General features: G+C 42.5%; 1 protein-coding gene across 3 annotated transcripts; it reads left to right on the top strand.

The window, feature by feature from the left end:
- The first annotated feature begins 13211 nt into the window (after positions 1–13211).
- Positions 13212–91417, top strand: TGFB2 (transforming growth factor beta 2). Of its 3 annotated transcripts, none has more exons than XR_005060267.2 (8): positions 13212–14973; positions 28934–29017; positions 61612–61775; positions 82481–82613; positions 82734–82844; positions 84431–84493; positions 85713–85866; positions 88625–88762. XR_005060267.2 is itself a non-coding variant. In XM_017670090.3 (8 exons), the coding sequence occupies exons 1-8, from the start codon at positions 14628–14630 to the stop codon at positions 88781–88783; spliced, it is 1329 nt and encodes a 442-aa protein (XP_017525579.1). In that variant the 5' UTR covers positions 13218–14627; the 3' UTR covers positions 88784–91417. The 3 variants fall into 3 exon arrangements, 2 of the variants coding, with proteins under 2 accessions (XP_017525579.1, XP_017525580.1); XM_017670090.3 differs by having other exon boundaries at positions 13218–14973; positions 84316–84493; positions 88625–91417; XM_017670091.3 differs by lacking the exon at positions 28934–29017 and having other exon boundaries at positions 13222–14973; positions 84316–84493; positions 88625–91417.
- Positions 91418–111417: the final 20000 nt, after the last annotated feature.

Genomic DNA, 111417 nt, shown 5'->3' with positions numbered 1-111417 from the left:
ATATCAAACAATAATCCTCCCCCCAAAACTGTGCTAGATCGGAGACGTTTATAATTTCAAACCCCTTTTGAATTATAGAGTTACATAACTAAATTTAAATTAGTTTGTGGCCTGGTATTTGTTATCTTAAAGGAAGGTATACACCTAAGATACCAAGTGATTAAACCAGCAAAGCTCAAAATGCATTTTTTGTATTTATTCCAACTTTTGAACTTTAATGCCTTACTTATAGAACTGCTGTTATGTCAGGATAATATAAATAAATCTGAACAAATATTCTTCAATAATACAAGAATGCTAAATATCCTGATACAACAACACAGATAAATATTTAAATATAACTTAACACATATGTAATTTGGGGCAAAAAAATTATTTGCATCACCTAAAATTTTTTTTCTCCTCAGAATTAAAGATAATGTATTTTTTTTTTTGCTATTAATCTTGTTCTGGATAATATTAAATTAGCTTTGCAGAAGTTCTTCTGAATAGTATATTCAGATGATAGAAATGGGTAAATAGCTTTTCATTTACTAAAAAGTTATTTCTTAAGCATATGCTCTTTGTATTGTCTTTGGTTCAATTTAGAAAAATTGAACATTTTCAGATTGACAGTAAGGAAGATATATATATATATAGATAGATAGATAGATTTCCTTCTTACAGACATTTTATAAGAGTTGCCACTAAGAAAACATCACTTATGTTAGAAACCTATAAAGCATATATAAATTACATGAAATAATTTCATAAAGATGGGATGTTTCATATGTATTAATATTTCTTCATCTTGACTATAAAATACTTAAGCAAAATACCACTGATTACAAATATGAATCTAAAGATGAACACACTATTTTAGAAACTAAGTATCTTTAAATGAATGTCTTACATAATCTGTCACCTGTGCCCAAAGTATTTTACCTACAACATTTAAATTATTCTGACATAAATCAGTAAGTAATTCTGCATCTATCCCATCTTCTGATAGTGTCTTTGAGTTGTTTAATGAGGGAAAAAAACTGCATTTTTATGCTGCTCCCCTCTCCCATTTATGTAACTATAACATTATTTGGATTTTATTTTTGTTAACTATTAGAATAATATAAAAGGTTATTTTTCTTTATTTAGCAAGAACTATGGAAAATAGTTACCAAGTAACTAGTAATAGTTAGGTGACTGGGTGAATGTTCTCAGTATTTAGCATAGTTTAATATTCGTTATTAAACTTTGAAATCTCAAAGTCAAAGATAATACTTGTTTAGACTGAAAATAACTTAGAATCATTTTAGTGGTTTAGCACTTTAACTTGGAGTACTGAACTTATTTTCAGGTTACCTAGAATTCTATATAGATCAAGTATTATTCTTACTGAAAAGTGTATCTTGGAAACTTTAGATAGAATAGTTCTTAGTCTCGCCTTCAGTACTTAGGGCTCAAATGATGCAATAGGAGGTTCTAGAGTTTTATTTGAGGTGAAGTCCAAGTTCTTTATTTTGTGTCTCTTACAACAAGTAGGTGTAAAGGGAATGTTTGAATTCTGGAAAACCTCCTGGAGCTTTTTAATCACTTTTGCACATATGAATATAGTTCATATTCAGTGGCCACCAACTAAACGTATCCTGCTACCTGTACTGGTCTTCAAGACGTAAGTATAGTACTTAATTACAAAGCGAATTGATTACAGTTTATAGATGAGTAAAGATACCCTCATTAAACATAAAGTAGCAGTAAAGTCCTAAGGTGGAAATGTGTCAGAAACGTGGACAAACTGAAGATATAAATTGGGTTGCTAAAGAGTTAAAGGAACTGTTAAGGCCTAAGAAAATGCCTGTAAAGGAATCTTCAAAGAGCATAAATATTTCTCCAGAAGAGATAAAAGGAGATCAAGTAAGTTAGTTGACACTTTTGCATCTTCTGGATAACTTTTTTCCTTCCTATATTATTATTATATATTTTTAATTTAATTGGAAGAGTCATAAGTGAAAAGAAATGGAAGTTTTAATTTTTCAGTATTTAATGACTACAGAGTACTACTGTATTTAGTATATTGATACATTTGTACTCTACGGGTTTCATTTCTAAAGCAATCAATTGAAAAATCAATAGGTATATTTTTTTAACAGTTGTAATTTTTTCAGGAAGTGTGTATGTGTGTCTGAGGCCAGGTTCCTATAACAGAATGCCATAGGCTGGGGGACTAAAACAAGCATTTATTTCTCACTGTTCTGTAGGATGGAAGTTCAAGATCACAGCACTGGGAGGTTTGCTCTCTGCTGAGAGCCGCCCTCCTGGTTAACAGACAGCTGACTTCTCACTGTGTCTTCCCTTGGGGATTGTGCAAAGAGACCATCTTTCTCCGTGTCTCCTTCATAAGGCAGTAATGCCATTCATCAGACAGGGCTCCACCCTCATGACCAAATTACCTCTAAAGGGCTTCCCTTCCGGATACCATCTCATTGGTGATACCGGCTTCAACATGAATTGGGAAGTGAAGGAGGGGCACAAACAGTAGCAGTGTATAACACAGTAAAAAATAACTACATTTTTAACTTAATTAAAAAAAACTACATTTTAACTTTATTGTGTCTTGACTTAAATTCTTAATAGAATTAGAACGGTAAGTGAATCATTTAGCATTAATTGAGCAGCCATTCCAGAAGCTGTGCTGTCATTTGTGTAATGATTGTTTGTGGCAAGATGAGAGAATTTTACTCCTGTAAAGACCAAAAAGTTGAATCCCCTCTTTTTAAAGTTAAATTACCATGGTAAGCTCTCACTGTGGGATTTGAGTGTGTGGCAGTTTGGATTAACAGTAATAACTTGAAATTAATCAGTTATCTATGACTTAAAAAATATTTGCTGAAGGACTACTATAATAGAATCCTAGTTGGACATTAATAGGGGTCCTAGAATAATGAAGTTTATCTGCACCTGTGAGTAGATTAATTTGTTGGTGCTCAGTTCATATGTTTACTTCGTTTGTATTTGGAAACACTTTTAAGTTGAGGGAAACAATTCCTTCTGCTCTTTCCTTAAACATATCTGTTGGGATCAACGCGATTGATATTTGTCTCCATTTGGTATGTCAGTGATAGGTACAGAGTCTGTTAAGCTCTGCAGATATGAATACAAAGACTATTTGAGGTAAATTGGCAGTAAGAACAAATTTTGGAAACAGGAGCGAGAACTACTCTGTGCCTACAAAAAGCTCTCTTATTCTGGCCCCAGGAAAACAGGAGCCTGAATTTTGGCCAGCTGGCGAGGTGAATCTTACTGCTGGAGCAGAGGGAGGTCTGAAGAATTTTTTCACTGGGTAAGCTTTTCTGGAACTTGATTAAATACATTAATCAAGAGGACCTATGAACAGATTTGAAAGTAGAGTGGTATTTGAGGTAGGTGATAAGACATTTAAAATAGTGATTGATATTTCACAAAATACTGAGTTGTGGTGACTAATCAGAATTTCATAGCTTGAAGATATCTTCTAACAATTCTTAAATAGTTTAGGTTCTCTTAAGAGTGCTTTCTTGCTTAGACAACCCCATTAATAGTTTTCATCTCGTCTACAAGGCACAATTTCAGGGAATTTTGGTTTAGGGTTTTTGTCTAGATGTGTGATGAACCTTTTGGGCTAGCAACGGACTTACAAAATGATGTTTTACATAGTTTTGTTAAGAATAATTGGTCCAGCGTTGCTCACCTGGCTCCTCCGTATTGTTTGCCTTACCCCTTCAATAGCAAGAGTTGTATGTTTAGCTTTCTGTTAAATATTCCTTGGTTTTCATTTGAGTAGGGAAATGAGAGTAAGTGCTAGAGGAGAGGGCATAGTGCCTTGTAATTTTAGTCTCTATGTCAGTACTGTCCAGTAGGACTGTGTGTGATTGCAATACAGTAGCACAAGTGACTATTGAGTGTTTCAAATGTAGCTAGTGATACAAAGGAATTTTTTACTTCAATTAATTTTAATTACTTTAAATTTTAAAAGCTACATGTGGCTGGCAGTGGTCTATGAGGAGGAGAAAGTTACAGAGCATTTATTTGCTAATATCAGTAAATACTGAAATTATAAGTCTGTGTTGGGCTAGCCCATAAACTCTTACCAATACAATGAAGTGTATAGAAATATTGATGTGATTTTGATCGTCAGTTTTTTCTCCACTATTCGCATTTTGAAAAAGATAAATTAAGTTGCTTTAGAATTATTTTCTAAGGTGTCTACTGTCCTTAAATGTTAGGCCAATGTCAATAACATAGCATTTGGTTTTTTAATGTTACTGTCTGCAGTTTAGGATGAATATACTGAGGTTTTAATTTCAGTGATGTACTCTGAAAGAATAGGTTTATAATGCACAAAAAAGGACATAATGAGAAGTTCCAGAACAACAGAGAGCAGATAACATCTAAGCCAGTAAATTCCCATGCTTATACCCGAGAGCTTGCTTATTTGTGGGGTCTCCTGCAGAAGTGCCTTCAATTGGAGGACTCTAATACCAACAGCTCCTATCTAGTCCAGCATAAACTCCACATTCTGCCAGAGCAAATGTAGGTTGCAGATTTGGGCAAAAACAAACAGAAAGCAGAGCACAATGAACATTATTAGCACGGCCAGTTTAAAATGATGAGGTGTTAACCACATTTGTATAAATAAGTTTCCCTAACCCCTGAGCCATTATCCTGAATTTTTAATGCTGTTGGTTCGTAAACATCAAAGCAGGAACACCAAATTTGTATGGGGTTAGGACCAACTGGGGCTCGGAATGGAGAGACAGCTGAGCCCTGAGTCCTTATGCGTGGGTGGCCCTGCAGCTGTTGATTCACCCTCTGGCTACAAGACAGTTGCCTCTCTGCATTTGCAGAACCAGACTTCAATCTTAGGTAAAAATATATCCTCTCCCATGGAATGGACATAAACAATGGATTGACATCAGCTCTCAAAACATCAGCGAGGCAGCCAGACACAGCAGTTACCCTGAAATACTGAATAGTACCAAGCATAACATCAGAGCTGTTTCTACATAATATTTGTCTTCGTACAATAACACTGGGCTCTCTTAAGTGTATTATAAATATAAAAGCTGATAGTCCAGAAGGTTCATAGTGATATCCTCTACAAATGGTAGACACACTAGGTAAATTGCATGACACATAACTGCCATATTGGTCCTTGCAAAGGCTCCCAAACACACTTAATGGTAAGTGAAATTGTATTTCACTAGCATGTAAATGAGATATAGGTATACATTTGTTTATATTTTAAGAATTTGAATAACTTACGCATAGTGTCTATTTAGCACAGTGCCTGATATGTAGTAGACAGGTCTCAAGAAATGTTCTCTATTGTGCATTTGGAGGATTAGATGCTTGTGAATGTAAACTTGTCATTCATATCTATATCATTGTAAATTCCTCTTCTAGGTGGAGTTCCCTCCACAAAAGTTTGAAGTCTGGCAGATAGTACTTATTGAGACCTAGTAATGCTATTTCTAGAAACCCTCCATAGGAAAAAATCCTGATTACAGAGAATGCTGTGTGAATGATATTATAACATTGTCTTTTAATAACAAGCAAGACATTTTTAGACAACCTACAAGTTCAGTGGTAAGAGAACTTCTACATAAACTGGTACTACCACTTTTCTCCTGCCATTTAAAATGACTGATTGCTGTGAAAATTAGTGAAAACACACCGTCAATAATATGTTATCTGAAAATGTAAGATTAAAAACTATGGATAGGATAAATTTGTTAATACAGAAAAGTCAGTAGCTGAATGTAAGAATATAATACTTTTTCTTATTAAGGTATCATTGAAATATGAAGGTTTCACAAGAAAAACAATGTGGTTACTACATTTACCCTTATTATCAAGTCCCCCCATACCCCATTGCAATCACTGTTCATCAGTGTAGTAAGATGCCACAGAGTCCCTACTTGTCTTCTCTGTGCTAAATCTTCCCCGTGACCCCACACACACCATGTGCACTAATCATAATACCCCTCAATCCCCTTCTCCCTCCCTCCCCCCCTGCCTCCCTCACCCCTCCCCTTAGGTAACCGCTAGTCCCTTCTTGGAGTCTGTAAGTCTGCTGCTATTTTGTTCTTCTGTTTGTTTTGTTGTAAGACATTTTTTAAAGAAAATAATTGATATAGTCTTGAAAGAAAAGATTCACACTGAATAAAAAGATTCTGAGATATGAGAGCCCAAGACTCAGTGAGCTATTTAAAAATGCCTAATGAAAAGATCCTGAGATTTAATGATATTAAAACATACTTTTTGTCCACCTAGACTATTCCAGAACTCAAGCTCCAAGAACTCTTATTAATGAAACACTCTCAGAGTTGATATAAAGGTGTAAGAGAATGAAGAGTTCTATTTGCTGGAATCCTTCTTTCAAATTAAAATTTCACTCTTATGTATCATCTGTATTTCTTTGTGTCTCTTTAAATAAAAATGTATTTTGAAAGGAGAACCTCTATTTCCTTGATTTATATTTTCAGTGTTGCCATTTTGTTCTCAACCACCTTGTTTTGATAGTCCCACCAATCATTCAATCATACGTTGGAATAGAACAAGTATTAATAACAGCAAACACTTATACAGTAATTACTATATAGCAGATACTATTTAAGTGTTTTATAACGCGCTTAATTCATAGAGCCTTCCTGTGTCCCTATGAAGTGGCAGTCAAACTGCTATAACTACTGGAGAGGTGTCCTATAGTTTTGTCTGTCAGAATGTCATTGCTTCACTTATAACTAAGATGCAGTAGAGTGCCCATATGTGGCTGTTTGTTACTTAAATGGCTCATAAAATGTTAAGTGCTGACATTTTTGCTATTAAGAATTTAGATATTCAAATTATGTTTTATAAATGAAGTCTTATCTTAGAATGTTATTGGCTAGGAGATAACAGGTAACTAAAACTTTATAATTAAGGAAGTCCAATTCTTTCTAATCTATGATATTTTCTAAAAAATGCAAGTTTTCCAATACTTATGTGCAATTGTAGATTTCATTTTATGTACAGTAATTTTTTTATAAAATGCTTTTCCTCTGGAAAAAACAAATCTATGGGACATGTTGAGGTGACACTGTCAATTATAGTTCGTATAAAGATTTTACATCAAAATAATACTGTATGATTGTTTAATAAACTGTGATGAAAATAACCAGAGAAAATTTGAGCATGTGGTTTTCTCTTAATAGAATTCTGTAAGACATACCTCTGCTCTCCTCTAGGTGGCATGATTTAGGCTATCATTGAATGAACCTTTTGAATTAATTTTTCTTTCCCCCACAAACCAAATGAGTGGCTTGTTTCTGAACAATCAACACAACTGTGGCATTGATCAGATTTGATTGGTACAATCGGTTCAATAATCAGATTTCCCTTGTAATTGTGTTTAATGATGTTAATTAACAACATTAAAAGGCAAAAACCTCTTAAAGAAACAAAAATCAAATGCTTATCTCTAATAACCAGGCAGCCAAAATCATCTTTGTGTATTGCTGAAGTCTCTTTGGGTCATAGCATACACCCATTTTTTTATTTATTTTTTTGGATAATGGTAAATAGTTTACCATTGACAGGACCTGTAGAGGTACTACCTTTGTACTTAAAAGACACAAAGTTATAACTGAGGTAATCTAAAGAGAAACCAGAAATTGTAAGACCTTGATCACAAAAATTATCCAGTTAATGGGAAACAAACCCCTTCAATTAGGTGAAGTTAATTTCCCAGGTATGCCAGGTTTTGTGAAGCAGTTATTGTTTATGAAACCGATGATCAACATGTAAAAAAGGCTGTATTAGGTGACCCCTGAGCACCAAATGACCATCAGGAACATTTCTTTCTTTTTTTCTATACAACTAAAATGAGAAGACAATTTGTTTTTGCTTTTAAAATTCTTTGTTGTTTATTTTCCAAAATTTAAAAATGAGTGTGGCTATACATAGCATATATGAACTGCTTGTTAACCCCCAATCATTATTATATTTACCCCCTTCTTCCTTTCCTTGGGGGAGATTGGTTTTCATGAAGCTCAAAATAATCTTGACCAAGCACCTTTCAGGGGCTTCAGATTTTGGTTGGTATAAGTTTATAAAAATGCTAAAACTGTGCAAGTAAGCATTTTCAAATTATAGCTCTGATAGTAATTAGGATCTGCAGCATTTGTAAAGAAAAAAAATGCTTGGAAATACATGAAATATTATAACCAAGAAAATGTGTGAGAGTCTCATGTAGTATTACAGATTCAGATTTTAAAGTAGCTTCATTATAAAATGTGATTATCTGGAACAGGTCTGGTTTACCCCTGTTGTCTTTATATATTTATGAATGGCGTCCTCTTCATTTTTGAAACTGCTCAGGTTTGTGTGCTAAATCATGTGGTCACCCTCTGTAAGAACTTTTTTCTCCAAGACTTGAAACAAACATCCGGAAAAGTTTGTGGCATTTAGTCTCCAGTTTGACAAATCGTAACTACCCATATATAGCTTTGCTTTTTAAATATTTATTAGAGAAGTTTATGCTTCATTTTTTAAAATACTTATCTACTAGTTTTTCCTTCTAACGTAAGAAACTACACCCAAGTTTTTTTATGATGTGCAATTACTATTGCCTGTTGGTTTTTGTTTTGTTTTCATGTTTTGATTGCAGAGTAATTGAGGTGGCAGAAAGGCAAGGTTGTTTGAAATGTAGAATGGTAGGCTTGCTAATAGAAATTTACACATTCAGAATTTTACACCATCTATGAGGCCTACTGAAATAACAAATTTATCTTACAAAATAAAAATTCCACTTCATGTTGTCATATTCATTTTAATTATGAGACCATAATTATGTGTTTCTCTAGCTCTACTTGCCTTTTTTTTCCTCATCTTTCATTTCTATTTTTACTTTGTTAAAATACTTTTCTCTCTGCCTTTCTCCTCAGCAACCAAATTCCAGCTCCTTGCTTTCTGAAGTGCTTCCATGGATGCTGGGTGGTGGGGTAAGAGAAACAGTAGAGATTGTGTAAGGTGTCAAACAGTGCTCTAATAACTATGGAAAATTCTGCTGCGGGCTTCTTTTTATAAATGTTAGCATTTTATTAAGCATGTATCCGTATTCTACTGTATAGCAACTGTCCCCATATGTTATTTTTAAAATATCAGTCACTGATTGCTATTTTAATGGATGAATTCCATCAGGGACAAGAAAACAGACGTTGCCACTGATTTCGGTAGACCCTGGAGATGACAAAGGCCAGGCCACTGAGATACTGCCTCCCACAGACCTCCCTCCTGTGGAAACTCTCACAGAGTTGAATGTAGGGCTATGTAGAGAGACAAGGGCCCAGAAGCCACAAGCAATAATCTATCAGCTAATCATAATTCCAGAGGGTAAGATAAATGTTCCCACAATGTATCATTGAAGTGTGAGCAGTTATCTCTTTAAAGCCTGACAACCTGCTGGTAGTGCTTTTTCTTCTTGTCTCTATCTCTCGAGTGGATTCCCTTATCTCTTACCACCTCTCACCTTCTCTTTAAGCCCTTCTCCTCCCTGCCCATTGTTTTCTCCGTTTTCCTTATCACTTCTTTCTTAGATTAACCTGTAGGTACAAAATGGAGATAATAATTGGATTACTTTTCATGGGGAAATAACTAACCTTTCTATTTCCTTCTGAGAGCAGAAACTTGTGTATCTGTAGAAATGCATATAGAACACGAGATAATTGTTCTTTACTAAACATTGTTTCTGAATTGTATCAGGTATAAAATTAGAAGTAAGAACTTAAAAGGATGTTGGTGTATTTCCACATTAAAGGGTTATTTTGCATTTAGCAAGCATTATATTTAGAGCAAAATGTAATCCATCATAGTAGGTCCATATATTTTTTTGTCTCCACCTCCTAGTTTTTAATGCTTGAAACCATTGTGGAAAGCTTTCAAAATTGTTAGGACCCTTTAGATCATAAATTCTTGCTTATTATCCATTGGGGTAAAACTCCAGGACAGGAATGGATAGTTGTTTTGATATCAAACGTTTATTTAGTATTTTATAGGAATATTACATTATTCAAGCAAACAACCATTAAAGAGCAGAGAAGGGTTAATAGTTGAAACAGCTGCGCCCTCTACTTCTCGGATCTGGAAAACAAAGAATTCTGTTTTAGGGTGTTAAATAATAAAGGCCTTAACCTTGAAGTTGGACTAAACTGGACTTCAATAGGCATTTAGAATTCTGGTCCCCAAAAGTGTGTTTGCTGGTCTGTTCTTCCCATAATTACCGAGGACAAAATGCCATGCTGTTTAAAATAGTTTAATGAGCATGTATTTACAAAAACAGCTAGGAGGCATAACTATGAGGCAAATTCTTATTAGTGTCTTCCCTGGCTTTTGATTCTACCTCTGAGAAAGAGCAGAGGCCACATGTGTCGTTATTATGCATTCTCTGGCAAAAGTGAAGACTTGAGAGGATGCAAAAGTGGTAGGTAACACTTAACGAGCTATGTTCCAGGTTGTGTTAGAAGCGCTTTGTGCAATTTAATCCTCCCAGTAATCTTATGGTGTTACGGAATTATGTATTATGCTCATCACTAACACAGAGGGTCCGAGTAACTTGGCCAGAATCACAAAGCCAGAAAGTGACAGAAATTTGAACCCAAGAAAACTTGACTCTGGAACCTGGCCTTTTAACCACTGTGCTCTCCTGCCTCCTTGAGGCATTCAAGGTGATACCCTTTTACCAAGAAGACTGTCTAAAGTCCCTAGTACATAGTAAGATCTCAATAAACTTAGTGAATATTTACTTCTTGCCTGTAGAGATGAAAAGACTCCACAAGAGTTATTTGATAGGAGAAAGTATCCATTTATGGTTACAAGGGAGACAATGCTTAGTCTTAGCTGTTGTATCTTCAAAAGGCTGCTCATCTGAGCGTAGAAAGGGACTCCTTCCCTCCTACTATACTCAAGTTACTATGCTGACCCCTACCCGATCTCACCAACCCCTCCCTTCCTACCTTCCTGGGCTTTGGGGGAATTAAAAGTAGCCCCTTACAAATAGACAAGGAGCCGAAGGGATTAACTAAGCAATAGCAGTTCAACAGACTAAGTATTATGGACAAAGGTGCATATGTTTATTTTGGGAAGAGTTATAATTTATGGCTTTAGTTGTTTTCCTAGAAGTGGTATAGACTTTTGCTGCTCTATCTGAATCCATTTAACTTAAGGGAAGGCTGAAGCTGCATCCTCAGCGGAGCGTGGTGATTGAGGTAATTGGCCATGTTCCAAAGCAGCATTGTCACTCAGTAGTTCACGTGTGCACCTCCTGCTCTGTTCTATAATTGCCCCAGGTGTAAGAATATTCACTTTTCCTCCCTCTGTGTATAGCTAGATTATTGCCAGTTCTCCAACTGAACTCAGAGGGATGCCAATTTGGTGGAATGACTAGCCCCGCAGTAGCTCCTCTTCACTCTATTTTCCTCTGTCTCCGAATGGTGGCTGGTTGTCTAACACCTTTCAAGTTGCTTCAATTTGAAACTGACCTCGTCATAGAAAGGAACTTGCTAATGCTGATTTATACATAATTTCCACATAATTTTCAGAATTATTCAGAAGTGGTTTAGAACAATCCCTTTATTCCAGAGTTTCCTGATGTATAGTCATGGGGGGGGGTGGGCACACGTTTAAGGGAGATCAGAATATGCTGGGGTTAGAAGTGTTGAACAGTTTTATTTTGTGCAAGATTCCCAGAGGCTTTGACATGACAATGGGAAATGTGAATCTGTAAGAGAACAATAGAGTAAGTACCAAGCATCTCCCAAACTGACTTCATCACAGCATCCTTGTTTGCCGGACATATTCTGGTACCGGTGTTTCTTAGAAGTACACAGTTGATAAGAACATACATGACAGATCCTGACGGCGAAATCCTCACTACCACTATGGCCTTGAGCGAAGCCCTGACCTCTCTGTACCTCAGTCTCCTCATCAGCACAGTAGAGATGAATAGGGTTGTTGTGAGATTAAATGACCATATATACTCTATCTATCCCACATTACTAATATGCATTAGCTATTGTTATTGAAACTTTATTCAGCCCTCTGTTTACTAATGATATAAGCCCCATACACATGTGAAGTATAAATGCTGAAAGAAGACTCCTTGACCTATTTATAATAAAAGGAACATCTGAACTAGGGAATGACAGAGAGGCTTTGAGTTTGGGGAAAAACAGTTTTCAGTTTAAATCATCTGTCTTGGTCAGTATGGCCAGAGTCGGGTTGAAATGAAAATGGGATGACTGGTTAATAAAAAGTAACTAAAAGAAAAAGAGAAAAGGGAACGGTGGCAAGAATTATTCTTGTACTTATCTAATCTGGACTAGGGTGAAATAGAAAATGTCAATTTATGTGTAATGTATAATAACTTAGACATCAAACACTTAAAATTCCAGCTTCCTGGATGTATGCTATGGAAAGAATGAATTGGTTACTAATGTCTAGCTGGGGAAGAAGGTGAAGAGAAAGCCCTATCAAAAAGTGGCTTAAGCAGCAGTTAAGAAGATGCCCCTTCGTTCATTCAGACAGTAAGACAAATAAATGTTCTTCATTCTCTATGTAAAAAAGAAAAGATGGAGCTCTGTTTTCAGCATTCACAGTCAAATGGAAGATTAGACTGTGAACACAATCCCTCATAAAATAACATTTAGAACAGAGGTACTATAACATGGTGGTGTTATGGAATCTCAGAAAATGATTCCACTAAGAAGAGGTGAATCTTAGATTGGAAGGCATGTCTCAGGGCTGGTCTGGCTCCGGCCAAACTGATGCTCATTCACAGAATGTGTGTGTGTGTGTGTGTGTGTGTGCGCGCGCGTGCAACACAGGACGGAAGACTTCATTCTAGAGCAAGTGATTCAGTTTGGGAGGCTGCGGGTGAGCCACACCAAGTTAAAAACGGGAGGCTTGATAGCTTGTCCTTCAACAGACGGATCCACAATGACTATATAAAGTAAATACCATAAATCACTGTTGTCACGGCGCACACTCCACCTCCTCCCTCCCTGCCCCACCGCCGCCTTCATTTCCACACCCCCTCAACGGTTCAGGGAGAGCTCGTGGTCTAAGTAAACGAGAGGACTTCTGACTGTAATCCTAGCACGTCACTTTGTTGAAGGCAAACACGTGGTTCAGAGAGAACTTATAAATCTCTCCTCCCAGGCAAGATCGTGATGTTATCTGCTGGCAGCAGAAGGTTCGCTCCAAGAGGAGCTCCAGAAGCTCCCGAGGAGAGAGAGAGAGAGAGAGAGAGAGAGAGACAGAGAGAGAGAGAGAGAGAGAGACAGAGACAGAGACAGAGACAGACAGAGACAGAGACAGAGAGACAGAGAGAGGGAGGGAGAGACAGAGAGACCGAGAGACCGAGGCAGGAAGGGGCGAGAGCGCAGGTGAAGGCGGCAGGGGAAAGGACTGGAGACCGTAGCGTAACGGTCCGGGGAGCCTTTCGGGACAAACCGAGGGGCTGTCTGGCCGCAGGAAGGAGAAAGGAGAGGGTCTATTGCAGGCTGCCAGGTGTCTTCTACCCTCAGCGAGCAAGTCCGGGAGGGAGAGAAGTCAGGAGAAGGGGGAAAGGGGGGGAGTCCAAGGGAAACCCTGCGGAGCCCCCTTCGGAATAAACCCCCCTGGTGAGCGCGCCCCGGGGGCTGACAGCAACGGCGGCGGCAGCTGGGCGGCTGGGGCCGGGGTGGCGTCCGGAGCGCGAGGAGCAGGAGGAGGGCGCTGGAGGCCGGACGCGCTCGCGAGCGGCGGCGGCGTGGAGTGAGCCGAGGGGCGGCGCGCGCCGGCCGGCGGAGGCCACAGCGCAGCTCCGGGAGCGGATCCTCGCCGCCTCTGCAGCCTGCGCGGCCGCGGCCGGACCCGAGCGAGGCCCGAGCGCCGTGCGGAGCGCACCCGCCTCCCCGCGGCGCGCAGGGCTCGCCCCCAGCGCGCGCACACGCGCCCGCGCACACGCACACTCACCGACACACGCTCACACACGTGTGCGCTCCCCCGCTCCGCGGCCGCTGCAGCTCCTGCTCTCAGCGCCGCAGTGGAAGGCAGGGCCGAACCGCTCCTTCTTTAAATATATAAATTACAGCCCGGGCCAGCCTCGGCGGCCCCCGTTAGAGCGCTCCGGGCGCCCCTCCCGCCGGGCCGCCGGCTGCCAGCCCCGAGACCTTTTCTTCTCTTCCCTTTTGGGCGGAGGAGCCGAGTTCAGATCCGACACTCCGCACCCGAAACTGACACACTGAACTCCGTTCCCTCATCTTACATTTATTTCTGCCTAATAGCCGCTCGCCTCTTTTTTTTCTCCCCACCTCGTCACTCCAAGAAAACTTTTTCTTACTCCCCACAGTTAGGTTTCCCCCTGCGCATCGTGTATTAATATTTCCACTTTGGGAACTACTTGCATTTTCTTTTTAAGGGAATTCAAGCAAGATACCTTTTTCTTTGGACATTGACTTTCGTTTGTTTGCAAAAGTTTCGCATTAAAAAAAAAAATTACCTGGTCAGTACTTTGAGAGTTGTTGGTTCATTTTTTTTTTCTTAAAATTTTTACTTCTTTTTTTGTTTTTTAAACTTTTTCCACCTTAAAAAAAATGCACTACTGTGTGCTGAGCGCTTTTCTGATCCTGCATCTGGTCACGGTCGCGCTTAGCCTGTCTACCTGCAGCACGCTCGATATGGACCAGTTCATGCGCAAGAGGATCGAGGCAATCCGCGGGCAGATCCTGAGCAAGCTGAAGCTCACCAGCCCCCCAGAAGACTATCCTGAGCCCGAAGAAGTCCCCCCGGAGGTGATTTCCATCTACAACAGCACCAGGGACTTGCTCCAGGAGAAGGCGAGCCGGAGGGCGGCCGCCTGCGAGCGCGAGAGGAGCGACGAGGAGTACTACGCCAAGGAGGTTTACAAGATTGACATGCCGCCCTTCTTCCCCTCGGAAAGTAAGTAGTGCTTTTTGCTTACATTCCCCGAGGCAGAGCGCTGTGCGAGGGTCTCAAAAGCGCAACAGCTGCAGGGATCACCCTTCCCTCTCCGGGTCCCCATTTTTTCCCGTTCACTTCGTCTGCCCTTCGTCCCACCCACCTCCCCCTTCCAGTTGTGTGCTTGAGAATCGTAGGCTCTACAACGTTCACTTTCTACGTTGTTTTCTCTATTTCTCCCTTCCTCCAACGCCTCAGTCCTTTATAAGGTGTTATTCTCAGTTTCTCTTCCTTGAAATTCTTTGCTGAGCCACCAGCTAAGGAGTCAGCCCTCCTCTGTCAAGCTAGAGGTGCTCCCTGGCGCAGAAATGAACTGGAAATCTTGGTAGGTTTGTTTTCTTTGCTCCGATTGGCGTGGAACCCGCCGAACTGGTGCACGAAGGGTTAAAAAAAAGTGGCTCCGAACTAGCCTCTGCCGAAGGCGCCCCTTTGCGCTCCGACCTATCAGCTGGTTCCCCAAGCCTTCCCTATTGTCTCTAACTCCCCTAAAAATGTCAGCACCGCCGGGCGAAACCAGATTTGAACACCCCTAGAAAAACCTACCTTTCATAACCCTCAGTTCTTGAACTTACTGCCACAGATAGGTGTTTACATTCCCCAAAGGCGAGATCTTGTCACCTCCTCTCCTTTGGATTTCACCTGGAGAAGTGGAAAGGACAGCTTCGTTTCTATGTTTAGAAGGGTTTTACTTCACGTTGTTTTCCAGAGTCCTCTCAGACCTGCCGTCCTGAGATCGCTGGTATAGCAGATCATTTTTCTTAGGGGTTTAGCCTGGATCTTTCTCACTCATGAGCCCTCTGCTGCCTGCCCCTTCCTAGGCTTCCTGCCTTTACTTCCGTGCCTTCCTAAATCTCAGAGTAGGAGACAGCCGTTTTTTTCTCTTTTTTTTTTCTGGCATCTCTGAGGACAGTGTCCTCAAAACCAGCAGGCATACAGTAGCCATGGGAGTGAAATGATTTATTGTGCAGCTCTTTTGGGAGAAGGGAAGAGGACAGTTTAGCTAGCTTAGAATAATCTCCAAGGTCTTTAAAGAGAGAGAGAGAGAGAAAGAGAGAGAGAGAGAGAGAGAGAGAGAGAGAGAGAGAGAGAGAGAGAGAGAGAGAGAGAGAGAGAGAGAGAGAGAGGGAGAAGAAAAGCATCTAGTGATACCTGAGAGGGTTAAATACCAGGAAGAAGAAGAAAAAGGAAAAATAAAAGCTTCAACCTTTGCGTATTCCAAATCCCAAATCGTAAACTTTTCATTGGTTGCCCATTTCTCTCCTCCCCCTTCCATGCCCTATATACTTGCTGGCTGCCTTCACACAATCTCTGTGTTTTGCCTAAATAGATAATACAGCCATCTGGATAATTATATCCTAGAGGTTCTCATTGCAGGAGGGTGCTTTTATTTTTTGATATTTATTTTTAGTTTGACAAGTGGTAGCTTTCTGACTTGCCATGTCTTGTACTTGATGGTCTCAGGATGTCAGCGGATGTACCTAACTCCAGTCTTCCTGGAGACCTTTCTTTTGCTGCAGCTTCTCATCTTCCTGTTCAAGAGCAGGGGCAGACGCTGGAGATCCCGGGAGGCAGGAGGCTTTTATTAGTAATTATGGCACCATTCACGGCAGTGATGATAAATACACTCCACCCTGGTTATTCCCCTCAGGAAGTAAAGCTTTCTACCTGGGGTGGCGCCAAGGAGACATTAGGAAAGAAAGCTCATTGTAATTAGTCCAAAACATTGAGACCCAACGGGGAGTTGAGTCACTTTACTTTCTCTAGCACGTGCCTCAGTTCTGCTGGCAGCGGGGCCGGCAAGCAATGTGTTACATAGAACACCAACCGGTCATTCTTTCAGTGTTTACCTGCAAAAGCTGTAATTGCCAGCATTTTTTATGACAGAAAGGTCTTATCTCAATCATTAGATAGATGTGGAGAGAGCGAGTTCCCCAAGAGGGTGTTAATTCCTTGTTCTTCCCAGCATATTTCAGTCTAAAGAGCAGAAATGATCCACCCAGGATCACGGTCATCACCGCATTAGAAAATTTTTCAGATTATTGGAATTTCAGAGGAGGGCATCTAAGACGAGTTGCATGGATTCTCTTTTCCATCCCACCCCCAGCCACCAAATAAATTAAAGCCTCTTACTTAGTTCAGTATAAAAAAATACACTATCATCAGCTTTCACACAAAGAATCCAGGCTTCTTAGAGCCTGCGTTGCATATGAAAGTTTGGGAGCAGAAAACCGTATTAATTGCAGATCTGATACTGCTGTGCAGGGACTGTGGATGATTTTATAGAAAGTAGGTTAACTGATTTTCCAGCACTTTCTAGTTATACTGGAATATAGTGAACCCTTCCAAAAAAAATGGAAGAAAAGGAGAAATCACTCCACCATATTTTTATAGAGCAAACTGAAAGTGCAGCATTGGCTTATATACCAACTTTCCCTCTTGAGGACTTTTCTGTGCCTAACTTTGACTCAGCTCACTGAAGTGGCTGTGGGGAGGGAGTGTGCCTGCCGTTTCTTGCAGTGAAACCGGCGAAGGGAGCGTCAGAAGCCCCAGAGATGAAGGCATGGGAAAGATCACTGGTTCATTTTTTTACCACCAACTTATTAGCGTTCAGGGAGTGACTTCAGCTCAAATATTACAAATATGCTCTAATTATACTCAATGAGCTATATATCATTACAGATTGCTGATAGCCCTTTGTGGGACATTTTATACAGTTCAGACTAAATATTTTTAGCAATGTGGAGATGTAAAAGTAAAAATATAAGAGATATTGTATATGCCCTCAGGCATATTTTGTCTTAAATATTATCCTTGGCCCAGTATACTACATAAATACAGTAAATATGAATAGAACTGGCCGGGTGCCAATCTGCTAGGATGAGTTTTAGTCAAGAAGGTATTTATGGGATATAAATAATACTGTGTCAACATTTAAAGAAGGGGCCTGATTAGTTTTGAATTTATTCGTATTGATCTTTTCACATGCTGTTAGTTTAAGGCTCAAAGTGGAGTTATGCTAAGGTTTACCGATAGTTTACCCAGTGGGAATTAGTGGATGTCTAGTCCTTTTGACAATTCATTTGATGTTCACGGCACCTCTGTTCAAAAGGCACGGTACACGGCTTTAGAAATTTTGAAAGAGTGATTCCATTAACTATGGTGAGATTCCAAATGATTCACAGCTAAAATCTGTAGAGGCTTGGGCAGTCAAAAAATGGAAGAGATAAAAGGCTTTATTTTCCATCTTTCTTTTTGCTTTTTCATTGTAGCAAATCAGGCACATGCGGTTCTAACTGCCAGGTTTTTACCCCCACAGCTGCTCAGGGAACATTTGGCAACATCTGGAGACATTTTTGGTTGTCATGACTGGGAGGGGTGCTACTGGCATTTAGTGGGTAGAGGGTTGGGCCAGGACTGTTCCTGGGCAGGAGACTAGGGCTGTTGTCAACCATCCTACAATGCTCAGGATGGGAACCACCCCCCACCCCACATACACATACACAGAAGAATCATCCAGCCCCAAACGTCAGTAATGCCCATGTCGAGAAGCCCTGGTAACTCTGGTATTTATTTGGGTTATTGAATTCTGCTCGAAGTACCATTTAAAAAAATAATAACCTAAAAATAAAAATATCCTCATAATCAAAAGGACATTAAAATGAGAGAATTGAATAGAAAGATCATCAGAAAGTTATCTTAATTAAGTGGGAGTATCAATCGGATTGTTTTGTATGGTATATATATACTTTATTAGGATGATCTTAAGGCACTCAAATCAGAGGCAGGAAAACTTCCCATTCATTTAGCCTAAGTAATGGTGTTGCCCCACCCATCAGTAACTTTAGTCAGGAGTCATGTGATGCTAGTCAGAACAGAGAAAAACGAAGTGAGGAATTATCTTAGATATTCTTTGCAAGGAAAATAAGCAGTTCATTACTGAAGCGTGGACTCTCCAAGCTAGGCAATCAAAAAAAGTAAATAAGCGTGTTGGTTTATTCTATCGTATTGAATTAGATAAACTAAAATACACAGCCTGAATCATCACTGGGAGGTTTCCTTTGTAATTGTTTCATATGAATGTTAAATATTTAATACCAAACAATCTCCTTTTTCTATTTCCCCTGTAATTTTCCACGTGAAATTGTGGAATGTAGAATGAATACCAAGAGCATTATGACTTTTAGGGAATGTGACCTAAGATTCTATTCATGGATATGCCTGTCTGCATACAAATTGCTGGACTGCTGGCCAATTGCCCACTGAAGGAAAATATTGACAATTGCTGACACATAGCAGTATTTGGCTTTATGTTCAGGGATTTTATTTTTTAAGATGATCTGTGTGTGTGTGTGAGAAAGAGAGAAAGAGGGAGAGAGATCAAAGACAGACAGACTTGAACCCCTGGACTTCCACAGTGATTCCGTTATTAATACACAGCAGACCAAACTTTAATTCCTGCATTTTCATTGCATCATTGCTTGTACTAACTGTAATGCCTAATTGTGTTTATATTTAACTTAGGCCACTTCCCTTTCAGGATTTCCTCTTTTCTTTCTTTTACTTTACAAAGAGTAGGAAAAACCCTCAAAGAACTATATTGTTTATAACTGAAGCAGTCCAGCAGTCTTTGTTGCCAAGTGAGGCCAGCCTGCTTCAAGTTGCTCCTGAGGAGCCCCCATCCCCGGAGGCTCGGCTTTGTGATGCTGGAGGGGCAGGTGGGGACCCTTCCACCTTGCAGAGGGACCTGGAGCCCTCTGTGTCTCCACAGCGACCCCTGGGGTCTACTAGCGGAGCAGCACTTTCTGAATCATGACTTTTCCCTGGTGAAAAGATGCTGATGTAACGGAGTCACAGCATCTTTCATATAAAGATATGAAAGAATGACAGATCATTTTTCCTAGAGGAAACTGAGATGTGAAAAAAGGGGTAATGACTCACTGCTGATCCCACATCAAATCTGGGTTAGAACCGAGGAGGTCACTGACTCCTAGGCCTTTGTCCAGAGATTACAACACACTTCAGGCTGCATTTTTAGGTTAGGGAAAATAAACTGGAGGAGCCCTGCCCTGGGCGCGATGTGCAGGCCTTCCCCCAGGAGAAGCTGGGGCCCAGCCCCTCCCTCCCCTGCGGCCACTCCCGCCTGGCCTTGTAGGGTCAGGAGTAAGGTGAACAGCAAGCAGCGACTTCAGGGGAAAGCTCTGAAGATGGCCTTTGTCTGTCCTGATGCAGCATTTCCGGTACTGATGGGGCCTGAACGATTTGAATTCTCCAGATGTGCTTGCTCTACTCAGGCAGCCCGTCTGCTGAACGGTGCACTCCACTTCGCAGATTCTCAACAGCTTGAAGAAATGTGCCTTGGGCTGAGATAAACACATGTTCCCATTGTCATTTTGGAACCATATGGTGTGCTTTTGTTTTGTAATATTTTTTAAACAAAGATAGGTTTGAACCTAGGAATTCAGGGTTCTTCAGGTATTTTACATTTACTAACATGCCAGGGATTCTTCACTGGGTTCTTTTAGAGGGAAAAGCTTGTTGTGGTCATTCATTTAGAAGTTCACATCGCCCTGCAACCACACGTGCGTTTGGGCGGCTGTCATCTGTTTTGTTTCTTTCCTGACCTCTGACATGCGGAAGTGGGTGTTGAACGGCCCTGCGCTGTGACTGCGCCTTGCTTCCCGGATTGGCTTGGTGGCCTCTACTTTGCATAAACCTCTTCCTCAACCTCTGTTCCACAGTCTCTGAATTGCCCTCGCTACTCTGGAATCTGTGAGCAAGGCCGCCAACTTCAGCTGACCAGGCCTCAGTTTCCTCACTTGTAAGGAGGAAGGACTGATGTTGGTATGTGTCAAGAAGCACGTGGCTCTGCTTCGGGCACGTAGGAGATCCTCTTTTCATTCACGGCAGCTGTTATTCATTGACTCCCAACTACCACTGGTTTTGAGATGCACCATTAGTTTATGTGCCACCAAGACAGAAATACCACTTACAATGAGCAACGATGTACCACTGGTTAGATGAGACATAGTGAAGAGAGATATTTTAAAAATATTAAAATGTGATTAAAAAGTGATGATCTGGGAACATCACTGGCACGTTCTGGGAATGTGATGGGAACATCACATTCTGTGATGTCCTGGCATCTCCAGCTCATCTTTTCTTTGTAAGTTCCACTCAGCGGGTCTGTTTCCCTTGCTCACTCTGGTTAGTGTTTAGGTGACCTTCGCCCCTTAAGGGGCTGGGTCCAGAAACTGGCAGGGCTGGTGATTCACCAGGTCTAGCACTCTCTAGTCCTCATATTGGAAGCCTTGAGAACAGTCTTCTTAGGGAAAATGTCTTAGTTCAGAACCAGGACCTTTCAGGGTCTGTTCCTTCTTCCTTGCTCATCCCACCTCCCACTCAATCCCTGCATGAGGGTTGTAGCCCAATGCCACCTCCTTAGAAAGTCACCTTTGACTTTCCTGGTCACATTCAGTTGGCTCATCCTCTGTCCTCTCACAGTACTTCATCTTCTCTAACCGCATCTCTTCTCTTTTGCCGTTGGTAAAATTCAGCGGTGTTCTGGGCTGTCTTCTTGACCGGTTTGCACACTGCCTCAGAACAGGAACTGACTCTTACCGAAACTAGCACATTGTATCGGCTTAATAAAGAGGGAAAGATTGAACCACCAGAAGAAGGATCTATGATTTCAAAGCATCTACACCAGGAGATGTAGGGAGATGAAATCTACTCACCTTCGTTACCAGAGAAAATGTGCCTGATGGATCAGATCGCTGTACTACAGACAACACACGGCTTCTCAGAACCATACATTCTCTGTCTTCAGTTTTACAGATAATACTGAAAACAAGGGTTATCATGATGATGATGGAAGCTCACTTTCACTAGAGATTTACTATGTGTCAAGCATAGTTTTAAATAATTACATGTATGTATTCATGTAATGCTCACAAGGAATCCAGTAAGGGCCATACTTGTATTTACCCTTTGACCTATGAGGACATGCATATAGCTATTTTTATCAGTAATGTCTTGTTGAAAATAAGGCTTTTAGTTACCACAAATAACAGAGGCCCTAAAATAGAGACCCCAGGAGATGGAGAGCATGGCTCTTCTTGCCCTCTTGCAAAATGAGGCAGCACATCCACGAAAAAGTGGTGACTCTCCTCTCCTACCAGGAATTACATTCATAAGCTCTGAATTCTTTCCCTACAAAGGGAAATTTACCCATGAGGCTTTGCATACAACCCTGGGTTTTTTTTCTTGCCTTTTAACACATTTGGCTGTTATCTCTGTATTTGGTTGATACAAATGATGATTTATTAAGTTCCCGGTTTTGGTCTTTAACTACGACCATTTTCTTCATGCAAATTCTGATAAATTTGATGGGTAGGAGATTCATCGTGTCTCTTACACAAAATGAATTTCCTTGGGAAGGCAGGATGGTGTTTACAATGAGCATGGGCTTTGGGGCCAGACAGACCCAATACGTCAAAGAAGGAGCATAAATAAAAGAGAGTCACGCCAAAAGAATCTCAGAGCCTGAAAGGAAAGAGGTAGCTTCAAAGACTGGAAGTCCCACTCCAGGCCTGTGGCAGTTGTTAACAAGTGGCCTTGTTTGGTTAGCAGCTTGTCTTTCTCAAGGCAAGTTCTGAAACCTGCCTCTTTTAAGTTGCTTCTCGCTGAATTCACATCTTGGCTCTGCCAATATTGAAGCCCCTTCACTTTCACTTAATCTGGCCTCAGTTTCTTCATTTGCAAAGATGAAAAAATTAATTCCTGCTCTCTAGGGTTGCGAAGGACTGCTAGTGACCTCTGTAAAGAAATACCTACAGCGCAGCTCTTCTGGCACTTAGTAGGCCTGGTTTGCCTGGCAGCATCCTTTACCGAATCTCAAACACCATTGATTTTGAGGCAAGCTACTATTTTATGTGCCACTAAGAAAGATGTATCATTGCCAGTTAATTACAACATGCCTTCGATTATAACAAAGAATCTAGATTTGAGGGAATGCTAAAATATGAGAAAAATGTTAAATCAGTGAAATCACATAAATATTCATGGAATGAAAGGAGTCCAAGAGCACATAGAAAATAACATTAAGTAAAGGCATGATGTCTGCCTTCAGAAAACTTTTCTATTTAGTAAACTTTAAGAGCTGCCAACTGATAAAATCTACCTGCAGAACTGAAAGCAGGAGGTGTCCACGTCATGTCCTCGTCCCAGCCAGAGCATCTCGACGTGCCTGCTCAGTGCATTAATTTCCAGTTTTGACTTTCTTGACATCTCAAGATGTTACCAATTATTTCAATGGGTGTACAAATTTTTAGGGAGAAAATGGTTAAATTATTTTAACTGATATCTCTGAATGTGCATATGTCACATAGCACTCTCCTCTACCTTTCTGGGTCATAGAGATGGAAATCCAAGAGAGCCTGGAGAGGATGTTTGTCTAAGGCCCACATGTAGGGGGTGCGTCCATAAGATGCGCTCTGGGGACCGGTCCAACCCCTCCTCGCAGGTCGCGGGTCTCTTGTCATCCCCCCTGGTGAGGGTCTCTTTTGAGAAAGAAGCCAGGACATTTGGAGTCAAGCCTACACCTTGTCAGGCAGCCATGGTCAGACACAGGTAGACTTTATTTCACCCCCATCACCGAGCCCGGCCACAGCAGTGTCTTAGCTGTCAGGTGATTCATTTTTGTTTTTGTTTTTAGAAAGGCCTTGGCAACAGAATGACATTAGGGGGTAGAAGCCTCAAAGAGGAAGATGGATGAGAGGAAGGGGAGAGGGTGGTCAGGTGTCACCATAAAGAGTTTGAAGAGGAAATGAAAACTTGGGCGGTGATTTGAGAGAGAAGAGACCGCACTAGGCCTCGAGTAGTCGTCCACAGCACAAGATATCTCTGTGCGAGGGAAGGCCTGGATTTCCTGGGGCAACCGAGTAAACCCACTCGACTGCTGTGAGAAAACATTGCTCTCCAGGAGGAATTGAATCTACTAGATTCAGCATCTGTTAGAAGGAGGGAAAGCCGCGTAGGGCTGAGAAAGCTACTCTTTATGGACTAGGACCATTCCTGTATCCTCTCAAAGGAGCTCTTGGCTAGGTTACTGCCTGATAAGTCGGAAGTGTGGGGCTTAGATGTTCCCTTAACCACAACGATTTAAAGAACTTGAGGCCAATGGAAAATGCTGTGTCGATGCTGTGAAGCCCAAACCTTCTGAAAATAGTTTGCATCCATTTCCAGCCTCCCCAGGCAGCTGTTTGCTCTCACTCTGGCATGTTCTACATGTCTGTGTTCACAGGGAGAATGTCACTCTTCCTTCAGGCCTTCCTAGCTGCCTGCATGTTGGTGATTATAAAGCAGACCATTCCTGAAGAGACACTGTGTTTCTGGAAGAAGAGTCAGGGAGCAGCTCTTTGAGAATAAGGTTGTTTTTTTGGAGACGTTGTTTGTTTCAGGAAATACTGCAGCATCTTTCCAGTCTCAGGAAAGAAAAAGAAAACTGTTGTGACTTAGATCTTGGCTCCGGTGGTTTGGCTTTCCCTATCTAGCCGACACCACACTGATAAATACCACATCTGTCTTGACAAGCTAGTTCCCAAATAACTACTCATTCATAACTTTAAGCTGTTGTAAGAATCCTTATTTGTTACCTCATCCTGTGAACGAGAATTCAGAGTCTGGTTTTGAGAAAGAGATTCAATGACCACAAGCCCACTGTCTCTGCAAATCTACAAGGAGGCACTACCCAAAAGATACTACTGCATATTTTTTTTAGTGCATTTTAAGAGCACAAAGATACGTATTGCTGGAAAAAATATACATGAGAATTTGGGGGGAAATGTAGTCTAATTTTTAAGCTTGGGTTCCATTCAGTATTGGTAATCCAATGCTTGTTAGACCAGATTCATCAGAGATTAATCTCTCTATACCAGACTCCTATTTGGAGCTCTGATTCTGATTCGATCATATATTTCCCATTCCACTGGCTTAGTCTTGTTTTCACTTCTGCTTTGACATCTTAATGACAATACCAAGTAGCTAGTTGTTTCTTGTTGCTTTATAATAAATTCTTAGAATTAAGTTGGTGGCTGAGACAGTCCAAAAAATGAAAAACAAACGAAAGTGGATGACTTATTCTGATTCTACTTTAGAAGGAGACAGATGCCCCCACAGTCTGAGGACCCTTTGATGCAGAAGATGAGTTATTTGGTAAAAGAACCACCCCCTCAGAGGTCTGTCAGGGCATTCGGTGGAGAACTGTTTCCACATCCAAGCTCATACCTTGGCATCTTGGGCTTGGAAGTCAAGGAGAGAGAAGCAGGTAGGAGCGTGCCAGAGCTCCTGGCTTTTCCCCAGAAGTTGCTGGGCAGAACCGAAGCTGAATCATGGCCATCTTCTCAGGTTCTGAAGCATCCGTTCTCACCTTTAAATATGTATCAAAAAAATCATGTTGACTTGAATAGTAATTTAGTTATTCATTTGTACTTCCTCATAGTACCAAGCCTTAGACTGTTAAGCATATGAACCAAAATCCCGTATCAGATCCATGAACTAAATCCTGAACTGCCACTTCTCCACCTACTAAACTTGTGCTTTTCTCTTCCATAGAATGAGGTAACGGGTGCCAGTTTGCCTTGGAAAGAGATATAGTTAAGAAGGATCCCACTGTCAGAAAATATCACCATCAATCATGAAGCTATGTGTGTAGAGTCATGTCTCATTTCATTAATTCTTTGGCACTGGCATGTCGATTCTAGAAAGAGGGTCTGGAGCCAGACTGACCTCAAGTCATTATACATCTGGTATCAGTAGTTCACCATCTCTCAGTAACAGTTGCTGGGGATTCTCTAAGTACAGTAGAAACTCATAGTGTATAATGTTGGGAGGATATGAAGGCACCGACTTAGAGAATTGCTTTAGGCCTGAGAGAGATGTTTCTCCAAAGGGTTTGGGAAGGATGGAGACAGGGACTAATTTGACATGGAGTTTCCTTGGACATTTTTAATGACATTTCATTCTGCTCAAGATACCATTGCAGCAAGAATGGCTCTATCTTTAGCTTATAAACATGTTCATACTACATAAAACCGCTCTTTACTCAGAACAAATACCTTTTGAGGGGATAGTTTATTCTTGATCTACCTGCTTGGATTGTTTGGAGGTCAAATGAGATTTTCATACAAGGGCTTTGTAACCTTTAAGTCACAAAGGTCTGGACCAGTGGGTCTCAAGTTTTACTAGGCAGAAGGATCACCTGTATCAGGTGTAGTGCTCATTATAAAGGGAGAGTCTCAAACTTTTGTACCCCTACTCTCCACCCAGATTTAGTTTCAGTAGTTTTAAGGTGAGCTCCAGAACCCTGCATCTTGTAACAAAAACAGGTGGTTCTTGGGCAGGTAGTTCAAAACACCTTCTAGAAACACTGTGCATTTTTGTTTTATTTTGTTGCTTTTTTTCTTATCAGTCATCCCAGGCAGAAAGAACCCCAGAAGTTTTCTAGTTAACCCATGCAGATTCTTAATGCCAGGTTTGTCTCTGTTATCTGCCTTAAGTGAGTGATGGCCCTCCATAATCAATCAGTGAGTGCCCAAGTACTTCTAAAAAATAATTATTTCTTTAGGTCTGTTAATGTGTCAGATTTGCATAGGGTTTCACATTTTGTAAAGCATTTCACCCAAAGCCTCAATGATCAAAAAAACTGCATCCATACCATAGGGCCACTTCAAAAAAAAGTTTGAAAACTGATTTTTTAAGACCTAAGAATTGCTTTCTTTGGCCTAACTAATCACTGTTAGCGGCACTTATATTTTCATGTAAATAATGCATGGTCTTCTGAGTAAATTGATCAACACCATCGGGCTGTCTTTTGGCCCCACTTAAACACAAGCGACAGGAAAGGAAAGAAAGGATTGTAACATTGCAGCTTTACAGCAGAGTAAAAGTAAACCAAAGGTGCCTACTTGAGGACCACTTGCTGGAAATTGCAAATGACAGTAGGTAATCTTCCTCATTCCCGCAGACTTCCTTTGAGCTGAGTGACCTGGGGCGGTTTCAAGGGATCTGCACCCCATTAGGGGAATTGTCCCTCTTTTGCACCACAACACCCACTGGCCTGAAGAAGGTGCTGTTTCCCAGGAAAAGGAGTTAAATCCCCCCAAGAAATGCATAGGGCCATAGTTTAAAGAAAAAGTATTGCTAGCCAAGCGACTTCCTCTGCATATTCAGCCTTTCTCTGGTTATATTCTTTGAGATTTTTATTTAAGATAACTTTCAGCATCTCTTTGTCGAGGTCAGATACGAATGAGAAGAATTTGTTTGACTTGCTAATCTTGTGACAGATTATGCCCAGCATAGCTTCCTGTCTTTGCTGCCTGGTTATTTGGAGGAATTTTCTCCCCGTAAGACTGGAGAGGCTCTAAAAATAAACAACATGGTTGCTTATTGGTGAGAACATATGTGAACAGATGTCAGCTGGTCACAGCATATGGTGGCAACATGATAGCAGCATGTTGCAGAAACCTGGGTGCTGGGCTGTATCTTCCATGCCATGTAAGCCATCCAGAGTCCCAGGTCTCAAATAAAGCGGGTTCTGACTGGAAGGTGTAATGCACGCAAGTGTGAAAATAAGTCACTGGGATCTTGTTAATGGGCTGAATGGAGAGTAGAGACGGTAAGTTACAGGGTGTGGAACAAGTCTTCCTTATCCATTTTAAAACTGGGAGTTAGAAGGCACAAATACGGCCCCCCCAAAAAAGAGAGAAGAATCCACAAGGCCTTTGTCTTTTGTCAAAAGAAGTTTTCAAGTCAGGTCTCAATAGGACCAGGGCTGCTTCTAGAAGACATGCCCTGGGTGAGTGGAAGGTTCAGCGATTTTAAATCTGTTTAAGGAACTAGGAAAGAAGTATATTAATGTCAGGGCTAGAAGGCAGTCAGGGATTCATCTATCAAATAAGTTAGATAACGAATATTAGTACATCTCTTGATCACCTTTTATTTGTCAGTGTCTACTAAATGTATCATCTCATTTCAGTTTTGGAAAAGCCCTCAGGGATAACATGTCTGCTTCATCTTACAGAAACAGGCTTGGAAAAATCAAGGGACTTGCCCAAAGATTCCCGGGAAATCAGTGACAGAGCAGGGGTTTCAATCTACCTCTTAAGCAAAAATCCTCCAAGTATCATTGACTCTGCTGCAGATAGTGTAGTCTCTGAACACTGAGCAATGTTTTCTTTTCAGTTGGAGGTATTTTGGGGTTTGTTTTGTCTTACAAGAATATGGTAAGCAATGTGCAAGATCTCGTTGCTGTTACTTTAAAGAAATAGAAGTTCAAAATTCCCAGGTGTAATAATCACGGAAGATACGTTCAACCCATTTCAAGGAGCCCTAGATTTTTAACCTAGAGCTAAGCAGCCTCCAACCAATATACACCTGTATTTTTGACTCACTCAAGAGGGAGTTTTCATGCACAGGTTAGAACTGATGACAGGTGGTTTTAAGAAAACTGAATCTAGGCCAACCAAATGAAAAACTGAGTTTTATTCTTAATAAGGAGATAGGCTGTCTTTTATCACAGGAGGTCAAGGCCTTTCTTATGTATCTATAATGTAAGTCAAGATATTTATTTCAGTGTATAAATTGTACATTGTTTAATACTAGAGCATGTTAAAGGGAAAACTGAATTCAGGAATCTGATTGCCAATTAAGGGATGCCAAAAAATCTGGGACTAGAATCCAGAATCTTTCATAGATCCTATGTGTCTGATCCCTTGCCCCTGAGTAGTAGGGACCTTATATAGATTTCTGGGGGGATGATTAATACATTCAGGATGTCCCCCTTCTACTTTGAATCTTTGTATAGCTCTGTGCAAGGCATCTCCTCAGTAAAATAGCTAATGACTGTACTTTTTAAAACTCCTAGCTGTCTGCCCAGTTGTTACAACACCCTCTGGCTCAGTGGGCAGCTTGTGCTCCAGACAGTCCCAGGTGCTCTGTGGGTACCTTGGTGAGTACACTTGTCTGCTTTATACCTCGTTTGACGTAGTGTCCCTCTTTAGTGTTTGTCTGCTGGGGGGATCTTGTCAGAGGCCAAAGAGAATTCTGAAATGCAACCTTGTAGCTGGACAGTCACAGAAGCATCCCCAAGTGTTTAGTCAGAGTTTATATGAGAAAAACTCGTGAATAGTTTTTGAAGTAATATGATGACTTGATTGCAATATGTGAAAGAAGGGACTGTGGGTATATGAGATATGTGTTCTGGGGTTACAAAGCAATTTGAAATATTGATCTCCTAGCCCCCTCCATGCGCTCTGGAGGGTTGAACAGTATGGCCAGAATGTCAAGGGTCCTCTTCTTGTGTTTTATTTGTATTTATGTTCTTACTGACGGTACACTGTAGTTGCTCAATTAACTGTTCTTGTACTGAACTGAAGGGGATGGAGATTTTTTTCTTCTTTGAAGTTCTGAGGGGAGGCCTGTGAGAGAGCTATGCCAATGCCATTATTTGTGACCTTCATATTTGTCATTTTTGGGTTGCATGAGAAAATGGACTGTCATGGGCAAGCCTTCTGCTGACTGGACCTGAGAGCTTGCTGTGTGCTCAGATTAAGCGCAAACTCCTCAGATCCAGTGCCATGTGTTAGGATGGGGCACACTGAAACCAGAGGTCTCGCTCCTTTCTGAGTGGAACATTGGTCAACTCAGCCAGCTTTTATTGAGTGCCTACTGTATGGTGGGCAATGAGAGCACAGCAAACTATAGGACTTAGCAGGTCCTGACACTCAGTGGCCCACATTATCCTGGATCCTTGCTCCAGAAGAGAGGGAATGGACTCCCAGCCCTGGCAATGGTTCACTCTGCATTTTTTGAGGCCCTATAGAGGTTTGGATTACATTGACTCTAAAGATGGGCAAAAGTCCTGGATAGGGTCAAGGGAAATGCTTCTATTACCTAGATGTGTGATTCACTGGTATATCCTATCTGCAATCATACCTCACTTTGCTTCTTCGGAATCAAGGTATCAAGGAATAAAATAGTTATTTGCAGGGACCTGAGATGGGTTTCCTCAAAAAGAACTTATTCTATTGAGAATATACATTTATGTTAGTTCTGAATGCTTTGGAGTAGCTAGAAGCTGCTTTGTGAATAAAAAGTGTGAAAGGTTTAATTCATGTTGTTGAAGTTCCCTTTTGTGAGACAGATTATATTTTGTTTTCTGTCTCTCAGGGTGTATTTTGTCTCACTACCTAGAAATTGAGAGTTGTCTGATTTTCCCTCCACTAGCTTCTTGGAAAAGCAAAGGGAAGGAGGGTGAGAGAAGGAGAACATTTGTTGGGCACCCGCTGCATCCCTGGTGCTTAGCACACCCCATCCTGCCCCTCCCCATGCTGGTTAGTTGGAAACAGCCCGGAGGAGGGTCGCCGTTTTGCAGAAACTGGCTTGGAGAGGCAGACACACCGTCCTGGGTCACAGTCGGGCCTGGCCTCGCTGCTGTCCGCCACACCACAGAGGCCCGGACATCTTTGCCTTCCTTTTGTTTTCCCTTTGGAAACCTGGCTCCATCATTTGATAATTTCCTTACCTACTATTTGGATTGCCATAGTCCAAATTGCCATTTTCCTCCCACAGTCAAAAAGTCGGGAGGCCTACCCTGGTTCTTTGCATGGTTTTCCTTCTCAGACACTCCTTAGTTGGGGTTATTTTCGATCATTGAAGTGCTGCAAGCTTCCCTCTGTCTTTGGTGAAAAAACACTGGAAAGCCACCCTGCTCCTCAGCGAGTCTGGGAAAATCAGGAGTGTCTCCGAGGGTGTGGAGGGGAGACAGGGCCCAAGCTCCACCTAGATTCCGGTCCGGTGCGAGGTTCTTGCTCTCCACCCGGCTTCCAGGCCTGTGGGAAAACCCTGCAGACCCCTTTCAGACCTTCCATGCAAGACTGCTGAGCAATGGGGCTCAGAATTTTTTTTTTTTGTCTCTGTTCTTAGAAATCGTAATTGGGTAAAAATGTAAGTGAGCGGATGCCAGGGGGCAAGTGTCCAGGGTCAGGGTGAATTTCTCCATGCTGAGTGTGATTCTGAACACTCGTTAAGTAGAGGCGGGCCTGTGCCAAGCGGCTCGAAGGCCATTCCTGTCACCTTGTGTGAACCGCCTCTCCATTCCAAGGAGAACTGGGAGCGGCTGGACGGAGCCCGGGGCCCATGGCGCCTCTTGCTTTTCTCACTCTAACCTGGGTGTAGCTGATGACTACGTGTTCTGACACTGATGACTGGACTGGCAGCTCTGATACTTCATTAGCTTTAAATAAAATCCCCTGGACGATGAAATAGTCCTTGCCCCTCACAGCCCATGTGGCTGGCTGGATCATGTTTCTATTTTTTTTTTTTATTCCTTTTCCCCCCAAATATTGGTTTAGATGAAGTTTTTTTAGATGCCTGCCTCAAGCTTTCTCTAATAAAATAGAAGAATCCAGATGGTAAGCAATAGAGAGTCTCTCTGTGAATGAATGGTTTAAAATGGATTCATGAAGATCAATTCAGTTTTGTGTTTTAAGTATTTACTGAGCAAGAACCTTTTAAGCAGCTTGACTGAGAGTTAAAGGTGGCGTTGCTCACAGTGTGGCCTGCATCTGTAGCTCCCAGTGTCCTGTGACGCAGATACCCTGGCCCCGTCTCAGACCCACAGGGCTGGGATCGCTGGCGCAGGTGAGCTGGGGAGGCTGCACTTTGAGGCAGGTGCTGGGGGTGAGTCCGACCTCACTAGAGATTACGGCCGCCCGAGGCAGCGGCTGCTCTGAGGAGGCAGGTCTGTGTGCACACAGGCCTCCAGCACAAAGAAGAAGCCCCATCCAGCAAGGCTGCTGTTTGATCCGCCGGTCCTGCAGCTGAGGTTTCACCCGGGGCTTCCCGAGTCCGTTCAGATATGAAGGTAGACCTGTTGTGGATAGTGTCACACATATCCCCTGCTCACTTTTCACCACAGTGGGGAAATGAGTGTTCAATGAAGTATATTACTCACATGGGGACATGGAGACTTCATTGGGAAGTTGTGATAGGAGAGAATTCAACTGGTAACTGTGGACGGAAGGGGATTTCCAAAGCTAATGGAGCACGTATAAGTGGCATGTATGATGTCTAAGTCAGTGTGTGATGTTTAATTCCCTGAGGTCATATTTGGTCAAAGCACCTCTGACCTCCTCATGGCCTGAATGACATTCTGAGACACGGGGTAAGGATCTAGCCACCAGTGGAATGTAACTCCACTATTTCAGCCAAATCAGCTTCAGGTAGCTCTAGTTTTTTCTTTCCAAAGAGTGTTTTTCTCAACCAGAGGTATTAGAGCAGGTGAAAATCTGACCCAGCTATTACAAAGGAAAGTTAATGATAACTTACTCGGTATTTTCTTTGTGTAACCCCAGACCTCCTATTATTCCAGTACTGTTCTGGAGCCATTCAGTATTCTGAACTCGGCCATACAGTTGGATATTCTCTAACTACTGTACTGTTTTTGGCCTTCAAACTATTTAGAGAAATAATCCAGTTCTCCTGCCTGTCCTGCATCATGGATCAGCCCACATGGCTGTTGAAGTATGAAAAGAATGACTGATAGCATTAATTCCACTTCCCAACATGCCTTTAATTAAAAGATCTCTGCATGAATTACAACTATACATATAGTTTTAAGATAAATGTCAAATGCATGAAGAGATTGTGGGAAGACAAAGGTAACGATAGGACATTCTTACAATATATTTACTCATTTAACAGTATTTATTGAGTGTCTGCTTTGTGTTAGGCACCATTCTAGGCACTAGCAATACCATCTGTAAATAAAAGAGCAAAAACTTTGCCCTTGGGGAGCTTCACATTTGGGAGGAAGAAGACAGACCATTCATTTAAAAGACTAAATCTGAATGGTAGAACTTGATTAAGTGTTTGGGGAGAGAAGTAGAGCAGGGCTGGGGGATAAGGATAGAGGGGCAGATTGCAATTTTAAATGAGCTGGGCCTGGAAAGGCTCATTAAGACGGTGACATCTATGCAGAGGCTTGAAGAAGGCCAGGGAATAGCCCTGGGCTCCGGGAAGAGCATTTCTGGCAGAGACAACAGCTGGTGCTGTTCCTGACACGTTCAAGGATTATCCACGTGTCCTAGGAGATGAGATTAGCGAGATAATGACAGACAGGTCATGTGGGGTCTTGTAGGCCATTGTAAAGTCTCTGGCTTTTCATCTGAACAAAACGGGGGAAAAGGTGGTTTCAGCCAAGGGGTTCCTGTGGCTCTTAAGTCGAGAACAGTGCACAGTGACCAACTAGGAGTGCCAAGTCCAGCATGGAGGTCTTTCTAATGCCCTGGGATGGAGTTTTGCCGCAGCATTTCTAGGTGAAACCGCGGTATACCAAGAATTTCAAACAGACTCTGTGCTGAGTTCCTTCTTTGGCAAATAATTTGATAGGCAGGCTATAGCAGGGACTGGATGTAGAATATGCTTTTTCGCTTTTTAAAAAATTATTTTTGGTTAATACTCTCGAGTTACTGGCAACCCACCCTCTTCCTTTCTGGAAAGAAGCTAAGTTTGCACCCTTCTGTGTATGAAAATAGCCTCTTGGGTCCCCCATCTCGTGTTGACAAGTGTGGAATGGCAGCTGCTGGAGTCTGTACTTGCTGTAATGCCTAGTCACAGCCATCGGTCCAGCGGCCAGGGACACATGGCCCGGAACTTACTGGGGACTGTGTGCTGGCCTCGGTGAATGGCACATTACCTGTCCCTGTGTGAAATCGGGCTTAGAAAGGTCTTTGCCTCTCTCCATCTATGCCCAGTGCCTTTGCCTAACTTTGAAATGAGGTCATAAGCCAGGGAATTTATAAAACTATGTCTCTTATCAGTCAAAAAACATTTCTGTTGGACCAGAGTTTGCTTTCTCATTGTTAAGTTTTGAACACCAAGATTTTACACTGGGATGCTGGTGTTATTCCTTCATCCATCTATTCAAGAAATGCCTACTGAGCCTCTGTGTGCTGTGCTAAGTCTTCCAGTAGGTGAAGGAATACAGCGTAGACCCTGCCTCCAGGGAGCCTACAGCTCAGTGAGCAAGTCAGGCAGGCCACACCAACCACACGAAACCGAGAAGCCATCACCACGTGGCTGATTTTAAGTAGGGGGTCAGAGAAGTCAGAAGAATCATTTCACTTGCTGCAGAGAGGTGAAGGAAGCCTTCATGAGCGGGGCTGGGCAGGGTGGAGGTCGGAGATTGATATGTGCTTCTAGAATGGGGACCTTTGCATTTAGAGCATGGCAGTCCTCAAGCTGAATGGGAAGCTGCTTATGTTTTCTGGAAGGAGATTTGCCCTTTACACATCATTTTCTTCCACTGGGGGCTTGCATGTCGACCATCTTGATGACTCATGAAACAGCAGAAGCGCTGACTGTGGTCTTGGAGAAAATTGATGTATTCCCACAGAAGACCCGCTTTGAAATACTGAGGCTGCAGAACAGGGCAAGATCATTTTATCAAGTATTTGTCATCCAGAGTTAATACTTTGAGAATGCATAATTGACCTGTTGTGTATAAAATCCGTTATACCATGATGTGCGTGATCTAGTGGGGCTCTGTAGATTACAGCAGTGTTTTACAAGCTAGAGCTAGATCATTTCCTCATGTCACTAGCATATCACAAAGACTGATGTCCCGCTCATTGTGTTTGGATTCGTGGGCTGGCTGTGGGTCTGCTGCATGACGTCCTTATTCCGGAACCCAGGCTGAGGGAACAGCCTCCAACCTAGGCACGCTGACCTCCGGGCTGGCCGTAAGATGTGGTGGTTAGCCCCACCCACATTCCCCTGGCCAAGCCTGATTTCAGGAAGACAGGAAGGGGGCACAATGGAGGGGCCATGTGCCGCTGGGCTTAGGGGAGAAGCCCAGACGTTTTGAACAAATGATACAGTTCACCACAGCGTCAGTGAAGGAACTGGGGAAGAGAGAAAGATGTCGCCCACGTTAAAAACATTCTACATTGTGGATGTGACATGATTGGATGGCTACTCAGTGCAGGATTAGTAGGTTGACTTTATAAGATGTCCATAAATGTCATTCTCCTCCATTTTTATATATGACTTACTCCTTCAACTGAGACAAGTTTATCTGGCATAAAAGGTACGGTTAGTAGTACTGGGTTTCTGAAGCAAGTCCTGATGTGTTATGTGAAATTTGTGTTTGTCAGAGAAACTGAAACTCATCCTTGCCTCCAAAACATGTAGTGACACCCCTTAGCCTTACAGTCTCAGATTGCCACCATGGTTCTGACATGCCACACAGTGTCTGGTGGATGTTGTCCATAGTAAGGATCAAGGCTAAGTTTCCATGAGAACGTAAGTGTAAGCTAGATGCTTAATTGTTTGCTAGAGGGAGCATGGCTTTCCTATTTCTTATCTGTCTTGTGTGACTTCCACACTAATTTAATAATTTCAACATTGCATACCATATGGTTCCCTAGAATCCTGTCTGACTTGACCCTGGGTCTCCTGACAGTGATCTATCAGGTGTATTGCTTAGACTCATGCTCCTTCCTGCTGTTTCCAGTGAGCATACTGGAGGCCCTGCCTGACCTAAGGCATCTCCTGTGTGACTCAATATGGTTGACAGCCATCCATCCACTCTGACTACCCCTGAGCATGCTAGGTAGCTTGGCGTTTGTTGGTTATAATCATCCCCACAGCCTATTCTTAGTAGCAGCAGATGCCAAGCTTTTCCATCCCGCTCTTGGGGTCAGTGATGAGAAAGAGCAGAAAAAAATGAAAGCATTGTTTTGCACACGGCTGGACATCTGTATTTCTGAATTGCCCTGTTGTGTGTCTGATGCAACTGCTGGAGCTGTTTTGCTGAATGTGAACTTTGTCCACCGACTGGAGTCTAAATTGGTTTTGGATCCTTCTGAAATCTAAATGGTCAGACCATATTTTTCTAATAATCAGTTGGATTGTGTCTTTGCTCTGAAGTGGAGCTGACTTGCACGTACTCGCATCGACAGCAGGGGTTGCTTCTCTGTTTTCCCGTGTAGTCTCTGCTGCTTGTTTTTCCGAGGCTGCTACTTGCTTCAGGCAGTGTCCATCTGCAGGAGGGTGGGAGGGTAGCTCCCTGTGGAACCGCAGCCACAGTGGCTTTGAGGATTGTTTACTGCACTGTTGTTAATAGGGAGATAGCAGACTGTTTCCAAAAACTGAACAGGTGAAACACCAAATACAACTGCCCTTCCAGGGACACTGGTTTCATGGCCAAGAGCTGCACTGGGCTTAGGATATCAGGGCTCTCAGATCCTTTAGTGGAAGTGCTGGCTTTGGGGCTGTAGACTCTGATAGCTCTTGCACAGAGATTTTACCTGCGGGGCATTTAACGTACTCTTAGGCTGACGTCCACCTCCAGAAATTCTGACTCAGTTGTTCTGGGGTAGGACCTGGGATCTTTAGTTTTAGAAATCTCCCCAGGTGATTCGAATGTGCAGCCAGAGCTGAGAACCTATGTTTTGGGGTTTGACATAGCTTTTTTCTAGAACTATGATTTTCTGTCTAGCCATCCATGTTATATAGTATGAGTGAATTTCTGCATTAAAAAAGGCATATGTTTGGTTAGGGGCAGGTGTTGAGAGTTGAAGAAGGTACATTCTGTCTGCAGTAATAATAAGATGAATAATAATAATAATGATAGCCCCATTTATTGAATACCTACATGAGGTACTGTGCCAACCTCCACATTCGCCTTTTAAGATAAACACTCTTACCATTCTCAGTGTTATAGGTAAGGAAACCGAGGCTTACAAACATCATATAATTTCCCCATAGTCACACAGCAGAGCCAGAACTTGAACTTGGGCTGTTAATTCCAAAGCTCATCCCACCAATCACTTCCCTAAGTTGATAAATAATAAATAAGATTTCAGATGAAGGGATTAGATGTCAGAAAAGGAGAATCCACTGAATGAGAATAGTATATACCTATATTATGAGGACATCATTCTTTTATGAAAAAGACCAAAAAATATGTTTTAATGTCTTTCTTTCTCCATTATTTCTCTCCTAAAAACCTATGACTGTTCAAGGCAGGCAGCAGAACCCAAAGGCTTTAGTGCTGGTGTGGGATTTAGGCAATGACTTCTGGGCTTAGCTCACCTATGTTCTCCGTGTTTTCCATTTGAGGAATGGAAATGGTTTCTTCTTTGCACATAGATGAAGTATGGTGCATCTTCACAGTTATTTTCTTGAGCAGACTGGGTGTGCAATATAAAAAATCCTGATGTTTTTCATTTTATTCCCTGGACAGGAACAATTTTTTTTTTATGCAGGCTGGTAAATCTGAGTACTTATTTTTAAACTACTGCACTAATCCTTTAATGCTTGTTAAAAGATCAGAATGGTACCTAGAAACTCCAGGCCAGGGCCCCAGAAACTCCATTGCCAGTCCTGGCAGTTCTGTCTGTATCTATGAAAGAGTGTTGCAGATTGAGACACCCAACAAATATTTGTTAAATGAGGGAGTGAATGAATTTTACAAATATGGACCAGAAGAGAAGTAGCATCTTGCATATCGCTAAAGAGTTCCTGGGAACTGAGAGAGGTCTTAGTCAATTAGTATGCTCCCAATTTCTCCATGGGGCCACCTGTTCTGCTGGCCTGCTCCTAATTACCTACCTGGGGGAACTTCTTGCACACTAAGTATAGCAATATTAATAGGCTTTAAAAAAAATCTCGCCCTCCCCAGCGTCTGCTTATATCTCTCAACCTTGATGAAAGGATACTGAGGTTTTCTTCACTCTTAGTAGCATTTTTCATATTATAAGTTAGATAAGTCCCCAGAGCACATGAGAAGCAGGGGAAAGCTACTTGCCAGCCCATGTGAAAGAGGAGAAGCCCCTCTTTGCTGCATTCTTGCCATGGATCGTCCTACGGGACCACCTGGATTAACAACCCCTCTCCCACTGTGAGTTCAAGCTGCTGTCCCTGGAGTTGTAAAGGGACAGTTAGGTCTGTGTTCTTGGGTCCTTAGCCAAACAGCACAAGTATTTTTAGGGCCCTTCTTGTCTCAGTCTGATTTCTGCCTGCAACTTTAACACACTCAGGCCGCACTGAAATGACTTTGAAAACTGTTCTCTGGGTCGTGTAGGAGGGGGTTGGATTAGTACCACAGCCTCTGAGCAGGTTTCTTTTTTTTATTTTTTATTGCTAAATATCCAACAGGCTGAACAGAGGAAATTCAGTCTAACCTTGGAGGGACCCCTGTTTAGTCATCTGTCTAGACAGACGAGTTCATATAATGGGCCTCTCTGTTCCATTGGCTTTGTTATAACAGACGGTGGTCCCTTCCTTTAAACTTTGTGAAGATGTCAACCTTAGGTTTTGTGATCCCAGCCTACTGCTGATAAGCCAGAAAGTGACTCACACATGAGCTAAAGATGACTCTTGCGTGTGACACTTTGTCTATGATGTAATAGAAAGAAAATACAGGCTTTGCGTAAAGGAGACCTGGGTAAAATCCTAACTGTGTATTACTGGGCAAGTCACTGAACCTCTGTGAACCTTATTTTTCTCTTCTCCAAAATGATAATTACTTTAAAAAAATCTGCTTCTTAATGGTCCTTTAAAAAACACAATTAACAAAGCGTAAAAATGCTTTGCACGCGGTAGGGCCTAAATTGTTGCTCCTCATTCGTTCATTCATTTCAAGGTGGCCAATGAGGCCTTTAATTCTCTAGCTTTCATATTCTGAGAACTTTAAGAAAACCAGAAATTCCAGCCTATGTTTTTAATATCAAGTTGCCATACATTGAGAAAAGCTAGTGATTTTTTTTTTTAATATAGGAAAAAATGACAAGTGCTACCAATTTCTGTAAGAGGAACATACTATTGGAGATACTGTTTAAAACTTGGTGAATTAAATAAGGCAGAATGATACTCTTTGTCTTACCAGGAGGGTCTGAAACTCGGGACTTGCCTCAAAGGCCTATGTGTGTTAGTAACTATATCCACAACGATGCGGTGCAACTGTCCCCCTTGTGATTTCGTTTTAAATTCCCTCCTGGATTGCCCCTGGAAAGCATGTGGAAAATTTTGTTTTATTCAATTTAATTCGGTAATGATTTCACTGAGCATGTAGTGCCTCAAGAGTTTGGTGCCTGAATCACACAGGTAGATAACAAATGAGATAAGCTGGCACTGGTCCCTCCCGAAGGAGGCAGGACAGACAGCCCAAGGTGCAAGAAGTGCCACCTTGCCTAGTTACAGAACATTGGATTGGACATGTTCCTACTTTAAGCCTCAGTTTCTTATCTTCCCCCCAAAATGGGGTAAGCGTATTGGGTACCTGATGGATAGTTTGCCCCTCAAAATGAATTATGTGGTTTTAATGTTGCTTTTGTAATCCTTTTTATCATTGTGATTATATTATTCCTGGCTCTCAAACAGCCGAGAGAATATTTCTGGAGACAACTTTGTAAACTAACTACCCTACACAAAACAGAATGATACAAAAAAACTGCTGAAAGGTGTTTACAGGCAAAGGAGAATGGGGACACAAAGGTGGTTGGTTAGCAAAACTGACTTTTCAGAGAAGCGATCCATAAGGTCCGTACAGCATAAGGTGCCTGAGCAGAGACTTAGCCACAGCCTTACAGAGAAAAGGGAAATAGAAGAATCAGCCTCTTCTTTAGCTATTAAAGGACAGAAGGCAATGATGTCTGTTAATAGCAAAGCTGTATGCTTTCCATAGTAAGGTCCATGACAATCTCATACATTGAAATTCCATTAGAACCCAGTGCTTTGCGTGGCTTCGGAGGTGGTATGTCTGAGTCATGTCTCTTTCAATACAACTGCAATCAATAAAAAACCCCAGTAAAATGTGGTTAACCACAAGGATATCCCTCCCCTCTAACCCCACCCCCACATCAGCTCTGTGATTCATTCAATTTAGTGCTCCTCCCCCTAATATGCTTTAGATTGAGAGAGACTTAAGCTTCTTCAAGTACTGAAAACAGACGTCCTGCTCTTGCACCGGTTTCCTGCCCCTATGCTGTGCAGCTGGCCCCATTCCTGACCCCTGGGAAGCCCTGTCCTGCCCTGATCCTTGGGTGGCTGTGGCCAGGGAGAAACTTTGCCCAGTGTCATAGGTGTGCAGTGGAGATGCCTCCAAAGGATACAGTCTGAGGTCGCAGAAGGCCTTACTGTGTAAAAGATTCTTTCCCTCTCTCACCACTCATGCTCTGGCCTCTGCCTGTGTCTTCTATGACATGACTCCCCAGCCCCATTAGCCACCGCCTCCTTAGTTTTAATTGCTTATATTCCTTCTTTTTCTTACACAGAAGGGAGCTGAGGGAACAGCATGAGTTGTGGATGCACAGGGAGGGGTGGGGAGAGCAGAGGGGAAGGAGAAACAGGTGTGGAAAGGGCACCCAGAGAGTGCCACCTGCTTGGGGTCAGGCCCGTGGACGTTGTGCTGGAGCAGCCCCTTCCCAGGACAGTGGTGCCGGACAGGGGTCCGTATGACTGCAGCCTCTAGTTGTCATCCCAGCATTCTTGGAAACATGACCTTTTGTCACCCACAGGGAAAAGCTGGCCTCATTATAAAAGCAGACCACGAAAATGTGCTGTATTTGGTTTATTCTTAGGAAAGGTTGTGCCCTTTCTTTGTTCCTCTGGAATGCAAATCAGCTCTCTTTTCTTTTCTCAAGGTTGCCATTGAGAGGAGGCTTTACTTAAGAGTTCTCAGGTTAGATATCTGGAAGATAAGATGAAGCCAACTGTAACCAGTAGCCTTTTTCTATTCTTAAGACTGAGAGTTCAGTCTTAACATCCAAATCCATGAAGGCCAACTTTTAAGTCCCTGACTATGATATAATCTAATTGTACCACTTTCCTCTACTAGCTCTTAGTTAATGAAGAAAGGTGGGCCTAAAATAGGTCCAATTGCATTTAACTTCTTTTATTTACTTAAGGAACCAGTTACCCTTTGCTAAAAAAACCGTATCTGCTTTCTCTCATTCACACTTGGTAGCTGGTCCATAATAACTCTAACAATTACAACAATGATAGTATTAATTACTTATATTTGCATAGTGCCTCCTAGTCTCCAGGTTCTCTTCCAAGCACATTAGAGAGATCGGGTCATTTGATTCTGGCAGTGACAGATGAGAATTACTATTTTCTCCATTCCACATGTGAGGAAACCAAGACACAGAGAGAGATTAAATAACTTGCCCAAGATCAATGGCCATGAGGTGGCAGAGCTGGGACAGCACCCACTGTCACTGCCACGGCCATCATTACTCACTCCCTCACTCCCATTAATTGGAAGCTCAGGTCAGTCACCAGCCAAGTGCCACAGAAGCAGCAGTTGGGTGCAATGGCTAAGGACACCAGTTCCTGGATGAAAATTGCTCTCAGCTGTTTGTGTGGGGAAAGGCAGCCCATCCTGGAAGCTCAGTCCACGTGGCCTGCAATACATTAAGTCATTTATGTAATAGAAACCTAGGTTGTGTCCACATACAAGGTGCTCCTTAGGGTCTAAACTAAAGAAAGCAGTCTGCATGCCAAGTTCTCTTTAGATTGCTTTTCAGAAAAAAACCTAACCCCTTTGATTAGCAAACAGTACAAATGTTTATAGAGTTGGAGGATTTTTAATATCTTTATTTGATTTGCACAAAGCAGCCAAATGTATTTGGCCCTGGGCTGCAGCGTATATGCGTCTGGGTGCCAAGAAGCAACTGCACTCCGCCTGAGATGCCAAGCATTCCAGACCTGTTACCTTGTAAGTGTAATATTTACCAGATTTTTGCTTCATCTGGAGATGAGGAGCCGAGCTGAACGGAGTGGGGGTGGGTCAGGCTGCTGGGAAGGCAGCTCAGTGCAGAGAGGAATCCCTGAATGAGTAGGCAGCTGGGAAGGTGAGCAGAGATTTGCCAGAAACAGCTCTTTTGCTGGCAACTTGGAATCAAGGAAAAAGTAATAGAGGCTGACTTCTTGGTGTGCATACCATGTGCTAGGCACAGTGCTGGTGTTTCCATTGTCATGAGCCTATTTTATTTTATCCTGACACCTCTAAGGAGGTAGCTGTTGCATCACCCCCATGTTATAGCCGGAGAAGTGTAGTTTCAACAGTTAAGTGAATCCCTACGATTCTGTCCCAAGGTCTGTCTTTATTTTCACTGCAGTAAAACTGGTTGTAGGGCAAGGGGTGAGCGTGGCCAAGCGGGACCAAGATGAGCCAGCGCGCTCCTTGCATCTTCCATGGGTGCTCACTTCCCCTAACCTTCCTAGTCATGCGTCATTCATTTTACAAATTTCCACCCTTTACAAAAGAGGAAACTGAGGCCTAACAAAGTTAAGAGAGTGGCCCAGGGCCAGCTTTTAGGCGGTGAAGCCAGGAAGTGAAATATGGGTCTTTTAAGTCCCAAACCTTTAATCTCAGGGTGTTTAAAGCACTGCATCCTTTGCTAGGCACCAGTGCAAAGATTAAAAACCAAACCAAACCCTAGAACTTTGGACAAGCACAACTCTCTGCAATCTTCCTTAAAGAGAAGGGGCTTGAGGCACAGTTCCAGATGGTCTGTACAACTCTGTCTGTCAATAAACAGAGCTAGTACACGGGTTAATGTCAGTACAAGTGCATGTGTGTGTGTGTGTGTGTGTGTGTGTGTGTGTGTGTGCATGCCTGCCTGTCCACACGGTGGGCAAGCTGTGGGCTGGAGCACGGGAGAATTATTTTCAAATTGCGGAGTACCAGTTGCCAGTGAAGCACAATGTGTAATGACCCACATTTTCATTTCATCATCATTTCGTCTGATGAGTGAATGGTGAGAAGACCCCCAAGCTCAGCAGAAGAAGGTGGGGAAAGCTGGCTCTGGGGCTTTCTGCCTTTCCCGGATGGGGGCCGCCATTGGTACCCTCAATAGAGCTGTAATTTTTGTGAGGGAGAGCAGTATGTGTGGGCACATTAAACCATAGCATTGGAAACAGCCCCGCACCCCCATCTGGAGTGTTCAAGGCTGTCTTCCAGTGAGGCTGGAAAGAGGAACAGAAGAGTCTTCTTGGCCCAAGGCAGCTTGCACAAACCCTTATTCTACTGTCCCCTTTGCTTCAGGGGATTATGCTTCGGTTGAATCTCACCCAAAAAAACCATAGTTTTAGCTGAAGGTGGAAAATTATAAAAGCAAAGGTGTGAGATGGAGCTCTTCAGTTAGTGTTGGCAGGGGAAGAACAGTCACCCCCAGCCTGGAGAAAGTGCGCTCCCAGATGCATGTCAGACTTAAGCAGGGCCACCGCTGCATCTGGGCTCCCCGAGGCCAGACTGATAAAGTGATTGGCTTTAAGTACTTGGTTTCGCTTCCAAACTGAAGTAGGTACTCAGTTTTATTTTTCTCTGTGGAAATTCAGATTTTATTCTCTACCGGCTGTGCAGCCCCACTGTGTTTTGGTGCACATTTGGACACAGGACCTGAATCCAAAGAATTATTTTTTTTCCATCATCTGCAATCGTAAAGCAGAAGAGAGTGGAGTAACTCCCCCACAGTGAAACAGCCAGTGTTTAGCTGAAGGAGTCTCGATTAGGAAAACAGGACCAAATTTACGGACGCCCAGTCCCAGCACGAAGGTCACCTTCAGATGCCACCTGGAGGTTCCAGGGAGCCCTCTTCTTTAGCGGACACTTCTTTGCAAACTGTGGTGGTGTCTAGAAGTATGTTGTGCTGTTTCTCTTTCGGTCCCTTATCTCAGTTTTTGAAAATAAATGTTTATAGGGCTGAAGAGGTTGTAGTATGACATGAGCCTACTGCACATTGTAGCGTCTTCTTGAAAATAATTGGGTGCTTTAATTCAACACTAGATGACACAAGTTTTGAGGAAGAATAAAAGTGAAAAGAAAGGCAGTTCTCAGCCAGAAAGAGAGAAAACTCTGTGATAGAGCCTCAGACTTTTTGGATTCTGCCCTGGGATGTTGCAGGGAAGCTGTAAACAGGATTAGCTGGAAGATGATGGGCACTGATGAACTCCCACTTAGACAGGGTCAGAAACCCGTTTGGTCAATACATGACCCTCCTGGGACTTACGGGTGGTCGTGAAGGGGGTCCAAAATGCAATGCAAAAACATGTGTCTCTTTTTTTTTCTTCTTTAATGTCTCTTCTCTTGTAATTATGAATTTACATTAAGAAAAACACAGGAATATTCTGAAATTCAATAACAAGACTGCGAAGTTGCCTTTCAGAAGTCCCTTCTGTGTTTAATGGGAAGGCAGGTGGCATGGGGGAGGGGAGCCCTGGACTTTCTGTGTCACCCAGGCTCCTGTCGTCTTCACTGGCCAGTAGGAATTCTTACTAAGAAGCCCTTGCATAAACCATCCATCCTTTTAACCATGACGTGTGGGGGGTTTTCTACTAAAAAACTTTAACATGCCTGCATGTCAGAGAACTTGCAATGTTTGGTGCTATGTTCCATGAGTCAAGTTTCAAGGAGTTAGAAGTTGCAGCGAAATTAACCACAAGCTTCTGAAGAACTTCCCCTAAAAGACCTTTTCAAACAAGAAATGTTGCATTTGGATTTCCTAACATAGAAAAGGTAGAGAGTTAAACATATGCTGACAAAAAAAGCACCACATTCTGGAGCCTCCCCCCAAAATTGTGAGATGACACAAGAATGCCTTCCCTCCACCCTTTCCCTCATTTTGGCATCGTGGGGATTGTAATGCATGGTGATTTTGTGGAGGTGTGACAGTTACCTAGCAATGAGTTATAGAAAAAAAATATAAAATAACTCACTGTTTTTTTTTCCCCCTTCTTCTTCCAAAACATCTTGATTCAGTAAAAAACAAAGAAAACAGAAAAGGGAAAAGTAGCCTAAGTGTTTTGAATGTCCTGGGTGGGTGCATGTCTTAACTTTTTAATGACTGTATGTTGTCCATTCATTATTTTATATGGCTAGAAGTTATCATTGTTTTCATGCAGCTAATTAAAATATCCTTAGTTGTTGGAATAGTGTTAGAATAACTTGAGAGGGAAAAAGCATTGCAGGTAGGTGGGACTTTTGAAAAGCTGAGAGAAGCAAGTATGTTAAATGCTCTATGTATTATAAACAAAATTGTGTATAAGATGAGTGAATCTTACCTTCGGACGTGAAGTACTAGAAGTGGTCCACTCTAAGTCACTTCCACTCTGGCCCCACCACTTACAGGCTGTATGTGGCCATAGATAAATGATTTTGATCCTCCTAAGCCTTGGTCTGCTGACCTACAAAATGGAAACAAACATAGCATCTGCCTTGTAAGGTCCTTGTGAGTCTTGAAGGAGATCTTCCAGCTCAGACTCCTGGCTTCTGGTAGTATTATTGGCGTCTTACCTATGGAGAGGCTGACTTTCCAGGCAGTGGGTTGACCATGCATTTGCTTCACCTCATTCTCCCTTAAACTCAGGGGCCACGCACAGTCCGTTCACATCCCTAAGGTCTGGTCAAAAAGGGTCAGAAGGCAAAATTCCAATCTGTTGCGAGTGGATGGTTAAATGAAACTTGGAGGGTGACCAGTGGGGGGCTCAGAGAAGCTAGGGGAGCAGATGGGAGTTAACTGCAGGCACTGCAGAGGTGGCCCCGCACATGGCAGGACCCGTGCAGGTGTCACTCATCGGACTGATGACTTAGTGATCTCACATATCCACCCTGAGAAGGGCTCAGGGTGGATGTATTGAAATTCGAATGAGCCCTTCCCAAGTTTGCGGTGGTGTGGTGAGTGGGAAGGACGCCTGTTAGATGTCAAGATCTGGGCCTGATAATCAATCATTAGTACTTTTCTGGGTACAGGCTCTGAGTCCCAGTTTACTTACCTGCAAAGTGGGAGATCTACATCAAAAGTGATTTGCAGGGGATTAGATAAGGTAATACAAGCACATCCTTGTTATTTTTAAATAACCTCTGGGGATGTGGAGATAGCATATTCTTTTTCAGTGACAATTACGAGTAAGTTCAAGTACAGTCAGGCCACCTTGCACTTACTTATTACTTTAACAAAGCGCTTTCACATACATCATCATGTCTGAGCCTGACTAGAGCCCTGAGAAGTGATCACTACTTCACAAGGCCCAAAGAGGCTGTGGGGTCTTCCCAGGCAACATAGCATCAGAGGCAAATAGGATTCTTATTAAGAAATGTTGTCCCTGGTGCAAACCTTCATCCCTTTAACAATGAGGTTTGGTATTTTTTTTACTGAAAGGTTTTAATGCAACCCCATGTTAAAACTAAGACTAAAGTGTCTTCACTTTGCTGCAGCACACAGCATGGGACCGTGAGCTAGAAAATCACGCGCAAAACATGTCCTTGGGTTTGAGAAGGAACAGTAACACCAACCTCATGTCAGCTCCTTCAAGACTAAATTAGGCTTTTCGTAAGCTCAGACCTCCCAGTGCTGTCTGGCTCTTTCTCCATCTTTCATCTTTGAGGAAAATTGAAGATTCAAATGGCCTGGAACCACACTTGCCTTGGGAGCCTCTGGGCGGGTCACAGGGTCAGGCAGGGCAGTCCCCTCTGGCTCTGTAATCTCTCCTTGAACTTGTCCTAAGACTCTGCTCTCAGGGAAGTTACTAGCCTCTTCTGTGGATGGCACTGACCCTTAGGAGGCTCCTCATTTACTTTGTGTGAGCTGTTCTGGAAGTTTACACTGCTGGTGTAACTTGAAATACTACTGCAGAATAAACCTTTAGCAGAAAGGGAGGGGTTCTGGAGCTGTGGAAAGAGTGTGGGCTTGGGGGTCAGCCTGGTTGCAGTTTCCAGCCACTTCTCTGTCCTAGCTGTATGTCCAAGTGACTTGCCTGTTCTGTCCATTTATACACTGGGAGTGGTGGGGAGCGAGCCGTCTAGCACACAGTAGGCATTATCAATAACATGACATTTATATGAGATTGTCACCAGGGTTAAAAATGAGAGTATGTCCCAGAAAACACTTTGTAAATTGTATGTGAATATGGGTGGTTTTAAGAGTACAGTTACCAAAAGTCCCCTTTTACACCTGGTTTATACATAAGTAACCCAGTGGGACAACAAACGCAGTGACTCCAAGACGTGTCCTACTGAGTCAGGCTCACTTGTGCACAGAGGCGCCTGATGGGAGCAGCTGTAAATTGAGGAGGAGACGCAGGGGCAAGGGCTGGGCTGGTCTGTCTGAGAATGGGAGGCAGGGGCAAGGGCTGCTGCCGCTCACAGCGTTTCAGCTACTGCTGCAGTTCTGACTGTGTGACCGCCTCTCGGGGGCTGGTTAAGAGAGACTCTGAGAGTAGGTGTGGCTTCCCCCTTCTGCTCCCAGCAGTCTGTTAATCTATAGTTGACCCTTGAACAACATGGGTATGAACTGCATGAGTCCACTTGCACACAAAGTTTTTTGAAGATCTGTGACAATTTGAAAAAGTATATTTTCTCCAGCTTACTTTATTGTAAGAATACAGTATGTAATACATAGACCATACAAAATATGGGTTAATTGACTGCTCATGTTACCAGAGGGCTTCCAGTCAACAGTAGGCTATTAGGAGTTAAGGTTTTGCAGAGACAAAAGTTATATTCAGATTTTTTACTGCGTGTGAAGGGTTGTCAGATTCTCTAACCACCACGTTGTTCACAGGTCAACTGTATAAGCTTCCATGTATTGAGGGCTCACTATGTTCATATTCCTTACCTCATTTAACCCTTAATAGAAACTTTTAGAGACAGGAGTTAATATTCTCACATTGTAAAGACACAGAAATGAGTCTGACTCCCTGCCCTTATGCTGCTCACATGTACCAGGTGGCAATCTAAAGAGGTAATACATTTTTTACATAGTAAGATATGTTGAGGGAGAAAGAAGGGAGAAATTGATTCCACTCTGGAAGAGCTGGATATTCTCCTGAAAAGACTGGTCAGTGGACCATCAAGGATGAGTAGAATTTGCCAAATGTAAAGGTCCAGGACTAAGGAGGCCTGGGTGTGGTGGTGGGTCGGCACTTGGCAAGTTTGGAGATTGGAAGGAATATGATGCCCTCAGGATGTAGGCAGAGTCCACTGTGGAAGGGGTTGGAGGGGAGGAGAGACAGCAGGCAGTGTGCCCGTGGAGTGGGAAGGTTGGGTTGGGGTCACAGGGTAGCAAGACATGGCATGAAGTTCTGTCTTTGAGGTGAACCTAGAGCAGAGTTAGTGCTTTTAACCTCGAACCCCCGTAACCTCAAGGGCAGGCAGTGACTCTTCCAGCCTTACATGGAACAGTCTAGGGTCCAAGCCCTCCGTTCTTTTAGACCTGATGGGAATGGAAGGCCAGGACAGTCACTGATGCCCCACAGGGAGACCGCACCACCCCGTCCCCTGCGCTTGCTTCTGTATTGCGTACTTTAAATCCCTCCACAGCCCACATGGCCACTGCCCAAGACCTGATCCCACTTGGTTTTCTACTTCCCTTTCTCACCCTAGACTTTTGAGAAGAGACAGTCTGACTCGGGGCTGGGGGAGGGGACTGCCTCCGTGTTGACCGACTGCGAATGTGTGTTAGACTCAGAGGGCTTTAGGAGCCTGGGGTCCTTCTCTGAGCTATTTTAAGGTGCTGAATGTGCCATGGAGTTCGTGTTGTTGTCTGTGTTCTCCCACCTATTCACCCTCGCCATCGGTGTTACTCTGTATAGAAATAAATGCAGCCTGGAAGGCTCACCAGGAGGAAAATCATGCATCTGTGTCCCCTACGAGATTAGAAGCCATGTCAGAGGACCCCGGGCACCCACAGAGCAATAGGCATGGGATCCGATGTGATTGCAGGGGAGCTCTGGGGAAGGCATGTTTTCCTCTTGGAGCTCCCTGGCTTCCTTCCTACAGTAAAAAAGAATAATGTATGGTCAGTTGGTTTCATACAAAGGAGGCAAACGGTTCATATCAATTATATTTCAATATTATGTATCAATTATATCTCAAAGAAAAAAACATCAGTCTAATGGGGCCAATGTATTATGGTAAGGAATGGACGCCTTTAGTGACAGAACTCACATACTCTGATACCCTCAAAGTTACTCCACTGACTTTAGGGGATACTTGAGTACATGTAGGTAAGCCCTGTGTTGCCTTTGTGTACATTTTTCCATCTCTTTATCTTAGTTTGTTGCTTATTTTATTCTGGTTCTGCATGTGTGTATACACCCTTAGGGTGCCCTGGGAATTCTATTTGCTTTTACCTTAACACATTTACAAAGTGCACTGGCTTTATTCAAAGGGCTCTTCTTTAAAGAGGACTTAGTGAATGTTCTTTAAGAAATGGAGGAGAGCCATTGACTTGGGACTAAGTAAAGGCATGGATCCTGTCCCACCTACACAACAGCCTGTGAGAAAAGAGGGCAGGGGAAGCTTCAGAAACCACTTGAGTTTTGACCTCTGCCAGAAAGACTTCTGAAGGCTTCTGAAGAAAGTAGAGAGAGCTGTAAGACAGAGCTAACACTTCCCTGAAGAGAAGAAAGTCACTTTAAAAGAACTCTTCGATTCTCAAAAATTACAGTGCCTTCCATGTTTGCCTGGGTTTAAAATAAATCAGGACTAGTTGTGTTAGGCAGAAAGACAGAAATGAGCGGGATGAAAAGGAGAAAAGGCCCCCCAAAGATGACTCAGGGAGTTGATCAAATAGAACCAGAAAGCCAGAAATGACTCAAAGAGTTAATCAGATGAAGCTACAGGGTCCAAGAGTGACTCAGGAAATGTCCAGGGTCCCCCAGATAAGAAACATCAGCAGCACAGGCACAGCACAGCCCCTGTCCCCATTTCGCCACTCAGAACAAGCCTAGAGAGCTGACAGCTGTCAATCAAGGACCTCTCTGCCCTGCCAAAACCACATAAAAGAAGCCTCAGAATGAGCGTCCACACCTTCCTGTCTTATCTCAGGCAGGCCCTCTCTGTTACTCTATACAGTGTACTAAACCTTACTTTGTTTGCTTGACTTTGGTCTCTTGTCTCACTACATCTGACTTCCCTGTGACACTGAGCGGTGTCCTTTCCTTTCTGACAGTTGGATTAACTCTCTGGACCTCTGGCTGCTGTTATTTATTCATTTTCCTCTCCCAGTACCCCTAAGTGCAGATTAAGGTCTGTACACTTTATAACCACTGTACACCAAAATCATGACATCGAAGCTGAACTGTAGGGCTTGCTCTCATATAATTAAATACACATAACACATCCTCAAACATTTTAAAGTACTTAGCTATGGTCGAGCTCTGCCGTAAGATTCTTACTTTAAAGAATGTTTTTTCCTCCCACAAATTGTGGTCCGACCTTGAACAGAAAACTGTTTACCACCCAAAGGAACACAGTTCCTTAAAACCAGCATAACACCCGTGGCTCCATTCCAGAACACGTTCATGCCACAGTTCATCTGGATTCCTCTAATGCCTGTATGGTCCCATATCTTAATTGCCCATAGCTGTGTTGCCAGTACAAACAGGATGAGGGAAGCATACACGCCTTTAATGAGCGCATCTACCAACCCCCCAAAAACACCATTCTTTGAAACTCAAGTATTCTTTATAAGATACCAAATGACCATCCCTTGAAATGCTAATAAGGATATCTGGTAACCAAAAATTCTTTCAAAGCAATTCTTACTCCCTACAGTCTTTATATTTGAGACTTAGGGTAAGCATTTGGCATAAAGAATAATTCAGACCTTCCATGCAGCTTTCCAAGGCAGCGTATTTGGAAACTATCCCCCCCTCCCCGAGTGCTGACTAATAGAGAACGGGCATTGTGGTTGAAGTGGGTTCTGAAACCTTCCCCAGCTCTGTCCTGTTGGCCACTTCCTTGGTGATTCGCCAAAGGACACAACTGACCTGCTGATCCACCTTAAAGAAAATGTGCCACTGGGGAAACAGAAACCTCATTGTGTGATTGTGCAGCTGCAAAGGGCCCCTTCCCAGGGACTTGGCTGTCCCCACTGTGGTGCTCCCTGCTGTATGGATGGCACCTCAAAGGAAGAAGTTCGAGCATGGGTTCAGGCCTATATTCACCTAAACAAATCTTAGAAACTGTTCATGATCTGTGAATCTAAGGGATTGAAGGAAAAGATGCTAAGGCTGTGCTGTGCATTATCATTTAACCAATGAATGCGCAGGTTTACCAGATCAGTCTTCAAATCCATCTCAGCATATCTGAGATGAGGAATCAAATCAAATAAGTACACATTCTATAGGGATATACTGCAAAATTTGCATGCATACACACACACACACACACAAAACCTTAGTATATAAACATAATGACATCTGTAAAATTCTTTGCACAAGAAAGACCTAAGATTTATAATTTATTATGCATTCAAAACACAGAAAATATGATATGAGGGTAAAGGTTAAAAAAAAGAGTAATTCACTGTTGGAATGCATTAATAGTTTAAGTTCCACAATAAAGGAGGTGATAGTTTATTCTGCCTTGATAATTATGTTCCAATTTAAGCGTCCAATTTTAAGACTGGAGCAAAGAGGAAAACATCCACAAAGGTAGAAGACTTCCATGAAAAATAATTAAAGAAAATAGGAATGTTTGCTTAGTAAAGAAAAGAGATGGAGGTTGGGGAACATAAGAATTGGCTTCGAAATTTCTAAGCAGGGTCAAGTGGAAAGGGAATGAATCACCTTGTGTAGCCGAATGAGCCGCATTGGGTAGACCTTGTGGGCAAGCAGATCTCAGCCCAAGACAGGTAAGAACTCTTGAACACATGGAGCTGTTAGAGACTGTAGTAGGCCATCTACCTGAGTTTTGAGTTCTTTGTCACCAAAGGCATTCTGGGGCAGTCTATCTTGTCTTGTCTTGTCTAGAAAACTGCATGGAATTAAATACCAATGACGTTGAGAGAGCACCTAATAGGTGCCAGGTGATTCCTTTGTGGGCTTGCATTTCTAAGTGCAGTGAAGAGTTTCAGAGACTCGACGTTGCCTGTGTTTGCTTTCCTTTCTCAAACTGGATAATCCAGACCATCTATTCCTCTTCATATTTATTCACTCCCAAGCCGTGAATTTAATACATTAGTCATAATAGCCCATGCCACTTGGTTAAGTTGGTAAACAGCATGCAATCTTAACAGGGTGTGCCCTGCTGCTTATTAGCTTAGCTTTAGGGCAGAGCAGTGAAGCAGGGCGATTGCCTCAAAACAATTAGGCGATTGCCTTACAAAGAAGTTAGCCCACAAGCAAGAAGCTTACAGAAAACACAGAGGAAAACCCACAGTACTAGACACGCATTGACTACTATATGCATCACTGCTATGATTTTAGAGAGATCAGAGAAAACTTTTCAGGCTAGTAAGGAGGCACTATACCCATTAAACATGTCAAAAATCCTTACCAGTCATTATAGAGCTGCAGGGGAAGTGCCGAAGTTTCTGGAAAGGGGAATGTTGACGTTTGTTCTGGAATAAGAATGCTCTCTTTGCAGGGATGAGCAAGAATGTTCAGGACTGTGCATTTCTCATCCTGACTTTGCCAATGTTTGCTCTAATCCCGGAAAGATTTTTCTCCTCGGTTTTTCAATCTGTAAGAAGAGAATAAACATAAAATGTGCTTCTAACCCATTAGGAGATTAAGGATGAAATCCTGATTTCCAAGTTTAATTCATCGGTGGAGTCAACACATTTTCCCTCCTTTCTATTGACCTTGGTGGGAGCTGTCGCCGAGTTCTAGAAAGGTTGTGTGGGTAATTATGCCACTGGCCTCTTTAAAGGTCATTAGTGGATCAAAACTATTCCTGTTTTGTCTCCTGGGTATCACAGAGAATAAAAGCAAAGATTGAAGAGAAGTTAGAAAAAGAGAAGGACAAGAAAATGGAGCAAAGGAAGGAGAGAGGTTAAAATGGAAGAGAGAGAAAGACAAAAATAAAGCCAAAAACCAAGAGCGCTTTATGGCAGCGAGGAGTGTCTGTAATTGCTTATTCCAACCACGAGGACTGCCTGCTAGTGTGAGGCCAGTTGGAGGAGGTGTGTCACTTTCAGGGGCCACCTGCCTGCTGCTGTGGGTCCAGGCACCCTCTCCACACTCATTGTCCCTGACACTTCTTGATGTTAGCCACTGTCTTCTCATTTCTGAAACCAAAGATTTTACTGCTCAAACCCAGCACACCCTGCAGAATAAGGTACAGAAGCTGCCTATGCAGTCCTGAGCATGACGAGAAATGTAGAGGAATTAAAACAAAATACGTGTCTCCAGGTAGGTGGGGTTTTATGAGTGTGATGGAAACTTTGGAGTAGAAACTAGAAACCGTGCGTCTGTCACAACTCAAGAAGACTAACCGCCATGGGCCGGCACCACTGTTATTTTACTTTCTTCGCCCTGTCTAAGAATGGGCCCAAACACTCACACTGACAGTATGAGCGGTCTCAGATAACAGTTAGAGGGAGGCCAGGTCACACAAGCTGAGGCTGACACAATTAGACTTGCAACTGCCAACAGAACGTCAGGTTTGACACTGCGACCGTCTTGGAGACGCCTCCTTGAAATCACAGATGCGCTGGTGCTGTGTTATGTTGAATAGGAGGGAGGGCCGGAGACAAAAATCAGAAACCACGGCTGATGCGCTGTTTATTTCTCAGTCATTCTGTGTTAAATTGCTGTGACTTGAATGTCAGCAGCGTTTGGGATGTGGTCGTGAAATAAAATCCATATCCAGTGTGCCAAGACAAATTTTAGAAAACCCCAAAACACAATTGTCTTGGTTTCTTGCGGGCTGTGTCTGTGCATACACAAACAGAAGCTGGTTTAATGCCCTCCAACCATTCGGTGGGTTGCTTGTCTTGCGGCACTCTAGGGGATGTCTAGTGAACCTCAAACTACTTCCCTCAAAGCTGGGGATGTCAGGAATGAGGGGCCACCACACTCATTAAGCATGTCAGCAGTCCACGCCAGTTACTGCAGAGCTTCGGAAAAATGCAGTGATTTCTGGAAGGGGAAATGAGGAGTTTGTTCTATGCATTCGAGATGCTTGGGGATAAGAGCCAGTGAATGCCACTAGGGCTGGGGACACTTGGCACATCTGTATGGGGGGCCAAATATCCTGGGCAATACTGGTATTAACAAAGTGCCTCTTATGGAGGGACCTCCCTACCAAGCAAGACCCTGGATTTCCAAATCAGGGCCATTCTTTTAAGGAATACCAGTGACAATACTGGTATTGCGCTAATGTTTCTTGCATTCATTGCAAGGCTAAGTTCATCTCTAGCTGAGGAGGAGGCATGACTGTGTGCCTGTTTTTGCATTTATGCTCCAACGCAGGCATTGGTGTTTCTGCCTGGTGTTCATGCCTTGCATTCAGGGGGCTCCTTTGCACAGAAGGCAGGACATTGTCCTGAAAATCCAGAGCTTTTGATTGAAAGGCCAGCTGTATCTTGACTTTGGCTAAGAGTTAATTCTTGCTCTCAATTTATCTGTGAAATGGGGATTAAAAACTCCTCCATAGCAGAAATGAAGTACATAAAGCTATTATAAAATGGAAGGGGGTCACAGAATAGAATTCTGAGGCTGCATTCCTTTTTGGGTGTGGATGGTGGGATGGACATGTTTTATTCATCGCTGGTTAGCTCATGATGGTCAGTAATGGGAAAGGAAGCCTGGCCAAAGTCACTGTGCTTGGACCAGCACCTAGGGCATTTGTTTTCCCAAATCTGGGTGTGAAACAGAATCACCTGGGATTTGCCCATAGGTGTGAGATGGAGCCAGGTAATAATGCCCCCAGGGATTCCATTGTAGGGAGTAAGCGACAATTTTTAGAGGCTCTGTCAATGGAGAACATCAAAATAAAAATGCATATGGTAAAGCTGCAGGTGAGCCCGGTAGCCACGTACTTCAGCCAGCTTCCGGATTCAGGGCACCCCACTGCCTGTTTTAGAACAAGGCTCATCTTGCAACTACACGAACTCCTCCAGCGAGGTGAGAGCTCCCAGCCTTGAATGGTGGTGCATTCCTTTGTTTATTTAAACTCTTTTTGACTATTAGAAAATTCTTTATATTTTGGCGCAAAATATGACTCCTTGGCTCTATGAAAATAATTGGATGTGTCTAAATTGTGTCCACTTCAAGCTAAGTGCTATGAGTTCCTCTTGCTGAGGGGTTCTGCACCCACCTGTGAATGAGAATCAGCCGAGGAGCTTGGGAAAGTCCACCGCAGTCCAACTGAACAGACTCTCAGGGGCTGAGGCATCAGTTTTTTCAAAGTTCTTCAGTTTGAAATGTGCAGTCAAGGTAGACAAGTAGTGCAAAACACAGAGGAATTTTGTTTTTCCATTATAAGAGCCTCAGAGCTCTTGTATGGCTGCAATTTCTTCTTTTTTCTGTCTTACTCTTTTTTCTACATATAATACCTGACCAAAAGCTTAGACACTCTTTTGTTTTTATTTATCATTCAAAAATATTTATTGAGCTACTACTATCTTCTACATAAGTTCCTAGATGCTTCTGATGCTTCATGGAACCAAAGAGATCTCTCAATGGGGTTTACGTTCTAGCAGCAGGAGACAGACAATAATCAACAACAGGCTAATGAAACAGGTCAGTTTTATAGGATGTTAGACATATGAATCTAACATAAATTAAAATTTAAAAAAAATCTAAGCGTGATTTTTTTTCAGAGACTAAGAAAATCTATCATAGATGCTCCTTTTTCTTTGTTTCTTTGTGGATTTCTTCTGTCTTTTATTTCAGTGGTTCTCAAACTTCTAGGTGCATAAAAATTGCCCAGGGAGTTTGATAAAATGCAGAGCGCTCTGTCCTATGCCAGGCCCATGCTCTGAGAACCCCAGCTACACAGGATCCTTACAACCACTGCAGTCAACCCGAGCCGGGCCTGCTTTGTAAGCCTCTTGTAACTTCTCCCCTAGAAGGGAGACTAGCTTCTATTTAAAGTTCAGGTAAAAGGAGAGGAAGGAAGGGGGGAAGGAGGGAAGGAAGAACAGAGGGGGCGGGGAGACAAACCAAATTTCTAGGCCTCTACATCCCTTTAATACCTGTGCCTTTTGCCTGTCACTTAGAATTACTGACCTTCTGGTTTGTTTTGGAAGTGTCCCAAAGACACTGAGAGCACTGCCAGTTTCCCTTGGGGGTTCTGGTTAGCGTTGGCTCCCAAAAGCCGCTGTGTTAGAAACTAACGTCTCTTTCTTCTTCCCTGGCTTCTGCCAATATGCTTGTGATGTTAAGTAGCGCTCGTCTCACCAGCTAGGAGTCACCCAGTACCTTGTAGCACAGTGGTTCTCAAACTTCTGATGGTGCCTCGTATATCCCTGGATAGTTTGCATTTATCACAAGTTCCCTGGTGAGGTAGATGCTCTGGGTCCAGGACCACACTTTGAGAACCACTGATTTAGCAAATAAAGCCAGTCCCCAGAGATCCTCGACACAAAATTCCAACATGGGACACGTCCTTTTTCTTTCTCCTGATTTTGTGTTGGAAACAGCCTAGTAGGGAATAAACGACACAGAGATGATCGGGACATCGTCTCCTGAATGGCTGAATTCTGGACATTCATGGTGCCCCAACTCTACATTTTCCTTCAGGGTTCATTACGTGTTGGTGATGTTGTGAGACCTTTCTCCAGACTTTGTTTTTCACTAACTTTTTGTAAAAGGTGTCCTGCGGTAAGCATCTCAGGGGGAGGAGGAGTTACGTGATGCAGAGACGTCTGGTGGGAGGTCAAGCTCTCTCGTCACCCTTTCTGATGGGCAGGGTTTTAGTGAAACAGGTGAAATATGAAAGGAGGATGGAGGGGCGTCTGTGGGAACTTTGGTAACTATAATTCTTCTGTGCAGAGGGCAGGTATTAGAATGCGATGCTGATCAACTGCTGCAGTGCCCACGGCTCTTCTGCTCCTTCTCCTTTACTAACTAATTAAGTTAGTTGGGGTGCAAGAGTTTTCTCTCTCTGGGGACATTCAAAAAAGGCACCAAGACCACCTGGCAGCTTTTTTGCAGGATGGGAGGGGGGACAGCCGGGACCTTTCTGAGGGGAAATTAATGCTAGAGCTTGTGCTCAAACTCTCCGTCTGCTTGCTTATGGTGTCCTGACAACACCATTCAGTGCGGGTGAGGTAGGGTACTATTTAACTCTTTATACAGATGAAGAAACAGTCTCAGAAAAGCCAAATAATGTCCCTATTGCCACATAGCTAGGACTGGTTGATATGGGATTAGAATTCAGGAGGCCTTCCGGGTCCCTCCCTGCATTAATGACCTTATAACTGTATGTGACTGAGGCAGGGCTGGTTATAAGATCTGTGGGACCCTTTTACAAAATAGAAACGTGGAGGCTCATGTTTAAAAAGGCAGAAAAAGGTATTGTTGAGGTCCTAAAATATAAAACTTCTCCCCTTGTGCCATGGTCTTGTTCCCTCTTAACCTGTCACAGTACTTTTTTATATGCCCTTTAACGTCATGTTCCCTGGGTACGTGGTTATTCCCAGAGTTGGGGAAGACTCACAGACACTTGGGCCCTGCCTGGCCACTTGGAGTGTGTTGCCCACCAGCTGCTGGATTCCCACCACCAGCCAGCAGACTGATGCCATTTTGAGCCTGGCATCTCCTTTCTGTGGGACTACGACACCAACCCACAAGATTGCAAACTCCGCGCTAGGATGTGCTTAGTAGCTGGGTCAAGCGTGAGCATGTTTCTGCTGAGTTGCCCTTTGAATGTGCTCAGGCACTGGCAGCCTCGGGTGTGAACAGCTTCTACCACACCTGCCCGGAGTTGTTTCAGGTGTGTATCCCTGACCCTGTCTCTCCCAGGTGAGGCTGGGGGCATCAGAGGACTGAGAAACCATCCTAGGGAAGTCAGCAGGTAGTGGGAGGGGTGACAGCACACAAGCTGAGGCTCCATGCCCCTTGCTCCAGTGTCTCACCAGACTTCACTTTCAAAGCCTAAAGTCACAGAAGACATGCAAGAATTTCGGATGGTGACCATAGAACATTTAACTCAGATGTGAGGCTTTCTGAGCAAGGGGCCCAGTGTAACTGCACTGCCGCAAGCCCGCCAAGCCAGCCTGGGGCTGTGGACAGCCAAAGAGCCACAAGTGAGGATGCCTGAGCTCCAGGTGCTCACACAGGAAGCAGGTAATATATCACAAGCTAACGAATTATTTGGAACAGAGAAGCCAAAATATAACGCCCACAAAAGCAGCTTGTGATTAAGTGCTGCATTGGGCTTCCTGTACTATCCCCTGGAGTTTGATTCCGCAGGGATGAGTGGCCAGGGTTGGGGTGCGGGGAGCACCCCTCATGTAAGGACATTCTGGAATCTCCCATGTGTGAGATTGTCCCTGAGAGGAGGGCACGTGGGAGAGCGTGGCAGGGAGCAGAAGCAGCCTGGTGGTCTGAAATCCAAAGGGTTAAATGAATGTTGATTTGGTTGCACCACAAAATGCGGGTCAGAGGTTGTGAGGAAGGAGCCAGCCAGGATGTCAGTGTGGCTAAGCTGGAAAAGGTCAAACCTGGGTGCCTGACCACCTGGCGATGGAAGAGGAGCTGGGATTAGAGTTAAAGAGGACTTTAGAGAAAACTCCCATTAGGAAGGGGGAAGTGAGTGCTGGGAGGAGGCTGAGGGAAGAGCTCCATCCCTGCAAAGGCCAAGTGGGTGGATCGGGGCTGTCCAGGCCTGTAAGTGCTGGAGGAGCCTGGGGAGGGAGCCCGCTGTGTCCCCGCTGGGGGCAGGGGGTCACTTTCAGTTTTACCTGCCCTGCGTATATGAAAGCTTTTATGAGGTAAGGACTGGGGGATGGACTAGGCCAGCGCAATTTGCTGTGATTATTTTTCCCTAAATGCAGAAACATTTGGCAAGTTGCTTAAGTTCCTCAGCCAGGCAGGACACTGGTGACCCATAGTAGATGACAGCAGAGGACAGCTGAGACCCACCCTTGGAAGCAGCGTTCAGTTCTTTGTTCGACAGTGTCCATGGAGCAAGTTCCCGCTCTTCTGTGCAAGAGTATGTGGGGAAGGGTGCGTTCTCCTGGCCTGGTCACTTCTCTGTTGTTGCGAGACCAAAGCAGAGGCACTGGGGTGGCGGGGGGGAGGGGAGGCTTAGCAGTTATTTTGCCTCGTGCATTGAAACAAGAAGCAAAAATGCGGATTTGCATCATCAGGCAGCTAAAGTATAAACAGCCGAAATGGTTATAATAGCCAGAGGGGAGGAGGGCCGTCTGCCAGCGCAGAGGGAGCAGAGGAGATCAACTGCGATGCGCTTTAACGATCCAGCTACTCCTGTAAATGTTTGCAAACACCCCTTCAAAGCTCGAAAGCCTAGGACAGGATCATTGGATGATTTGCTTAGAAGAAGAAGAAACAAAATTGACCTCATGGTCTGTAGCAGCCATAAAAAGAAAGAGTGACTTTGGGCAGAAGACCAGAAAGGGGAAGAAATTGTTCAAAGTTGAGTAAACACAAAAGAGAATAAAAATAAATCTCAAGAGCACTTATTTACAAACTTGATGGAAGGATAAGATTGGGGCGGGTGGGTGTGAAAGATGAGTGTTTGTGGAAGTAGAGGAGGCCGTGGGGGTTCAACTGATTGAGCAGAGGAGAAATGATGGGGACATTTTCTCTTCCTAATGATGGGAAGCACACTGAATTAGCTTTGCTCTTTCAGGATGCTCTACTAAAACGTGCTGAAGCTTCTGCTGACTAATGGGGAGGCTATGAAAACATGAATGCTGCCACTAGGCCTGTAGAAGGTTCTGGGTAAACCAGAGCATGTAAGAAGCCAGAGAGCCTGGCTTCTGCCCTGCCCTGGCTTCTCCACCTGGGCACTTGGCGTGTTTTCAGCAGAGCTGGTCAAACTGGTACAAACCTGTCCCATCGCCTGGGGTGGGCACATTTCAGAGACAAAGATCATTTTTTCTCTCAGAAACTACCCTTTCAAATTGCTGTGCTAGGGGGCTCCAAAAACCTTTCCATTGTACGAATGTTTGATTGCCTAAAAACTGTCCACCAACTATTTCACAGTGGCGATGCAGTGAACCATCACCATGTCTGCACGAATACGTTTCTTTTCTCCAAAACCTGGATGCTTTGGATTTTTGAGGGGTTTTTTTTTTTTGGTTGTTTGTTTGTTTCTGAGACTTTTGGCTCATAAGCTACAAAGCTTCAATTCACACAGTCATTTATGAAAGTCACTGGGCAGAGTGTGGCCTGGAATTCACCACTCCCCCTTGAGCTGTTTTCTGAGAGTCAGAGGACGTGGGGAAAGGGAAAAGTCCCTCTGAGGAAAGAAGTGCCGAGCTCTTAAGGTGAGCAAATGGTGGTGTGTTCCTAGCACTTTCTTCAGTGTAATCGTCAGGGCATGCATTTCCCCAGAGATCACAGAAGGTATTTATTTCTATTTTAAGATTGGCAACGTGGCTCATTTACTTAATAAGTTTGTCTTGCCAATAGCCAGATCCCTGAGTCTTTCAAGACTCCCGTTGATGACCAACTATGCAAACAGTGGGTATTTGCTGAATTCCATGTGTGCAGAGCCCTATCCTACGTATGTGGGGAGAAAGAAAGATCTGGCAAGCATGGCCTCTGCCCTCAAGATTCTTAAAATTTGATGGGGGAAAGCAAAATAAACACACATGATGCAGGAGTAATAAAAACATTTGTCAAAACCGTGAACAACTGAGAACGATTATGTTGTAATGAAGCTGCCTAATAGAGGAGAAGGTAGAAAATACTGGAGCTGCCAGAATTGCATGGAACATTCTGGGAGTAATGAAAGAAAGTTTGCAGATTTTGGAAGAGGATTGTAGAAACATCTGTAACAAATGACCATCCAGTGTAAGTGCTCAATCAGTGGGTGTTGTATATGAAGCATGAGGATAAAATTAGGACCTGCTTTAGCAACCTCTGAGTTTGAAATCATGTAACGTCTTCATCTCTGTACATGGCTCAGAACTGAAAGAATTTAGGTTGATTCTTTCTCTTCATTAGCCAATATTCCCTCCCATCAATGGACATTATCCTGAACAGAGAATTTTAAGACTGGACCTGGTATAGCCAGTATATGGCTATAGCTTGTTTATTTTTTAATTCTAGCTTCTTCACCCTAACTAACAAGAGGGTATGTTTGGTCAGATGTGTGCGAAAAAACAAAATATTGAAGCCAAAAAAAGATGCAATACTTGAACCTGGATAGAGTTGAGTATTCAGATGCCAAAATTTCAAGGAAAAAAAAATGTAGTCAAACTGCTTGACATTAGGAGCTATTTTCTTGGCACATCTGATTAAAGTGTACGCGAGCCCAACAGCTCTCTCCGAGCATCAGCTGTCAGGGAACTTGTTCCAATTCATAATCATTGAGGATTTTCCATCACTCTGTCAACTTTCAAAGGATAGGGTTAACTGCATGCCCTCAAAGAGGGTTGAAAGTGGTTTGTTAATCTCTATTAATCTGCTACTCCTGTAACCAAATGCACATTTATTTATTTTTTTCTGGTTAAATTGCTAATGGTATTAAATTGACCCATTGGAAACCAAATCATTCTGTAGATATTTCCCTTATGGATCCTGGAGGCTGTCTCATGCTGCGCGGGCTCTTTTGGGAGAGCGATGGATTTGATCATTTTCAATGATTGCCCTAACTCTTTACAGATGCCATCCCACCCACTTTCTACAGACCCTACTTCAGAATTGTCCGATTTGATGTCTCAGCGATGGAGAAGAATGCATCCAATTTGGTGAAAGCAGAGTTCAGAGTCTTCCGTTTACAGAACCCAAAAGCCAGAGTACCTGAACAACGGATCGAACTGTATCAGGTGACTTTAGGTTGTTTTCATGGACAGTCAGTTTGAAGTATTAGGGGGAAAAGACTTTGAACTGTGTTAGATTTTCTGTGCTGATAGACACCGTGTCCACTCACAGTGATGTCGTAGACCCTTATTTGGTATAAGGGTGAGCGCCTCTCTCATCAGGCAGGAAGGAAGAACTGCTAGAACAAAGTGGTTGAAGCTCTTGAGCACACTTCTTCAGTGGCCTGAGGGCTTCAGTCTGGAAGTCCACCTCATCTGGAAAGTCAGATAATGTGGGCCTGATTCCACCCTAGGGAGAGATGTCAGCTGACCTTCCTTCCTGTTTTCATCCTATGACCATCCCTTCCTCCTTTTCTCTCCTCTTTCCTTTCCTGTTGTCTTCCTCTCTGTCTTGGCCACTCTGTTTTCTTCCACTCTTTACTACCTCCTTTCTCTTCACTAACCTCATCCTGTCCCCTTTTCCTCTCTGAATCTACCCACTCTGCCCACCTCCCACCCCCATCCGCACACACATCCTCTTACCACCTGGTCCTCCCATATTTCAGGCAGTCCTGCCATCTCTCCCTTCCGCCTGAGTACTGTTGCTGGGCAGCTGTGTCAAAAATGGTGATGGTGATGAGGTACCAAGTTCCTGGGATTTCAGAGATGTTCTTAGCTTGCTGCTCAAGTGGACTGCAGGCTAGTAGTTATCAGCATTACCAAGGAGCTGGAGGAAAATGCAGAATCGCGGCCCCCACCGGAGTCTTACTGAATCAGAATGGGGCAGAATGTAGATCAGAATCTACATTTATAACAAAATCATCAGGTGAGCCTTATGCACGTCAAAGCATCGCTCTCAGAACCTGCTGAGGGAGGCAGACCTGTAAGCAGGTATATAAATGAATCGTAGTGTCACGTGAGCAGTGTATGCAGAAGGCACAGTTGGAAAGATTTCACCAGGGAGCTGAGCAGGTCCTTGAGAAGTATCTTGTGAAAACAGGAGGAAGGATGTTCATTCTTGGCAGGAGGAGCCTGTCCAAAAAATGGTCTTAAAGGGATGTTTTAGGCACCAAATAGGTGGTGCTCAGTGCCTGGAGCGGAGGAAAGATTAAGGGAGAAGGTTGTCCTCCAGGGAAAGTGTGTGAAGAGTCAGCATATATGACAAAATGACTCAAAAGTGACCTTACTTGAGGAAAAGAAAAGTCTTGACCTCCGTTTGCTGAAAACTTAGCTGTCATGGATTCTAAACTTTTGGAAATGTTGATAATTGAGATAAGAATTTTCTTTATATTTCTTATGAAAATGGGGCAATACCATACACATAAATGTTGTATATGAGATCTCAGAGAATAAGTTTAAAGTTTTTAAACATTTTCAAGTATGTGTTTACATGTGTTTTCATGAAAAATAATTCTTACTTATTAAAATGAATCTTCAAGGACCTCTCCTTGGAGTCTTTCGAATCTCAGCGCACGTTCTGAGGGCACCGTGAGGGCCGCACGCTGGGGACAAGCCGCAGCTGCTTCTGGTCACCTGGCAGTGTTGGCTTGCTGTGTACCAGAGCCTCTGCTAAACACTTTATAAGTGTGGTCTCCGTTAATACTCACACCTATACTGCGAAGTTTGCATGATGAAGTGTCCTTTATTTCCCCAGGTTTATTGAGATGTAGCTGACATATAACATCATATTAGTTTAAGGTGTACAACATAGGATTTTATATATGTCTGTGTCGTGAAATGATCACCACTATGAGTTTAGTTAACATCTATCACCTCATAGTTACACATGCTCTTTTCTTATGACGAGACCTTCTGAGATTTACTCTCTTTACAACTTCCAAATGCACAATACTCTGGTGAAGTGTGGTCGCCATGCCGAATATTAATATCCTCGGGACTTATTTATGACTGGAAGGTTGTACCTTTTAACCGCCTCCACCTATGTTAGGTATTCTCTCTATGACTGTATTCTTTCTCCGTTTTGCAGAGAAAGACTGAGTCACAGAAACATTAAGTCACTTGGCCAGGGTTCCACAGCTAGGAAGTGACAGGGTGGGAGACCAACCCAGTATCCAGGTGTGACTCCTAGCCTCCCACTCCTCACCACATGCTGTGCTCTTTGTAGCCAGTCTTTCCCTTCTCCTGTGCCTCAGTGTCAGCCAGAATGGGAGAAGAAGAAGAGAAACTGGGTTGGCTAGAGGGTGGAGTACTGGCGGGAAAACCAAGACAGAGTTCTGTGAAATAGAAGCTTAGCTCAAAGGTAGCCGGGTGTATTGCAAGGTGACTGGAAAAAAATAAGCACAAAAACAGGATCTCATGCTCTTCTTTCTTTGTTTTCAAATCGGTCTTACTGTTGTGTCTGTGTGGATGACAGCACCGTGGATTGTTCTCCCTGGCCTTGTTTCAGTTACATGACTCCAGCACCTTGAAGACAAGCTCCCTTAGGTTTTGTTGTCTGTCACATAAACTGCTAAATCACTGCTATCCTTTGGCCCCTGACCTTGTGCTCTCAAGAGTGGCCTCTGATGGCAGGATTGTGGACTATTTACCTTACTCCCAGAGCCCCCAGGAGGGGATGCGTCCCTTGACGCTGGTAATGTAGGGAACCTTTGTGAGTTATTAGCAGATGTGTACCTTCCCAGAGGTCACTGCAGCACTGGCTGCCCCCTGACGTGAACAACAGGACCTGAGATTAGAACCCTCCCCAGTGGGAAAAGATACAACCTAAGGTGGAAGCTTTTTGGAGGGAGAGGGTGAATGTAGGTTTGTTTACCATCACTGAACATGGGAATCTGGAAGAAGGTGATTTTAGAGGGAAAAATAAGGAAGAATAACAACACCTTATCTATCTGGAGCTCAGCTATGTGGCAATCTAACCTGAAACAGCCACGGTCAAGACAGTAAATCAAAGACCCCTGAACAGAAGACACAAAGCACACACACACATAGGTGACTTACCAGAAGGACAGCCTTTGGCCCTTCATGCCCTTCTAACTAGGGTGGTTATCTCTAGGAGCACAAGCAAACACAAGCACTGAATTAGAAGGAGAGGGCTGGAGGAAAATACTCTGACAGGAGCAGATCACCCTTTAGACTTGAGATTTTTGTCCGTGCGCTACAGTGGGGCTTGCCCAGAAAATCAAATTTCAGAATGCAATGCCCGTGGTGGACAGTTCTCCTAAATGTTACCCTGTTTATAGTTAACCAACTCTTTATCTTTGTGGCACCCTACCTGACATCAGCTCTAGCCTCCTTATCTGGAGGTCCAGTTTTGGCTTGTTATTCTCCAGTTTTCCACTTGCCTTCAGCAGTCTTCTTGGGGGGCTTAGCAGCCTTTAGTAATAAACTCTACCTTCCAGCCCCTCTACGGAATTTGGTGGTTATGATAAAAGCCTTGACTTGGGGAGGTGAAGATACGTTATATTCAGGAAACTGACCACATGCAATAACATCTTAGAGAGTTTTATATTCAAAATTGCTGGAGAAAGAAAGAAAGGCTGATGCTTAAATGGGCAGATCTAGCTCTCTGGAGAGCTCAGCTACTCAGAAGAGCAAAGCCTCGAAAGTTTCTGGAGGCCTTGCGATTACTGTATGACTCGGCATGCATTTGACACTCTCCTTCCTAAGGGAAGAAAGGCAGGAACACTGTGAACAGGTTCTCAGGGTGGTTCGATGGTATGCGGGTGACTTATTAGGATTCCTCAGGACACTGATTTTAAGCAGGGGAGTGTGTGTGTGTGTGTGTGTGTGTGTGTGTGTGCATGTGCATGCAAGCTCACATGTGGGCACAGGCACTGCGCTCCCCTTGGGGAACTTCTACAAAGACTGCCCATGGTCCCTTCCTTGGAGATTCTGATTGTCCCTGGAGAGGAAAAGAGTTTTCTGTGAACAAATGTGGTTTGAAAGAGCTCCTCTCATGATTCAGACATGACCGTTCTCCATTCTCCATTGGAAAGCACAGATTTAAAGCATATTCTAAGCCTTTTTGGGTCATTCTGTTCTGAAAAAATGTATATACATACTCTTTCTAGAGTCAGGATGCCAGGCTGGGAGGACTTACACTAGCATTTCTGTGAGTGAGTTCAGAGTTCACCTTGTCCAGAGCTGTGTATCTGTGGACACTCCCTGCCTGGGAGAGTTGAACACCCAAGCTTCTATGAAAGTCACATTTTGCTTCGCAAGGAAACTTGGAGCTCTCACTACTCTCCCCTCTCAGCAGAATAGTCTCTTAGAACTTGGATGAATGGTGGTAAAATAAAACCTTACTGCCCCCCTGCTGTCTCTGACTTCCATTGTGTTAACAGACTCTAAACAGCATATACCAGTGTGGTCATGGGATCGCTTTAAATGTACATCAGTATTGGAGGGGATATGATAGGGACAAAGCCCCTGATACATGAAGGGATAGAGGAGAAAAAAAATAAACTTCAGTAATAAACTCTCCCTTGCAGCCCTTCTATGGAAATTGATGGTTATGAGAAAACCCTTCACTTGGGGAGGTGAGGATACATTATATTCTCCAATATGGAACTTTTTCCAAACAGGAATGACTCTTACCATGTTTTTAAAGCTTTATGCCAATGGCAGCCTTTATTGGACTATGCTCTGGTGCTCTGGGAATGCCTTTGAACCTATAAAATTCAATGTAGCTCTCAGCCCATTTAGAAACTTGAATATGTCTTTCCGTATTTATGATTAAAAGCATGCACAGAGTTATGAGGGAGAAAATAGGGAAGGGGAATCTTCAAATTGATTATCATCAACGTGAACAAGGGCACCCATCATCTTGGAGTGGAGTAAACCCCCAGTTTTACAAATGAAGAAATGAGGACCCAAGAAATTAATTACTGATTGAAGGGTACTCATGACCTCACGGCTTCATGGACCCACCAAAGAACACTTACATTTAGATGTACTGACCTCGGAGGACTTTGGGGGCTCAGCTACTTCTAGCTGCCTTTCACCAACTCACACCTTTTTCACACCCATTGCTCATTTCAAACTTTACCACCTCTAGGATATTAAGATTTGTACCTTTGTGATTATTTCAATGCCCTATTCAGTGAATAACAAACTACTCGAAAATTTCATGGCCTCAAATAACAACCATTTTATTACATCTCATGATTTTGGAGGAGTCAGAAACTTGGGCTGGGCTGTTCTTCTGCTCCTTGTGGCTTTAACTGGAGTCACTTGGTGGTATTCATGTGGCAGCTGTGATGGTCTGGAAGGTCTGCGATGAGTCTGCTCATATGCTTGGAGCGAGGATGGGGTGACCGGAAGGCTGGGCTCAGCTGAGACCCTCTTCCTCTCCGGGTTGTCTCAGGGTTATTTCCACTTGGTCTTCCAGAAGGGGTCGGCAGGCTTCTTACCTGAAGCTCAGGTGGCAAAGAGGCCGAGGCAGAATCTGCCAGAACCTCACTTCCTCCTTATTCTATTGATCAAATGAGCTACAGGTCAGCCTAGATTCAAAGGGAAAGGAAATAGACTCCATCTCTGCACGGGAGGAGTGGCAAAGAACTTAGAGCCCTGTCTCGTCAGCCACCCTGACCCACTGCTTGGTGGAGGCGTCAGCGGACTCTGAGCCATGCCCTCCCATGGCGCTGAGTCAGCATCGGATGGTAAGTCAGCCATCTAGAGCTGCAGGAGATTGGGCTTCTGCCTTCTGGTTGCTCAGTGTCTGGGGGAGGCCATGTAAGGTGTGTCTCAATCTGCATAGTCTTTCCACTAATGGAAATACTCTAAGAGTGGAATCCAGAGAATCCAGAGAAATGCCTTAGAATTCATTCTTTCCAGAAAGGGGGTTGTGAGGATTTGGAAGCAGCCTGACCTCTTGGGTGGGCTCCCTGGTGGGCAAGCACTTAATTCCAAGGGACTGAGCTATCTACCTGAATCAAGAGGTTCCTCTGAGCCCTGCATTATTTATAGTGGACATATATAGATAAATCAGATGAGATAGGAGCAGGATTGGTTCATTAAAATGCACAGTAGTTTCTTTCCTTTATGTTTCTTTCATTAGGTCATGAAAGACCTACTTTCATTGTGTTTCAGTGTGTGCATTAACATCCTGGGATGTGATGGTGACTACATCTGTGTCTTCTGTTCACTGTGAAGCAGCACAGTGGAGTGTTTAGTGGCATAGGCTTTGTGATCTAAGTTGGCTTCATAATTCCTGATTCACGTGGTATTTATTGTGAGGGTCAAATAAAGCAATGTTCATTACTGCCAGCTGGAGAGTGGCCACTCAGCCTATGTTAGTTGCCTTCCTTCTATATCATCACTTAGATTTTGACTCCTAAGTCTTTGATTTCTCCAAGGGGAAGAGCCCTCTACTGAACTATCTATCCAAGTCAGTTGCCATATTATTTTTAAGATTAACTCATTACTTTCAGGCCACTAATAACATCATGCAAATTAACTCCCTGGAAGACAATGTGATGTGCCAGGTTCATACATCATAAGACGTCAGGAGAAAAACGTCTCCTTCTTGTGCAAGGCTGGTGCGAGGCCACGAATATTAGTAGCAGGTAGGTTGGTAGAATACAATCTGCTGATGGTCCCTGTGAATCAGGAGATGAGTGTGCTGAGATGCAGTGAGCTCGGTGGATTTCAAAAGAAACTTAGATTTCCTGGCTGGGGCTGAAGGAGGAGCAATGGTGCCATTCATTTTTGCAGAGTGGCAGAGCAGCCAGCACCAGTGGAAGTCACCTTTGCCTTGACAGGGCAACTTCTCTCTCTACAGAATAGTGTCTCAGAACTTGGATGAAGGAGAGTCAAATAAAATCTGTCCTGCTTTCTCTGACCTCTTTCCTAAGTCTTGGATTTTAATGTCTAGTTGAGTTTGCCTTTGCACAGTAACCTATTTATCAAGTATGATTAAATCTCATTTTTTAGAGATCGCTTGCAAGGATATACAACACAGTGGCTAAATCCTAAGTCATTTATATCTGCTATTTTTGACTTCAAGCTGTATTGTAATTGAATGAGTTTTTAGAGTTGAGGATGCAAAGATGAATTGACTTTAATGTGGAAAAATAAACAAACAAGTATTTTAGTAGGAGGAGTGAATTACCAGCCACTTTTAGTGGACACACGCACATATATATATATATAATATCCCATTTCTGCAAAGGTTGTAAACTGTGTACACCTCTGAGACTTTAACAGTGAAAATTCAAGTTCGATGGCTTAGGCCTGCTTTTTAAGGGCCTTTAATGCTGCATAATGAATGGGAAGGTGCCTACTATTGTGCAGGGCATAGCATTAATGGAGTTAATGAAGACTTTTCCTAACCTCAAACACATGCATGTGCATGAGTGTGTGCACACACACGCACACACAGCTTTCATTTCTCCTATTGCCCAAGGGTGTGTAAAATGAAAAGGGGTCAACCAAAAAAACTGACTGTCTGTTAAATTAGAATTGCAAAAAGTGCTACTGAAAAGAGTCAGTTATACTGTGCTCCTGTTGTACAGAATTTTACGGCATACAATCCCTTTACTACTGATCGGAACTCTGGCGCCACGTTGGAGGCACACACAGTATAGTAACCCACTTTTTCAAAAAAGCCAAGAGGTATAATAAACACTTTGTTTGCACAAGGCTATTAATAGATAAGGTTTTTCTCAAATTGATTGAATGACATACTGGCTCATAAAGAAATCAGCTTATTATCATTTGCCTGAGGTTATGACATCAGCAGTCTTGTGAGTAGGCAGGACCCCAAAAGTACTTTGAACGATAGTCCTTCCCCGCTGTATTCAAAGAAATGTCCCTGCAACAGCAATAATAATTCTTTGTTCTTTTTGCATAATGTCACTCTATAACGCTATCCATCATTATCATTGACAAATGGTGCTTGCTGAGTGCTAGGCACTATTTTATAAAGTGCTTTACATAGTTTGAGTCATTTAATCATTATAACAGCCCTATGAGGTAGGTACTATGATTATCTTCATCTTACAGATGAGGGATTATCTTCATCTTACAGATGAGGGAACTGAGGCACAGAGAAGTTAAGGATCTTGCCCAGGCCATGCAGGTAGAACAAAGCAGGGTCAGGATTTGAATCCAGGGAGTCTAGCTGCAGAAGCCAGGCTCTTGACCACCTTACCATACTAGGAGGAGTAGCAGTAGGCCTTGGAGTTGGGCCAGTGTGGGTTCAACATGTGGCTTTAGTCCTGTGGGAGTCTGGGGAAGTCCCAGTGCTGAGACAGATTCCATATCTGGCATAGAGAGGATGCATGGACACACCTAGCACAAAATCAGCCTATTCAATGGTTACTATTATAATTATTACAGTTTCACACTGAGTTTGAACTTTTGTAAGAAATAGTCCCTTGAATTCATGATCTGCTCACAATCTCTTAAAAATGAAAACACGCCCTAGCCCTTATTGCTGGGTTCTCAGTGGCTGTCCCAGAGGTTTGCTTCAGGGCCTCCTTAAATAATGTTTTCAACTCATTCAGCCTGGTGCTGTCATTCGGTTGCTGATGGGCAGCTCCCCAGTAGGAAAGAAGAGAAACTTTCTGGCCAGCTGGCCCTGGGTTCCCCTTCCCCCTTTTTAATTGGTTAGCTTTCTGGTCTTACAAATCACTCATCTCTCTGAAGCTCAGTTTTTCATCATAAGAGGGAGATAACAGTTCTTGTCCACTAAGTTACTGGGAAGAGAACACATATGTAAAGCGTCTGGCACGTTGGAGGCATAAGGAGTGGATTGTTATCAGAGTTTTGCTTGTCATCTAGGCCATGGTTTATATTTCCCCCCTGAGTTGGCTAGTGATTATAAAACTATTCCATGATGATGTCAGTCACCTCTGGTTGGACAAGGTCTTGTCTGACCCATTGCTTGTTATCAGTGGAGCAAAGCCGAGCTATGGGGAGCGGCCCATGGTTTTAGCCTCTTGTGTGTTTGCTTTATCAAAATTCCCAAGGGCAGCAATGGTGGGCTGGGTGTGTGTGATGTGTCTGGCTTTTCCTTCTGAAAAATGATTATAGAGTGAATGACCCCATGCTTCCTGAATTGATTTTAATAAGGATCCATTTTTTTTTCATATCATACATGTGTGCCAATTCTTCTATAGCCTCTACCAGGGTAAAAATTGTTCCAAGTGGGGGGATATATATTTATTTCCTAATACCAACAGTGCTCAGATACTTTCTGGAATTTCTGTTGTAAAGTGGTATTCAGAGTCTAAAAATACATGACTGAGAATTCCTTCAATGGGAATCAAGCTGAAGTTTTGAAAAGTAGTGTTGATTTTTAAAAACTGCCAGAGTTCTAGTGAAGAGGAATGAAATGCAATTCAGTTGATTTTCCTGTGTGTTTAAAAAGATAGATTGAAATCCAACCTGTTATCCCAGCTCGGCTGCTACTATCCTGTCCAGGCAGTCCCTGGGCATTCAGAATGGCCTCCTACCGGGTCTCATTTCTACCCTGGCCCCACTTAGATGCTGTTCGTAACACAGCAGCTAGAGTGACCCCTGCTAACCTGGTGGTCAGATCAAAATCTCCTGCTCAAGCCCTGCAATGGCTTCTTGCCTCTCTTTGCATAGGAACCAAAGTTCTTACTGTGCCTCCGAGGCTGTCCCTGGCCTGTTTGTCACTCACCCGCAAGCTGTGATGTCCCTCAGTCGGCCTCTGCTGCTCCTCAAATGCCCTGCACTTCCTTCCTCCTAAAGCCTGTGGCCGCCATGCCCTCCGCCCACAGAGCTCCTTCCTGCTTGCTGGAAGGCTGGTGCTGTTCATCCTTTTAGGCTTTTCCTGGAATGTCACCTGCTCAGAGAGGCCTTCCTGGCCACTCACTATCTACAACCTCAGGGTCCATCTCTCAGCACCTCCCCTCCCCGTTCCCCACTCTATGTTCCTCCACCACACTCTTCATTATTTGTTATGCCTGATCTTCTACTCCGTCTTTGTTTCTTATTTCCACCCCTAGAGGTAAATTCTTGGAATGATATTTGATACATAATGGGTGCTTAATAAATGTTTTGCAACTGAATTTAAGAAAAATTTTAAAATAAGTTTCAGGGACAGACAATGTTGTAGAGATGTGTGTGGATCATCATGAGGGAACTCTTCTGAGAAAGAGTGGATTTGGATCCGAGTCTGGAAATTCCGCTACATTTGTCTCATAGATATCTATCTAACTATTTATAAAGAAAAGAAATGGGTGCACCTACTCATTTTTTTCTATTTTTTGAGACCTAATACTGGTTAAATGGATAATAACCATATAGGTTAAAAAAAAAGTAAAATAGATTAATGAAACTGATATTCTTGGGTAGCCCATAAACTATGGTTTTAGGAAAATGAGGCTCATTTTATTTATTTTTTAAAGATCCGTTACCTTATAGTCACATCCCCTAAATTAAAGCGCCCGGCTCAGTATGAACAGGGACTTAAATGACAGGCAGGCCACATGCGTCACTGGTAGCGAGGAAGAAGCAAAAGGGTGTCGGAAGCAGAACTACAGAGGAGCCAGGTTCTCCAAGTATGCGCGTGTTGGGGTCCAGTCAGAGTGGAATTGGAAAGGGAGGTCAAATAAGAAAATCAGAAGATAAAGCTCCAGAGAGATTGCAGTTTTTCTGGGGAGACTAGTCCCCCCAGTGGCAGGAAACAACTAAACTTATCAAAAGCTGTAGTACTAGGTTGTGTGGCCACACGTCTTCTAAGACGGACTTGACTTCCGGCCTTGGCTTCCTTGCCCTTCAGATTCTAATGTTGAATGTTGCACTGCATGTATCTCTTTCCTTGCCTGTACCGGTGTGACGCTTGTCCTGTTGAGTCTTTTTCTCTATCGTATGGTTTGTATACAATGCTCTTATGAATGCAGTTGACTTGGAGCAATGGGAGAGCCTTTCTTTTCACACGAAGGACTCCTTCATCCCTCAGACCTGTAGAAATGAATTTACTTGTGTATGCACATGTACAGTCAGCCCAAAGGCACATCTGTAGAGAATGAAAAAACTAAATGGACATAATAGAAAATTATAAGGTGTTTTCATCGCAGAGGAGGGGCTTTCCTGTGGGTGTGTGTATAGCTTGAAGATATATCTGGTGACATTTCCATAATTTTCTATTATGTCCTTCATTTTTTTCATTCTTATATATATATGATATCTGTGATGTGTATAATCTCTGTTATTTGTCTATCTACCTGCCTATCTATCTTTCAAATCTCTGTGATGTATATGTGCATAAAATTCCAAGAAGTAGTTATAATCACTATAAAAGACTGGCTGTTGAAGGTATGTTCAGGGGCTTTTTGTCACTTGATCATGTGTGTCTTTCTAATGAAGTCTTTTAGTCATTAAGAATTTACAAAGGAGGGATTGTGTGAGTTGCAGTGGAAAAGACTGAGAAGAATAAGAAAGCACCAGAACATTCTTTGCTTTGAAGGACTTTATAGTCAGATAGAACATTTAGAACATTTAGGAACAGAGGGCTACATTCCTACACAATTCAGTATAGTGTATGAGCACCTACCATTATAGGTTGAACGGGGTCCCCTCAAAAAAAAGAATATGTTGAAGCCCCAGTCCCCAGTGCCTCATTATGTGAGCTTATTTGGAAACACGACCATCAAAGGTATAATTAGTTAAGTTAAGATGAGGTCATCCTGGAATAAGGTAGGCCCCTAATCCTATATGATCAGTGTCCTTATAAGAAGATGGCCATGTGAAATAGGTACAGACTAAAGTTAGGCAGCTGTGTAAGCCAAGGAATGACAAGGACAACAGGTAAACCCTCAGATGCCCGGGTAAGGAAGCCCGGCTCTGCTAAACACCTTGATTCCTGACTTCTAGCCTCCAGAACTGTGAGAATGAAAATTTCTGTCCCCCTAGGGGGCAGGCATTCTGATAGGGGTGCTAGTCTGAACAGAGTTTGCAACATAGAATACATATTTTAGGCATAATGTTTAGATGTTTCTAGAGACAAGAGGTGAGTCTAGGATGATAGGCTGGTGACAAGTTGCATCTTAAATACTAAACTAAGGAACCTGGACTTAATTCACTAGATACTAGAAGCACCTGGAAGATGTTGGCCAGGTAAAGAACATAATTATAATTCACATTGACTGAATACCAGGCAACATGAAGGTGTTTTGCCTACTCTGTGTCATTTAATTCTCTTAACAAACACAGAAGGCAGGTTTTATTAATCCCTTTCATAAATAAGAAAATCAAAGAGCTGGTAAGTGAGAGTTTGTTTGCCTGACTTCAAAGCCTATGAGCCTTTCACCACAATAATGTTTCCGAAGGCACCTGGCTAGCCCTGTGGGTTCTTTGAAGAAACCTCTGTGGCCGCAGAGTGGAATGGGTGGGATTGTCAGTTAAGGAAGATGGGCAGGACCCCTGACCTAAAATGGGCCTCACGCATCACTTACACTAGTAAACTTCTACTTTTTCCCTCTGTAAACAACCTGTCACGGCACATGGGTTAAAGAAATGGGACCAACCAGTGAAGAAGTCCCTGAGGATCCATCAGCAGACTGTGGGTTTGGTCCTACATAATTTAACATTGTTATCAAGCTGATGAAGACATTGGACGTGGGGCTGCTGGCACCATGTGGCTAGAAGCATAGCTTGTATGTTGAACAGCAAATTTAAGATTCAGAGAGATTCCAAAAGACTGAAAATCAAGATCAAACAGAAGTTCAAAATCAAAACAGAGATATGTGTAATTTGCATTTCAGTTTATAAAATGAATTGCATGAACATAGGCTAGAGCAGTGGTGCTCGGAGTGGCCCAGCAGCTTGGATATCACCTAATTTGTTAGAAATGCAAATTCTTGGGCCCCGGCCTCATCCCTATTACTCAGAAACTCTGGGGATGGAGCTCAGCAATCTGTGTTTTTAGAAGCCCTCCGGATGTTTCTATTGCTGGCCTAAGTTGGAGAACCACTGGCAGAAAAACCAACCTTCACTCCCTCTTTGCTCTCCTTTCTTTCTTTTTCTTTTCATTCCATTCCATTCCAGAAAGGATTTGAGTGGAAAATCTGCCTTAACAGTTTGTGTAAGAACAGAGGTTTTATTTTATAAAAAGTTTGCTATGACTGAATGGTGTGATGTGGCTGCTGCCAAAAATAAAAAGCTTGCTTGAAGAATAGTGACCAGGACAAAGGAAACAATAGCCACTCTTTTCCACGCTTGGCATATTCTGTAATGTTTTGTGTATTCTGCCAGACTATATCTGGAGTTTGTTGAGGAACTGATTTTAAGAAGGATATTGAAAAGGGGCTTGATGAAGCTGGTCAGGTAGTTGAAACCTTGTCCTGAAGGAAGCATTTGAGGGAAGCCACCTCCTGTGATTGGGGCCTGACATAGAAAAGAAAGATAATTTGACATCATGTTTAAGAGAGCAAAAATATAACATTGGAAAGCACTTCCCACTAGTATTAGGAGGGCAAGATTTTAGCCCAGGCTCTTTCTACAGGGCTTTGGTAACCCAGGTTAAGTGTTACAGGCTTCTTTTCCTTCAGCTGTAAAATGTAGATAATAAGGACCGTAATGTCCACCCCACAGGGTTTTTGTGAAAATGTTCAAATATTTGGAAAGTTTAAATGATTGTATGAACATGAGGCAATGGTACTATTACTAGGTAAGACTAGTTGATGGAAATTTTAAGTCTAAGATAAAGAAGAATTATCCAAAAGTGGATGGCCTTCCTCAAAAAGTAGCGAGTTCACTGTCATGAGAAGTCTTCACAAAGACATGTTAGAGAATGAACTGTGTGGGGTTGGAGCAGATGATACTGAAGTTAAGAGACTGGGGGGCGGATGAGTGTTTGAGAACGGTGCTGCTCATAACCAGCAGAGTGAATGTTTCATTCCTCATTTGTTAAACATTCTGGGCAAGTCACCACAAACACTTAAATACATTTAAATGTTAAATGCATTAAAAGCATTAAATGGATTAAAACCAACAAGATGAGCCCATACTAGTTAATCTGGTATCAGTTTTTCGGTACAGTTCTATGATTAAATTCCCTTCCATTAGAAGTCTGGTTGAATTGGCCCCTTGGTTCTCTTAGAGGTCCTTTGATGTCTAAATATACAAAGTAAAATAGAATTCCCAATGTCACAATTTAGTGACATTAGGTATATTATGTAAATTAAGTATATAAATAGTAAACCATTACCACTGTATGTTTCCAGATATTTTCCTTCATCCGAAACAGAAACTCTGTCCCCATTAAACAATGACTTTCCATTTCCCTTTGCCCCAGTCCCTGGACACCTCTATGATACTTTCTGTCTCTATGAACTTGCCTGCTCTAGTATCTTGCCTATTTGTCGTAACTGTTTGCAACATCTCCCAAGAGTGGAAGAGGTATCACTCTCGGTATCCAAGCCAATCCTGAGTTGATGTACAGTATTCCTTTAAGACTAAGATTTCCTCTGGCTCTGATTTTTCATCTAGACTTCTATTTCTTTTCTTTTTTCTTCCTTCCTTCCTTCCTTCCTTCCTTCCTTCCTTCCTTCCTTCCTTCCTTCCTTCCTTCCTTCCTTCCTTCCTTCCTTCCTTCCTTCCTTCCTTCCTTCCTTCCTTCCTTCCTTCCTTCCTTCCTTCCTTCCTTCCTTCCTTCCTTCCTTCCTTCCTTCCTTCCTTCCTTCCTTCCTTCCTTCCTTCCTTCCTTCCTTCCTTCCTTCCTTCCTTCCTTCCTTCCTTCCTTCCTTCCTTCCTTCCTTCCTTCCTTCCTTCCTTCCTTCCTTCCTTCCTTCCTTCCTTCCTTCCTTCCTTCCTTCCTTCCTTCCTTCCTTCCTTCCTTCCTTCCTTCCTTCCTTCCTTCCTTCCTTCCTTCCTTCCTTCCTTCCTTCCTTCCTTCCTTCCTTCCTTCCTTCCTTCCTTCCTTCCTTCCTTCCTTCCTTCCTTCCTTCCTTCCTTCTTCCCTCCCTCCCTCCAACTCTTGGGTAACATCAGTGACTTTCTCCTCTGTCCACTCCTTGACTGGCTGCTTTCCAGGGGCAGAGAGATGAATGGGTCCTTTTGTGTAGGGAGTTTTGTAATTCAGTGAAGAGCTTACAGCCTTCCCAAAGGCACTATGTGGGTATTTTGCACATTTTATAGATAATGTGTATATATCAATAATATAATGAAGGTAACATTCAAACATCACTGTGGTGGTAGCTAAGCAAGAGGCTGCTAAATCTAATTTTCAGTATATTAGAAGCATCTTTCCTAATTCAATCGAGAATGTTGTTGATCTTTTATTTAAAGAAAAAAAAGTTAAAGGAGGGGATTATAGAAACATTGGTGAGAGAGTGAGAAGACTCAAACCTTAAATATTTTAACTTAAAATATGTATATGTGCATATATGTACACACACAATTTACTTGCTGAGTTTTTTATTAATGTCCAAGGACTTTTTTTTGACTTATAGCTCTGCCTGTTTCCAATCCATGTCATATCTTTTGCATGGACCAGATCCATAGTGCATCACCTATGATTTCTAGTTTTTATTTCTTTGAAGAAGAGAGAAGTTTCAGGACAATTGCTGAGCAGCTTGAATGGAGGATCCTTCTAGGTTACTTTCTTTTTGTCAGATTATTCCTTTGGCTATTTCTCTTATAGTTCTCTCTTCCACATCTAAAATTACAAAAAAAATTATTGTGGTAAAATATATGTCACATAAAACTTACCTTTCAACCATGTTCTAAGTATACAATATAGTGACATTAAGTATATTATGTATATTAAGTATATAAATAGTAAACCATTACCACCATATATTTCCAGATCTTTTCCATCATCCGAAACATAAACTCTGTCCCCATTAAACAGTGACTTTCCATTTCCCTTTGCCCCAGTCCCTGGAAACCTCTATGATACTTTCTGTCTCTATGAATTTGCCTGCTCTTTTATCTTGCCTGAGGGTTTCAGCCCTGAGCAAGTTCCCTATGGATTCAGTGAGACCAAGAAATGACAGAGGAACATTCTTGTGGTAAAAGGGTTTATACCCAGCTTTATTCTACTGGTCAAGCATTAGAATTATGTCTGTATCCAGCAGTCTGCAGGTCATAATACACCTCTGTCTCTGCCTCTACTCAGAGCACTGGGCAGAGCTCTTTATATAGTGACTCAGTCAATAATAGCTATTTCCCTACAGATGTGGAAGCATTAGCCTGGCAACAGGCCAGTTACATCATCAAGCAGTTTAGGATCAGGTGAGGATTCTGGCCATAGGAACTTCCCTTTTCCCCACAGTCTAGGTACCTCATGTAGGTGACATCATACAGTATTTGTCCTTTTGTTTTCAAGATTCATTCATGTTGTTATATGTGTCAGACTTTTTTATTCCTTGTCAGGACTGATTAATATTCTACTGTTTGTGTTTACTGCATTTTGTTTATTCATATATCTATTGATGGATACTTGGGTGTTTTTCACCTTCCAGCTATTGGGAATAATGATGTTATGAACATGGGTATACGAATATGTGTTTGAGTACCTGCTTTCAATTCTTTTGGGCATAACCTAGGAGTAGAATTTCTGGATCATATGGTAATTCTATGTTTGTCTTTTTGAGGAACCACCAAACTCTTTTCCAGCAAAAAGAAAATCTTTTTTAAAGCAACTTGCCTTTATGAAGACTTTCCAAAGCATTAAATTTGGTTTTCACAGAAGCAACAGCTCTACTTTTGGTCCTTTATCTCATCATTTAATTAATTTGTATAATTACAATATTAAGTTCAACCATCATAAACAGGTTTAGAAACATGTACAATTGATACTTGCTGAGCACACAACTCAACTGGTAAAACTAGTGCTTGGAACATACCAGACTACTTACCAGCAATGAACCCCAGTGTCTTGCCAATGGGTTTCAGCCCTGGACAAGTTTACTATGGATTCAGTGTGACCAAAGAAATGCCAATAAAATGTTCTTGGGGTGAAAGAGTTATACCCAACTTTATTCCCATGGTGGCAGGTCAATCGCTAGAATCCTGTCCACTCAGAGCGAGTCTGCATACAGGAAGCTGGTCTCAGGTCTCAGTCTCTGTCCTCGGTGCTGCCACCACTCCTGTCTAGTCTCTGCTCTCCTGAAGCCTTATAGCAGTACCACCATGCCACCCAGAGCACTGGGCAGAGCTCTGTATATACAGTCACTAACGATGCATGGCCCACACATGTGGAGTGAGCTAGCCAACCAGGGCCAGGTGAGAATCCTGGCCACAGGAACCTCACTTTATCCACACCCAGCAGGCTGTGGGCATCAGCTGATATATATTACAGAACACATGGAAAATACTGGCTAATTTGGTCAGTTAAATGGAGACCAGTTAAGAGAACTTCTACTATTCAGCTCAATTATCTTTGTCACGAGAAGATGTATAAAGGGATTTAGAAGCGCCTGTGGCTCTAGAAAAAAACAACAGCTGCATATCCATGACTTAACATTCAATACCTTTGTCGGGAGATTGGACAAAGGCAGACAGCAAAGGCTAAAATGGATTGGCTAAAGTTGTCCAATCTGGTCCTTTTTTGTGTAAACTCTTGGGTTTAGGGAAGTTCTAATTGATAATAGCAGCAGGTGGATTTAGGGTTTAATTTAGGGTGGGTGATAAATAGAAGATAAACGAGGAGTAGGGTGGTTCTATCTATTCTTAGAAAGAAGATACCTTTCAAGTTAAGGTTTGAGACTATGAGATGTGATTGGAAGGTTTTCTAGCCAGTTCTCAAGCAAAATCATGAAGCTGGAGGAGGAGTACTTTCAGCATCATTTATCCTTGTTAGTGACCCAAGTGACTTAAGGTTTGGGAAATTCCCCCTCTAAATATGGGCTACAGGAACTGGGTTTATTTTGCTTAGAGAGAGAGAGAGTGAGCGTGCTGAGGGGGATTTAATAATAGTCTCCAAGAATATGAAGGATGTTCTATGAGTGATGGAAAGCAGCTGTTTCCTGTTTCCACTAAGGTCTGGGTAAGAAAGCATGGAGTTAAATTGCAACAAGTGGGCTCAAGAATGCCTTGGCAGTAAAGTGTGAGGCAGTAAACCGACAAGACCCAAGTCACTGGTCTATTTCGGAATTACATAGCTAAGTAGCTGTCTTTCTTGGGTGGCTTAAACTGGCCTGTTTTTGAACTAGTAAAAACCTTCTACCTGTGGGAGAATATAAAGCCATATTGATATTAGCAGTAGTTGAATTTAGGGTGGGTGATAAATAGAAGATAAACAAAAAGTAGAGTGGTTGTATCTATTCTTAGAAAGAAGAAACCTTTCAAGTTAAGATTTGAAACTATGAGATGTGATTGGAAGGTTTTCAGAACCTACCAGGGTTTTATAGCTGAGAAAGCATGTGTCTTCTGAGATTTTAAAAGAGAAAAAAAGTTGCAGAGTCATTTTTCTCCCCTTCAGTCTGCTTTTAAAGTAAGGTTGTTTAGATGCGCTCCTTCTCTATGAAGTAAAGAAATTCCACAGATTTTCCAGTATATGTATATTTATATATATATATAAACACACATGTATCTCAGATATCAAACATGTGATATATGATATATTACATGCAATTAATTCAACAATGAAAACAACATTTTGTTCTAGACATTGTGTCTAAGTGTTAGCAATAAAGAGGAACAAGATACTGTGCTAACTAGGAGCAAGGCAAATACACAAGGCATTATGAATAATGCATCATTATAGGAGGTCAGCTAGGGGAAGAAATTTAAAGACAGAAAAATGAGTTATGGAAAGGTTACTAGTTTTTAGACAATGAGGCAGATGAAAATGCCTGAAAATTTTCTCTCAACCTTTGTTTTGTCGTTATTATCCTGTGATAGGTTAATTATACCGTTTATTCTGAATTGGATAAGTGGTGTCTTAATTGCACAACTGGGAGTGTTTTCAAGGCAAGGTTTGAGTTCTAGAGGATTGTCTGCTGGTAAGATGCATCTTTAAAGTTTCAGGTTTATGTCTGCATTAACTGTATACATTCCATGTGGTATATTCTTATCTTGGACCAACATTCATTATAATCTTATAAAAAATCTTTGCCTCTGTCATCAAATGTTTCCTGTCATCTGGAAAGGGGTAGGGCTGAGTCATGATCCAACACTGACTTCCCACAACTCCTTTTGGCCTGCAAAGTCCAGCACTGAGATGGGAGCGTGAAGAGTGGCAGCTCTGAGTCCTCTCTCCAGACCTGTTCACTGTGAGGCCCTGGGCAAGGGACATCACCTCCCGGAGTTTCCTTTTCCTTAATCTGCTTTGCAGGGATGTTTTGAGGGTTAAATGTAATGAAACAGAGCGCCAAGCCCAGAGCTCAGTGGGCCCAGACCTCAAGTCATACATTGTGTTTCCTTTAATTCACAAAGGGCATCTCTTGCCTGTGGTAGAATCATGATTTCCTCTAGATTCTCTTCACTTAGTGCGGTTTGTTGAACCTTAGGAATAGGACTGTAGAGAAGGTTTGGTCTAAAATTCATGATGGTACCCCCAAAATCCAATTTTATGAATCACTCTCCTTTTCTAAATTTACTTAACCCATAGAAATACGCCCTTATAATGCCAAATGCTTTAGGAAGCATTTGTGGCCAGGTTACCTGAAATGAAACATGTACACACGTGGAAGAAAAGTGCACTTTAAAATCAGGAAGATCATGCATTTTTGTTTTACAAGATTTATAGGAGAGTAAGTAAATCTTCTAGATACTCGGTCATTAAAGAGACATTAATTAAATTGAGTGCTGTACATTGAAATGGTATCAGATTGAAGACATGATCCCTGCCCTGGGGAAGCATATGATAACATATGTATAAAATGACCAAATAACATATGTATGAAATAACCACAGAACAGCTAGACTCAGTATCAGGAAGGGCAGTATAAACCGATGGGGCTGGAGCCCCTAAATTCTGAGAAAAGGCAGAATATGGATTGGCTAGGGATTTAATATAGCTCTAGGAGAATTAGGATCTTGGTTTGACTAAAGACAGGCAGAATTTTTAAAAACCACCTAAAATGTTCACTTCCTATAAAAACCCAGGAACGTACTGCAGTCGCTCTTATTTGAAATAAGTGCATCTTTCTAAAATCTCAGTGTTCAGGCTAATTGGCTTTCAGACTCTTACTGCACACTGTGCCACAGTACTCCTGCCCAAATTCATTCTTAGTCTGCGGGGCATGGAATATCTTTCTAAATCATAACAAGTCACATGGAGAGTAAAAATCCCAGCTAGAGACTGACCTCAAAGTCTGAGGCGCACCACATATATTACTGCCCACAGATTTAGGAACCAAGGTGAGGACCTTTTTCTCTTTCTTAGAAGGAGACTTATAATTCAGGGCCTTCTGAGGGTGATCATGGATTCTCTGAACTGGGCCCCTCCTTGTGTCCCTCCCTACAGCCCAGTTGCCTAAATTAAATAAGTAGAGAAGCAGAACAACAAAACCATTAACCTAACAGCATAGAATTTATGGCTGAAATCTTGCAAAGCTTATGTCAGCAAAGTATAAAATAATTACTGTCACTTTCTTCTAGACAGTTGGCTTTATGGTGCCTGTCACCTTTATCATAACACACAGCTGATGGAGTAGCTCTGTTTTTCATGGCATATGGCCTGGTGTTATGTTCTGATGCATGTGGCCATGCTATTGAGATGACAATGCATGGATATACCAGAGTGTGGCTAAATTTAGATAATGAATTGGAATCCTGCTAATGGTTTTCGTCGCATCAGGCTGTCAGTATGCCAACTGAGCGTTTTCTCTTGCTCTTTCCTTCTCTAGATTCTCAAATCCAAAGATTTAACGTCTCCAACCCAGCGCTACATCGATAGCAAGGTCGTGAAAACAAGAGCAGAAGGCGAATGGCTTTCCTTTGACGTAACTGACGCTGTTCATGAATGGCTTCACCATAAAGGTTACAACCACCCTCTGTTTTCCTCCCTAGATGTTCAGTGATCCTGTTATTGCAAGTTGATTGCAGATTTAAGGGTCTAGACAAACGTACAAATGACCTCCTTGACTTAATGTTTTCCAGACAGAAACCTGGGATTTAAAATAAGTTTACACTGTCCCTGCTGTACCTTTGTACCATCTAATAATTACATCATCCCCAATAAAAGTGAAGAACTAGAAGCAAGATTTGCAGGTAACTGAAACTTGGTCATATGAGGTGGGGGAAGAAAGGGCTTTTGCTGATAATCTCATGGGTGATGATGTCAGTTTGCATGTGAAATGGGATTGTTTGGTGAGGCCTGGGAGTTACATTTGTTTCAGCGAAGATATGGTTGTAAAGATTTATGAAGGCAGAAAGGATCGGAAGAAAGAAGCGGGTTCCCAGTTTACAATGCCCGATGCCCAGTGATGACTTGGCAAGACAACTGACTGACTCATCATCCTTCCAAACAATTAAATAGTCAGTTAAGCCCTTTATTCTTGATTTCAGCAAACCAGCTTTCCATCTATGCTAACATTACAGAAGAAGAAGAAAGCATGCATTCAAGGAAAACCATCAATAGCCCCCAAACCCAGTGTTAGGATCTGGCAACTGTATCTCCCAGAGGAAGGGAGTCACCTGGTATCACAGCCTCTCTAACTGACCTTACATATATTGGAATAGTCCACCTTTTCTAGCTGGTGCCCAATACAGCCTCTTATCAAATTTTTAAATGGTTTATAGACATATAGCATGGTTTTAGTTTTCCCCATATTCTTGCTCACCTTTTAGTGAGTTAGTCACAGGTCAAGGGGAATGAGGAGCTGTTGGATAATGAGAAGTGAGAGGAAGTCTGCACAACATGCCTGTGCAACACGGCTCCACACCACCTGGTCAGGGCGATGATTTTCCTTCCCAGCTAACACCACCCGAGACCTCCATCCATATGCAAAAGGCTACAGTGGCCCTTGCTCATGGAAAAATACTCCCAGAGGTCTAGAGATTTATTTCAGTCTCTAACCTCGTCATGATTCTCTATAGAGTGTGGGGATTAAATGCTTCAACTGGCAATCTCCTGAGTATGCTTTGGAGAACTCCAGTTTCTAAATCTCAGATGGAATCAGCTAAGTGTTGAGGATACCGTAAAATAAATGAAAAAGCCCTTTCTTCACAGCTTTCCCAAGCAGTATCAGGTGAGGGGGGACTTCTGTTACCCTTGAACCTAATTCACTGGGCTTCAGTGTACGTCTCGTTATGTTCATTAGGAATGTCTTTGGAATCTAGTAGTCCTGGGAACCAGTGTGTGATGGGACATGTTCTGTTGCTGTGTCTAGTCACTGAGGGGGTGCATGCAGCCTAATCTGAGAATCGACTGGAGAAAACTCCCTCGATTGCCCTGGGACTATAGGTCAAAGACTTCTTCCGTAGCGACTTCCATAACCAACAAGCCCTCCCTTCTGATGCTGAACTGCCTTCTGACAGTTGCCCCCATATAAGCGTCCCTTGTGGCCTGAGGGAGTCCTGTTGGGCCAGACCTACTTCCATGGGGGTGACTAGAGCCAGCTGGTGCTACTGTGGGTCATCAGTGTTCATGGTGACACTGTACAAAGGAAAAAGGAATATGGCTGATTATATTTGCTGAAGGTAAAGCTCAATGTTCATTACCCAAATGCATTTTTTCAAGGTATTGATGGCACCTCCACATATACCAGTGGTGATCAGAAAACTATAAAGTCCACTAGGAAAAAAACCAGTGGGAAGGCCCCACACCTCCTGCTAATGTTGTTGCCCTCCTACAGACTTGAGTCACAACAGTCCAACCGGCGGAAGAAGCGTGCTTTGGACGCAGCCTATTGCTTTAGGTAAAGGAAACTACAATAAAATAATGTGATTGCATGTTAGCCCTTCTGCTGTCTTTGTCTTTTCTCTCACTGCAAATGGACCTGAACTGCACTCATTGCTTAAGGCCAGGTGGCTCCAGGAGAGCTACCATATCTCACACCATCATTCTCCCCGGAGGCTTAAAACAGTTATTTCTGCAGTTGCATTCACCAGCCCTTTGCAGTGAACCAGGTGTGAAGGGAAGAAACCAGCCCCCTGATTGTTACCGAGTTTTCCTCAAGCACTTTGGGGCTGGAGAATAAAATGGGCTCCCTGCTCCTTAGAGCAAATATGTTTATTTGAGGTGCATGATGACAGCTTCCTAATTCGGAAGCCTCACCATCCGTAGGAAGCCTTCACCCCCATGGCAGAGTCCCATGGTTTCCTCTTTCACGGTAACAGAGATGCGAGAGGCAATAGGAGAATGATGTCTGTTGTCTTTAGCTCCAGAATTTGACGGAAGTGAGGGCAACATGAATTCATTTTCCATTCCCATGTGAGTGTGTAGAGGGAGCGTGTGAATATTCTTCTATGGTTCCTTATCAAGCCTTGAACAGGAGAGCTTTATTTGGAGAGCTACGGAGAAGGGAGGGGTCCTTCCTGACAAAATGCTCCACGTGTCAGAGTTCACAAGTAAAATCCATGTGTCAGAGTTCACAAGTAAAATCGGGGGTTTTTTTTTGGTTGCCAGCTTCAGTGATCACACGAAGCAATACTTCATGTTTCTTGACCTCTGGTTCATTCCTAGATCAAGGGACATGGACTAAAGTAAAGGATTTATTCTCAAAAGCAAATGCCTCGCATGGTTCTTTGATCATAGCTGTTGTACTCCATTCATTTTTTTGTTTGAAAGGGCAATAGAGGCTGGATGGCAAACCTGTGCCATTTTGCCCTTGCAAAGGGATTAGTCTCTTCCAGCCACCTCTCTGCTTATATCTAGTCATTCAAGGGAAAAAACCTGACTTTCAAAGTCACAGACAAGGGAGCGAGGGTGGAGCACGTAGAAGGGAAAAGGGTCCAGCTAATCACCTGAACACGCCATCGTGAAAGTCACTTGATGTTACAATAAAACCATTAAACCCTGGCCCATGATCTGTGCTCAATGGATGCTTGTTGAATAAATGAATGAGTCATTTTTCTGGTTTGGATGATGGGTAGGGGGGATATCAGCCTTAAAAATTTCCATTGCTCTCTTACCAGAAATGTGCAGGATAACTGCTGCCTTCGTCCACTTTACATTGACTTCAAGAGGGACCTAGGGTGGAAATGGATACATGAACCTAAAGGGTACAATGCCAACTTCTGTGCTGGAGCATGCCCATATTTATGGAGCTCTGACACTCAGCACAGCAGGGTAAGCTTTTGGCCAACTGTTTCTTCTGTTCCTGGGTTGCTAATGTGTCCTTGCTCAATTTCCAAATGAATTCTAATGGGCCTGCTGCCCTTTCATCATCAGATGTGAGTGAGCACTTGAGAAGTCCTTTTCAATCCCAAAAACAGCATGGCTGTAAGTGACTTCAGAAGGGAACCTGGATTAGTTTGAATAGTAGGTCTTGCCTTCCCAATTAGATTATAAACAACTGGAAGACAGTTTTGTTTAATTCATCTTCTGTTTTTATATTCTCAACAGCTCTAAGCATAAATAGGTAGTCAGAAAAAAACTTTTGGAATCAATGTATCACGTAGTGTCATATGCAGTGACGATGTCAAGGAACCAGGTCCCCATCTAAAATGAGGAGCTGTTACCACCCACCACAGGGCACTGTCTTAGTAGAAAGAACTTTAAGCATAAAACTGTTTTCAGTATCACTGCTTTACAACAAAAAGTCATTTAACTTCTCTGAACCTTGATTTCATATTGGCACAGAGGAAAGTTTATATTAGAAAGTATCTTTCAGATAATAATGCCCAACTGGGGAAGAACAAAAAGATGACATGTGTGAAAATGATTTGAGAATTAGCACCTCTAAGTCTTCTTGAATGTAACCCAAAGTAAACAAGACTAAATCCTTTATCAGGGGGGATAGGAGGTTAACTCAAAGAGCAGGTCCTTGTTTGGATGCTTGGGCTAGTAGCCCAGATTAGCAAAGGCTTTTTCTGTGCAATGATGATATGTGTCCAAATGGCTCTTCCCGGCACCGCACAGCATAGGATTTTAGGGGTGGAAAGGATTCCATAAGTTATCTTGTCGAAACATTTCACTTTTCTGAAGATATGAGGGTTTTGAGCATGCAGATGACTTGCCCAAGATCAAATGGTTAGTGACAAACCAAAGCCTGGAATGCGGGGCCTCCTTGTTTTATAACCTCATTTGCTGTGTCTCACTGAGTTTAATTCCTGAAATATGGCTGCACATTGGGGTTATGTCTCTGTAAATCTCCTGATTAAAGAGGCATTAGAAAAATTGCCTTCACTGCAGGGTAGGAAAATGAATCTGCTGCCAGAAGAGCACATGGTGCTTTCTGCTGAATTCAAGAGTTCCAGGGTTATCAATTATTGTAGACAATTTGTGTTATAAAATTCCTCTTTAATTCCTACAAGAAAGCATGTGTTAGTGGAACATGAAGTCTTTGTATTTACATATGGCTACATATGCTAGACTTTAAATTGACAAATATTGCTCTCCTTCCTCCAGCTGTTTTCCCAACTCCCCTGTAGCTTTTGGCACTCGGGCTGACCACGTGCTCGGCCATGTGAGGGAAGCTTGCTCATGCCTGTCCCTTTGTTGAGCTCCCTGGCCAGGCTGCTTCATCTGGGCTGTGGCAACAGTAGCTGTAATGTGGGTAAGGCCCAGCGGCCAAGGAGAAACATGATTCTCCTCCCCGATACACAGAGGGAGTGTGTGAAGGCTGAGGCCATGCTTGTTTTTCAAGGAGGGAGGAAGAATAACTGTCGTGGTCACAAATGTGTGGTTTGGACAGTTCCCCAAGAAGCCAGAGGTAGCTTCATAAAGTAGTCAGTGTGGCTGCGCTGAACAGATCTTCTGTCCTAGACTGAAAAAATTGCAGTGAATCTCGAGGAAAAGGTCATTTGCTATTTGACTAGCACATTGATGGTATCCTTGGAAATGTCTCTTTATCATCATTGGGGAACCTACATACGTCCATTGGTAAAAGTCACATACCCCTTTGATATAGAAGGGGGTTCAAGGTCCTGGACTAACTGCAGCACTCCCTCTCACTCTGTTTTCGGACGGGCTGTCCGCTCCTCCAACTTAGACCCTGTCATTGACCACCTGGAAAGCTAAATGCAGGGGTGATGATCATTATTTTTATTATTGTTATTAATATTATTTGTGGGCAAAATGTAAGAAAGTGAATAATTAGGAATATAGATTGCTTTTGAGGTCATTCTTAGCATGACTATACTTATGAAGCCAGGATAAATGAAAAGATTTTCATCTTTTTTCTTTTAAACGAGAATTTAAGTGACATTAAATTAGCCTCAGAAGACACTCAATGTAGAAAGATGTCACATTGTAGACAGGTGTTTTTTTTTTAACCTAAGAGTAGATAAAAGCTCTTATGGGAGTTTTAATTAAAAAAATATATTCTTGTATCTACCCATGTGTTCATTTCTTCACCTAGCACGAGTCTCATTTTGTCCAGACTTACTAAGGCAATCAGGGAAAAGCAATCTCTAATGTCTTCACCTCCAGGAAACTTAACCTAGGTGAGAATTGAAAATATATACTCATAAAACAACTTCACTTACAAAGAGGTGTAGAAACAAGACCACATACTCAGAGGACCCATTTTTTGGAGGGCCTGGGGAAAATGTGCAGCACAGCAGATAACCAAAGTAGAGAACTTACTGGAAAAACTGAACTCTGTCGAATGAGCGATATCATCCAATCCTGCTTGTACAGAATCATTTGTTTGTGATGTAGAAGAGATTCTGTACGAACATGATGAATTCAGTGATTTCTAGGGGCACATACCAATTTGACCATAACTGGGGATTAAGAAAAGGAAATTATAAACCAAACAATGTTTAAATTGCCTAGTCTGTGCTATGACTGGCTAAAGTTAGGTGGAATGGTTCTTTAAAAATAATCGCTTTGTTTTTTTTATCTTTTTCTATGTTGTCTTTCCTGTCCTGTGTCCTTTCAGGTTCTCAGCTTGTATAACACCATAAATCCAGAAGCTTCAGCTTCTCCTTGCTGCGTGTCTCAGGATTTAGAACCGCTCACCATTCTTTACTACATTGGCAAAACACCCAAGATCGAACAGCTTTCCAATATGATTGTAAAGTCTTGCAAATGCAGTTAAGATTCTGGGGGAAAAAAGTGGCAAGACGATGATCACAAAGATAGGATGATGATGAAAACGACAGTGTGTGTAACAAGGAAACATAAGAGAGCCTTGCTTCATCAGTGTTAAAAAAAAAAAAATCTGAAAAAGCGGTACCAGTTCAAACACCTGGGAAGTCTGTGTTCTGTTAAAACTGGCATCTGAAACAAAAGAAAAAGTCGAAGGCTTAATCTACATTTCACCAACTCTGTGAGAGAGACAAGAAGCAAAACCTTTTTTTTTTTAAGAAAAAAAATAAACACTGGAAGAATTTGTTAGTGTTAATTATGTGAAAGGAAAAACAAAACAAAACAAAACAGGAAAATCCCGTTAAGTGGAGTTGCTGTACATACCGTTCCTATCCCATGCCTCACTTGATTTTTCTGTATTGCTATGCAATAGACACCCTTCCAATTCTTACTCTTAGAGTTAACAGTGAGTTATTTATTGTGTGTTACTATATAATGAACATTTCATTGCCCTTGGAAAATAAAACAGGTGTATAAAGTGGAGACCAAATACTTTGCCAGAAACTCATGGATGGCTTAAGGAACTTGAACTCCAACGAGCCAGAAAAAGAGGTCATATTAATGGGATGAAAGCCCAAGTGAGTTATTATATGACCAGGCAAGTCTGCATTTAAGATAAAGACCCTGAAAACACACCAACTGCCTAAGGTAGCTTTTTGTAAGGTTCAAAACTGAAAAGGCTGTTAATAAAGGAAACTTTCGGTCAGAATAAGTCTGTAAGATTTTTTTTCCTTCTTAATTGTAAATGGTTCTTTGTCAGTTTAGTAAACCAGTGAAATGTTGAAATGTTTTGCTACGTACTGGTCACACTTCAAACCGTAAAGTATTGCCATAAAGCTAGGCTCTAGGTTTTCCCTTCGGTTTGGTATCTGTCAACCATACCTATATTACTATAATAGATGGGTATAGAAGCCAGTATAATTGGAAACACACCTGCAGATCTTTTTTTGCAAACTATGAAATCAAAACATTAACTACTTTGCGTGTAATGTGTAAATTTTACCGTGTTTTTAATGTTCCGTAATAATGTCAACTATGATTGAGATTGGACTTACATTTGGACTCCTTTTAATGATCACTCCGAATTGTGTGTTTCCTGTAGCTGGCCAGTTCTTTTCAGTAAAACCCCAGTATTTTGACTTGCACTACAAATACATGTTTTATAGTATTTGCTCCATGTGTGTACTTTGTGCATTTTCTCCATTATTACGACATAAGCTACCTGATCCACTTGTCCTTTTTTTTCCTTCTATAAAAAGGATAGATTCATGTTCAGTAGTGTTCCTTCATTTTCTAAGCATCATCACTAATCAATGCAATGTTCAAAATCTTCTCTTGTAGGAAAATTGGAGTATATGATAGATACATAGATAACTGAGGTGAATTGGTTTAGTGTTTAGCAAGGGCCCACAGATCTGACTGAAACGCAGAATCTTGGTGACTGAGTTAAGAAAGGTTTCTCTAATGTGGTGTAATCTGTATTTTCAGAGAATTTTATTATTATTAAAGATCAGACTGTTCATAGGAAACATCTTTTCCTTTAATCAGGTTTTTAGTGTTCAAGGGGAGACGGGAAGATCTACATTTTAATTGATTCCGTTGTTTTTTTCTTTTTAGGGGAGAATAAGTGTCCAGGTCAGCATAAGCTACTTAGTGTATATTATGAAGGTAAGGTTTTTATAGAGGTTCTTTGGAAGTTGCACAAGCACCAGCCCAGTTCTCCCACAATAAAAAAATTCTTTCTTTCCTCTGAATAAAAGTTATTTAGATCTGAGGCTAGACTGGACTTTGCTTTAATAAATGATTTGCCACGTCATTGCAGAGAAGGTCATCTTATGTCAGGGTTTGTAGGCTATGCCAGTTGTCAGTTGTCTATATTTGTGTTTAAGATTAGAAGTGAATGGGTAAAACAATGGGATAGTTACGGTTTCAGCTAAAGAACAGCACGGTGAGGTGGGCCTCCAAAGTGAAGTTGCTAGATATAGTATACTTTTTTGGAATTCATGAAAATGACAAATGGGATTTTCAAGTTTGAAAACTGGAAGAGCAAGAGACGAGACGCCACAATAGTGAACAACCCTTGTATTAGATGTAACCCAACCCCAGATCTGAGTGTGTGGATTTTTTTTCTCTTCCACTTTTCTATTAGTTCTATGTAAATCACTCTTATTTCTGCAGGTATTCTCCTCTCAGATAGAATGACATTTGTTTTATATTATTTTGTCTTTCCTCATGAATGCACTGATAATATTTTAAATGCTCTATTTTAAGATTTCTTGAATCTTTTTTTTATTTTAGTTTGTGGGGTTTCTATAAGGTCTTTATTTCCAGTAAGTAAATATTGCCGTGGGAAGGGTGGGAAGTGGGAGGGCAAAGGGGAAATGTTAGTATGCAGGTGGGTGGGGGGGCGCAGCAGTTTTTATATGTTAAGCAGCAGTACAATTTTATGGTTGGCATGATTTTTCTAAAAAATGGAATATAAGAATAGCTGTTTTGTATTTTGATGACTGATTACGCTGTATTTTAACACAATGTATGTCTGTTTTTGTGGTGCTCTAGTGGTAAATAAATTATTTCAATTGTATGTTGATGTGTTTTTCCTGTCATGGTGTCATCAGGAGAGAAACACCTCTAATGCAATGAGAATGATCACAAGCCGCAAAAGTCTTGCCATCTTAAAGATCATGCTTTTTTTCTCAAGGACATTCATTTCACAAATGCCATGATGTATATAGCTCAAGAGTCAGGACCTGTCTGTCAAAGACAGAAGAAAGACCTTTGCAGTCTTTTTATTCTCTTGCTTATTGCTGTTTGGTAATTGTTTGAAATTTAGTTTCCATCCAGCTTGACTGTCTACCAGAAAAAATGCAGAGATGTTTGGACCAGGCTTTGGCTTTCTGGTTCTATGTTCTGCCAACCCCAGGGCCAAAAGAATTGGTCTAGACAGTATCCCCTGTAGCCCCATAACTCGGATAGTTGCTGAGCCCGCCAGATACAACAAGAGCCATGTGCTCTTTGGAGTTGGGCTTGGAGAGCAGCTCCTCTTCTCTCCCTTTAGCCATACCACTGCACCAAAAAACCCCGATTCCCACAGATTTCCTTGGCTGTGCCCTACAAGCCCAGACTTCACAAGTGAGTTGCCAGTCTCTTAATAAATAGAACTAATAAAATAGTTGTGGCTCCATCTAGTTGTCTTGCTTTATCTAACGAAAAACCGGTTTGTGCCTGCTGTCTTAACGCCACCTAGACATGAAACACCAGTTCTAGTGTTTAGGTAGAATAGAAAATGGTTCCCGTTTCTACAACCTGTGTTGCATATTTTATACTCACCTCAGGCAGAGGAGAAGCATTTTGCTTTAAAACAATTAGTTCATGCTTCTCGGCAGAGGGCCAGTTCCAGGCCTGTGGTCCCAGCCCACATGCCCTGCATGTGATGAGGGAGAATAGTACGGTCCTGTAAAGCTGTGTGAAGGGTTGCCTAGCAGCTGTATCAGCTATGGCAAATCTGTACGCCACGCTCTGAGCCTCCATTTCTTCATCTTTAAAATGCGGATGAGACAACCTGTTTTACAGGGCTTTATGTGTGTGTTTATGTGCCCTTGTTAAGTGAATGGACACATGAAAAATGCTTGCCTAGGTCTTTGACCTGTATCTGATATCAGTAAATAGTAGTCTTAACAATATTTCCCCATCCAATCTGATTTTGGCTTCTTAACAGTCCTGTTGCAGTGAGCTCTTTACGTTTAGACTGTAACCCGGGTCCGGGCTTCTCCATTTTGATACTCAGTGTGTAAACCCTCCAGACCTTAATCTCATAAATGGATCAAACCATCAGTTATTCCTGAGAATATTCTGTTCCTCCGTTTGCTAACCTTTTGGTTACGTGACTGACCAGAAATTATTTAAAATAGTGCGTCAGTGTTCATTTTAAGTTTTGCTTCAGTCCACCAGCTAAAATTCAAAGTCAAAAGACAATGTGGCGGTTGAATGAGCCTTTACCTATGCCGATGGTAATCAGAACTGCAGTCTGCGGAGCACCTGCAAGCTCCTGCTGTCTGTTGACCTATCTAACCTCAGAGTCCAGCCTCTGATGTAGGCTTTTGTTAATGTAATTCCACTTTACAGTGCAGTAAGCAGACTCAGAATGGTTAAAGGATGTGTCAAGAATGACTCATTTTGGAAGAGGAGGGTCTAGAACTTTGTTGTCCAGGACACTGGCTATTAGCCACATATGACTTTCAAGCAACTGAAATGTGCCTCATCTGAACTGAGATATGCCTTAGTGTACAATACACAGCCGATTTTGAAAATTTAGTTAAAAAAAGTAAAAGAATGTAAAGGTCTCATGAATCTTTTATATTGATTCCATGTCTAAATAATACTCCTTTGGATATATAGAATTAAAAATACTCTACCATCAAAATTAACTTTTTTACTGTTTTAATGTAATTACCAGAACATTGAAAAATGACATCAGTGGCTCACATTCAATGCTTGGATTCTATTTCTTCTTTTTGGTTCTTTGTTTGGATTTCCAGCTCTCCGCTCACACTGCCTCGCCTGCTGTGTATGTTATCCGTTAGAGCCCTTAGCATATTGGTCATAGTCATTTTACAGTCCCAGTCAGATAATTCCAACATCCTTGCCATGCCTGTTTCGATGCTGGCTTTGTATCTTCAAATTGTGTCTTTTGCCTTTTGGAATGTGTCTTACCTGAGGGTTTCAGCCCCAGGCAAGTTCACTATGGATTCAGTGGGACTGAGAAATGACAGTGGAACATGCTTAGGGTAAAAGGGTTGATACCTCTGATACATAAATAAAGTAAATAAAGAATATATACTTTCTTCTCCTGGCAGTAGGTTGAGCACTAGAATCACACCTGCATCCAGCTGTCTGTAGGTCAGTAACCCACCTCTGTCTCTGCCTCCACCCAGAGCACTGGGCAGAACTCTTTATATAGTGACTCAGTCAGTAATAATAGCTCACTGCCTATGGGTGTGGAAGCGGTAGCCCAGCAGCAGGCCAGTTACATCAAGTAGCTGAGGGTCAGGTGAGGATCCTGGCCATGGGAACTTCTATTTTCCCCACAGTATACACCTTGTCATTTTTTCTTGATACCCAGACGAATGTACCAGATAAGAGGAACAGCTGTGATTAGGCATTAGTAATTGGTGGTGAAGGGTGGGAGAAACACTCTATAGTCCTTGATTAGGTTTAGCATTTCCGTAAGCCTATGATCTCTGGACTGTGAACTTGACCAGTTTCTCAGTTTTTATCTCCTCCTTTGGTTGGAGCAGGATGACTAGAATGGGCTAGAGTTAAGGTTTTTCCCTCTCCTGTGTCAGTAGGCTCTGACAGTGCCCTGGCAGGTCAGGAGCTGGTGAACTAGTTTCCCCTGAGGGCAGGACTTGTTAGGAACAGAGTGCCCTGGTGTTTTTCAGATGGTTCTTTTCCCTCCCCCTGCTGGAAGTATAAGAAGATCTTTCCCTGGCATTTACTGTGGGGGTCTGGTGTAGCTGCTGGCGGTAAACCTCACAATATTGTGGGAGTGTGCTATAGCTGGGTTACCCCCGAGTTTTTAACTCTCAGAGTTGTCTGCACTGAGCCTCCAGCAATGCATCAGTTAACATTCAGGTTTTCCTACCCCGACCCTGGTTCCTACAGGGGTTTCTGCTTGAGAGTCTCTGCTGCGGTAATCACTGATGACTTCATTGTCCCACATGTCTCTCCAATCTTGATGACCTCCAACCCATGTTTGCCCTGTGTCTGTAACCAGACAGGGGTCTGCTGCCCAATGCATACTATAAGTCAAACATGGGACCCTGGCTTTTGCAAAGGAAAGAGCTTTATTGCAAGGCAGCCAAGCAAGGAGACAGGAGGCTAACTCAAATAGGTCTCTCACTTACCAGCAAGAGTAGCTTTTTAAGAGGCATGGTAAAATGGGATTGGTTGAGTGTTGGGAAATCCCTCCTCAGGTTTCTCCATCCCACAGTGATTTCTACATCCTCTGATAATTAATTGCATGCTTGTTTGGGATGAGTTTTCTGTTGTTGATTGCCAGTTCCCTTTTATTGTATGTCCAGGCTGCAACGATTAATGGCACCCTTTGCCTCAGATCCTTGCCCCAAGTCCCTGAGGTGACATTGTTAATTCTTTTGAGGTGATAATTTTTCTTGTGGGACATCAAAAAGGTCAATGACCAGGCAAACAGCTCTATCCTGCACAGACTCTATAGGGCTCCACCAGTTTCACCTGGATCTAGCGGGTTTCTGGGGAGAGACTGGCAGGGACTTGGAGGCTTCCAGTTGTTCTCTGGAAAATGAGAATCATCTGTGACTGTCACCCTGCCAGGCACGGTTTCATGTCCTTCCGTTTCTTATGCATCCAGGAAGAATTGGTGATTTTTCAGTCTGTTCATCTTTTACTGGTTGTTAGGAATGGAGGGGAAACTTCTAAGCTCTTTACATGTAGAACCAGAAACCAGAAGTTCTGTTTCTTTACACACTTTCTGGTGTAGAATTTGAAAGCAGCTCTGTTTAGAAACAAAAGGCTAAGCTATTCCCATCAACTATATGACCAGCTTTTGATTTTGTAGTTAACATATGATTGAACAGTATTTAGTCAAACCCTATGGAAATGTATTTATAGTTCATGATTTATTGAATGTTGCCACTTCTAACAGCTGACACTGATTGACAAATGTGGTAATAAACATGCAAATATGATACGAGTCCCCCTGGCAAAATGCTTGGTAAAATTGATGGTCACATACCACCAATGAATCACTAAGTGAGACAGCACGACCTACATCTAGGGTAGTCGGACTACTTATCATATGTTTTTAGTCCATAGAAATATTTATTAATGGTACTGTAACAACATTTCTGCTGTGTTTAAGAGAAGGAAAAAGCCAAAACACTCAATATGCTCATTTCAGTCCCTGGTCTTGAGGAGACACTGCTCTTCTATTTAGAAATAAGCTGTGCTATACCCCCTTTACTAACAGGCTTTAGAGGGCTGGGTTCTGGCTTTGTGTTCTGGAGCCTATATAAAGGAGGGTTTTTTTGTTTTTTAGAAAAGAATCAAAATTACAAATACAAAATTAGATTCAGAGCCTTAGAAAGGGCCAATAAAAGTAAAAAGCTGGGATGATCTAAGTTTTAAGAGCTCCAAACCTGCTTCTGGACAGTAAGCTAACACATGCCTGTTTCTATCAAAGACGGGTTACCTTGCTAGATCCCATCTCTGCCGCTAACCTACTAACTCTGCGGCTTTGCTCTCTGGCTTCCCCTTGTCTCTGCAACCACATCTTATATGCTGAACACAGGTAAACAACACCCTGGTTTTACTAACACCGCAGTTCAGCAACAACAGAAGGAATTTTATGTTTTGCCCTTGTAACTAGATCCTATGAAACTGGAGAAACTGTTACTCTCAGTATTAGGTTATTGTTCCGGTAGATATGAATCACGTCGCCTGAAGCTGCAAAAGGAATGCTTTTCAATAAACTTTTTCAAATGAAGGAATTGCTTTAGGTTTTCCCCTGTTGTGTCTTTATTTCTCTGAAAGAGTGTGCAGTTAGTTTCTTTCTTTCAGCAAGTGATGGCTGTTTGGAGAGGAGATGAGTGTGTTCCTGTAATTGGGCAGAGACCTAGTGAAAGGAACAGAATGTACTGAAGGGGCCTCTGTGCTGTGTGATCAAAACTAGGAGAATCACTCAGCCCAAGAGGACAGACGTAATTAAACAGCAAGGCAAAAAAAATAAGTGGTAAAGAAAAAGGCCCAACCTAATCTCTCAGGCTTTCCCCCCCAAGTGGGAATTCCTCTCCTACGGAAGCCAACCGCACTGCAAGAACACAGCTGTGCTACTCAGAGGACAGCATGAAGGTCCGGCCAACCCTCTCCTCGGGCCCAAACCTCCATTCCAAATCATCCAGAAACTTCCGGATCTTAGGAGAGTGGGAGCAGACAAGCTAAGAAGTCATATGATCCAACCTTATGGTAAAGGGGACATGAAGTCCTACATTTGGGCTTGGCCTCAAATCTGGGTGGAACACTAATTTCTTCATTTGAAACAAAATGGAATTACACGGAACAGAACACTGAGGAGAACTTTAAATTCACCTCACCATGTTTACATCGTCCCCTTGCTCGTATCCTGGTGTTCCAAGAAAACTACTGGCTATATTCAGATTCCTACAAAGCGGGAACATGGACAGAAGCTGGTGGAGTATGTCTAGGGAGCCCCAGGGAGATCCGGTAAACCCCTGAATGCCACCTATTTATTACAGGCTCTGAGAGTCAACAATAAGGAATTATTCCTTATAGGAGTTTCCCTAAGGATATATATACATATGCATGATATAGATTTAAAATAAATGTATGTGTACTTATTTATAAATTATTTATTAATATAAATTTACTGATGAATTGTCTGTACATATACATTTTTTAAATTTTAGTATCATTAGTGGTGTAGCCCAGCAAACAATTCCAACCCAAAGTTGCTAGGATCCATTTTGATTTACTCTCAATCAAGAATCTGGAATAGTGAGACCGTAAACCCTTCAGGGCACCATGGAAGTGGAAGAGAGAAGTGGACACAGGGAAGGGAACAGGAAAGGGAATGGGGGACACTGAGCACCAACTTTATGGACATCTCACATTTGGTCAAAAGTTTGGTGTCTGTGTGTGGCACAAAAGCAACTATGCTAATGTAGTGAGAAATATAAAACAAATTGGCCAACCGGGTTTAACCTCAAGCAAAAGATGCAAAGGCGGGAATCCCACTGAGCCATTGTCTTTCAATAGGAGTCTTTAAAAGCCAAGCTTTCTGATTGCATAAATGATGTAACCGGAAGAAGCGGCTCTTTGTTCTCTGTCTCTGCCCAGCTGAGACCTCACATCCCCACGGGTCTCCCTCCGAACAGTAAGTCATCCCAGTACTAGGTTTCCTATTCTGGACCAGTCCTTTTTTTATCTTGTGCTCCAAGAACCTGGTACACAGTTTAGCTCTTGGCAATTGAATGGATGTTTGTTAAACTAAGAAATGGCATGGGATGAGATTATAGTCTCAATTTTGTCACTGATGCCCTAGCTGGGAGCCAGAGAAATCACTTCATGTTCTCAGCATGTCCTGCTCCAATAAAACAAAAGTGGTGGACTAGGTAATCTATAAAGTCCTTGGAATTTTTTTTTTTCTGATTCAAAGGTTGCTCTTATGTGTTTTTCTATGATTATACCAGTGAGCAGGAAGCATCTCTTCATTCTACAAATTATTACTGAGCATATCCCATATACTACATTTTGGTTTAGGTTTAAGGTTCTGGGTTCACAAAAGTGAACGAAACAGCCCAGATCTCTGCCTTCAGTAGATGGTATTTGAGCTCAGAGTCCACACCAGGGAAAACCTGAGAGAGGTAATGCACTTTCATGCTGTACCTTCCTTGCTGCAGTCTTGGAGGCTTGGTCACCCTCTCTCATGGGGAATCAGCAGCTTTTCGGGAGGCATGATTTTAAAGGTCCTGGAAAAGGAAGAGCCTCTACTTCCTGAAATGCTTTTTCCCTCAGAGCCTATAAATGGCAGAAGTATTTTACTTGCTGGTCAGAGATGAAGCTGGCATATAAAGCCCAGTGTGAGAAAGAACCCAACTTTGCCAGTTTACGCAACAGGATTGAGAAGTTTCTCATCACGGAGACTGGGACGGAGACGGGGACAGTGCCGTCTCTGCAGATGGAGGATTAGCAAGTCAAGCTTCTGACGCTCTTGCTCCCTGTTCTTCACAGTCAGTAGTAACCAGGTCTGCACCCTGGGAGCTCATAGCTTATTGTGAAAGAAACAACGAGCCAAATTATGCTCATCATTAGTTTTGTTACCAGGGATACCATTATCCACAGAATCATCACTACAACTTACTCAGCGTGTGTATCTTGATTACATCTCACAGCTCACTCGTCCATCTAAACCACTGACTCTGACCTGGGAGTGATTTCGACCCCTCTTGCCAGGGGCCGTTTGACAAAGACCTGGAGTCATTTTTGCTTGTTGCAACTCAGGAAGTGGTACTGGCAGCTAGTGGGTAGAGGCCAGGGATGCAGATGTTGCAGGGTACGGGTTCGCCTCCCTCAGTAAAGAATTGTATAGCCCCAAAATGCCAGTATCCATGAGGTTGAGAAGCTCTGATCTAGACAAAAGCCTCTTCAACATCAGGTATCTCACAAGACGGTGAAGAATTATGAACACGTTTGTAGAAATATTGGGACTGTGATGACTTCCTGAAATAACTCAGTCACACAGTAGCAAAAATGAGAATATTTTCAAAGATGGTTTCCTCAACCTGAGCATCTCTTTAAAGGAAGTTCTGCATTAATTTGTGTCTCTTACAAGACTCCAGCTGCAACTACATTCTGGAATAGAAGATCCTTCCCAGTGCGCTTGGAAGTCTCGGTCTCCAGGGAAAGTAGGCCTTAATGTCTTATTACCTGGGGTCATATTTACGGTATTTTCCTCAAAGCCTTTAAAGAAGTTGATTTGGGCTCTGTATTTGACAACTAAGGAAAAGAAGTTGTATTGTCATAATTATTAATTAGGAAAATTTATTGGACAGTATATAAAATTGTCCTCTGTGAATAGGTATTTATCAAACCCTTAAGAAAGGCCACTTTTGCGTTCTTCAACTAATGCTATTCTGAAAAGACAAAAAGGTCTCTCTGCCTCTTATCTTATTCCCTGTACTACATTCTTCACAGTTCAGCAAGATGAACTTTCTCAAGCAATGATCAAATATGTCAGTCCCTCCTTAAAACTCTTCAGTGCATTCCCACTGCAGATAGTGCACATTTAAAATCCTTAACATGGTAGATATGTGTTTTAAGACAGTGTATTCAGTTATAAAAGAAGGAATTTTGTGTTTATGACTGAACACATTTAGCTTATGAGCCTTCCATTTCGTTTGGGTAGCACAACAATTAAACCTGCCGAGCTGAGATAACTACGTCCTTTCCATTTCGAAGCTGTCTCTCTGGCTAATTGCTCAGTCCGCTCTGGTTCTGCTCTGCCCATGTCTCCGTGTCCCTGCTCCCTGAGTAGCATGTAGGTCCTGGGGAAAGCCGATGCAGCCTAAAGGAGGTGCATATCTGTTCTGTGGTATCCTTCTCTCTTCACTGGTGTCTGGGCTATATCGTAACCCCATCAAATCTTGGAGATGGCCTTCTATATGAGATAGGGTCCAAATAAGAAAAACAGAGAAATGTTAGTATTTTAAATAGGAATTTGTAATGCAGAACTGGTTACCCAGGTGATGGAAGAGCTGAGATACCAAGTAGGGGTCTTTAAGGTAACTCGAAGGTTAATAACAACAGGAAGCTTGTACCCATATCCCAAAGCCAGAGAACCAAGAAAGGACGGAGATCCCAGGGGTTGGCATCAGAGTGGGGCCTGCCTGTCCTGAGCTGGTGCTTTGAAGCACGTGCAAGCTTTATGGGAAATGCTGTCTGAGACAAAAGAGGATAGAAGACATGTTCCCTAGCGTCTTTCTTTCTCTTGGCCTCTAATGTCCCGCCAGTGACTCTCCCAGTTAATCCCAGTGGGTGAGATGGGAGCCTAGGAAATAAAACATGCAGGAATGGGCTTCCTCAGGGTAGAGGAGAGAGCCGGGGAACAGCGAGGAATGGATCTCATGGCACCCAGGCCCAGGCCCAGCACACCGTCTGTGCCAGCTTCACCTGCTACTTATTCAGAGGACTTGCTGGGGCCTCCCTGTTGTCAGGAAAATCTGCTTTGCGTTCTCCGAATCCCAACCTCCATGTCTCTTCTGGTTGGCTGACTGTACCTTTCTCAGAGGAATTAGGAACTCTTGAATTTTTTTTTTTTTTGAAAAATAGAAACTTTATTTTTCTTGATTCAATCTGAGTTCATAAATTCCTCTGCTGCTGCCTTAGGTTTATCCTTTCAAACACCTCCTTGAGTCATGCCATCCATAAATCAGCCCACATATTTAATGGCCTTCCGCAGTGTGCCGTCTGACAAAGTGGGGGCATGGTTATTGCTTGAACCTCATCTAAGTTCTAGGACTTTGGGCCTCTCCTCAGATTCTAAACCCTCATTGAGTTGCCAGCAATCTCTTCTTTCCGACTTACAATTCTGTCTTTTGGGGAAAGAAAACATATCTTCTTTTCTTATACTGGGCATGTGAGGGGGTAAGATTCAGTTCATTTGTCTTCAGATCAAGAGAAACGGTCCTTGGGGTAAAGCACTTGAGGAATTTCACTTGAGCCTCATTGATTCCTGGATCTTGGGTAGATGATAAGATCCTGGACTTAAAGCTTATACAGGAGACATGGAGGTCTTGATAGAGGAATTGAGTTATACTAGTGTGTGGGAGTAATGTGAATGATTGCAGTCAGAGGGCTGACTCAGACAGATTCTGTTGTGAAGGTGGCACCACCACAATCTATCCCATCCCATGTGCCCATCTCACCCATGCAATTGGTACTCTTCCCATTACTTGTGGGCTAATGTCTTGTCCACTTGGGTGTGGCTGGGATTGGGACTGCTATGGAAATACTACATGACGTCCAAGGCTAGACTGTAAAAGGTAATATAGCTTTTGCTGTTCTACTAAGATGCTCACTCTTGGAAATCCAAGCTACATAAAGAAACCACGTTGAAGTGCTCCAACCAAAAGCCTCAGCTGAGATCTCAGTTGCCTGTCAACATCAACTGTTAGCACGTGAGTGAAGTTGCTTGCAGATGGCTCCAGTCATAGCCATTGACTCATTTTACACAAAGAGGCTCAGCAAGTATTGTTCAGCTGAGCACAGTCAATTACCCAGGACCATGAAAAGTAATAATAAAAATAATAATTGCTATTTGAAACCACCAATTTGGGGAGACTGGCTCCACAGCAACGATACAAGAACAATTATTCCTTTTGCCTTTGTAATTAAGGAGTCAGTGGCATGACTTTTAAGTTATTGATGAAACTAAGACCGCTTGTAAATGAAACAATTTAATTCAATTATTTGCATGGACCCTTTTCACTCAAACAACATTTTTAGTGAGTTCGGTCACTCAACAACCTCTTATATTACCAGGAACTCTATAGATTACTAGAGATGTAGAGATGAGTAATTCAGAATCTCTGGCCACAAGATCTCACAGTCTCTTGAGAGAGAAAGGTATATAAGTAACTAATTTATAATCTGAAAGTCAAAAGCAATTAATTCATCAAATATTAATTGAGCACCTATGATATGATACACACACTCCACAGGTATTGGGAATTCAGTGGTGCTGGGAAGACAGACACATGGGAATTATCCTAGGGGGTTATAATAATGTATTTGCAAGATGTGCAGAAGTATTTGGAGCTTCTTAGTAACAAATAACAGAAAATGACTGGCGAAATTATTCTGCTGGACCATATGAAATTGGCTTTTTTTGTAGGTCGAAAAAAAAGGAAAAGATTGACTATTGAGAATTTCATAGGAGGCTCACAGATAAAGGATTCAGGGAGACCACACGTGGAGATGAGCAGGAACGACCAAGAAGTCCTGGAGGGACTGCAGTCAGCAAGAACTCACCCTCCTATTGCAGGAGTGGCCAGTGGCGGCGCTGCTGAGCCAGACCCGGCTGCTGTGTGGAGGCCCTAAACATGGCCTCTTCCTGCTTCCTCATGTGTGCCTCCCTCCCTCCGGATGGAGTGGCCCAACAGAAAGCATCCAGTCGGCTGAACTTAGATCGCGTACCAATTCCTTTGCTAGAACTGGGAATTCAGAGGAGGGCTCTGGTTTGTTGGCTTCTGTGTGGGCTTAGCAATAGGGAGTTACTCTCCCAGTAATGCTACTTATACCAGGGAAACATAATTACACAGGAGAAAAGTTGAGTTTATTACGAAGGTAGATAGAGGCTGGGTCACCAAATATTGACTAGTGTTTATATATTAGTTTACTAGGGCTGCTATAATAAAATGCCACAAACTGGGTGGCTTAACTCAGCAGTGCACAGGAGAATGACTAATTATTCCTAGGAATGTTCAAGGAATAATAAACTACACAAAACGGGCTTTGCCCATCTGCTAATGACTAGATATTTTGGCCAATAATACAGATATGGACCAACTAGATTAAACTGTTACCCAGTCTCCTCCTGTAAGACATTTTGAAAAGTCTACAGTTGTGTGATAGGGTAAAACCCACACTCGATGTAGATGGGTGTTCCACCCACCCTCTGGTAACCACAGCAGTTACCTGGAGAACTTTTTAAATTACAAATACCCCAGGCGAATTGAATCAGATCATTCTGGGGACTGAAAAGGAGATTTTATAGTAAACAAACAAACAAACAATTTTCTAGGTAAATCTAATGCAGTCCAATGCCAGCATTTGTCCATTACTGTCTAACTAAGTAGGTTAAATTAATGAGAAAATATTCATCAAAATGGGAGCATTTCAGTGGGACATAAACCTAGACACAGCAGATATTTGAAAGACTATCAATCAGGGGATGAGTATCAAGAATGTCACGTGGTAAGACTCACCCTTACTTCCCCAGGGATCCTCACTGTCTTGTCTCCGTTCTGTGCTAGGAGATGCTTATATATCTGTCCAGCTTTCTAAAAGCTATGTTGCCTGTCTCTAAAAACACAAGCATCTTTTCCTCCATTCCACTGCATGTTGAGGGTAAGGTTGGATCCCTTGGGAAAATGTCAAATATCAAACATGAAATGTTTAGAAAACCAAAAAGTTTGTTATTTCCCAAAAAAGATGTATCCCAGGACGAAAAGGAGAATTGTTTCTTCAGATGATGGTGGCTGCAAGACATTGAAATGGAAGTTTGGCAAGTGGGGTGGTCTGTGATCTATCATCTCAACTAGACATTTCCTGTGGGCTTGAGTTTTTCTATGGGAACTTTTCTGAGAGTTTCTCTTGTGGAGAGTCCTTCCCTGGTGGCAGCTCTTGACTGTCTCTCCCTAATACAGAGATTCTGGCTTGGCTATTAGTCTCCATCAGCTGGATTCCACATAATAAAAAGAGCAAGTCAGTTTTGCTAATTTTTCCAGAAATTATATCAGCTAACTAGTTGATTAGGTAGCCAAAGTAGCTAGGTTTTTAAAAAAATTTGAACAATGCTTTGATGTCTGCATCTGTGCCTTTAATGAGGAATGCTTCTAGGGAAAGAGGAGTGCTACCTGGGCTTATGACATATGAAATGAATGTTTTCACTAGTACGTTATAGTATTTGATTCAAGCAACTATTTTCCTCCCCTAGCACATGTCTGCCGGATGCAGAGGAAAGCAGAGTGAGTAAACGAAGAACTGATTTGGCTGTGTGGCCCAATATTTACTGTTTAATTGGTTCACAGGAACCAGGTCGCTACTATTTATTTCTGAAGAAAACAGACCTGCATGCAAAGGTGAGTGCTTGCCTGTTAAGAGTCCCGAGATGATATTGGTGGAAATGCCAACTCACAATATCTGGCACAAAGATGCTCGATGGATTTCTCTGTCCTTTCTTCATCTCCTGAGCTGCATTATATCCTTACCTCATAGCACCTTTCTTTGTGACAAATCTCCCCCTGAAGACAGCTTCCCAGCTTTCTTCAGTCCTGTTCCAACTAGTCTGGCTTGACAGCTATTACCTGCCCATCAGGCATCACTTGTGTAAGCCGTTCCCCAATTAGAAGGCTCACCCCAAAGCAAGCCTAGGTCCACAGATTCCTTGTCTGTCTTCACAGACATTCTCCAATTACCCACTTCTTTTGGAAAGCTGCCCAGCTACACCTGTGCCAGAGTACCCCCAGAGTGCCATTGGCCATTGTCTGATGCCCTTGGAGGGAAGAGGAAATCTGCTTTTCTAGGGGCCAGGGGAGGTAGCAGTGTCCTGACACGTGTTGAAACCTCAGCATCCTGGGAATTGGCTCAGCTGGGTCTATAAACGTTGTATGCCCCTAACCATGGTAGAACACAATTGCTTTTAAGGAATGTTTGGGTAAAACATTTTCCAGGCCACATTTATGCCTCTGCAGGACTATGTTATATGTGACAACATTCCAATTTTGAGGCGTGACTTGTGCCAATCCACACAGGCAATTAGAGCTGACACATTCCATGGGCTATTGGTCAAGTCCTCAACAGACCAGAAAGAAAACCTGCAAAGAAAAACTTTACCAATAACGGGAACCAATTGAAGTCATGGAGCAGAAATTCCTTCTTCAACTTGTATGCTGGCCTCTTCTACTATCTCACCATTTCTCGTGTCTAAATCTCCCCAAGGTTAGGTGTACTGGGGGCTGTGTAATGTGGCTGATAGTTGGGGGCAATGCTTGGACATGGTCCACCTGTGGCTGAACCTGAAAGCTTAGGAACCATTTGTGGAGAGTAGAATAATTTAAAACTTTATTTTTAAAGTGTTAAGTTTAAAATTTACTCCAGTGACATCACAGTCATCCTGCAAGCAGCCCTCACACCATGGAAGTACACTGCAGGTGGTATTAAAAGAATCTCCCTGTTCCCACTTCTATGGCCATACAATCACCACCGGAAATGCTGGTAAATGCACACATTATGAAGTAATCCAAAATCCCTCTTTGAAAGCTGTGGCACCATTTCCTCACTACGAATTTCGATAACTCTTACTCAACAAAGTATCATGCACTAAGAAAATGCTATCTTGAGGTTTCTGTGATCTTTTGCAACATAAACCAGCTGTTCAAAAAAAAATCCTGTTCTGTGGATGGTTTTGGTTCTAGGGGCCTGGTTCTGATTACTGATCTGATCTATTTTTATCCTCTTAATATCTATGCAACTTTAATTACAGGAATGCATTAATTGGGTCACTTGAATTAATAGAAAAATCTAATGAGGTATCATCTTAAAATGCAATATTAATATTTTCAAGTATTCAAAATGCAGAGTTTGAGATGAAGTGTTATATAATAGAGGTTTCTGGGGACTTAATATAAGGACAATATAGCTAAAAACACAGGATAGCTATTTCAAACTGAATTTTTGGTACATAAACAACTTATAAAGAGTTTTATATCTGTCTCAAGTATGTTTCAAAAGCTTAGTGAAATCTTGTCTTACTCATTTTTTTCAAGCTTGGTTAAAAAAATAATGTTTCTGATACTACCATTAACTATGTTGACACTATTTTTAAATGCATGTTCTCTTCTCAGGAGGAATGAATTCATGCATTGCCTCTCTTAAAGTAACCAGATTGGGCCTGATATGGAATCCCTCATTCTAAGCCCCAGGTCAGCAAACCAAAACTTAAGTTTTTGGGCTTGGCTTTCCCCGAAAAGGAAGGCCTAGGTCAACCCATCAGTGTTTGCCTGTTCAGCATGAGTTACCTGACAGGAATCCAAGACTTTCCTTTGCCCGTATAAGGAAAGTAACGCTGCAGTAACAAAAGTTTACTTCTGGAAAGTATAAACTGTCTGGTTTCTGGCCACTTCGGTCTACCAAACTCTCTCTAGCTGTACAGCTCATTAGGGGTCCTTTCTACCTGCTGCCAGCTTGGATGCTGCCCAATTCATACATCACTGAATAAGCCAGTAAGATCTTTAAAATATGCTGAGTTCAATTCTCTTCTTTAATGTCTCTGTCAAAAATGGTGTAAGTAGGAATGAGATATAACAGAAAAATAAAATGCTACATTAAACCACACAAACTTATAAAGCAAATAAAAGTTTTTTTCTATAAAAATCAAGGACAATCTGTGGAATGCAGGGTGATTTGTTTTTACATATATTATTCAATTTTGAAAACAAATGATTATGCACCTGGAAAGCATCAAGAGAAGCTGAGAGGTGGTTGCCAGAGGAACGCCAGTTTTTTTGTTTAATACTTAAAATATAACCCCTGCTATGTTCTTTATGGACCCATATATAAAAGACCACACAATAATTTCTCTTGTAGTCAACTGCTAATAGAATGTTAGTCTTTCCTGATGTAACAGGAAGCTTTCTTTAATGATATTAAATGCATTTATATGAGAGAATACAATGCATTAATTATCTATCTTTATTCTGGCTACTAGTGAGCTCAGAGCTAAATTTCATAGTCAATTGCAGGAGTTTCCTCAGTTTAGGTAGCCAGGTAGAATTTTCTCCTCCTTCTACACCTCTGAATCTGAATTATCTCTGTTCCTGAATCTCTTCTGTTATCTCTCTTTTTTCAGAGATACACCCGTTCTGGAGATTAGTTCTTACAATGACCCTGTGAGAGTGATTTTATTATGGCCTCTGTTTTTCAGATGAGGAATGAGGGAGAAGGATGGGGTAAATAGATTGGCCAAATCATGCAGATCTCCAGTGGAGGAGCTAACATAAAAGCAGGCAGTCGGCAACTATGCTCTTAAGCAGTGTGCCATTCAGCCAAGATATGAACCCAAACGCTAATAACTCCTGTGTCCAAGGGGTGGGATAATAGTTCTTCTCCCCTGCGTTTTTTAACCTTATGATCTTCATGTAGTAAGCATATATTGCTATTATACTGACAAATATTTTCCATGGAAAAGGCAAAATCATTGAGCAACATCAATAACCTAAGGCTGATACTGCCTACTTCACAGAGTTTGATTAAGGATTAAATATGACCTGAAAGGCCCTCACTTTGTAAGGTAACCTGGTGATTTTATGGATTGTTGTCCATCGTGGGCCTTTGATTTTTGTGGCTGACCTTCTGAAGAGCCAACCAGGTCGCGAGGATGAGGCCGCAAAGGAGAGTGGGTGGAGCTTCCTGAAGAAGGTGGCCAGGATGGTGGGCTGGCTAGGCAGCACTGGCATCAGAGGTAGGGATCTAGGCTATTTGGGTGATAAGGTCTAGTCACCCCAGATACCTTGCATTAAGCTATTGGTTTATTTCCCTTTTGTCTGTGGCCTGTCGTCTGAAAAAGCTCTTGTTCTGAAAACATTTTAGTCATGAAAATCAGCCCCTGCCATCTCTTCCTGTAAGTGGATCGGTGCCATCCAGGGTTCCGACTCTTTCCCCTTCTTCCCCTGGAAGTTCCCTGGGTGAGACAGGGGCACATGCCACCCATGCGACCACGTGAGCCCAGGCGACCCCGACGGCACGCTGCTCAGGCCCTTCCTTGTCCCAGACAGGACGCTCCAAACCAGACCCAGTAAGATCCAGTTGAGGAGCTCCTCAGAATCAGAGCAGGGTGTTCAGCTTCATACATAGTTTTGAGATGACTCACCACCAAATGCTTCCTAAAAGGGACTCATTAAGTTAGGGTAACATTTTAGAATGGTATTTATAGTGCCAATAGAAAATGGGAGGGGCAAGTTATTTGGACGTTGCTTATTTTTGGGCACCACCACCCCTGCTAATTTCTCTTCTTTTTCAGTTTTCAAGTCTTCTTTGTCGCCTGACCAAAGGCAGAGACGGCCTTCGAGGCCCTCAGGGCTCCACAACTGCCTCTCATGTACTCAAGTGCTCCCATTATATCTCCCCCTACCAAACTGTTGCCCCAGCCCTTCAAGCCGGACACTCCAATCTACTATATTCCTTCCAGCAGTTCTGTTCTCTGTTTATTAACAATTCAGATGTACTGTACTGAAATGAATGGAAATGCCAGGGGTTATTTGTTCTGGTTTCCTTCCACTGTGTATGCTCCGTTTCTGTGGCTGTCTGTTGGTTACCTAGGATATAGCTAGGGAGGCAAAGGACTGGCTGGGAGCTTGGATGAATTCCCTGGGAGGCTGTGGAGCAGGGCTTCGTGATCAGTAGGATGCCCTGAGTGCCTGATTAACCACTCCATGACCCTTTCTGGACTGAGGGCACAGGGACCTCTCCAAGGCTCTAGGAGTTCCGCATACATACTCCTATTTTCGCTTTTCCCCAACTGGTTGCATATATTCATATATCTTCTGCCCACAAAGCTATGGCATCCTCTAAGGCAATGATCATATATTATTCTGTGTTGAATCACACAAAAAATGATGAATATATGTAGGTCGCATATGTGCCTAAATGAACATTTTTTTCCCTATTTCTTTGGAGTTTGAAATAAACTCAGCATTTTATATTCCATGAACAGTTTTTTGCTACATAAAACTAACATTTATTAATCCTCTATTGTGTCCGGACCCTTTTAGATGTTAGCTTCTTTAACTTTCACAGCAATTCTCTGGGAAAATGGGCTTTGTTGAGAGTTCCTCAAAGAACTGATACTGGAAGTAAATGATCAGTTACATAAAATTTTCAAAAGCTTTCTATTATGGAAAGTTTCAAAAGGACACAAAAGTAGGTAGAAGAGTATAATAAAACCTCATGCACCTTTTTGCAGCTATAACTCTTCTAATTAGATTTCTACTCACTTTCCTCTCTGCCACTGCCCCCACCAGCACTGGATATTTTTAAACAAATCTCAGATATTATATCAGTTGCCTAAGATTTTTAAAATCATTAGCAGAATGATATTCCTTTCCTGGGACATAAACAGACCCAGATAATTTGGGTAAAGCCAACTAGAGAAATTGATTCCCTCCTGGCGCTGGAATCATATGGGCTGCTGTTCTTTTCAACAGAACAGGACAAACAGTTGACACCATCCTCAGTCTCATTAGTCCTGTAGGGGCTTGACATGTGTCCTAGATTATTGGAAAATGAAAGACCCATTGACGTGTACTCTGCATTTTAGATAGATTCACAGCTTGGAAATAAGCATGTGATTCTGCACGTTCCCCTGTGGAACCTCAAAAGAGTGCTCGAGTTCAGCACAAATGAGTTAGGTTTTCAAGTGTTACTGCTTTCTTTTCCATTGCAGATTTTATATGCTGTATCGCAAAAGGGGGCTTTTTCCATTCTTTTCAATGGACTCTCTGTCCATTTTTCAGAGGCTGGTTGTTGGTAGTAACTGCAGGAGAGATAAATAAATAACATCCACAGCATTTTTCCATTACACCCTCAAGAGTTCAAGACTGGTTTAGAGAAATAACTATTATTTAAATGCTTATAGAAAAACTTACACCCCAGCATTTTTTAGAAAAGTTTTTGGGGGAAGCCTTAACAGAATGATCTTTCATCTGTGGGAAACAGCAGTTCAGTATTTCTACTCCTCATGATGGTTGAGGGTATGGTCAAAACTAGAGGTCGTGGGGATGGGATACATTGATTTTATGAAGAGGTCTGAGGAGTGTGTGTGTCTGCGGGTGGGGGGGGGGGAGTGTATGTGTGTATTGTGGGCACAAATGCACCAGACCAAAGGGAGAATAGTCTGTGAAGGTAACAGAAGGGTCATGCCCACTAGGATGAGACCCATTCTGGCATCTGTATCTTTCTGTGCTTTGGAATCTCAGATCTAAAAATAATCCCCATTTGGAATCCATGTTGTTTATCTGTATCCTGGGTTTTCCCATTCTTAAAAATACCCTGACATGCGTATAAAGACTGTGTTCTGAAGTTTAATGCTCTTTAATCCTGAAGGGAGTGGTGAGTAAATTCCTTATCTCCCAGTCTAAGAATAAGTCTCGGAGCTATTCTAGTGTATGTCATAATGTGACTGGTTTCTTCCTTATTTAATGGAAGCAAATGGTAATGGATGAGGAAATAGAGAATTAAAAGGAAGAGATGAACAAAGTAATTTGTCCTATAGCTTAAAAGAATTTTTTTATAGCTTGAAAGAATCATTGCATAGAAATGGTTTTATCTGAGAGTGGAGGGGAAAAGAAAGAGGAGTGTGGAACACTGCCCACTCCATGGCATTTCCAGCTGAAGCCGACCCAGAAACTCTGGAAATCAGAGGAAAGTGAACATTTAAAAAAAAGAAAATTAAAGCTGCGTTCCACTCTGATTTTTGTGGCTCAGGGGACTCTGATTATTTCCTCTGCATGGAAGGATAACAGGCCCTCGCCATGTCCAGCTTGCCCTCTCCACACAGAATCCTTTTCGGCTCCCTGTTTCTGACAGAATGTCTGGCAACTAGACTGAATCAGCATTGTGTCTGCACAGCTGCCCCCGATGCGCTGGAGTCTGGGTGCAAAGTATAATAAAAAGAAGTGAAACGAACTCAACAAGGCTGGGAAGGGTTTCGCAGAGATCCCAGTTTCCTCTCGGAACTGATCGCCGTTCCCCAGGCCTCTTTGTGCTCCTGGCTGCCACCTTACTGGCTCACGGATCATCTCTGACGACCACCCAACTCGATTTCTTCAGAGTACCTGGGTTTCTGTATATTGAAAACAAGCAAAAATTTAAAACCTGTACATCTGAACAAGTTGGAAAAGTTAACTAGGTTTTTTTTTTTTTAAGGAGGTATTTCTGCATGACTCACAGAGCCTTCTATTTCCTGCTGGAATTCTTACAAAATGAATCCAGGAGACAACGAGTCTGCTGAAGCCTTCATGGAATACGGACAGCCCACTATAGAACCAGGTGCTCCTTTGCCAGGGGACCTTTCCTTGGTCCCTGGCCAAGGTCACCAGCAAAGTTGCAAACTGTACATAGACAACAATTTCTTCCTCAAGCTGGCTTGTTGCACTGGGCACTTTGGGAAACCCAGTGGCTATTGATGAGGATTGAGACTTCTGCTTATGTGCAGACCCAGTGGGAAGGGATTCTTTAATGGATTGTAATGAC

Source organism: Manis javanica, chromosome 14 (genome assembly GCF_040802235.1).
Source record: "Manis javanica isolate MJ-LG chromosome 14, MJ_LKY, whole genome shotgun sequence".
NCBI classification, from domain to species: domain Eukaryota; kingdom Metazoa; phylum Chordata; class Mammalia; order Pholidota; family Manidae; genus Manis; species Manis javanica.
This window is presented reverse-complemented; position numbering and strand designations above follow the sequence as displayed.

Coding starts and splice junctions, on each gene's coding strand:
- TGFB2 (XM_017670090.3), top strand. CDS start 14,628: ATGCACTACTGTGTGCTGAGCGCTTTTCTGATCCTGCATCTGGTCACG. Junction 29,018..61,611: donor GGTGCTCTGTGGGTACCTTG/GTGAGTACACTT, acceptor AACTCTTTACAG/ATGCCATCCCACCCACTTTC. Junction 61,776..82,480: donor AACGGATCGAACTGTATCAG/GTGACTTTAGGT, acceptor TTCCTTCTCTAG/ATTCTCAAATCCAAAGATTT.